Source organism: Lytechinus pictus, chromosome 2 (genome assembly GCF_037042905.1).
Source record: "Lytechinus pictus isolate F3 Inbred chromosome 2, Lp3.0, whole genome shotgun sequence".
Taxonomy (NCBI): Eukaryota; Metazoa; Echinodermata; class Echinoidea; order Temnopleuroida; family Toxopneustidae; genus Lytechinus; species Lytechinus pictus.
In genome coordinates, this window is record NC_087246.1 from 9,538,294 (window position 1) to 9,682,472 (window position 144,179).

Consider the following 144,179-nt stretch of genomic DNA (forward strand, 5'->3'; position numbering starts at 1 on the left):
CAACTTTGAAGGGGCCCTTTGCCCAAACGATATTACCATAGGACAAATACGATAAAATTAGTGAATTATAAATAGTAAATAATATATTCAATGGTAAATAGTGTTTAAGTTTTGAAAGTAATCCTGTAGTTTTGCTGATTTTTGAAGAGATCATATGAGGCTTCCATGAGAGATTCTCATCTAATAGTATATACTTAGGAATTGTATGTTAGAAACTCTTTCAATAAGGGTTTTATCCGCTATATATAATAGACAGTTCGGGTGATAGTATTTGTGAAAAATGAGAATTTGTGTCAAAATTTCCATTTGGGTAAAATATTTGCATGTGCATTGCTGATCTATATGTCTTATAATGAACATCTGCAACTAATGTATAATGTAAGCGTTCGACACGAAAGGGCTAGGATATTTTTTTTCTAATAAAGAGCAAATACTTCAAAATGTATTATTCGATATTGCGATGAAATGAGACCGGAATTGAACCTCCTTCTCATTCACACTATAATGATACCGACCAGCTATTGCGATCGCTATTCAAGAGAGAACAATATAAAGGGTACAGCTTTATTAAAAGGGCTATGACTATATAGTTTGCCTATTAAACTTTATAGGCCCAATTTGAAAATTCGTCATTTTTGGATCCCAATAGATGCTATAGGTGTCTGCAACTTGCAAGGGCGGATCCATTATTTTCTAAGGGGGGGGGGGGCACATTTTCCCGAGGATAAATTTGACAAGGACAAAAAAAAGGGTTTTAACCAAAAAATAAGGGTATTTCGTCCAAGAAAAAAAATGACAAGCAAAAAAAAAGGTCTTCACTTTCAAGGGGGGGGGGGGCACACTTCGGTTTTAATGGCCTTTTTACATTACAAATTTTAATTGTGCCTCTCAAGGGGGGGGGGGGCGGCTTTGCTTCCCCCTGGATCCGCCAGGTTCTCTATATAGTCAGGCTACTCTCATTGTTTTGAAATCACTTGGAGACGAATTAAAGAATAGGCTTTTCTCTATCAGCTAAGTGCTGGCATGCTGTTCTGCTACATAGTAAAGCCAGTTTTATTTTCTCGAACCACTTGGAGAGGAATTCGCGCTCGCATCAATAAATAGATACCCTATCATGGTTACCAAAAGTGCTTATATAGAATGTCCAGTGTTGGGTCGGAATATCACAGATTTTCAGCTCGCATTCGTGCTCGCGCGTCAATCTTACCAAAGTTGAAGATTGCTGAAAATAAAAAATGCGTTCCCGAAGTTCTGGCTTGACAAATTACGTAATAGTGCACGAAATATAAATAGCATGTCATCGAAATCCAGCACTATTGAAATATCAACAGGTGACTGTATAGAAATCACCCGAGAAATCAATGGCATGAAAGCCAGACATTTTTATCATTTGATGATCGAAAAGGAAAAAAGAGACCTCCCTTGTATTCATTTTTTGAATGATTTCTTTAGCTTGCCTCTTGAATTTAATTGGAAACGATTATTAGAGTTTAAACTTGATTTTATAAACGACAACAGGATTAAACAATTTAATTTTAAATTAATTCATAGAATACTACCAAGTAAAGACAATCTTTGCAAATGGAAAATTAAAAATGATATTTTATGTAATATTTGTAAAGTTCCAGAAACCAGTATTCATATTCTTTTTACCTGTCAAGTGGTAACAGCATTTTGGAAAATTGTTTCTAAATTAATAAATGCTTTGTTCGATGTAAAGATTGTTTTGAACGAAAAAATGATCGTGATATGTCATGAAATAGAAAGAACAGAAATGAATGTGGTTAACCTTATTTTAAATTTTTCGCAATATGTAATCTATAGGAATTATATTACAAAATGTTTTGGAAACGACAAGCATATGACCCATGCTTTTTATTTTATGAAAGATCTAAAGATAGAAATTCGAAATTATTTAAGAAGAAAATGTAATCAGAAGAGACTTGATTTAAAACAGGTCTCTTTCTTTCAATCCTTTAGTTCCTGTTTCGTTATTTTATCTATGTATATTTTTGTATGTGACTTTTGTAAAAACGATTGTAATTAAATATCATATGAAAAAATAAAGTCCCTCTTATGAGGATTAAAGAGGAAAAAAATCTTACCAAAGTTGCTTAGAATGTCCAAAAATTACGAGGGTAGGAAATTTAAGAATTTTCAGCTCGCGTTTCCCCTGTCGCATCAATTGTTTAGTAAGATATACCCATTCTGCTCATGCTAACAAAAACTGATCAGAATGTTCAATTTTCAGGTTTGCATAAATACCCCCAAGTATAATAGTTCGCGCTTCGAGCTTGCATTATTTTATTTGGCCTGTTCTTCCTTAGCTTGTTTGTATGTTAAAACCCGTTAGTCTTTAGTAAGGAATACCCCCTCAAAAACAACAAAACTCAGCTTTTAATGGCTGATCGGGAAAAATATGAATGAAAACATTCCTCATTCATTGGCGAAAGCTGGCCTACATTTTTTGAAAGCATTAAACGAGAGGTATCAATCTCTAGATTGGCGGGTTCGTTTCGCTGAATCAATTAATTAGTAAGCGATAATTTCAGTTTACCGGCACGGATTTTCACGTGTGGTATAAATCGAAAAGCTCTGCGCTGTAGATCCACTACACTACATTCCAAAGTTTGTTTAAATGGTTTTTATATTATTGTCCATGAGCCAAAAACAAAAAGCAGAGTTTTAAGTCGAAATGGGGAAAAGGAAACGTAACTTCAATGCTAGGGCACGTCAAATCGTTGACGATTCCGAGGTTAGGAAAGCCCATCGGACTCCTTGCGTGGCTGTAGAAGAAGTATCAACGGATGGTCGTTCTTCCCTGCCCCCGGAACTCCGGGGTGCAAGTCACAGCTGTGTGCTGGACAGCAATGCGCTGGTGTTGCCAGGCAAGAAAACGGATACCGATATCGAGACGAAAAGACTGAAAGCCGAGCAAAATCAGCCGAAGCAACTCAGTAAAAAACAGCGTAAGAAACTGCAGAAAGTACTGGAGCAGAAAGAAAAGAAAGGGAAGGTAAGTATTTTTGCCCATAACATAAAATTGATAAATTGTCATTGAAAAATTAAAATGTTAATTTACAATTACACGAGTCACGAGATCTAAACAGTTTGAAGTCATAGGATATGCAGAAATATTTATTGTATGTCATTCTGCTGTTCTAGTATTAGGGCCTACCTTTCTTCAAGTCAAGCTTTCATGAAGTTTCATCCGTTTGTAATAATTAATTGTATTAAACTGATTCATCTGGCTGGTACGTGGTAACTAGTTTAATCACCAGAAAAAATAGAGGAAGAATCCTACTCCTAGGTCATGTAGGTTGGAGGTAGAAAAAGGAGAAGAAGGAAAAAAGAAACTTCTATTATTTTTTCAAAGCCGAAAGGCATGAAAGGAGGAGGACAGTAGACATGGTAGAGTTGCCGCTGTGTGCCTGTCTGAAAATGAGGATCATCCCTGTTTTTAAGCAGTGTTTAAATAATAAATGGTTGTCTTTGTTTTAAATGACTTCTCTGGACAAGAAATATACGTGTAGGAAAGTTCATTCACCTGTCAACTGCTGACATGTGGCCGAGACTGATCGAGTGTGCTACAGTGTACATGTAGTCAATATACCGATTACTAATACTAGTCAATGTATGTAGAGTGTTTCATAGCAAGCTTATATGAAGATGGCAAGCCATTAAAAATAGTTAACTGGGGGCAATGGAGGTCACAGAAGCTATTTTTTAACAATCTCAATTTTATTTCGCCAAACATGTTGTTAAAAATGTTAGCAGCATTTCCCATTATTTTACGTCTTTTGGTCAGAAGTGGCTGGGGTTTGAACTTTCAACCTCCCAGTTGTGAGACGGATGCTCTACCAACTCTACCAACAATGTGCATTGTCTGAAAGTAGTTATGATGTGAAGGATATAAAATAATATTGTGTTTCATCAGATAAATGAACTGATTTTACATCAAAATTTATTTTGATCAGGTGCCTAATCAAAAATAAAATATATATAAGTTGTATATAAAACCCCTTTTCAAGCATGGAGTGAGCTATTTTCATTCCCTTCTATATAGTTATTCTCTCTCCCTTTTTATCCCCCCCCTTTTTTTTAACTCTTTTGAAAAATGGTTAGAAAACTGAATTTTGTTTATTTGGATTTTTCCAAAGATAATAATAGTAATAGGATATTTATATTGCACACATATCCACCTTGTTAGGTGCTCAAGGCGCTCCTATATTACCCGGCTAAGCTAGGCGTTCATAGCGCACACAGCTTCTTGAGGAATAACTTTCTACCGGTACCCATTTACCTCACCTGGGTTGAGTGCAGCACATTGTGGATCAGTTTCTTGCTGAAGGAAATTACGCCATGGCTGGGATTCGAACCCACGACCCTCTGTTTCAAAGTCCGGAGACTAATCCACTGGGCCACAACGCTGCACATGTATAGTAAATGATAATAGTAAATGAAACAGCTACAAAATAGCAAATTTCATCCATTTGCACTGCTTTGTTCACTATGGAATTGGCTGAAAATTCAAGATATCATGTTTGTAGCATTATAATAAATATTCACTAAATGTAAAGTAAGTGCTCAAAGGGCTATTTTTTAATAAAAAGGAAATGTAACCGAGGGAGGGCACTATATGGCTAATTTGAATTCTAATGGCTGAAAAATGCCATACTCTAATTATAACAGCTGAAAAACTTGTAATGACCTCTTCCCTTTTGTAATATTGGAATTTTGGATGATACCTGAGTATAAGTCACATTGCTTACCCTTTACCAAAGGCTATAAGTTGTGGATCTAGATTTTCAAATTTCTTTAATTCTCATTCTTTTGTCTCAATATGTTTTTTTACTTCATCTTTTTGCAATGCTTTACTTTCTTAGCGAGCTGAGCTCCTTGCTTCTCTGGCTGAGCATCAAGCCTCTACAGAGGAGATGTCAATGTTTTCTTCATTTGCACACATTGGCCAGAAGTCAAATAAAAGGTAACTCAAGAATAAATTTGAATGAAAACATGTATTCACAATATGAATGGATAGTACATTGACCCTACATATATACTGGGTTTAGGTTTTTCACACTGTGAGCATGATGGCTAGCCGTCTATGTAGGAGGAGATATATAAAAAAGTAAAAAACAAAAGAAAAAAAACTGTTATTCAACCAGACAAATTTCAGTTATCGAAATCTAGACTAGCTAGAGACATAATTTTTATTGATATGACGCCAGAAGACATGGTTAGCACCGGAATCAAGCGCAAAAGTTTGTCTGCATATCATCTAACTCTTATTTGTATGTTTGATGAGTTGTGCTGGGTGAATATTGGATACTATTGAATTCATGCGATATTTAGATAATATTGAATATTCGATAATGGTTTTATGAATATGTTTATATATTGCAATAACACAGTATGACCAAAATATTATTAATTATGGAAAAAAAGGTTCATAACTATTAACCAAAAATACTGCTCTGTATTGCTTTAAACCAACTCAGAACTGTGTACGTAAGTTGGTACTCAAATGCCCGCTCTTCATGGAGAAGCACTCATGAAAGCCTCACTTTCTGATAATGAATGTATTATTGTATATAATGAATTTTCAAACTCGCTGACATATTGTGTTATCAACAATATTTTTCTGACAATAATTGACTAACATTGACATGAAATATTGACCAGCACTACTGAGGTGTACTTTTGCCACGTTGGTTTAAGATTTAAGCTTACCCAGGAATGTGCTACATAATTTCTTACCTGTTTAAATGCAAGTTAATCAGTGTATTGCATGAAATGATATTAAAATGCAGGTCTGTCTTCTGTCTTATATCTTATGAAGATGTGAACCTATTTTTTTTACTGAATCTGACATGCATATTTCTCTACAGGAAGCTGGAAAGTACTGGCAATGTTAAAATTAACAGTATCAGTGGAAGTAACAAGAGAAAGAAATTACAAGAACAAGATTGTAAAAGCATTGATTCATCATCATCTTCATCCTCTGAAGATGAGGAAGAGGAGGCTAAAGACATGGAGAGGAATGAATCAGAAGGAGAGGAGCAACAGAGGAGTGGATCAAACATTCACCATACTAACAATAAATGTGTTGAAAGAACTTCAGTGAAAGAACAGAATTCTGCTGTTGCTTTAAATGATAAGAATACAAGAACTAAAGATGAAAGTGATAGTGAAAATAAGACAATGAAAGACGAAGTCAAAACTGAGCCTGCGACATATGTTCAAGTGAAGAGATCACCTGAAATTCAGGTATGAGTTTTATTTTATGCTCATCCATTTTGTATTTTCCATTAAGATTATGAAATATCAGAGAACTTGTTCGGATCAACTCTGATACTAGAATGAAAACTGAACCATTGATACATGAATCTTGATTTTATATTCACTTTATCTTTGACAGTCTGTTATATAATCTACAAGTGAAAAATAATTATTTCTACATAGAAATTGAAATTTCTCTATAAAGTCATAGAGATTGTTATATATTTTTTGCTGTTCATGGCTACCTGATGTATTAGGCACTGAAACAGTGAAATGCATTCTATGATGATTGTAATTGATGCTTTATAACATAAGTGTTAATTCAAATAGAAGTTACTTTTGAACTGAAATGTCATATGTTGTGTGGTGATATGATTGTCATTGTGAATTGAACTTAATATAGAAATGGACAGAAAATCTGCTGTGTTCTGAACTTTCTCCAGCATATAGGAGGTCATCAGTAGAGCAAAAGCAACCATTTACAGAGGCTGCTGATTTCACTCTCATATTTTTCATAAGGGTCAATTCCATATCAAATCAACCGATGCTTGTCACCCGACCCCCTCCGATTTTCTTTAAACTCGCACCAAATGTGCCCCCAAGTGTCTGACGGAAAATTCTGGAATATTTTGCCCCAAGGTCAAACGGTTGCTAAGTTACGGCCTCCCTTAGCAACCAATGTCTGGCCAAACAATAAAGTTTAAATAAAATTAGCTATTTTTGATTGACTGCTGGAGCCAAGTTTGATGACGCAGTGTTCTAATTTTCTGTAAATTGGAAGAACTTTTTAGTCTTAACACACACAATATAATTTGACATGGATCTGACCAGCCATTATTGCGCACAAGGTCACCGAACATGGTGTTAAGCGTCCAAGTCAATGTTTTTGGGTGCATGTTTGGAGGCACATAACTTCTAAATTCAATTAGCTTAGAACCCAATATTATGCATATTTGAAGACTATGACTTGCTCAACAGACCTACAAAAAATTGGCCCTACCATGCGTGTCAATTTCTTGTAGGGCGCCCTCAAAGTTGGATTTTTTCTAAAAGTTGCCAAGTTCAAGGTCACAAAGCACCCCTCGTCCCATCCAAGTGCGACCCCAATTTCTGTATACTGATAGACATTTACCTATATTTTCATGGGATACTTAACATTTTTTGTGACCGAAATGTTTAATAGCTGGTTTACGCATTCGAAAATGGTCGTAAACACCCCAAAATCGATGTAAAACGACACATACAAGTTTTCAGCACATTTCAAATTAGGATAAATCCAAAATGAAAAGGGAGCAATCACTGGTATTGTCTGTAATGGTAGTCTGTAATGAGTACTAAAAGGATATGCATCACAAATAGTTTGTCTTATTTGCAATGCCCTTGAAAAACACAGCTGAAAATCATCAAAAACAATAAATCGGGTCAATTTTCCGTAATGATAGGGCGTTAAAATGTGTTTACACCCACTTTCACTTGTTGGTCATTTCAATACTAATGGTGACTTTAAGCTGATAATTGCAAATCATGTTCCTTTCTGGTACTATTTTAAGCTCCAAATAATATATAAAGTCATATCTTTATCTTTTGACCTTGACATTGATCTAAAAATAGCTATAAATGCCCTAACATTAGCATATTCACAACATGTGAGCTTTACAACACATTTCAAAATTGATTTTCTCACAGACTAAATGCCTGATCATATGGATATTTGCAGTATTGGTAGTCCATAATGAGTACTTGGAAGATATAGTATTAATTAATTGTTCTTACATGACAATGACCTTGAAAATACAGGTGAAATCCACACAAAAATTAAATAATCCGCCGATATCCCATTATTATAGGTTGTTTACACCCACTTTCACTTGTGTGTCATTTCAATACTAATGGTGACTTTAAGCTGATAATTGCATGTCGTGTTCCTTTCTGGTTCTATTTTAGGCTCCAAATAATACATAAAGTCATATCTTTATCTTCTGACCTTGACATTGATCTAAAAATAGCTGTAAATGCCTTAAAATGGGCATATTCACATTTTAAGGCATTTACAGCTATTTTTAGATCAATGTCAATGTCAAAATATACATATATTACTTTATGTATTATTTGTAGCTTAAAATTGAACAAGAAAGGAGCATGATTTGCAATTATCAGCTAAAAGTCACAATTAGTATTGAAATGAGACAAAAGTGAAAGTGGGTGTAAACAACCTATAATGGGATATTGGTAGATTATTGATTTTTTGTATAAATTTCAGCTGTATTTTCAAGGTCATTGTCATGTAAGAACAATCAATTAATACTATATCTTGAAAGTACTCATTATGGACTACCAATACTGCACATATCCATATGATCAGGCATTCAGTCTGTGAGAAAATCAATTTTGAAATGTGTTGTAAAACTTACGGGTGTTGTGAATATGCCAATTTTTAAGGCATTTACAGCTATTTTTAGATCAATGTCAAGGTCAAAAGATAAAGATATGACTTTATGTATTATTTGGAGCCTAAAATAGAACCAGAAAGGAACACGATTTGCAATTATCAGCTTAAAGTCACCATTAGTATTGAAATGACACACAAGTGAAAGTGGGTGTAAACAACCTATAATAATGGGATATCGGCGGATTATTGAATTTTTGTGTGGATTTCACCTGTATTTTCAAGGTCATTGTCATGTAAGAACAATTAATTAATTCTATATCTTCAAAGTACTCATTATGGACTACCAATACTGCAAATATCCATTCGATCAGGCATTCAGTCTGTGAGAAAATCAATTTTGAAATGTGTTGTAAAGCTCACGTGTTGTGAATATGCTAATGTTAGGGCATTTATAGCTATTTTTAGATCAATGTCAAGGTCAAAAGATAAAGATATGACTTTATGTATTATTTGGAGCCTAAAATAGAACCAGAAAGGAACATGATTTGCAATTATCAGCTTAAAGTCACCATTAGTATTGAAATGACACACAAGTGAAAGTGGGTGTAAACAACCTATAATAATGGGATATCGGCGGGTTATTGAATTTTTGTGTGGATTTCAGCTGTATTTTCAAGGTCATTGTCATGTAAGAACAATTAATTAATACTATATCTTCAAAGTACTCATTATGGACTACCAATACTGCAAATATCCATATGATCAAGCATTCAGTCTGTGAGAAAATCAATTTTGAAATGTGTTGTAAAGCTCACGTGTTGTGAATATGCTAATGTTAGGGCATTTATAGCTATTTTTAGATCAATGTCAAGGTCAAAAGATAAAGATATGACTTTATATATTATTTGGAGCTTAAAATAGAACCAGAAAGGAACATGATTTGCAATTATCAGCTTAAAGTCACCATTAGTATTGAAATGACCAACAAGTGAAAGTGGGTGTAAACACATTTTAACGCCCTATCATTACGGAAAATTGACCCGATTTATTGTTTTTGATGATTTTCAGCTGTGTTTTTCAAGGTCATTGCAAATAAGACAAACTATTTGTGATGCATATCCTTTTAGTACTCATTACAGACTACCATTACAGACAATACCAGTGATTTCTCCCTTTTCATTTTGGATTTATCCTAATTTGAAATGTGCTGAAAACTTGTACGTGTCGTTTTACATCGATTTTGGGGTGTTTACGACCATTTTCGAATGCGTAAACCAGCTATTAAACATTTCGGTCACAAAAAATGTTAAGTATCCCATGAAAATATAGGTAAATGTCTATCAGTATACAGAAATTGGGGTCGCACTTGGATGGGACGAGGGGTGATTTGTGACCTTGAACTTGGCAACTTTTAGAAAAAATCCAACTTTGAGGGCGCCCTACAAGAAATTGACACGCATGGTAGGGCCAATTTTTTGTAGGTCTGTTGAGCAAGTCATAGTCTTCAAATATACATAATATTGGGTTCTAAGCTAATTGAATTTGGAAGTTATGAGCCTCCAAACATGCACCCAAAAACATTGACTTGGACGCTTAACACCATGTTCGGCGACCTTGTGCGCAATAACGGCTGGTCAGATCCACGTCTAATTATATTGTGTGTGTCAAGACTATAAAGTTCTTCCAATTTACAGAAAATTAGAACACTGCGTCATCAAACTTGGCTCCAGCAGTCAATCAAAAATAGCTAATTTTATTTAAACTTTATTGTTTGACCAGACATTGGTTGCTAAGGGAGGCCATAACTTAGCAACCGTTTGACCTTGGGGCAAAATATTTCATTTTTTTCTGTCAGACACTTGGGGGAACATTTGGTGCGAGTTTAAAGAAAATCGAAGGGGGTCGGGTGACAAATTGTCTAAAAATTGGTTGATTTGACGTGGATTGACCCATAAACAAAGATCTGTCTTCTGTTCTGTAGGAGGGGAGGCTTGCATTGCCAATTCTTGCTGAGGAACAGGTTGTAATGGAGGGTATCCATGACAACCCTGTTGTTATCATCTGTGGTGAGACTGGGAGTGGAAAGACAACTCAAGTACCTCAGTTTCTCTATGAAGCTGGTTATGCAATGTAAGGATCCTTTGTTTAACCCTTTCCATGCTATCAATTTTTTTAAGTTGATATAAACTTTTAAAAGAACAAAATTATTGTACAAATGATGGAAAAAACATGTTTCTGAGGAAAAAAAATGATCATAAAAGTTTCTAGAAAAGAACTAAGTATCAATACAAAGAAGAAAATTAATTTTCAAGTCATTTATATTTAAGGAAATGCCATGCAAATATTTGGACAAGATTTGCTGGGCATAGTAGGGGATAAGCTTTGATTGTAAACTCATGATATGGTCAACAATCTTGATATAAATCTATAAAGACATTGAACACATTTTTTAGTCAAATAGATAAAAAAAATACATGTGAAAGTGCATCTATGTAGGTGGAATATTGTGGAGCGTTGTGGCCCAGTGGATTAGTCTTCGGACTTTGAAACAGAGGGTCGTGGGTTCGAATCCCAGCCATGGCGTAATTTCCTTCGGCAAGAAACTGATCCACAATGTGCTGCACTCAACCCAGGTGAGGTAAATGGGTACCGGTAGGAAGTAATTCCTTAAAAAGCTGTGTGCGCTATGAACGCCTAGCTTAGCCGGGTAATATAGGAGCGCCTTGAGCACCTAACAAGGTGGATATGTGCGCAATATAAATACCCTATATTATTATTATTATTATTAATATTGAGAAATTTGAAGTAATTCTGCCATGTGTTGGGAACCAAAGTTGAATTTCTCAAATATACATTTGAATTTAGCAATTGCATTTTTAATAAGCCTTTTTTGTTTTGTTTTGCAGGAAAGGTCTGATAGGTGTAACAGAACCACGACGTGTAGCTGCAGTTAGTATGTCACAACGTGTTGCCAAAGAGATGAATCTACCTCACAGGTATGTAATTACTATGCCATCACATTTGCTTCATTGAGAATTGCTACAATGAAAAATCTGCACAAAGATTAATCCAGACTTAAAACCCTAATCTAAGACACGTATCCTACCCTGATGATGATCCCAGCATTTCCAAAACACTAAAGCCCTATATATCATAACCATAACCTAATGATGAGTTTTTTCTGCTGTCTAATGTGGGTTCATGTTTTTAGCTGTACTTTGTTATTTCTCTCATTAACAGTGTGGTTTCCTATCAGATCCGTTATGCTGGCAACGTTTCAGATGATACAAAGATCAAATTCATGACTGATGGTGTGCTAATGAAGGAGGTCCAGAAGGTTGGTGAAATAATAACTTACATTCTGAACTTAGTTTATAATACAACATATTTTAGCAAAAGTTCATCTCCTTGAGTAAGTATGTATATGTAGCTAAAGGGATGCACATCATAAACATTTGATGTTCTGTTTATTATTTCTGTTGCTACCCCTTTTTAAAGAACTAAATGGAAATTAAGTTAATAAGGTAGTATCTTGACATTTAGAGCAAGATACAATTCCAGTAAACATGGAATAGGGCTAGGCAAACTATTGATTTTTTTGTATACCTGTAAGTTTACTTCAAATTTATTGAACTTGAGTCAGAATATGGTGTACATGATTTGATATAAATTTGGGGAATATTGAAAGTTTTCCTGTGAGGAAGAGTAACTAGTCATAAATAACACTGATTTTTTTTCTACCTTAAAGAAAAGTTTATCTTAAATTACTGTAAAATTGTCATTGTTCAAAAGCAAACTCAGTCATATGACTGATCATGACCCTATTACCCTATCTTAGTTTCTGTTTAAATTAAGCCTAGATTTGAAATTATTAAGACCCCCTTGTCATGTCTGATTTAAAAAAATCTTTGTAAAAGTAATTTTTTTAATCCAACACTAATTGTAATTTCTACTCTTCTGGCTCATCCCAGTAACTATTGATTCTAGGTAAATGAGAAATTATTTTTAATTTAGACCAAACTGTCTAATTTTTTTTCTCCATATTCATATATTATTCCACTTTACAGGATTTCTTACTCACCAAGTATTCTGTCATCATCATTGATGAAGCTCATGAAAGGAGTGTGTATACAGATATCCTTATTGGTCTACTGTCCAGGATTGTACCACTAAGACATAAGGTATGATTTTTAATCTCATTTTCATTAAGGACGGGGCATTGAGTGTAATGTCATAAAGGATAATTGTGAATGAGAGGGAAGAAAATAATGAATATCAGATGGGTAGTTATAGGGTTTATAAATGAGGCTGGAAGTGATATTAATATATATAATTTGGTAAATTGTGGATGCTTTGTGATTTGTGTTGTGGTTCTGACTCTCTCCTTGTAATCACAGCAACAAATTCTTCCACATTGAGCTGAAGCTGACCCAGTTGAGGTTAATGAACACTGTAAGGAAGGCATTCCTAAAAAATCTGTGAGCACTGAAGTCACTTGCCTAGTTTAAATAGGAACACCTGGGCTCCGTAACACAAAGGTTTGCGATGGATTGCAATTATGAAAGAACCGCACTGATTGGTCCCTGGTCAGTATTTTAAACCAAATGCGTGTGTATCATTGATATATTGATTGGTCAGTTCATTTCGCGATTGATTGCTATTCTTTGTGTTGCGGAGCCCTGGAGCACCTAGCAAGGTGGTTATGTGTGCAATATATATACCCTTTGTTGGGTGGCCAGCAATACTGTCACTTCAGAGATTGTATCTTATATGCTATTGGCAGGATCATATTCATTGTTTGGTCCTTACGTATTAGTTGTTTTTGCACATGCATTATTTCCTTCTATTTAATCAATGTGTTTTATATTGGTTTGATATTCTAGAAAGGAAACCCTTTGAAGCTTGTCATTATGTCAGCTACTCTGAGAGTTGAAGACTTCACAGAGAACAAGAGACTATTCAAGGTCACTCCACCAGTCATCAAGGTACACACATTTATATTCATGTTACTTCCCTCCACCCAGGGTAGTGTTTCTTAAAGCTATTCATAAGATACCCATGATTTTATGCACAACTGATGACCTGTGACATGTGCTTAATTATATTCTTGATCATTTTGACTTGCACACAACTAATTTTTAAATCCAATATGTGCAGAGCGAAAATATTATAAATAAATAAATACATGAAATCAAAGTTTTTTTATAGTAAAAATTTGATTAGCAGTTTAGGAAATTCACACACATTATGTTATAACAAGGAGAAAAAGAAAAAATTCCCAAAATTAGCAGAAGAACAGATATTTAGGAGTGCATTCATTTTTTGTAATGTACGATCATCTTTATGAAATGTTATCCTGTTACTAGTTTATTAACAGCTACTAAACTGAATATTATGTAGAATAATGGTTTGATTGGATAACAGTAAGATGTTAGCATTTTGAAGTGATCTTTATAATACCTCAATGTAGTGGAGAGTGCCTTTTGAAGTACAGTCCGACCTCTCTTATACGGCCTCCTCTTACCCGGATCTCTCTATTATCCGGACACACATTTGCTGAGATTTTTTTTTCTAGTTCTATCTAGCATGTGGGGAAATGAGATTTCAATCTAAACTCAATCCTACACAAACTCACTTTGATTACACATATTTTCCAATATAGTCTACCTACAACCACATTATTTTTCATGAAAATATCTCACCCAAACCACCGAAAGAACTTAGACAGAATAATTTTCCAGTAAATCAGGGTGCAGCACAAACATTTCATCACATTCTCTTTTTATTTCCCGGGGGGAAAAAACAACACATGTCTCGCTAGCTAGCGCTAGGCCCCAATACAGACAGCGCCATCTATCATGTTTGAGCCTACAGTCAGTATAACAATGGCTGACTTTGCGAAGCTGCGATACCCTCCGCGATGATCCAATTGTAAAACTTAGTTTCATCAAGTCATTTCTCTTTCTTTCGAGGTATGCTCGATGTATACCGTAAGTAACGGTGTATTAACCGCACCTTTTTCTCGGCGGGATATAAGCAAAAGTCGGGGGTGCGGTTTATCCACGGTGACGGGTCTGAGCCCAGCCGCGTAAACCCTCCCGAACATGTAAGAAGTCTGCCAGTTCACAACACATCGAGTGGCCGGGCGTAGCCGCCCAGGGCAATGTCGTTTAGAGGGGTATGAGCCGCGGGTAATGGGAAGCGAATCAAATAGTGTCCATAACAAATGCACCCTCCTTCATGACACTAATTTCGACTTTATTCTCGATTCAAAGCAGCGAAGTTCCCTGGCTAAGTTCAAAGAGACGCAAAGCATTCTCGGTAATAATTTGTCACAGCTGAGCAAGAGCCGAGAGCTAGCTTGCGTTGTATTGTGGTTTTAGTGCGACTTAAGCTGGCGCTATTCATTTTAACCCCTCAAAGTCCCGTTTCGCGCCAGCTTATTTTTTTCTTTCCTGTTTGCTTTTCATAAGATACCATGTACATCGTGCACCACGTATGAGTGAGAGAGACGGCACGAAGCCGTAAAACAACTGGAAAAAATGCCAATTTCTTTATTTTGTAGATGAATTGATCAAGAACAGCAGATTTCCGCATACCGGTAATCTCTTTGAATACTTTGAAATCTTTAACTTAGTTTTTGTTTCTTCGTACCTCAAATATGCAAGTAAATGTGAGAAGGATTTTTTTTTTTTTTTTTTTTTTTTTAGTCCAAAGTTGGGGGTGCGGTTAATACACGGGTGCGGTTAATACACCGTTACTTACGGTACCTCAATCATTTTAGCAGGTAAATTATCAAAAAGTTTTGGTCATCAGTATATGTCATTTCCTAAAAATTTCATAAAAATACCGCCTATAATTTGCACTGACAATGCAGTGAATACTGTCTGTATGCCCAATACAATAGATAATGTGTATATAACGCTGTTGGGGAGGCAGCTGCGTGTATTTATATTGGGTCTCCCAGATCCGGATAATTCCCTTATCCGGATTGGTGCTGGTCCCAACGTGTCCGGATAAGAGAGGTCGGACTGTATAATGGAACTCTACTCATCAGGATGTTGATCATAGAGTAAATTCATAACTCTATTATCATCATTTAAAAAAAATTAAGTCTTATTCTAAAAATCATTATTCTATTTTCTGTTTTAGTCACAGGTTCTAGTTACTGATAGCTATTTCTAGAACCAGTCCCCACTTGAAATTCTATGTTAAGTAAATGATGCTGTAGCAAATGTGATTCTCTCAAGCTGTAAGTCATGTAATTCCTCCTCTTGAGAATGAAGAAGTACTAATGTATCAGATTTAAACACTAACTACAAGTATGTGGATCTCTCAAACAATATTTGCCCCCTTAGTTTTAGTTGAAATGTTTTAATACTCAATGCATTTTTACTTGTCATATTAGGTTGAATCGAGACAGTTTCCTGTGACCATTCATTTTAACAAGCGTACACCTGTTGAAGACTATGTCACCGAAGTATATCGTAAGGTAAGTGAGTTACTAGTAATCAGTTTATAACCCTTTTCATGATTGACAAATATAAGCATTTCAGTTCTGTTAATTTTTATATGAATTATAAGCATTAATCTAGCAAGCATTTTATTGGTTTTACAAAGCTTGAAGTAATACTTTACCAACATAAAAGATCAGTCCATATTTGCCTCTTCCTTTCCCCTTTTTCTTTCATTAGGTTTTGAAAATTCACCGGACCTTACCACCAGGGGGCATCCTTGTCTTTGTTACTGGTCAAAATGAGGTCAACACACTTTGTCGTAAATTCAAGGCTGTTGGTGAGATGATGCATTTGTAACTTATAAGCATTTTAAACATGGGTGACAACGGGATGATAACTAAATTCATTTAAAAATGTGTCATAGCAAATACAATATTATGGTCTTATCTAACTGTTGCATTGAACAAACACTTACAGAAAAGAAAATCAAAATTATATGCCAAGACAATCAGTTTGGGTTCCAATACTGCCTCACCTTCTGAACCCAACCCTCACTGCATATTTAGTGTTTAATTATGTAAAAGTGACATGGAACATGCATTTTATATGGAAAAAAAGTTAAGCAAAGTGGAAAATCAACAATGAGAAATTTTGACATTTTTTGCCCTTTTGAGGAAAACAAAATGATATTGTAAATGTACTTTATCAAATTTCTCTTGGAACTATCTTATACATTGTTAGAAGCACATGATATTAATTTAGATGTGTAAAACATGACATTCATTTGTCCAACCCTATTTGGTTGTAGTCTCTGATTACAGGATGTATCATAAAAAATATTAGACATTTGCTTTGTTTCTTTATCTAGAGACTTTACTTCTTTTTGCACATACTGTTTATACAAATTTGTATGATTAAGTTCCATGAGTGGTAATGTTGTGTCATTATGTAGGGAAGAGACCTGGACCCAAGCAGACAGGTACTGAAAAATCAGGGACAGGTTCAAATGAGGACCAGGACCTGAAAGAAGACCAGGAACCAGTCCAAGAAGATCTGAAGAAGGAGGAAGCAGAGAAGAAGGCTTTCAAGAAATGGAAATTACCCAAGATCAGTTTGGACAGGTGAGCCAAAGTCAATCTATTTTATATATCTTCAAACATTCCTGAAAGTTTTAACAAATATTTTATGTTATATTAACAATACTTAATTGCCCCCATTGCTTGCTAAAGAAATTGAAATAGCACCTATATTTTTTAGCAAAAGTCCAAGTGGTTCTTGATTCCTGAACCAAGAATGGTCAAGTATCTTAAGTGATGAAGTTAATGCTTTGTGATGGAAATATAAAACTTGACACTAGCTTGACACTAGCTGGCTCACTATGAAAATTTCACTCTCTTACTCTAGCAAGAGGTATCATTCTTGTTTGTATCAAACTTTACACAAGGTGGGGCTGAAAGTACCATTTTTAAAATGTCTAATGAGAGTATTGCCTTATTAGTTTTTCTTGAATTAGAAAGGAGAGAGAGCCCTGCTATTGAATACTTTTATGTATTTTCTTAATGCATAGAAGCACTGTTGAAAGGTCTGCAATTTGAATGAAATAGTGTAGACGTATTTTCTCTGCATTTTGTACTTGCACCTTAATGAATGAGTTGGGTTGGAGGAGGTATTTTGGCCTCTCAGATTTTGACCAGAAATTGCTAAATTGGGTAGGGTATGTTGTCATGTAAAAGGATTTTTTATCATACTCTTTCATATCTTTTATACCTTATGTCATACATGTAGTTATTCAGCCCAGCCTCATGATGTGGAGAATGATGTCGATGATGAAATAGATGATGATGATAATATTGACAGTGATGGTGAATCAGAGGAAGAAGTTGATGATGGAGTTGAAGAGGATGAGGTAAGATGAGGTCAAGAAACTATTTCAACTTCAGTTTTAGTTTATGAAGTGATACCACACTAATTGCCTCAGGTTTCATTATAACAATGATGTAAATATATGTATGAGGTCTGGTGGGTGTTTCATAAAGCTGTTCGTAAGATACGAATGACTTTACGCACGACTGGTGATCCTTTCTTGTGGTATGTGATATCCCTATGCAATTGAGTTATGACCTAAGAACATGTTCCAGTCGTGCGTAAAATTGTGTGTAACTTTACGAACAGCTTTATGAAACACCCACCTGGAATTGCAAATTACGTTTCTACTCTTGTGTTTCAGGACTTAGTCAATAGAAAATAACCATTCACTAATGTTCTTCACTAATGTATTATTTGGCTATTCATTTATGAGTTGCATGGAAAATTAAGTTTGCTCAACTTTGCTTATTAAAGTTTGCTTTAAATTTACTGTTATTATTATTATTATTACACCTTAGTCTCTTCCTATTTCTAAGGCATTCTTATTTTATTTATTTATTTTATTATCATTATTATTTTTTTTTTGGGGGGGGGGGGGCTTCTGTGTTATTTCTAAAAAAAGGTAAACTTGCATAATTCGACTTTTCCTGTTAAGTCAAATATTGTCAAAGCAATTCTGTAGACCAGGGGCCTGTTTCATGAAGAGTTGCAACTGTTGCAACTTTGCCATTATGGCAACTACCATGGCAACAGGGCTCAGCAGCCAATCAAGGTTACCATGGTAGTTGCCATAATGGCAAAGTTAAAACATTTGCAACTCTTTATGAAATGGGCCCCAGATTATGAAAAAAATGTGTCTTGTACCTTTTCTAAGTCAGAATTCTCTGAAGTCAAACAGATGTCTGTGGCTTCTATGGAACCAATTTCAGCAAATATACCTTAGATTATATGTTTGTATGCAAGCAGATTAATTTGACCTCCAATATTCCTTGATGAACAGGAAAAGGCATTGAAGCCAGAAGCTGCCGAGGACCAGGTCCCGATGTATGTCCTTCCCATGTACTCCCTCCTGGCTCCTCATCGACAGGCCCAGGTCTTCAGATCACCTCCAGAGGGCAGCAGACTGGTTGTGGTAGCTACTAATGTGGCTGAAACCTCTCTCACCATCCCTGGCATCAAATATGTGGTGGACACTGGCAGGGTGAGTTAGGTTATTTCTTATTCTTTTCTGCATAAATTTAATGCATATATATATATTTATATATAGCAATTGCTGGACTGCCAATCCAGCAAGCAAAATGGTTAACAAAGACAATTCACATGAAAATTGTCAAAAGTCACCCGAGTAAGTTTAAAAAACGGCCTTGTAAATTCTTACTTGGCTCAATACATATTGTGATTTGGCATCAAAAGCAGTTAGAAAAAAAGCCCCCTATAGGAATCCCCTCCCCTTTGCTCTCGATTAATCTTGTATATTGGCCAAGATCCATGTATTTTTTTTAGTGGTCAGTCCAAAGTGGTGTTCGTGAAAGGGAAAAAAATTTGTGTCTTCCCTTTAAAAACAGAAAGTGCATGGATGGTTTGTTCTCAGAAGTATATTGCATTTGATATGCAACCAACATTAAACTGCTTACATGAAGATACCTTGGGATTATTTCTTGAAGCTTTTTGAAAATGATTCCACTGATACTGTTATAAAATAATGAAGTCCTTGCCTTTGATCAGCTCAAAGGAACTTTTTCAGTAAACATGAAATCAAGTAATTTTGCCACTTCTTATTGTAGGTCAAGAGGCGTTTCTATGACAAGGTCACTGGTGTGTCATCATTCAAGGTCACCTGGACGTCCAAAGCATCAGCCAATCAGAGAGCAGGGAGAGCTGGTAGGACTGAACCAGGTCACTGCTATAGGTAATGGTCATTATAAAAGTGATATCTTATATTGAAAAGGGTAATGGTAAATAATATCCACATTGTAAGCTTGTAGATCATGGCATCATAATGTAAAATGAATGGAAAATATCACATCCTATTAATTGATGACAATTACTTTATTTTGTATTGGGGGAGGGGTGGTTGTCCATCTTTGCAACAGAAGTAAATAAGTATATAATGTATCAGTGGAAGTGTGGGATAACACAGAAATGTATCCATGGAAGTGTGATATAATACAGAAAAGCACTCTACCTGAAAAAGTTATCAGAGTCTCTTGAAGAGTATATGAATGAAAATGTTCATACACCCCTTATAAAACTTTACATGAGCTTAGTCAGTAACCACCATTTTTTTTCTTAGGAAATATACTCTTATACTTTTTTCATGCTACCAGTTTCAAATCAAATTTTGTCATGATGGATATTGTTAACTTGATTGATAATCCTATCTTAATAATCTATCTTTTCTCATCAGGTTGTTTTCATCTGCTGTCTTTGGTAATGATTTTGAGACCTTTGACCCAGCTGAGATCACCAGGCGACCTGTCGATGACCTCATCTTACAGATGAAAGTAAGAACTTTTTTTCAGTAATTAACTTCTTTATTGAATAGTTGTGCATCATTCAGATGGTATTTGATATCAAGCACTATTTCAAAGTAACAAACTCTTATATCTTGACCATTTACCGTGATTGAGGTATTGAAATATGTGATTTTTTTTTTTTCCCCCCCCTTTTTTTCAAATTGGTTTTGATCAGTCAAGCATGGAAGATGAATCATTTATGTTACACCATATAAACGAGACTCGTTTATAGCTTTACAATGAAATATCATTTGTCAATTGTATTTATTTGATTAAGTAATGGTAAATCATCAATAATTCTTGGTTTTGTTTTTGTGGGATACACACACACATAGATTTTTTTTTTTTCATTTGTAGGATATGGGTATAGACAAGGTGGTGAACTTTCCTTTCCCAACTTGTCCAGATGAAGAGAGTCTGAAGGTAAGTGAGTGAAAATAACATCTTGACCCAGGATATTGACTGTCTTACTAGTCAATTTCAGTAATAAGAATCTTGACCCAGGAAAAAGATTATTTGAGCGTTCTAGCTTTCTGTTCATTCACATGATTTTACTGCGATGAGTGCATTTCAAAAATCCTCATTTCCGTTTTCAATGTTATTTTCTGATTGATACCAATATTCAGTTAAAGTAATTCATCTTCTTTACCCAAGAATTTGATCTTAAAACTAGTGAGGAAAATGACATATTTTGCTGCATTACTTCAAAGTTTACTTTATATCCTATTATTCAATGAATGAATGAATGGATGAATTTTTTAAATTTTGGTTATAGATGTATTTTATGTATTTTACAAGATGTTAATCTAAATGTTAACACTGTCCTATGCCATGAAATCAAATCCAAGAAAGCATCAATATCTGTCTACCTGCCTATTGAAAAAAAAAGGAACTTCAACGTAACTTTATATTAATCATATGATATTTAAAGCCTGGTAATGATGTTTTCCTGACGTGTCAGACAACTTCAAGGTTGTTTCTTATGGTTCTGTCTCTAGAAGTAAACTTGATATAATTCAAAATATTTGTTTTATTTACTAGGCTGCAGAAAGGTTATTAATCTCCCTTGGTGCATTGGAACAGCCTCCCAAACCAAAGACATTCAGAGATATGAAGAAAGGTAAACAACTCTCAAAATAAATTCAGATTATTAGACCCATATTCTGAACTCTGGTTCAATTTCAACTCTGGTCTTAAGTCGGAGAATGGTTTCAACATATTATTTCTGTATTTTAAAAAAAAAATGTTTCATGCTAACTTGAAACCTCAATATCTATTACTTTTTCAGTGACTTATTTTCTCTATTAAATTCACCAAATGTGGTTTTATGTTTTATCATAATTTGGATGTTTGATAGCTACTAATAGTTTTCATATTTACTTTGAACTAGTTTTTTAGATTTGAACAAGTTTACATTTCTTTTGTTTATCTTGTCTTGTATATGAAAGAGTTCTTCAGCACAAGGATCACAGATGTTGGTCGAGCCATGGCATGTTTGCCCGTTGCCCCATGTTATGCTAAGATGATCTCATTGGGTCAGCAGGAAGGATGTCTGCCCTATGTCATAGCTTTAGTATCAGCACTCACAGTCAGAGTATGTATACACACTTGGAGTCACAATATTAGGGCTGTCACATCCATTGGGTGTTTCATAAATCTGTTCATAAAGTTACTCATTACTTTACGTGCGACTGACACATGTGCTTTGGTGCTAAGTCAGCTACATAGGGATATGTCATTTAGCAAAAGAAGGGTCATCATTCGTGCATAACTAATACAAACAGCTTTATGAATCACCCATGTGAGTGGTTCAACCAGCAAATCATCATGTCGGTGCAGGAACGCCCTTAGCACCACACTTCCGTGCACCTCACCGGTGCAGAATGCCCTAATGCAATGCGCGTAAGTGTGGTGCGTTCCTGCTCTGGCGTTCCTGCACTGACACAACAATATGCTGATGTTGATATGGCAAGCCATTTTATGATTTAATACTTTTTCTTTGTATCAAGAATTTGTTTCCTGATGTCACTAAAAAAATCATTTTATGTTCATAACAAATAAAAATATTTGGTATCAAAAAATTAATAATTGATATCAAAAGTAGGATTAAATGTTAAATGTTAGAATAACTTGCCATGTGTATGTCAACTTGCACAGGCGAAAACAGCCTCTTTGGTAACATATCTACGCTATTCATTTGTGTGTGTAATCCTGAAATGATACAGAGATTTTAGTGTTGTGAAAAAGTGTTGAATAACTTAGTCTGATGTTCATACAGAGGTGCGTAAGTCAGTTTGTAATAAAAAGTAAAGGATAACTAAACGAAATTAATTGAGAATACTTGAATGTGTTTCAATGTTTTCTATTGATAAACTTGAATGATTTACAAACAAAGACGGATGTTTTAGTGAATAGTAGTTTTAAGTGTTGCTAAGATTGTATTTCTCAGATTTGGTTTTATCATGAATAAAGCTCTGTCTCTATTTTTTTAATGTGAAACAATGAAATAATTTTTTAAATGTTTATTTTCTTCAGCTTGTCAATTTATTGTAAAATGTGCTTTAAATGCATGAAGATTATGCGATGAGGTAGTGATTTCATTATTAAAATTTATGTTTGATTTATTCAGGAAATCTTTGAGGAAAGCTCTGTACAAGGAAACACAGATGCAGAGGTAAGCAGTATCTCAGTTATGTTTTTAGAATAGTGATATATAGAATCAGTTTAACTTGTAATCATCCTCAATATGTAATAAATATAACATGCAGTTTATCATATAATTAAAAAATGTACATTGCGTGTGTAAGACATAATCTGTTTTGTAGTAACTCCTGTTGTTATAGATAATATTGTGTTAATTAAACATATGCTTTAATTCAAATTTTTATATTTGTATCTGTATGTTTTCAGAAAGAAGTGCACAAGAAGCTGCAAGCAAGAGTGATGCATAATAAGAAAATATGGGCTGGAAAGGTAAGTTCTAAGCTTTGCTAATCTTTAATGGATCAATCATGTATGAAATCAATATATGAGGTAATTCTTGAGAGATTTTATAGGCTTGTACATGTAGGTGAAGGTTAATTGAAGGTGAAGGTGCATAAATTGAAGGGGTACTCCAGGCTAACAGCAATATGATTCAAACAGATAAAGAAAAATCAGACAAACAAAACACTTACAATTTGACTGATAACTTTGTTATTTTTTATCAGATTTTGATGAAATGTTCGGCATCTGTGAATTTTACTCTATTTATTCAAATATAAATATTTTCAGCCCAGAGCATCTCTTTAAGTAAGATTTAGGATAATGGTGGTGTAAAGCTAAGCTATATCTATGAGGAAGATTGAGGAATTGAATAAGTATTGATGGGAGCACTAACAATTGCTTGCAGGTGTAGATTATTAGAAGTTACATGTATTTTGACAGTACAGGAACTCAAGAGTGTGGCAATAACCACCAAAGCCTGAACTTATTATTTAATATTTGTTTAATATTCAAGCTCTTGATTTTGATTGTAGAGCAACAAAGTAATCAACCTTTTGTCCCCCACCCCCAGGGTGAGAAATCCCTTCTAGGAGACTTGATGGTGTTGTTAGGTGCTGTAGGTGCTTCTGAATACGCTGGATGTACATCTGCATTTTGTGCATCACATGGTCTAAGATACAAGGCAATGGTTGAGATCAGAAAACTCAGAAGACTTCTCACAAATGCAGGTAAGATTTAAAAATTGTAGAAGAAATCCATAATTTTGTGATTGAGTATTGTTAGTGATTCATACCCAAAATACCTTTCATTCCCCCATTTCTTCTTTATTCGCACCTCTGCTTGTAGTAATTATGTTATGAGTATTGGTATTTTATTTTAGTAATTTATACAGGTGAGACCCTCTGAGATTTAGGATAGTTGTGTGTGGTTTTGGTTTTCTTTAGATTGACTTGGGGCTCTTGTTAATGGTCAGTGTCGGGGTCCTGGTTGCCCCCCCTTTCCTTTTTCTCTTTGGGTCTCATTTCCTTTCCTTCATTTTATGCATTTATGATACTATTTTTTTTCCGTTTGTATGAATTTGTGTAATGTATTTGAATATTTACTTATAATGTTTTCTTCATATTTTTATTATGATTCTATTTGTAAACAGTCACATATTTCAGTCTTTGGACTGCTTGCAATTGCAATAAAATCCAATCATACAAAAAAAAAATTCTTGGCACAAATTAGCAATCACAGATTTGTTCCTTACCAACATTTTGAGATTTTATCCATGTTCCTGTTGTCTGTTGCATTTCACCCAAACCTGACTTTAAAAAGTTCTGACAAGTGATGATTTATTCTTGTCCCCTTTCCCATGTTTTAATGTTTGTACAGAACACTTCAATAATTCTTTTGACTCGAACTTCATTCTTTGAATGTAGGCTAATATAATGTCCTCTCTGCAAAACCAAAGCCATGTAGCTTATCATTCTTCTCATCCTTCTCATCTTCTCTGTAACTCTATTATTATTTTTTTGTTTGAATTTTTATCTTGCAGTTAATGCTGTTGATAGTGAATGTGGAGTCTTTATGGACCCTAAGATGGCCCCGCCCACTTCCACTCAGGTAATAAGACAATAATATCTCATGTTCTTTACAATTATTTTCATATTACTTAAAAATTGACTTACCTCACAATAATTTGAATGATTTTTTTTATGGAATAAAAAAGATATTTTGATACTTGTTATTAATTTTTTCATCCCTTTTTATATATTCTCAGGTGAAGATGCTTCGTCAGATTGTTCTAGCTGGCCTTGGACACCATGTAGCCAAGTAAGTCTTTGCTTTCATGTCATCTGTTGTATAATCCTTTGGAATAAGGTGCCTTATGCATAAGTATAACACTGATTATGGACTTCCACTAGCATGAAATATTGGTTTCCCTTTTTAAAAGAGATTTATAAATTTAAAAGAGATTTAGATGAAAAGATGGATGGATGGATGGATATGCTGTATGAATATTAAAAAAAAAAAATATATATATATTGTGCAAATCTACCATGTTTGTGCCACCCTAGTATGATTCATTTAATGTATTATATTTGTTTTAATGAAACCTCACAATTCTAAATACTTTATAACTATCAAATCAGACGAATGTCAGCTGACCAGGAGGGCTTTCAAAGAGGAGGTTATCAGAGCGTTGGCATGGAGGACGCTGTCTTCATCCATCCCAATTCTGCTCTATTCAAGCAGCTGCCGGATTATGTTGTCTATCAGGAAATCATTGAGACCACCAAGCCTTACATGAGAGGTCAGTTTGCTTAACAGAAACATGGGGTGTTTCAAAAAGATTTTAATATCTAAATTCACCCTTTAATTCCAAGTTGCGTGGGGTGTAAGCTGCGTGACTGCATTGGCCAGATCACGCATGGGAGACACTTGCAAGTGCATAATAATATGAGATTGTACATTAACTATCATGTGTGAATTGGTACTCAAGTACATGTATGAATTTATAAAGTGGTATTTAACTTTTTGTGAAACAACCATTGCTGATCATTGTACAAATTCTATGGGAATCGGAAAGATCAGTACTCAACAGGATGTTGCTTTATCTAAAGTGTTGATGATAAAAGTAACTACAAAGTTCAAGACGAGCCCACATGAAAATATTGAAGTATTTTTATCTAGCATGTGTCTTTATGTATTCTGTGGAAATTGCTTGGGGTTTTCATTTTGATATCCATGATTGCAGTTCCCTGTAATGCCTTTCTCGGTCCAATCGTTCATTCATGGTTTTCTCTACTAGGACCCCTGATAAAAACTTTATTATAGAAGATTTGCCATCTCTAACAGTTCAATCAATTACTTTCTTTCATGGAAACGTATGATAGGTCTGGCCTTTCTTCACCTCTCATTTGTTTGTCATCCATCTTGATGAAAACACTTTTCAGAATCTTAGTTTTTGCCTTTTTGGCTACTAGTGAAAAACAAGATAGTGTGTTCACTAGTTTGTAAGGACCAACATAAAAGGATTTCGACAATATTACATAAAAAGTGTCTTATTGTAGGGCAGTAGTGTGTATCTGTTTAGAAGCTATGCTAATAAATGAATCTCTATACACTGATTTCAGGTGTTACAGCGATTGAAGGAGAGTGGTTACCTGTTCTCTTCCCTAATCTCTGTACCTTCTCCAAGCCTCTTGAGGAACCCACTCCTTCATACCATTCTCCATCTGGGACAGTCAAGTGTCACATGACCTGTACGTTTGGTAAGCAGAACCTCATTTTGTATGATATAGCGACGGAGTAATCTGCCTTTGTTTTCATTTATGTATATTTGAAAGTTCAACGTTTCCTGGAGGAGTTTTCATTTAACAGGCCTTCACTACTTGGAGGGATTGAAAAACTACTTGCCTTGCAGACATGTAGTCAATTCCAACACTATCTATTTTTTTATTTCTTGTATGCAGATTGTATGTATCTGTACTACTTGATCATTTTTTTTAGGGGGGGATAGGTGTACTTTTATCAGATTGTGGATATAAACTTGAGATTTGAAACATAGACATTTATTGATATTTTATCCTTAATGATTGAGTTCTGTTATGAATTTATATTGCAAGTGATTGGTAAAGTGTGAAATTAAATTGTGATTCTATCTAGGGAGGAATGCATGGCCTCTTCCAGCCCAAGAATTGGACTTCCCAAAGAGTCTGGACAAAGTCAAATGGTTTGGAAAATTCCTTCTTGAGGGAAAGGTGGGTAGAGATCTTATTAAACGATGTTCCTGATATATCAAGATAATATTCCTTGTCCGACCTCTTTCAATTCTTGTCTTAAAGCCAAACTTAAGAATTCTCATTAAGCTATAATGTTGAGAAGCCATTCAAATAAAAATGATCTTGTCTAATATCATATTAGTGCTTTGCTTATTCTGCATAAAATACTGAGCGATTACTTATTGTCTACTAACATCATTTGGTAGATGATATCATTGTAAATATATTACATTTACTGCTGAATTGTTGGGTTTTGTGGGTTTTATGATCATTACCTCAAATGGATTTTAATTTAACCCTATCTTTTCAGCAGCCATTTTGAATTAATTTCCTGGTTATATTCTCACTATGGCTATTTGAAACTTTTTAATGCATTCTATTCAAATTTTTTTTGTGGGGGTAAGAATTTTCTTAATCAAATATAAAGCTGTCCATGTACACACTTCATCTTGACTTAGATTCTCCAATATACTTTTGATTTGAATGTGGGATGCATGAGTAATTAGTAGTTATTGTTCCATTGTAGGTTATACCTGGACTGAAGAAGTTTACCCCATCTCTTCTTTCTACACCAAGTACTATGATCAAATCATGGGCAAAGTAAGTATACCACTCTCTTCTCCCATCTATGTTTTGGGCAAGTCTGGGTTGTAATCCAAAGAACTGATGTGTATTCAAAGCAAATCTGTTCAGGTAAACTTTACATATGAAAGATTGTCTTGCAGTTGTTCTCTCATATATGATCTCAAATGACTTATTTCATCATCATATTACATGATGAACACCATACATAAATATATCCCTAGTTCTTCTAACACCTAAGTTTGGTTGCCATTCCAGTTGCCAAGTTTTATTTCATGAGAGAGTCTTGCACATTATCTTTTAACATTTGTGATGGACAGATGTTCTTTGGATCTCTTACTCTTGGTGGGCAATACACAAAATTGTTTTAAAGTTGTCTTTTCTAAAGAAAGTGTCTGGGCAATTCCATAAAATATGTATACATCTGACCCCCTGTATATGTATATATATGTGGCTTATTTCTGAAATTATTTGTTTGTTTTCTTGTTTGTAAGAAAAGTTGTAATACTCTCAAATGATCACTGACTGTGCAGCTCATGATTTGAAGTAAGAATTGAATTTAAAAAAAAAAAAGGGGGGGGGGAGGGGTCAGCTTTACACAAAGGTTAATTTCATGGAACTGCCCAGCTTCAAATATTGAAGGCTTTCTCTTGATTATGATGATTTTTATTTCATCACCAGACTACAGCCAAGAACAGAGGTGTTATTGAAAGCTCTAGCAGGGAAAGAAGTTGATAATAAATCATCTCTAATTGATGAATGGAGGAAAGACATACAATGTAAGCATTTCATTCACTCAGTTGTCAGGTTTTTCTTATTTGGATGATGTAATGTATGAGCAAAGATTTCTGGATAATTGTTTCATTTTTTTAGCTACGTGAGTATTACCGATCCGGGTATAATAGAGTACCAAAGTGATGACGTCACAAAAAAATTTGTTTGCATTTCAGCATTTTTGATACCATATTTTGGTAGAGCATCATGAAATACCTCCACTACCAATATTTGTTGTGAATCGGTCCTTGGGGCGTGAGATATGACATCATGAATACATGATTAACCCCATTGAAGTCAATGTATTATTGGCCTGGTTCTAAAAGTTAGGAATCAGGCCAATAATACATTGACTTCAATGGGGCTAATTGTGTATTCATGAGGTATCTGGGTTGTCTGTCCATTCCGTTTTTGTTCTTGCCATAACACAAGAACTGTTTGATGGATTGAGCTTCTGTTTGGATCATGTATGACAATGAACTGATTACTTTTCAGGGGCATGGAAGTCAAAGGTTCAAGGTCACAGAGGTCATTACACACCTTCAAACGCACTGTTCGTGCAATGAATTAATCTCAAACTTGGGTTATGGAGTGATGGTGATCTGATAAATTTTGCAGGTCACAAGGTCAGAGATATGTAATGCTTGTACTAGCTCAGTAACAGTTTGAGGTATCAATTTCAAACTTGGGACGTATATGTTTATTGGAGTCGCAATGATCTGATTAGTTTGGAGGAACAGAGATCAAAGGTCACAGGGGTCATACATCTTTAAATATTTAATTCAAATGTATACAATTTTAAATTCAAGAATTGTTTGGAGGACTTACTTCAATCTTGGTTTATGTATGCAAGCATATAGGAATGACAATGATCTGTAGTTTTGGGGAATGACTACTTCATAAAGAGTGACAATTATCTTATTAGTTTGAGGTGTCAAGGTAATCTTTGAAAGGCCTCTTAACACTAAATAGACTACTTAAGTGGTTTTTTGCTGATCAGTAATAAAGTTTCATATTACCCATGTGTTGGCTTCTTTTCCCCCCTCTCCTTTAGACAAATGATTATTTGTTGTGTGTCATCAGGATCTTCTAATCAGAGACAAAGCAGTCTTAGACCTTGTGGGTATTATATAAAAAATAAGTGTACCATGACCGGTAACTTTGACATTGGTGAACTGGCAAATACACAGTATGAATTTTGTTAGACAAACTTGTGTTAGACAAACCATGTGCTATGAGACCAAACAGAATGACAAACTTGGATTTAACCATCTGGCTCTTGACCAATATTTTCATGATGTCCAGCAAAATCACACATTTCCAATCTCTCTTCATTTTCTTCCTTTCTTTTCCTTAGATTTGCTACTTGCCTACCAAGAATGGATATCTAAAGATCTTCATGCAGACTTGGTGATGTCATGGCCTCCGATAAAACTAGATGAAGATGAATGAGACAATCTCTGTAATACACTCGCTCCCTTTATGTCATCATGGCAATTGTTTCCAATGTATGAGTACTGGTTTTCTTTAAATACCACATGTCATTGCTCAGTAGGAGATGAGCAGACAGTTTTCTTTCAACTTACATGCTGTCACTGTAGTCGACCACTTTCTGTAAAGACAATTTATGCCTCCAGGCATCCTTTGTGAAATGATTGCATCACAAATCTTCCAATATCCATCGCAAAATGTTGACTGTCTTGGAAATCAAACCTTTCCAAGATTCCCATTTTTCCACAAGGGTTTTTCAGATTGCTGTGACAGGATTGCCTTTCATGAAATATCTAGACATGGTCTAATAAACATGCTTTCATTCACTATATAATGGGTTCGAGTTATATATTTGATTCACCAGAAATTTTTTGATCTATTTTTTGTCGTCGTCATTTTTTTTTTTTTTTTTTTTTGGGGGGGCTGATGTTTGTTTAGGACATAAATGTCACAGTGGAGGTACTCCTGTATTGTAGATTGGTCTGTATGCAAATACAATTGGACTAAATTTACATATGCTGTGCTGTTTGGTGTAAATTCCAATTGCTGTTCAGAGATCTTTATCACAGGCAAGAAATGTTAAGAGGCAATATTTGAACCTTTTCATTCTTTTAGGTAAAAAAATGATAAAATGACTTGAAAATGAATGCATTCAGGGTTAGGAACCAGGGACAGGCATTTCAAGACTCAAGGTCACTCTATTACATATGTAGAATTGTCTGGAACTCCAGAAAACATTATTTGTATATAACTTGAGGGGCCCGACTAAGAGTTGCTTTTAATCAAGTGCAAGTCCTTAACATGCATGTTCTATTGGTTGTTAAGTTGGGTGTAGTTTTTCAAGTTGCAATCTGGGCCCCATCTAACAATTGATCCAATCAATCTGAACTATATGGAAATCCAACAATGTCATCATTTTTTCTTCAGGAAATTTGCACAATGTCCTTTGTAAGGAAAGAAAAGAACACTAAAATAAAAAAAATGTGTGATTTTACATATCTAGAAAATATTTTGAACAACCATTTATTTTAGATGTTAACATTGCTAGCTTTCCATAGTTGTGGTTGATCAGATCAATCATAACTCTTTGTAAGACCAGGCCCTGACCTGCAAAGGATTGGATATGTTGGTTTGTGAAGAGCAACTATCAGTTTATCATAATGCCGTAAGATTACTAAATTATTTTATACCTTGTTAATTATACAGCCTATTGACATTATTTTTAAATAAATGGAACAAATCACAATATGGTGTATGATGTTTCAGTTTTATTTGCAAAATATATATACATATATTTAAACATTATGTACAGAAAGGTGCATTTTATGCATCACTTGTTCCTGTTGATCATGCTTAACACAACTAGAAATAAATATCCATGATTGTGTGAAACACAACTTAACATGACTATCGCTTCTTTCTTACTTGATTTAAGGAAAGAAATGCAATCAGGTGTTTTTGTATTCATAATTATTTTGGGTTTTTTTTTCTCTCGTTTTATCGATGGCGAGTTATCATACTTCCTAAAGAGGTTCTCAAGTCTGGAGACAAACAAAACACCGAAAATTTCATCAAAATTGGACAAGGAATAACAATGTTATGACATATACCTCTGCATTATTTTAGTGAAACAGTTCTGTACTTCTCTTTATGAATATGCAATGAGCAGGCTGATGATGTCATAATCCCCACTTATTCTGTTGTATTTTATTATATGAAGTTATATTATAATGTAATAACATTAGAAAAGGAAAGAGGGGACATGATATCATCGGTGCACCCAATAAATATTCATGACTGCGTGCATGTAACTGTTCACAAAATATTGCTAAAATTGTGATCAGATTTCAATGAAATTTTCATCAGTTTGCTTGGTGAACCCCTTTTATAAAAAATGTAGATGGAATGATTGTGTTAATTAAACACAAAAGAAAACAGTGCAGGATCAAGACATTTAGGAAGCTTTTAAATGTGCACTCAACAGAGTATGATGCTCAAATGAATGAAAGCGAGACATAACAAAGGGGCGGTTCAATGTACAGCACAAATATAGCAAGTACAGATTTGAAAATGGAACATTGGTGAAATAATAAACTAGACCTTGATCACTACTTTTGTGCTATACTTTATACTTCCCCTTCTGACTTCTTGCTTTGACTTCCTTGTGCTTCATCCTCTGATTGCATGTTAAACAACATACCCTGCACTAATTTCAGAAATAAAGCAGTCATTTTTCTCCCCCAAGGAAAAGACATCAATAAATAATAAGCTAGAACATGTAAGAAAAATGATACTCGAGTAAATAAGCATCTGTTATTCTGCCTTCTCAATTTTTCTCTCCTTCAATACTGGTCCAGGGGGGGGGGGGGGGGTGGTACCCTTCTCAAGAAAAAACATGATTTTTGATATTTTCAGAAATTTGAGAAGGGCCATCAGATTGTCATCAGAAATAAAACTTGTTCATTACAAAAATAGGTGATGCAGCACATTACTGATTAATCATATCACATTAGACTTTCTAAATTTTCGCAATCGACCATTTATCTCCTGCTTAAGGGCAAGTCCATAAAGTATACTAAGGAACCTTTCTTAATAATATCTTCACCTTGTGCTTCATTTTAAAGTGAAATACATGGAAAATAATGAAGGTTGGACATACAAAGGTTACCGGTATTTCAAACAATTGCCCTTTTACAGTGCAACTGGGTGTACTTTCTTCAAACTTGTATCAATGACAAGATACAAGAGACTTTATAAGCTACTGAAATCCTGCACTTTTATTGGCTTAAGAGCTTGTAGCACTTTATTTTGTGTTATTTGATAACATGTGTTATAAAACAGGTCCCAGATTGACATCGGGCTCTTGTAATGAGTATGTGGCGGTATGCTGAAAAAAAGAAGAAATGACAGCTGCCATGTGCCCAATGGTGGAAATATCAAGTCTGGTAAAATTTCTTACATATCTCTAATGGTAGTCCTTGGAAGTGTAACAGAGATATATCCAACAAATAAGCTTCACATTTCTTGGTGGTAAACACCATCACCAATATCAATGATTTTCTTCTCATCTATTGACTGTTGACTTTCTCATAGTGAATCAATGGATAATCTCAACAAGCATGCCGCCGCCTCCTTTTACTTTCTCTCCACTACCCGCCTGTGGTCTTTCTAATTCACCTTCTTTCTGGAGTATGGCAAGTCTTCCGATCTGAACAAACGTGCATTCTACCACTTCGTGTCCGAATCCTGATAATAGTCTTTTTCATTCACTGTCTTTCTGGAGTATGGCAAGTCTCACAATCTCAGCAAACGTGTCTTCTACCGCTTTCTGTACCACCCTGTCACTGTTCTTCTCATTACTCCGGAGGGCGCTAGCTCTCTGTCCTTCCCTGCTCATCATCTGTGCCAGCTCTGCATCACTCCCTGAAACAAAATGAAGGAAAAAAAATGATGGCAATGCTTTATTACAAGATAAAACAAAATGTCAACACTGTTAAAACTGAAGATGGCTTGTATGGAGCATTGAGGACACAAAGACACACCCTTTCTAAAACAGGTTCTAGAATAACTCCTCTTGGAGGACCATAGGCGGCGGAAGCGGGGGGGGGGGGGGGGGGACCTGGACCCTGGACAGCCCCCCTGAATTTTATTTTTATTTTTTTGCTCGTCAAAAAATTTTGGTGTCCCCCCCCCTAAAATTTTAGGTTGATAACCATTGTTTTTTTTTTGCTTGGCAAATTTTTTACCTGTGTCCATCCCAAAATTTCAGGTGGACTCCCCCCTAAATTTTTTGGCTTCCGCCGCCAATGTGGAGGACAACATACAAGTTTTCAAGGGGAAAGTTGTCTTATGTTTGGCACATACAAAACACTGATTCTTTGAAAGACCCATTGGCCCGAATTCACAAAGGTGGTTTTGAAAACCCACGGTTGAATCAATGATTTATGCAGATTTCCTGTATAAATTACACTTAATTTAGCGGGTATCGGGCGCGTGTATAAAACATTTCCAATGCTGATGCGCGCTTTTTTCAGTGCGCCAAATTGACGCCCGTTACCATGGTGCGATATGCTATTTTATTCATGAGTCCACTGTTTGAAGAGGACTCATTATTCAAAACAGTGGATAACCACAGCAACAGGCGTTGATTTGGCGCACTGTAACAAAAGCGCGAATAAGCATTGGACATTTTTTTAATATACGCAGTAAATAAGCGTAATCTATACAGAAAATCTGCATAAACCATGGACTCAATCGTGGGTTTTCAAAACCACCTTTGTGAATTCGGGCCATTGTGTCACAGTAGGATAAAACAGAACTGAATGTATATGATGAATGAAGTTCAAATACTTTGAATACTATGAAGACTATCTAGTTGCATAGCTAAAGTGGGTGATATAAGTGTCTTGAACTCTTTTTTTTTGTGTGGATATGTGCACAATAAAAATACCCAATATCATTTTATATTATCATCATTTTCATGACAACTTTGTAGCTCCAGTCACTGACAGGTGACATGCTATTGTGGGTTTCAATTTCATTGAGTATCTTACTCTAGAAGCCAGTGACTCACCGATATAATCAGGGCTGTTGCCTGCTGTAGCTATCCTAGATGCACACATTCTTCCTAGTTGGACCAGAATTGAGGTGATGTCTTCATAGAGTGGAGGGAAGGCTCGACAGATACGCACTATAGAGGGCAGTGTTGCCTTGTAGAATATTGCCCATCGTTCACCAGTCAGAACTAGGGATAGGAACAAGAGCGATTGCAAATATATATGGGCCATTAATAAAAATAAGATAAATATGTAAAAGTAAATTTGAATAACTGTAAATTCACACTATCAAATTCATTAGGAATATATCATCCTCCATTTTGACACTGGATTGTATTACACTGGAATTCACACAAATATTTTTTTTGTACCTCTGAACAACGGATTTATTCATAATTCATTAAAATGTCATCGTCAACTGAACATCACAATACATTTAACATTATCTCCGATATTCATAAATATCTTTACATGAATTGAAAGAAAATTACTAGTCCTAAAGCCTAGCTGCTACTACCCTACAGAAAGGCCCGTTTTCACACTGCATTCTTTAAATGAAAACACCTACCTGTTATTAACGATGACATTACATTGATGGCTAATCTTGCTACACTAAGTGACTTGGGTAATGCATACTGGAGGCAAAGATGAGATGTCAATTCAATTGCAAACACCTGGATAAAAATGGAAAGAAAACATCTGTAAACTAATTTTCTCTTGATATTGGGATCCATCAACAACATATGATATATCAGTCATGTTAATTAGAATGCCTATCTCATCTCCGGATCTGTTTTTCTTTCAAGTGTGTCTCATCTTGATTCCATATCAAGTTTTCGTCAAGGGCTGCCAAGCCTTACACATTTCCCCCCATTCCCATTTTTTTTCTTCTTTTAATCCATTGACCTTTGAAAGTTTCCTGCAATTAATTCATCAATCTTGAAACCAAACCCTCGAAAATTCCATTACTTTACATTTAGAGACTAAAGATGAATAAAATGCTCATATTCTGCCCATCTCAAACAAGAACCTGCTCAATAGGAACTTAAAATGAAAATGTTAAACTAATACAGGTTACCGAAATGTTGATTCTGAAGTAAGCATACAAATAGCTACCGTATAGAATATACACGCATCAACATAAACTTAAGAGAAAATCAAAGAATATGTGAGAAAGCATGAGAGTAGATACCTGTTTGGCCATGTCAGGCTGTGCCAGTAGCTCTGGGATGAAATCAAGACAGATATGCATAGAAGGTATACCTGCTACAGTCACTGGAAGGAGTTCACTTGCATACCCCTGTAGAAGAGACAAGAGAGAAAATTGCCTACTGACATCTCATTCATATTGTATACATATGATGAGTAACACAGAGATTCGTGGTTGCATTGGGGGAATATTTTTATACCTGAAGATAGCAAAGAGTAAGTTGCCTCTGCAAATGAAATAGGCAAATTTAAACTTTGACTTTTAAATGCATTTTTGTTAACATTTTAAATACATCTACTTGTCCATGAAATGATTTTGAGTAAAACAGAAATTCCATATATCGATTTGTCATGCAGAAATTGTGTACATTGCAGGCCTGGCACATAGTAGTCAATTGACAAAACGAACAGTTTTTACTTCAGCATGGAATTGAGAATTGTAAGAACCAAAGTCATAATGGTTTGCTAGTTACCTGAAAGTGGATGAGCTTGGCCAAGTTTGGGTCGGCAATGAACATCTGATGTAACAAGGAACACACCTGGCATTGGATCTCTCTCAGACATGATAGACGACTCTCTTCAACCTACACATAGATGAAATAAATTATCAGGGGATTATCTAATACAGAATTGAGATTGACTTCAATCACTATTAACTTGAGATTGTTCTCAACTCTTCAGAGTGTACAGTATTACAAAACACAAAATAATGAAAAGAATGCAAAGAGTTTCTGGTGTAAATTCGTATCATCATATGATAAAGAGTAATCAAAGAAATAGTGATGTAATGATTTGAATGGAATTGATTCCCAAGATTAAATGAAAGTATTATCAGTGTTAACAGAGGTACTCAAAGCATATCCAAGAAAATGAACTCTTAATAGGAATGGTCTTGATGAAAGCTTCACTTACTTTCTCTTTATCAAATGGCAAACATATCTCCAATAAGATCTGCATAGCACCACTCTCTTGTGTGATGAGCAGAGCTGCTTTGAGTTCTTCCCTCTCCTGCTGTGATGGCAAGGCTGTAGGACTGCTTGTGTCTGGTCTAGCCCTGGCTACGGTAGGGTTTGATAGGATATGTGAGGACAGGTATGCTCTGCATGCTGCTAGGTAAGCTCTAAGGGTCTGCAGGACTATCTCCAGGATGGGTGGACACCTGGTACAGAGAAAATTTCATGAGCATTAGTTGTTTTATCAAAACATGTTTCATTGTGTGCAATTCTAACACCTACATCAACCTTTACATTAGGTCCTTAGAAGAGCAGTGCAATTAAGAAAAATATGCCTTAGAACCACTGTCAATAAAGGAGAATGTCAAGGGCACAAAGGTAGTTAAAGTGGGCCAAAAAGGCAATGGCATTCATTATCCTGGATTTACAAAAGCACTGGCCAGAACACTATGGTGAAATTTGGATATCATTTCCTGATACTCATGGGTATCCATGACTCCTTGCACTTTTTTATTGTTAAATTCATACTTAATAATGCATAGAAAATCTGGGTATTGGTAATAAGCTTTCCAATAACACAGGCAGCAAGCCTTACTTGGGCTGTAACCATAAATATAGCTTTACTCATTATATCAATAAAGCAATATGTATTCAAAGAATAAAATAATGCCATCTGAAACTAAGAATGAAATAAATACTTATAATGATTATAGAAATTAAACAAAATGGCCTGAATTCACAAAAGGTGGTTTTGAAAACCCACGGTTGAGTCCATGGTTTATGCAGATTTCCTATATAAAATACGCTTAATTTAGCACGTATCGGGTTCATGTATAAAAATTCCAATGCTGATGCGCGCTTTTGTCACAGTGCACCAAATTGACGCCTGTTGCCGTGGTTATCCACGCTATTTTATTCATGAGTCCACTCTTCAAACAGTGGACTCATGAATAAAATAGCGTATCTAACCATGGAAACAGGCGTCAATTTGGCTCACTGCGACAAATCATTGGACATGTTTTATACATGCACTAAATTAAGCTAAATTTATACAGGAAATCTGCATAAACCATGGATTCAACCGTGGGTTTTCCAAACCACCTATGTGAAATCGGGTTAAAGTCTTTAAAATAATATGAATCAATGATGGGGAAGACAATGATGATGAAGATGATAATGGGTGAAGAGAGGGAAGATTGTTGTAAATGTTAGAGGGAACATGCATGGTGGTGATGATGAGGAGTGAAGATGATCAAGTGGATGGAGAAGAGGATGGGGACGAGGAGGATGACTATAATAGGGGAGGATAAAAAATTGTTGTAATGAGGTACAAGATAGATGATGAAAATGATTTTTGTGAACTTACCTGAAAACCTGCAAATCACACCTTAGTACTATAAGGGGGTCAAGGGTCAAATCTTCCTCATTGAATGGTGTTACCGGTTTTGTCTTGACCAGCGCATTGACAGTCAGTACATGTAATCTGCAACAGAAGATGGTACAAACATCATTACATATAAAACAATGATGGTGGTGGTAATGGTCTTATAACCATAATAGATAATTTTCCTATGATATAGATGCAGTATTGGATTTCTGAACATGTCATTTGTAAATCTCATAACTATTGCAAGCAAATCACAAATGCCAAAGTGCTTCTCACTCATATTTTATATTTATGAGTGTTGAATGAATATAGAAACAAATAACACAACAGAAGGAAAATTCTATTGCTGTTTTACAACTCATGTAAATTGCGCACTGATTTCTATAAAGTGAATTAACATTTTCTCCTTTTGAGACATTTAATGAGCAAGGAGGGAATATCAAGCTACTTACTTTCTTGGCATGACAGTGTTTAATTTGTGCCAGAGACTGACCGCCATACTGGTCACCTTCCGAGGGACCTGTGGGTCAAGCAATCCTGACAGACTAGCCACAAGAGTATCTGAGTATTCCATGAGTTGAGGATTGTCCCGGTCAAGAAGTGATTCTAAGATCAGGACGGCCGGGGTAGGGTTTGTCAAGACTGTGGCTAAAGCTAGGAGTAATTAAAGTTTTCATTTTTTTATTCAATGACTCATTGTATGGACATGATGTTGTGATGTTATTTATGACTCTTTTTCTATTCAATTCAATTCAATTCAATTCAGTTTATTAGATATAAAACAGAATACAATGCTGTAGTCCGAAGACTAATTGTGCAATGTTTACATTGAATATTATTTACATTGAAGATTGTATATACACTTAAAAAATCATTCACATATAAATGAGAAACAGTTGGTTGATTGAGTCATGCATAAAGATAAGTGAGATTTCAGTCGATAATACTAGCATGGGATTCTGATAATTGTGTATTGGGGAAAAAAACCTGTTTTAAACTTAAAATCATACAAGAAAAAGGTCAGAAATATAATTCAGATTTGATTTTCATAATGAAGTTATGAAATAGAGATTTAGAATCAAGTTATTGCAATAGAATTAATAGTTATAGAACATTTAAATAAAAAAACACAACCTTTGAGATATGAAATCCATTAAGAATGGGACAGAGATTACTTTGAGATATGGGATTGACAGACAATTATATTAACTGATGTGTAGTACAATTAAACAATTTCTTAGTATAATCTTATTTCATGATGATTACACTTTAAGCATCTTTTTCTATTAATCCCAAATAATACCTTCACCATTATCCTTGTGAACACATTACTGTTCCTACTTTCATTATCACCATCGGTTCCGTAATCATCATCATTCACCATCATCATATTTACTATAACCAAGATTATCATCATACTCATCATCTTTATATTAATTATGTTGCTATTTTAATAATCTAAAAGCCACAATCATGATCACCTCATCATCAACCCTACCTGTCCTAAGCTCTTCTGGTGTACAACTTTCTCTCATCATCTTCCTTCCTCCAATCTTCCTCTTCCTCATTCTCTGTCTTGTTCTCTCCTCAACCTCGTCTGCCAGCCACTCCTCCACCAGGCACAGATGAGGGTAGTGTGTTGACACACAGCGTAGTAATGTAGGATAGAGAGAGCCATACTCTGTCTGATTGATTTGGGCATGTCGTACCAGGTACTTGATGGGAAGCTGGGAGATGAGCTGACTGGAGTAGGTCAAGGGGCGTTCGTTGATGATCACTACAGAAAAATCATGATGGGAATTTTCATTAACATTTTTGGCATTATTAAGCAATACCTGCCCAAATCAATTCTGCATGGTATGAGGACATATCCTTCCACACATAACTTGATAAGGAATTTAAGAATTACAAATTTACTGTTGTTATTCCACTTGTAAATTCTATTTCTCACCAGCTCAGCCAACACCTTGAAAAGCATTACATACATGCCATTTTCAACTTCAACACCTCTTTTTGTGATCAGCTGGTCTGCACAAAGGGTAGACCTGTCAGCGAAAGAATGCTAGGATGCTATCACTTAAAGGTGAATATTCATCTTGCACCACTAGATATCTCAATAGATGAACATAGCAGTTTGGATTATAAATTTGACTGACACAAAATATTGACTCTGTGAAAATTTATTCAAGATTTACAATTTACTTGATAAAAAGTTTATCTGTAACGGTCTTCTGACATCAATCCCAGAAATAAAAATTATACACAAGTCAGATAATTGAGATTGAAAGAGTGATGATATCCACTGATAATAACACGCAAACATATACTATAATGCTTAAATGAGGTAGGAATCATACTCACTGAGATGTTTCATATTATTCAGCACAGAGTCTTCATACAGAAGCACATAGTAGAGCATGAGAAGTTGTGCCGTCATTCGTTCTTCCTCCCCAATCTCTGCCTTCTCATCTACCTCCATGACTTCTGACCCACTTACAAAGGACACAGCTGATGATTTAAAGACAGACAGGATCTCCCTCTCAGATAGTGGAGCATTCCGTAGATGCTTGGAGCCAGACTGGGTGGGCATGACTACTGAGGTCACAAACACTTCAATAAGAGGAGGGAGTAGAGGGTGGAGGGGAGGGGTTGCATTGCAAATCTGTCTGAACAGCCAATCCTATGGGCATTAAAAAAGAATAGGAGAAATGAATTAATGAAGTATGCATAAATTTTGCAGTCATTGTCAGAGTAAATCTGTATAGAATTTTAAAGAAGCTAGCCTAAAGAGATGCTAAACGATAAATGAAAGAATTAATCATATATAGAATTTCCACTCTGAAGAAAAAGAAAATCATCCCCTCCCCCCCCCCCCAAAAAAAAAAAATAATAATAATCCTGAAATCAACCATTCATCAAATAATAAACCAGAACACAATCTAGTACAACTAATGCAAAAGCAAGTACATGTTGAACAGTATCCCCCCTCCCCCCAAAAAAAATCAATCAAACCTAAACCTCTATCACGGAAAATAAAATCATGATCTATGGACACAAATAGATTGAAGTAGACAACCATAAACTTACTTTGATTGGGATATTGTGTTTGGTGAATGCCCTGCTCTTCAGTAGATGAAACACACAGTGAACTGGTAGAAAGCCTGTAGTTGATGCACTCAGCTTAGGTGTAACTGCTACAGTCACAGCATGTGCTGCTGCAACCTATAAACACAGATTTAGAAATATAACAAATGAATTGATATTTGAACAATATAATCCAATTTGATGATAAAAGAATGATCATGATATTGTTTTTAAACTGTATTTAAGTGTTTCTGAATGGTGAAATATATTTTGTAGTGACCTGGGAACCACATCATTATCAGTTCGTGGGAGTACATATCAATGCATTGCAGTGGGGAGAGGGGGAGGGTGAAATATTGAAAAGTTACATTTTTTTAACAAAAATTTTTCACAACATTCACCATAAGTGAGCATAGAATCTTACAATTTCAGTTTAGAAAATGCAAAAGCGCCCCCAATTACATGCTCGGTTGCTTCGCTCCTTAGCTTTCGAGTTTCTTAAAAAATTCTAATGTCTCTTGCCTCCCCCCTTCCAGGAAAATTACTGTATACAGCCATGTATTAATGGCTAGAAACTATAAGCTTGAGCTTCATACACTGGAGATTTATTCATTTTTTCCCACTTATACCAGCACAGTAGTTATGTATTATTTTCAATTCCTTAAAGAAATACCCTTTGTTTATAATTTCTCTGTTTCTGATTTTACACATGCAAGCACACATCTCCTTACTTTATCCCCATAGAATCATATTATATATCTTGGGTTATTTTCTGTTTCAAATGATATACTAGTATTTTATATAAAGTTGCCCTGTCCCCCCCCCCCCATTTTCCCCCTTGTTTTGTATTGTACTCTGTTTAGATAAGTTTTTTCATGTACTATATATTTATTGTTTATGTCATGGTGCAATCATCACAAGCTGTGCTTTCTGAGTTGCTACCTTCATTGTTTTGTTAAAGTTCATAAAATGTATTGATGCTTTTACTGTTTGAAATAAATGTACTTCTTTCATTACTTTTATCCCATGTAACAATGATTTTATTACTTGCACATGTCATTTTGTTATGATTATTGATATTGCATATTGTGTTTTACTTTGTAAATGAAAACTTCTCAATGAAATTTTCTCAATAAACCATTAAAATTCATTTCAACATTCAGCATTCTGGTCTCCGTTGTCTGTAAATTGCATTTGCTATGAAGTGAATGCAATACAATGGCAAGCTTTATAGATCTTGGCTTTCATTTTGTATTTGAGGTTTAATGCATATGCATGGTGGGCAGGTATTTCACGGAAAGTTTTTAGTATTCAGCAATTAAAGGATTCAGATTATATGCATCTATTTTCAATGATACCTCACTACCATCATTAATCTACATTTACATACCTGTTCTGTGAATATATCTTGAATGAAAAGGAGCCTCATCTTAGCAAGAGAGTTTGTTCTCATAGCAATCTAAGAAAGAAAGAGAGTGAGAGAAAGGAGGGGAGGGGGACAGGAAGAGAGAGAAAGAACATGTGTGTAAATGATCGAGTAATTGTACCTTGTAGAGTTCTGGTCCATCATGTTACCATGATGAGAGTCTCCAAGAAATTATAAAAAGATTGATATTATTTCCATATCGTATTCTATTTTCAAATAGACATTAATCCATAATACATCTAAAAACCAAGTAAATACAAAATATCCCATTACAGATTATTCAACAATTATGTATATAGATCACAATGTGGCAAGATGAATCTTTTGAATAACACACAGGATTGAGAAAAATATCTTATAGCACTGAAAAGTTGTAAAGACACAAGAAATAATTATACCTTCATTCCAAGAGTGGTGCACACTAAATCAACAATAGCCTGCATCTGATTTGCATGGAAATGAATGGCCATCAGAAGCAACATCTCACTGAAAGAAGCGCTTATACCACTCTCCCTGAAAATAATAGAAAAATACAAATTATATTAGGATGACAGATATGTTTGATAAATTCTTATTCATTCATCACAAATTCTCCCATCATCCCCACACAATATGCAATCAGTTTGACTGAAGCTGAAGCAATGGCAATCAAGAAATCAAACACTTCATATGTGTACAGTGTAAAAAACCCTAGAAAACCCATTTCATTTTACAGTAATATGAACATTCAGAAATGATAAACAAGGCAGTGATCTACTTACGTCTCAAATCTATGCCCTTCTTTAACCAACCAGTTAATCCATTGTGTTACTATTTTCTCATCATCACCACTGTAGTTAAGAACAAATACATTCAAGAAATCTATAAAAGAAAATTCATTTTGCATTTAAAATGTAATTCAATAACTTATTGCTTCCAAGATTTCATTTATTGTCACATGAAGTATAACAATAATAATCCTGATTTTATTTCACTAGGCAAACATGGTTTATCATAAGGTATATTCTTCTGGCTGATATGGGGGGGGGGGGTCGGAATACAACAACATTGGTTTTGTAGTTGCTTACATGCTGTCATGCTCTTTAATACACATATGCAAACATTTAAAATCTGTTATTCGTTTACTCTCCCTTTTTGCTCTACATTCCCTCTGCACCTTGGAATAGTTCACTAGGTGCATAATAAATGCTGTGGTTATTTATTATTATTATTTAAATACCTTCCTTGCAGTCCGGTATTATAATTTGATGAGCTCATCTATGCATGCAAGATTGAATCATTGATCTTAACATTCTACACAAGTTCACTTTCAAAGTCAAGCAAGTAAGAAAACTAATTTAAAACTTTTCATAATAGTAAGTTTCCTCCCTACCTGACTAAGAATGGACAGGCAAGTAGCATACAAAGACCCATAGAGATGAACCTAATGCCAGCAGCAGTGGGAGGAGGGTGGCTGGTCAGAAGACGCAATAGCTGCTTGGTTTCTATCTCACTGAATCTGTGTAAGAAAAGTTTTTTAAAAATCAAAAGAGAAGATGAATATGATTTAATATTTATTGCAGTTGAATCATCAAGCAGAATCACACATATCCATCCAAACATAAGGTACATATCACCACAATGGAAACTTTTTCTAATATGAACAAAAATAAGATCTTTAACTTGTTGAATGCAATTTGGACATAACAAATTTATCCATTTTAACAATTAGTTATAATAATAACAAATACCACTGCCACCTTTCCTGCACAGGACCAACAGGACTAAAATGCCTAGTACAGAATAATCATAAGTCAGTATTAAATGTGTAATGTGGAATGTCAGATACAAAGAAAATATGAAATAAACAATTGTCATGTGTACTATCACCTCAAATTCAATTCATCTTGGAAAGAGATAACACAATTTTCATAATTGGTAAATGAAGGAGAGTACACAGGAATCATTCCTTAATTTTGCTTCATAAACTCTTATATTCATTTCAACCATGTACATACCATCATTTTAAATTATTCTCAATAACAGGTTATCAAGAGGTAGAGATTAACATACAACAAATTTTCTTGTAGAAAATTTGAACAAATGTATTGATTAAAATCTATGATATATCAATTCAAAGGACTAAATTCTTACTGTCACCTCATTCACCTAATTGTACCTTTCATAAACTCAAGAAAATTTGATAGGATTCGTCATCATATGTAAAACATATTATCATTAAAAAAAGTGCCACATAGAAAAGTATGATTCCTCGACTTTAATTCATTTATGCATTCAAAATATTATACAAGTGGAATGCCTCTGGCCGTCTCACCTGCATCACGCGATTCAATATAGCAGCAGTGCTGATTTTGAAAACTACTATAACTCGCACAAGATGTTCAGTGATACTTGGTTACTCGTATTTCCACGTTTTATGAACTAGACCAATACACTTATAGAGATATGATGGCAATTCAACAAATACCCCCAACGTGGCCAAAGTTCTTTGACCTTACATGACCTTTGACCTTGATCATGTGACCTGAATCTCGCACAGGATGTTCAGTGATACTTGATTACTCTTATGTCCAAGTTTTATGAACTAGACCAACACACTTTCAAATTTATGGCTGTAATTCAACAAATACCCCAATTTGGCCAAAGTTCATTGACCCTAAATGACCTTTGACCTTGATCATGTGACCTGAAACTTGCACAGGATGTTCAGTAATACTTGATTACTATTATGTCCAAGTTTCATGAATCAGATCCATAAACTTTCAAAGTTATGATGGTAATTCAACAGATACCCCCAATTCGGCCAAAGTTCATTGACCCTAAATGACCTTTGACCTTGGTCATGTGACGTGAAACTCATGCAGGATGTTCAATGATACTTGATTAACCTTATGTATAAGTTTCATGAACTAGGTCCATATATTTTCTAAGTTATGATGACATTTCAAAAACTTAACCTTAGGTTAAGATTTTGATGTTGATTCCCCCAACATGGTCTAAGTTCATTGACCCTAAATGACCTTTGACCTTGGTCATGTGACATGAAACTCAGGCAGGATGTTTAGTAATACTTGATTAACCTTATGGCCAAGTTTCATGAACTAGGTCCATATACTTTCTAAGTTATGCTGTCATTTCAAAAACTTAACCTCAGGTTAAGATTTGGTGTTGACGCCGCCGCCGCCGTCGCCGTCGGAAAAGCGGCGCCTATAGTCTCACTCTGCTATGCAGGTGAGACAATAAAAACAATAAAAATAACAAAATTTACAAAGTAATAAGTTGAATATGGAATAATTCACTGAAAATAATAGAGAAATCAACCCAGTAATATAAAAATCAAACAAATGTATGAATACAAGAGACTGTCATCATGTGTGGGTAGCTTGATAACAATGGCAGCATCCTAGCTTGCTTACTTCATTCCAGCAATGCCTTTGAGAGCACAGTACAGCCTCATGAAGGCACTGGCTTGTACCACATTTTTGGCAGCGAGGTAACCAAAGTGTTCTGTAGACGGAGTGATTGATTTGAGTTCTTGAAGAAGGTGATCCCTGAGACACTGTAACATGGTATTCTCTTGCTTCATCTGAAAATGACAAATAAACATGGAAAATTTATCTTTAATTCTTACCTCTTCCGAACAATAGACAGTTGAGCTTTATAATATGTGGAGCTAGTGGACAACTTTAACATTTCAGAATTCATTACTTGGCCTAGACCTAGCTAGATGGTCTCACTTTGTTGCTTCAGTTCAAATTAAGAAATAAAGTCTACAACACTTGAAGGAGATGATCTCTGGGTGACATGAAATTTGCTCCTGCGAAAATTGATCCGGTCTTTATATCTCAGAGGGCATAGGGTTAGAGTTAGGTTTTAATAGAGATAAAGATTAGGGTTTATTTAGTTTTGGAGGTTAGGTTTTACGTTTGGCTTAACATGCATTTTTCCATCGGAGCAAATGTTGCTGGAGCAAATGTCAAGGAACCGATCGCTGTCAGTTAAAGACAATATATCTTGCTTTAAAATTGAAAATGTTAGAACTAGATCTGATTATGAAGCAATCCCACTGGACAGTCAAGTTATTATCACTCATTTGTAAAGTGCCTAAGTCTCCACTTAATGAAAATAAAATAATAAATAAAAAAGAAGTGTATGAAATAAATTTGAAATAAATATAAAATTGCTGTATTGATTAAAACATATATTGTGAATACATATACATTCACAACAAAAATATGAAGATATCTTGAATTACTTGACTGTGAAATGTATACTCAAGACATCATTTTACATAGATGGAAAGATGAGTTCAACTAACTGTTAAATGTAATTTAAAAGTTTATAAAAAGAGAACTTAATTATGAAAATAGCAGGTGAATAAAAAGGTCTACAGTACAAATCATGCAAACGTCAATGATGTAAGATCCCTGAAACTAGCATAAACTCACCTTCTGACTGCTACGTACAAACTGAGCAAACCAGTTCCGTACTGTTGAACTGCTACCAAGGAGAAGACCACTCAAGAAGCTAACCATATCACCCTGACCTCCGACAGCCTTACTCCTCATAGCATGGTCTAGGGACAGAGCTACTGCTAGACCTGGCAGACGACATTGCTCAACCTGAAACAATGAAGGACAAACAATATGATGTCTAAATTACAAGAAAAAGTTCTAGTAAGATTCACAAAATACATGAATGTATATCTTTCTGTCATCACAGCAGCATCTCCTGCATCTTTATGCAATTAAAGATATTCTGACTTCATTTATCTAGTTAGTCAACTTGATCTAGCATCATAGGGATTTCAAGCTGGTATTTGACATTTATCTCATGGTGTTAATTTATCATACAAATATTCTACATTTATGTTTGATCAATTATGACAACATACATAAGTGCTTTAAATATATATCATTACTAGGTCACTGGACTCAAGTTTGCCTGCACAAAATGTATGCATTTTCTCCACTCCCTGGGGAGTATTCCATCATAAGGTCCCAAGCTCAAATGCAGGAGATATATTAGCTTTCACACCATTCCAGGTATCAGTTTACCATCCAAAAGCTTCTCAATGGACATCTGATGCCCAAAAATGGGATTAAAACTCTGACCAGTTGATTTGATTTCACTGTATTGCTAAGTTACTTACAGCTAAAGCTCTGAGTTTGAGTGTCTGACTGGGATTCATAGCTGCTAATAGTCTTAAACTCTCAGTCCTTCGTCTTCCGCCCGTGCTGTCCTCATCCTGTCGTTCCCCACTCTTAATCAAAACATTGCAAACTAAAGGGGAAAAGGAATTAAATTATTTCTGATGAAAAATTGCTTTGCTCATAAACATTGGTTGAAATTAAATTTCTGTAGATGAAGATTAAAAAAAAAAGGCTGTAGATTTACAAGAAATATACTATACTTTCTACAACTATGCATCTTTCCCCTAACCCAGATTTGAAAGAGTTAGTACTACACCATTAGCACCTCATAATCAGATTGACGAAATTTGTTGAACTATACAATTCAGAAGAACCTTATTAAAGTTCTTGAATCATGAATTATCACTTATTTCATAAAATCTAATAAAATGTTGCAATTTTCTTCTGTATCATGCAGGGGCTACAGAAACTGCTATACAGCCCTGATCATGTATGCTGGAACTATCTCTAAAACTAAATTTCAAAAGAATATGGATCTGATGTTGCAAACTGCTATCACACAAGTTTTTCTTAGACAAGAATCTTCTTTAATCTTACATTATACTAATTTTCATCAGGAATTCTGCAAATAGGATTGATACCCACCTTGAAAGAAGCTATCTGGAACATTAGCTACCAGTCTACATAACATGGATGGTCCCAGCTTTACTCTCAGTAAAACCTCTGCAAGTCTATTTACAGGTAACAAGGAGGGTAACTCTACAACGTGCAGTGAAGAAGGTAAAAAATTAGAAATGTACAAGACTTTTTTTCAGGAACTTATTGTAAGGAGAATATAAATATAAATGTAATTCTCTTTTTACTGAAATTCTGGTGAGGTTGATTTATTAAAAATTGTCCCTTACAATTTCATCATTTTCTGGAGATCTGGTAATCAAGACACCTAACCCAATTCCCCCCTCCCCCTCTTGATGGTTATTGTAGGTTTGGGAGGCCATTGCCTACAACTAAATTGTAATAATTAAATCTCTTTCTGTTTTAATGATCATATATATTCATTTCTGATGTAATATCTCCTGGCCACATATGATTTTATATTTGAGCACATAAAAAGGGAACTTTTGGAACAAGCACATGCCTATCTTAACTAAAATCTGTATTTGACCTCACCCTGAGTGTTAAGAATGGACACGTTTTAATGTACTTTCATCATATTATCTTTCAAGTAATGGGAAATCAATGTCTCAATTAGCAAAGTATGAATGCCATAGTGCCTGGATATTTCTGAACAATGTAAATTGCAAAAAGCTAAACATGGATTTAATTTCAATTCTTTTAAATGGTATAGTTTTAGTACATCTTCATAGAAGAATATCACAAAGATCATAAATGTTTGAGTTGTGTCTAAAAGTACTGAACAATTATAAATATATTTTTTACCTGCTTGTGCAATGCACAGTACATCAGATACTTCTTCCTTGTAAACCTCATTCTCAAAGAGCTCACAAGCTCGGTGGGTGAAATCAGTTGGTTCCTTAATCTGAAAGATAAGTTTCAAACATCTGTTACATAAACAATTGTATTAATACATAAACTAGAATAATTAAGGAGCTTTATACATACTTAATGTATTATTTACTTTATTCAAAGGCACATTTCATTGAAAACCAAAATTAATCCACAGGTTCTTAAATAATGATTTGAGTTAAATTGTAATGTAATATAATGTTGGGAGCTATTCACTGAGTATTATGGAACCTGATTCTGTATACAAACTGGAGAAAGTTTCTATTTGGGAGAAAGTATATGAAAGAGCCAAGACTTACCCATAATGTAAAAAAGAATATGCATGTTGCAGAAAATCATGAAAATTGTTGCATTAAGAGTGGGTTTAATAAAAAGCTTCTCTCTTCTTTTCCATCATAGAAAAATAAGGGGAAAATATTTTTCTCCATTCTTAAAGCCTTTGTGCCAGTCAAATAAAAAAAAATAATTTCTTTCTCAAAAAAAGCTGTGTCAGTTCCAACTAACCTGACTAGATATAAATAGGATTTCACTGATGAGTAACCTTAAACGTCTAGCAGAATCACTCTTCTCAAACTCCAAAGCTAAGCCATGCTGGATGTGAGCGGTCAAGTGGTTTTCAGCATCTCCAAGTTTTTGCCTGGTAAAAGGAAGGGAAGCAAATTGATGATTTCATTTGATTCAAAAGTAGAAATACATGTACTGGTTGAAAATCTATAGTCACTCAATCTTCAATATTCCTAATTGGTTAAGTTTACAATAAACACCAACATGTTCGTATACACACATTACGTGGTCACATATTATACATATATGCCCGGGTTCTTAATCATTTCTCACTAAGGGCCACTGAGTAAAATAGAGACAGGTACATGTATCAGTAGATTACTTCATATTTTTTACCCTACCAGAGACTATCCAACAAGGCGAGGGGGCAAATAAGCTACAAGTTTTATATCTCTACATCCAAGTAAAATACATAAGTGATCAGTGGCGTGAAATGAGCCCAAAGGAAAAATTAAAAACACAATATACCGGTAGAGCAAGGGGTATTACACATATAGTTGTGAGAGTGAATAGGGGGCAATAACATTTTGACCTTTTAATTAAAATGAAAATATAATCATACTTCAATATCACATTTCTTCATTTCCCTTTCCTTTTATTTCTTTTTCCACTCTTCCTTTGGAACTATCGAGGGATCCCAAGCCCCCTAATCATTATGCCTTGAGGAGAGATAATACAGACAAAGATATAGTATCAGGGGGAGTTGTAAATATATTTCCATTTTAAAGACAAATACCAGTTGTGGTAACTATTTCAAAATGAGTTCGAACAGAATCCAATGAAAGTATGACCAAAATGTTTGTATACTATGAATAAATAATTATAACATGTGCCAAGTAGCAAGAAAATGCATAATAACCGAGAAATTAGCAAAATAAGCATGGAATTCCATAAAATGTCAGTTATTTTTCGAAGCAATATTAATACACTGTCCAACATAGTGATTAGTGAACATACGCTTTTCTGTGTTAGTGATCATCAGAATTAACAATTTTGAGCTAAGATTTCATGATTTTACAAAGATAAGTTTACATTAATGTACCAGATCTAGATGTATGATATTATTTTGACAATTAACCTTAATTTAAAAGACTTTCTCATGATTTTCTTTGCTGCAACTTCTGTCTTTTACCTGTAAGAATGAAACAAATTCTTGTTTTCCGAGACTCATAATCAGTTCAAACTGAACGAATAAAGAATGATAAAGTCAGAACTAAAATGCAATTAAATAATATTAGTATATAAAACGGTAATTAATTGGTGATTTTTTAAACCAGATTACTAAGAAAGCATGAATGCTTGTAAGCAAGCAACCAGAGGACCAACAGCTTAAGGTGCTCTCTGAGGGACCTGGAAATGAGGATGAATGCCTTACCAAAGGGCACTAGCACACCAAGTGGGAATCAAACCCAGGTCATCGGAATCTGAAACCCCTGTTTTACCGACTGAGCTTTCATGCCTCCATTAAATGTATCATAAGTAGATCTATGTCACCTTTTCATCAGTTACATGTAGTACAAAGCTGTTTTTTGTGTGTTTTATTGTTTTCATGGAAATCATCGGCGACATTATTTTGATTATAAACAAGATGAAATTAATTGATTTTAAAAGTAATGCGTATTGGATTTGTACAACAACTCATGTTTTTAAAGCATTTTTGTGTTTGGTTCTATGCACTTACAAAATTTTTATTTTGGAATCGCAAAACTGGAATGTGGGTCGCGATTTTGGTCTCATAAGTTGCACAAGACTTGATTTTGAAAGAAATTCATTGTACGGCACAGCCCTAGCTTTTCGCATATTGTCATTACATGAGAAGCTTAGCTGAGGCTGTGATAGACATGGGCTGAATCAGTCGTAAACCCAGTTGTTGTGTGTCTGGACAATCAATTTTAAAGCCATTTGGAAAAGTCAAACAAGCAGTTATAGCATTTTTTTTGGTGGCCCAATTGGTCTACTAAAATCATCAATTTCATATTTTTGATAGCCCGTAATACAAATTTGGTGGCCCTAAAATAAAAGAAAATATTACAATTTTTCAAATCTTTGGTAGCCCAACTGGGCCACCAAGTGTGGGCTTTTACAGAATTTTGGTGGCCCGACACTCATTTTTGGTTCCCCTGCTTATTGTCAAGCCCTGGTTATAGTACAAAGTGTTAGGCAATGTTATACAGAACAAAATTGAAGATGATTACAACTATTTTTCAATAATTTTTTTTTTTCATAATCCAAAGACCAAAAAGAAGGCTTCAAATTTTTTAAGAGTCCAGACACCCCACCTAGCCCCTTGCTATTATTCATTAGATCTAAATCTAGAGTTAGAGCTTAAAGGGGTGGTCCAGGCCAGGTTTAATTTATATCCACTAGATAGACAAAAACCTTCTCTTTCCTATACTATATTTTTTTAAGAAATAAGAGGCACAGTTATTTTTTATTGAATTTTCAATTTTGCCAAAATCATATTCTGGCACGAGTCTGTACGATCCCAGAATGCAATGCGCAGCTTTTTCTGTGACGTAGCATCTCCACTTTGGCTTCGCTGGCTGCTGCATGCTACGAGCGCGAGCGAGCTAGCTAGCTAGCTAGCTAGCGCGAGCGAGCTAGCTAGCTAGCTAGCTAGCTATCGCTCGCACGTATGCGATATGCGTATAGATCATCAGCGCCGGTCGCATACGCACGGTATTAGCTACATGTAGTTTTCGACTTGCATTGATTGCAGCCACCGTCGACCCTGTAATTCACAATTTGTTTGTTTCTCGCCGTTTATTTCATAATTTGAACAATAAATATGTCGGGTCCTGCGGGATATGCATTCCAACCAAGGTGGAATGCGGAAGAGTTGGAGAACCGTCGAAGAATAGAAGAAGAAGAGGTGGAGGAAGATCCGATCGTACCGCAGCCAGCGGCCGATCGAGTGGGGAGAAATGACTGGTGTCGGTGCGGGAACTGCCCGGTGATGCCGACGGCCAGAGAGAGCATTTGGTCCTCGCAAACGACTCTATATACTCGCGTTATATTTGTATGTTTTTATGTCAAACTTGTCAGTCCCAATATTGTGAAGCCACTGGGCACATCTCTCTCGATCTCGGATCGGATTTGGTATAGAAAACGCACTTTTATGGTTATTTTCTCCCGGCCGAACCGAGCAGCCGTATGCCTGACACAAAGGCATATTGCAGCTGTGAGACGTCGCGCGCTGGATTGTTGCGAAACCTTAACCAAAGTGGAGATGGTACGTCACAGTCACGTGACCGATCTCGCTACATGTGCGCGAAATTTAATTCTTTTTGCCCCAAATAACCGTTACAAGAAATGCTCTTAAAAATCTCCAAAGTCGAGTAAGGAGATAATACTTTTTGAAATGGCTCCTGTAATTATTTACTACGGGCTAAATATTTTTTGGAGCTGGCCTGGACCACCCCTTTAAAAAATACTTTTTTAAAGAGGAAGTTCACCCTGAAGGAAAGTTTGTTGTAAAAATAGCAAAAAAAAATAATCAAAATTATCAAAATCTACAAAGCTATTATACGTCCTACCCTAAAATATTGTAATCCTGCTTGGGCTACAGTCTTAAAAAAGGATGAAGATGAACTAGAAAAGATACAGCGAGCAACAAGACTACTTCCCAACATTTGTCATTTAGATTACTAGTACCCTGAAAGGTTGAGAATTTTGGGACTCCCTACTCTCTCATACAGAAGGCAAAGAGCAGAAATAATCAAAATCTTTAAAATCACAAGAGGTATTGATTGGATAGATCTGAGTAGCCTGTTCCATCTTGATGATAGTAAAAAGGACCAGAGGCCATAGTATGAAATACAGATGTAGATTACAGACACGGCAATATGCTTATAACTGGAATACTTTGCCAGAGGAAGCAGTTTCTGCCACTAGTGTAAATATACACAACAAAAAAAGTAAGTCCCCCCTTGAACACACATCAATAATTTCTGAACCAATGCGAGTTTTTGATATATTTTTACATGAGCGTGTAGGTAATTTTATAAGCTACCATCTGAGTAAATGTTATGGACGTATTTTACGTCATGCTTCAGTGAGCACCGTCAGAAGGCAAAAATGTCACTTTTCAAAAGTCACAAGCCAAATATCATGACTTTGATTCCATTTTATTGGAACTGATTCCACATTTTCATCATGAAAAATAGTCAGAAGGTTTGTAAAAGGTACTTTCTAAAAGACGATACAACTTTTTTGGATAAATTTCACGGTTGAATAAACACAAGTCCAAATTTGCTATATTTGGATTTTTTACACATTTTTATCAATAAGAATGATAGAATATGATGACAGTTACTTTTGGGAAGAGTATCTTCAACAATATTCATCGTTTCACGGTTCAATGAACATTTATTGAAAAAAAATACGAATTTCAAATATCATAGGCAAGTATTGTTTCATTTTGGTAACTGAAACTGATCTTTTATCAACTTTTTCGTTATGTTCATGACCAATTAACATGCTTCAATGATTCAAAGGCGTTTAATTAAACATTCACGCTTGAATGAACATGTGGAATGTGATTAGCTCTTTTTTACGAATAAGTAACCCCTTGTTCAATACGGTGGAACTTTTTTTCAAGGCTGTCTTTAGCAATGTCATTTGGCAGTAATGTTTATCAACCTATGGGCAGAATTCTGTGCAAAAATGAAATCGATATGTTTATTTATGGATGAGTAAGCACGCATCAAAGTGGGAAAATGGGTATTTTCAATGTCACAGACTCATTTTAAAGGGTAATGAGGTGAATATTGGGGGCAAATTCGGTTTCAAATATGACTTTAATTGTTGTTTTTATCATCCATCATTTCTATCACTACACACTTTCCGAACTTTTAACATTTTCATGTTTGAGCGAGCACATTCAAAAACTTAGGAATGAATACTCTTTATACTGCATAAATGTATTCTTTTCTAACAATTTCTCATGATCAGTTTAATTTATGGACAAATCAGGGGTGGATCCAGAAATAAAAAATGGGGGAGGGCCCTATAATCGGGGGAGCCACCAACATTTTCAAATTTTAATATGACCAAACAAGTTGTAGAGGATACTTCCAAAAACCCCTATGATGATACGTCACAATACAGGGGCCGCGGAACGGTTTTCAAAGTTGGGGGGGGGGGGGGGCTGACCATGCAAAAAATCACAATCGTATGGTCATTTTTACATTTTTGTACATGCTTTTGGAAAAAAGTGGGGGGCCCCAGCTCCCCCCCACCCCCGCTTCTGCGGCCCCTGCAATATTGTGCTCACTCAACCATGAACATACGATATCAAAATTGTGTGTGGAGTGGCTAAATGATGGATAGTAAAACGGCATTAACACCATAAAATTCACCTAAATGACCTAACAACAACTTTTTCCCAACTTTGTATTTGCACAATCTGAAAAACGTCTCTTGTGACTTTCAAAAATGGTCATTTTTAATTCAATCTTTAATTACTCATGCATGACTCAACCGATCAATCTCATTTTTCCCTAGGAGTTGCTTAATGAGTGTAGAAAACCACCTAAGAAATATCATATCTCAAAATAATTCCGTTCGAAAGTTACAGCAATTTGATTTAGGGGGGACTTACTTTTTTTGTTGTGTAGGCTATACATTTAAATCTGCAATTGAGAGGCACTGGAAATCCCATCCATTAAAATATTAACCATATCAGAGACAACCAAACATGATGAGGGTCAAATAAGCTTCTAGCTTCATGTCTCTGCATCCAAGTAAATCCAAGTATTAAGGTTTGAGGAAAATCCATTAAAGATTAAGAAAGTTTTGGATATTTGACACAGGGTGCTACATAACTTTTTAGATGAACTTGCCCTGTTGGGCAAGTAAATTTTTAAATAGTTGGAATATACTTCCCCAAAAATCTATTTCACTTGCCCGAAAAAATCCTTGAAAAAAAGTTTTACTTCTTCAAAAGAAAATATTATGGTTTTAGAAACCATTGACCTTTTTTTTTCTCTTTTGACATGAACTGATGTACCTCGTTCTTGCATTTTTTAACAGAGTGATTTTATCTTGCCCGCCATGACCAAATTTAGGGTAATTTTGGTAATTCTACTGTGAGAATTTTGCTTGCCCAATTCGGGCAGTTTTGGTCTTTACTTCAAATCACTTGCCCCGGGCGATGGGGCAAGTGCTTATGTAGCACCCTGATTTGACATCATTATCAAGCAGCAGCCCTATGTTATTTTTTTTTTAAATATCCTCTTTATTGATCAATCATAAAATAAAGAAAGGTAATAAACATAAAACCCAGGCTATCAGTTCTTACCGAACACGATACAGGGTGGCAATATTAAGCATATTATACAACATAGACCAGTACGACAATACACCAGACAGTGGCCTGTATTGTTTCCAGAAGATAGATGACATAAACAATGGCATAAACATGAATATGCAAAAATAAACAAACATAAGGGTAAACATGCAAACAATGCCATGATTCTGCATACTTGGAAAAAAAAGATTTGGAGTCTGTTTACCTATTCAATGCGCATCATAATCTTTGCAAAGTAAATTGATTAATCATAAATTTAGTTAGCTAAAAAAAATTCCATTACATTTCTACAATGTGATGGTCATGCATGTTAATATAAAATGCATCAATTTCAATTTTTTAATGATATATCTTAATTTCTTTTTAGGAACAGTATACTGAAGCCTTAGGAGTAAAGGACAGTAAAAACCATTTTCAACTTTCTGAGAAAATGACATTTCATTGAATCGATTTTTTACCAAACGATTGTAGGAAAATTTCTCGAATTTTACGTCATCACGTCACAAATCAAATAATTAAAATTCTAATTACTTTTTTATTCGTTGATAGATTTTTCTCAAACCTGGCTTGCCTTGGCTTTGGCCTTTGGTGGTTTGGCAATATTAAATAAAAATTATATATTTTTTCTTAAACTTGTCAGCTGTTCAACTCAGGGCAGGGCATGGGCGAAGTCCCAGGGGGACCTGTCCCCCCTACTCAAAATAGTAGGGGGGACACAATATCAAATGTCCCCCCTACTCTTTGTGGTCTTTAAAAAAAAATTAATGATGGTAAGAAATACATCATTCAAAATCGAAATAAAACGTGTTTTAGGAGATGACTTTTTGGGGGGATGATAACCCTTTTTTTTTTTGCTTGTCAAAATTATTTTGGTCGAAATGACCTGAAATTGGGGGTGATAACTATTTTTTTTGGCTTGTCAAATCTATTTTTCGTCGAAATGACCTTAAATTTGGGGTGATAACCTTGTTTTTTTTGCTTGTCAAATTTTCCAGCCCCTGGCCTTGTCCCCCCTACCTAGTTTTGAGAGAGATTTCCGCCCCTGCCCCTGGGGGGGAACTTCCCCTTTTACTTTTACTTAGTACGATTATCAGTTTTGGTTTTAAAATCATTTCTAAAAAGGAGACTTTGTTAAAACGTATGGTCTAACTCTAAGTCTAACTCACCTCATCTTCGCTTCTTTCAAAGCATCTTGTTCAAGCGTACTGAAGTCGACGGACAGGAGTGCTACGATAGAGTTGACGACTTCCAGGCCGGAGAGAACACGTAGAAGCTTCTTGCGTCCCTGGACCCAATTGTTGCTGGTGTCCAAAGGAGCACAAAGCGACATGCGAACGAGACATGGCAGCAATACCCTCAGTTTATTCTCTCCTAGCTTCACGATGGCATCGATGTCGACATTCTGCATGGCCTGGAAGGCTTCAGGTGATACAACAGGTCTTGATAACATGATTTTGAAAGGTTATTTACCTTTTAAGCACACTATTGCTAAGTCTCAAGTTGAATTGGTCATATTCTAAGTCCTTGATTTTATTTTTCTGTGAAGTTATGGTGGTGTCGTTAATGAAAGTGGTAAAAAGGAAAAAAAGCCTCTTCTTCGGAGTGGCATACTTTGTCGCCAAATAATTTAATAAGCAAGAAACAGAAAGATGTACAATACAGAGAAAATGGAAATGATCAAAAGAAATAGAAAACAGATATATAAATGAACAGACAATATAAAATACATGAAAAAAAAAAGAAAATTGAATAGAACAAAGTCGGAACAAGGTAAGAAATAATGATATAAAGAATAATATATACTGTATATACCTCTTTCCGGATCGGAGCACATAGTTCTTGTCCGAAACTGACAGTGATCGAGAGTGTATGGTTTGCATAGCACCCTACTTACTTCCCTCCCTCGATGTCTCTCTCTCATCTGCAATCTTCATTCTCTTGCCCTCTCACTCTCTCATCCTACCACCATTTTCTTCCCTCCCTTGATAGCTCTTTCATCTGCAAACTCTTCCTCACTCTCTACTCTTTCACCATCTCATTCTCTCATCTGCCATAGCCTTCTTCGTTTATATATATTCCAGCCTCTCGAAGCCCCACCCCTCTCTCCCCTGCCATGCAAATAATTTGCCAAAAGGGTTAAGTGCAGAAGGCAAAAAAAATCTTAAAGGGCAATTCCATCCCAACAAAAATTAGATTTGAATAAAAAGAGGGAAAGCATAATTTTTATGCTGAAAATTTTGTGCAAATCGGGCATGAAATGGAAAAAGTTGTGATATTAACAAATTTTGCTCATTTTTCACAAACATGTTACACATATGCAAATGAGAGAAGATGTCACTCACTCACTAATTCTTTAATTTGCATTTTGTTGTTGAATTATACAAAATTTCATTTTGTGCAGACTTGGCAATACAAGATTATCAAAATCACAAAATTGGTAACACTACATGGCAATTCAACACTTCCAGGGAGGAATCAAATTAAACTCACATTAATTTAGAGAGAATTGAATTTTTCATATTCATATAGTAAAACACAAAGGAAATAGTGAGTAATGATGTCATCAATTCTCTATTTACATACCGGCGAGGTTGTGCAGACAAATGTTTTGTGAAATTAGGTGACTTTAATTTATTTGAATCTGATTTTGATGAAAATTTCAGATTTGTTTGTTGGATTTCTCTACATTTATTCAAATCAATATTTTATTGGGGTGCATGACTTACTTTCCTTTTAAAATTTACAAGTGAAATTTATTCAAGTGATTTTTAAAAATAGATTTTGACATAGCATTGACAAGATATTACATATCATCCCTTTTAATTCCCCCTCCTGTTTCCTTGTTTGTGGAATTTCTAATTTTAGGGGGGGGGGGTGGGTAAATTATTACCCCCATTGAAATGCCTCGTCTTATCTACCTCTTTCTCTATCATTTGCCACTTTTCATCCTCCCCTTTCCCTTGATTAATGTTTCATTTAAATTGTTATAAAAAAACAAGATACCAACTTACAAAAATATACTGCCAAAAAAATGCATTTGTTATTAATGTCAAGTTTTACAAGACAAATGAAAGCTCTTTAGTATCAGCCCAAAAGCGGTCACCATCTTAAATACGTCACTCTAAATTCATAGCCATAGCTACAGTCTCAGTTTGTTATGGCTGGGCAACAAGATAGCATGAATTCTTTTCTTCTATCCATCATTGCCAACAAAGTTTACTTTCTGCCCAATTAACAAGAACATAGGCAGTCAGAAGTGTCACAACTATACTGTTATAACTAATTTCCTGATTTTCATCTCCTCTCTTTTAGGACGTCTCTCAGAAGCACTTTCTATAATGGTGTTAAATCATTATTTGGTAAGCAAAACGATTAACTGTCATCATTTTCAAAAGGTAGATCACTTTAATCATAAGAAAATATATAAACCACTATACACATCTACATTATAATACTCCTAAATGGTTCATGAAAACTATTTGTCTTTTTTAGAGCATGTACACAATATTTCTGATACATTGAGTGCACAGATAAAATCGTTTTCAATTTTATGAAAAAATACAATTCGTGGACTTTGTCACATAATATATTATGGAGCTGCTAGCATATGATATCACAAAATTAAAACTTTAAAATCCATAAGTCTGACATTTTTATCACACAACTCTCAGTGAAAGCGCTTCAAAAACATTTGTAAACATACATACAACAATGTGATTTTTTTTACAGGGGTATCATCAAACACTCCAAGGTTACAGAAGTGTAGTGACTGTTGATAATTTATATTAATGTGAATTTTACAAATGAGAATGTCTAGCATCCTTTCTTTCTTATATGTTTCTTTTTCTTCATTACAAAAAGGCACACTTAACACTAACATATGTTTCATATCAATTTATTGATTGCATATCAGAACTTACAATTATATCATGTACTAGTTAATTTCAGCTAATTTCATGCTCAAAAAGTGGTTTTTATATAAGATCTCAAAAGAAATCAGTTTTTGTTTTGATAAAATGCCAGTAATTATTTCTCACATAAAGACTACTAAAATTCAAAATTCAATACATTTTCTTTGGATAAGAAGGGATAGTAATAGCTGTAACGATTTGACAGTTGACAAATAATATAAGCACATATTATCTCTAACTATCTTCATATTCAAGATACAAATTCCATTATAATTGTATTGCATGTAGACAACTATGTCTGTTGTGTGCAGTCCTAGCAGTGTAGCTTAAACAAAGTAAGAAATATAAGAGATGTTCATTTTTTCAAGATTATATGGAGCTAAATTAAGCACAAAAATAAGATAAGTTATAAAATAAAACCAAACTGACTCTGACATTATACTTTTAATACCCTACCCCTTTTTTAATTTTGCATTATTCTCACTTTTATATTTGACAATAATTGGGGAATGGGGATAGAGGAGTGTTCTCTTAGGCAGAGTTCTGCCATCAGATGTGAAAATGAAATTTACGAATCTTCCTGGATACATGTAAATGTAAATGCAACAAAGAAATTTGAATTCAGGAAGTAATTTTGCACCATAGATTATTTATAATTAAATTTATATGGAATATTATCATTTTGAATATTAGAAAGTCGAAAAGGGGCCTAAGCTTTCGATCCTAGCAGAATCTTCGTCGGAGGCAAAATGACAAACATATAAAGTGGAACAACCATAATATAGACCACAAACAAGCTACAGCAACACTAGAAACAAGGAGACAAAAGGGGCATTAGTGAGTAGAGAAGACCAATCAGGTTAGTGAAGGGGATGAAAGAAAAGGAGTAGGCAGACACAAAGGGAAGTTAGTGTAAGTAAGGCCAGTAAAAGACCTCAAGCCAAGAGGGATTAAAATAATGAGGCAAGCAACATCAAACAGGATCTGGAACAAAACAGTGATAATGGGATGATATTTATATACATATCACTTATAGATACATATTTACACTTACCTTCTTCTCTTAGTTTGTTTAATGCTTTATCATATATACTTTTATGTCTTTTGCACATTATCAGTTGTTCCCCATTCTTTTCCTTTCCCCCCCCCCACTCTTATGAACCAGTTTATTAAGCCTTTCTTTGTAACCTGTTTGACCCACCTCTCACTAATTCTCTTGTTTTTCATCCCATTATCACTGTTTTGTTCCAGATCCTGTTTGATGTTGCCTGCCTCATTATTTTAATCCCTCTTGGCTTGAGGTCTTTTACTGGCCTTACTTACACTAACTTCCCTTTGTGTCTGCCTACTCCTTTTCTTTCATCCCCTTCACTAACCTGATTGGTCTTCTCTACTCACTAATGCCCCTTTTGTCTCCTTGTTTCTAGTGTTGCTGTAGCTTGTTTGTGGTCTATATTATGGTTGTTCCACTTTATATGTTTGTCATTTTGCCTCCGACGAAGATTCTGCTAGGATCGAAAGCTTAGGCTCCTTTTTGACTTTCTAATTTACTCCATTGGCTCTCTTTTATTAGATAAGCAGTTTTCAGCAGCTTCTTTTTGCCATTTTGAATATTATCAGTTGTGTATCACAAATAAAGTGAAAGCTGTTTATTTTTTGCTATATAATTTCACACATCATGTATGTACAACTTAAACTGCTGTTATGCAAGACCTATTCCTATAGATGTAAAAATGAAATATTTAAAAAGCTTATAAATGTCTAATGATCAAATATCACAGATTTGAAATATACTACAAACATTATAATACATTTCCCATGCATTACTGATAATTTACATATTTGATATATCATGCAAGTAAATACATTGATTGGTAAATCACTTTGACAGAAAAAGAATGATAGACTACATTAATAAATTAATCATTAAATAAGTAAATTTAAATCACAAAATATAAGCAAAATGAATTAATACATAAATGCATAGAAAAATATAATAGAATGATACAAATTAATAAATTTATGAATATGTGCTTTATCTTCTTATCAATGAATAAAAGTCAACATTGACTCTTTGATTTGATAACAAATAACTTCGATGACAGAGTTTGGCTAAGAATGAAGTTATTTGAGGGTCATGATGCGTACATGCTGTCTCATCCATGTCAGCCCTTGGTCTTTGAAATGCTGGTTCATGTGATCATTGTCTGCTAAAAGCTCGATGGAAAATTTCTCTCCTTGAATGATGAGATGGGAGCACAAGATGCCAAGTACAGGATCGGAAAAATAATCAAAGAAAAGTAAAATAAACCACAAATACAAAAACACAATATTAACAAGCAAATATGTAACATTCACAATAAAAAATAAGTTCAGGCAGACTCAAAACATCAGAGAGCTAATATTCAACATGCATAAAGTAAACAGTTACACTTATAAATGTGACTTTTAATAACTCGATCCTAGCGTCTTCAATACTGTACTTCATTCGCTTTTGGAAAGTAGTCATTGTTGGCTAACATCTTCTCTCCTGAAAAGATTAGGGGAAGGGATAAATTTTGAATAACAATAAGAAGAAAGGAAAGATATAGATGCAATCAAATGTGAAAATAGATAACACAAAAAGGTTAAACTTAATATAAGGAGATACATTGAAATTGTTACACACATTACAGAACTTTGTCAAAATCTTTAAAAATAATGATGAACAAAACAAAGGATAAAACAGGAAGATGTCTCATTTCCAAACTGTCACCAAATCGATTACCATTTCATTCTTTTACTTCTTGGCTTTCAATAACATTACTTGAATATAAGACATTCTTTAAATTACTGAAATTCCACTTACTACAATCTCTTTATTTATTGAAAATTTCTTTTTTTTCCCCATTCTTTTCTTTATATTTATTTACTGATAATTAGACACAACCAGGGACGGATCCAGAATTTTTCTAATGGGGGGCACATTTTTCCGAGGAAAAATTTCCAAAAAAAAAAAGTCTTCACTTTCTTCAAAAGGGGGGCACAATTTTATTTTAACGGCATTTTTACATGACAAATTTTAATTGTGCCTCTCAAAAGGGGGGGGGGGGGGGGGCATGGATCCGCCAGTGGACACAACATTTTAATCAAAACAAAATCTGATTTTGTTGCACATTATACTTGTGATTGGTCTCAGCCCGGTCATGTGACAAAAGATTGGTAGGGCTTAAATCAAATACATGATCATTAGAGTATTTGATAACAATGCACGCACATGTAGTTGACTATCAAATTTATAAAATCTCACTCAAACGACAGGGATTTCTTATTGTTATTCATTGGAGTTATTTCTTTTCTGATCGGCAATATTGGCATGATCAAAATATTCAAATACTTCAAGGCCTTGCTTTGAGGTTATCTCCAAAGACTATGAGGGAAGTATATGAGGACAACAATACAAATTATTTGTCTCATCCATGTCAATCCTGCCTTCATAAATTGATCATTATTTGCATGCAAGTGATCCATGTTGGCTAGTTACTCTATGGTGAACTTCTAACCTGAAACAAATATAAGGATTATTTAAAGGAAACAGACAAAGCTTGGTATAACACAAAAAAATTAAGTGACGAGAATGGTTCAATCACTACAACGGCAAAATAAAAAAATATAATATAAAGAGGTTTTAAGTTTAAGAAAGGGAAATATTTACAGGTTCGTTAACATTCAAACAAAAATACAAATGCCTCAAGGCCCTATAGATTTTTTTTCTTACAATAGCTTCCAAAAAAAAAATAGATATATAATACACATACAACAGAGTTAGTAAAAAAAATCGTGGATGAAAAAAGGAGCAAATTAGGTTAAAGGTGAGCCCACTGCACAAGTTGACTTAAATGAAAACAGAAAAATAACAGAAGCATTCAGTTGGAATTGTTCAAACATTCATAAAAAAATAGCCGAATTATAAATTTTGAAAGATCTAATATTACATCACATGCGAGTACTATCCCAATATGTCATGCAATATAAAATAAATGAATCACTATTCTCAAATAAGCAACATAATTGAAAACATATATTATTCTTACCATATAACTTTTGTATAACTTCATCAGGCACTGTATTGGGAGAACCTGAAAGAACAATAAAAAAGAATTACCATCCACATACCCCAAAGCAGGTCTCAAAAGGATATCTATCATTCACCAGGTAGAATTAATGTTACAAAACCAGCAATAGGAGCTTGAAAATGCTAAAAAATACTGGTACAGAATTAAATTCATGTGAGCTTTGGAGGTTTGTACGGCGGTAAGACTGAATGGAGAGTTTTGCTGTAACACCATGTAAGGAAAAGGACTATTGGTTATCTTTCTGATAGTAGATCTGAAAAGAACTTTTATTCTTGACATTTCGAGCACATAAAATCCTGATGAAGAGCAAAGCTTATGTGCTCGAAACGTCAAGAATAAAAGTTCTTTTCATAGCTACTATCAGAAAGATAACCAACAGTCCTTTTCCTTACATAGTGTTACCGCAAAACTCTCAATTAACTTTATATATAATAATATTGGAATTAACTTTTGATCAAAAGAGACACCTGCATTGTACTGCTAATAATCTTTTTAAATGGGAACAATTATATAAAACAAAAATATAACAAGTGGAGCGCCTCTGGCAGTCTTGCCTGCATTACGCAATTCAATATAGCAGCAGTGCTGACTTTGAAAACGACTATACAATAATCATTCACAAAAAACACCAATCATATGATGATGAAAAAATACTATATTCACTCACCCTAAATGACATTTGACCTTGATCATATGACCAAAGACTTGTGCAAGACGATAAGTGATAGATCCATAAACTTTCAAAATTATGATGGCAATTCAACAAATACCCCCAACACGGCCAAAGTTTATTGACCTTGGTCATGTGACATGAAACATGTTCAGTAATACTTGATTAACCTTATGTTCAAGTTTCATGAACTAGATCCATATACTGTCAGAGTTATTATATTTAAACAAGTGGAGCGCCTCTGGCAGTCTCACCTGCATCATGCGATTCAATATAGCAGCAGTGCTGACTTTGAAAACTACTATAAAATAATTATTCACAAAAACACCATATGATGATACAATACTATGTTCATTGACAAAAAATTACATTTGACCTTGATACTTGATTACCCCTATATCTATATTTCATAAACTATATCTATAAACTTTTAAAGTTATGATAGCAATCTAATAATTACCTCCAAAATGGCCAAAGTTCATTGACCTTAAATGACCTTTGACTTTGGTCATGTGATCTGAAACTCACACAGGATGTTCAGTGATACTTGATTACTCTTATGTACAAGTTTAATGAATCAGATCCATAAACTTTCAAAGTTATGATAGTAATTCAACAGATACCCCCAACTTGGCCAAAGTTCATTGACCCTAAATGACCTTTGACCTTGGTCATGTGACCCGAAACTCCAGCAGGATGTTCAGTAATACTTGATAAACCTTATGTCCAAGTTTCATGAACTAGGTCCATATACTTTTTTCAGTTATGATGTAATTTCAAAAACTTAACCTTCGGTTAAGATTTGGTGTTGACGCCGCCGCAGTCGGAAAAGCGGCGCCTATAGTCTCACTCTGCTATGCAGGCGAGACAAAAACTTAACCTTGGTTAAGATTTCATTTTTATTCCCTCAACATAATCTAAGTTCATTGACCCCATATTACCTTTGACCTTGGTAATGTGACATGAAACTCAGGCAGGGTGTTAAGTAATACTTGATTATTCTTATGTCCAAGTTTCATGAACCAGATCCATAAGCTTTCAGTTATGTTGGAAATTAATAAATACCCCCAACATGGCCAAAGTTCATTGACCCTAAATGACCTTGGTCATGTGACCTGAAACTCAGGCAGGGTATTCAGTAATACTTGATTATCCTTATGTCCAAGTTTCATGAACTAGGCCCATATATTTTCTAAGTTATGATATGACCTTTCCAAAACTTAACCTTCGGTTAAGATTTTGATATTGATTCCCCCCAACATGGTCCAAGTTCATTGGCCCTAATTGACCTTTGACCTTGGTCATGTGACAACAAAGTCTTGCAGGATGTTCAGTAATACTTGATTACCATATTATGTCTAACTTTCATGAACTAGGCCCATATGCTTTCTAAGTTATGATGACATTTCAAAGACTTAACCTTTGGTTAAGATTTGATGTTGACGACGCCACTGCCGCCCCCCCCCCCCCCTTCGGAAAAGCGGCGCCTATTGTCTCACTCTGCTTTGGAGACAAGACATAAATGGATTATAAATAAAGTACATTATCAGGAAAGAAATCATTTCAATGTACACAGCAGAATTTGTATCAATAATACCAATACTGGACACAGATAATAAATAAATTATGTGGAGTAGGAAATTAGTATATATGACTGGTCTCAATATTTTACATAACACAATACAATCGCATTGGAGTTCCATTTTTTTTTTTTTTTTTAATTACCTTTTGGTTTTTCCTCTCGGCTGTACTCATACACCTCATTCAGAATGCGCCCTCCTGGGGATAGTACTGAGAGAAGGACGTCTGTATATCTAACAATGGATAAGATTGGAGGAAATCACAAATAATATACTGATTGTCCAAGTCTTTCATGAATATAAAAAATATTACAAGTTTTATGCAGTTATGGTACACACCTAAACCAGTATCAATGTGTCAAATCAAGTCATTTGTGATATTTTGAGAATGACTTTAATAGAGTGAGGTAATTATGGTTCCAAGGATGGTGAAACACAACAAAGCCTAAATTTGAAGCCAGATAATTTTAGCTATTCTCAAGTCAAATACTCTGCTGGCAAGGGGTGAAAATGTATAAACCTTTTTTTTTCAGTGTTATGTAGTTTATAAGCTTTTGGTTCGTACATGATTTGCAATTTCACTTTTGTGTCTGGTCTTTACATGCACAAATCTTTTACCTCCCCCCCAAAAAAAAAAATTAAACCGAATAATGAATAAATCATATGTACAAATTAAATAATGATGATACATGATGGTGACGGCAATGATAAAAATGACAATGTTGATAAAGATGATAATGACAATATTGGTGGTGATAATGATATTGACTACTTCATAAAAAATTTACTCTGACTTACTGCTGTTGTAATGAGGGATCGACAGCAACAAGAGAACCTCGGTCCCAAATAGCATCAAACTGACCAGCAAAATCTCTGTATTTCCAAAGAGGGTGCAACTGAGAAACTGTAATTCCTCACATCAATTTCTATATTCTACATACCCACTGTATATCTATCGTTAACCTGTTAGAATCAAGTAAACAATATGGCCATGTGCAGTTTGATCTTGGCCTTACAACAAAAAAAGACTTCTGGGGAGTGTTTCATGAAAGTTGTCAGCGCTGACAAGTTGGCTTTCTTCGACAGTTAACATAGTAACAGTCAGAGGCAAGTGCCTCACAGCCAATCAAAACCAAGGATTTCACTGAAATTGTCAGCACCGACATTTTAGTCAGTGCTGACAACTTTCATGAAACACCCCCCTGGATTGCAATATGATAGGACATTTTAAAATGGTTCCTGGTCGATGTTTTGAACAAAGTACACATGTAACAATGATTATGATTGGCTATCACCATTTAGTAATTGATTTCAAACATTTGTGTAATGGGTTACCATCTAGATATTGGATATAGCTAACATACATGTACAATAATTATCTTTATCATACCACTAACAAATAAATCACATATTCCACAAAAATGTACTTACTTTGAGAATTTAAAGAAGTCACACAGGTATATTTTTATCTTCTTGTCCTCATTCTGTTGGAATAAGTGAATTGTAACAATGGCATGTTAAAAAGTATATGACAATTGGTTCATATGTATGGAAGAACTAAAATGGCTAACATTATTTTATCAGGGTATACTAGTACCTTTGTAACAATCTACCAACTTTCCTAAAGACTGGTACTTCCTTGGACCAGTTCAACAAGCTCTTGAAGGCCCTTTCATTTTGTTATGAATAATAATAAAGGGTATTTATATTGCGCACATATCCACCTTGTCAGGTGCTCAAGGCGCTCCTATATTACCCGGCTAAGCTAGGCGTTCATAGCGCACACAGCTTTTTAAGGAATTACTTCCTACGGGTACCCATTTACCTCACCTGGGTTGAGTGCAGCACATTGTGGATCAGTTTCTTGCCGAAGGAAATTACGCCATGGCTGGGATTCGAACCCACGACCCTCTGTTTCAAAGTCCGAAGACTAATCCACAGGGCCACAACGCTCCACGCGTTCAACGCGGCCACAACGCTCCAACAATGCGTCTCAGAAAAAAATTGTTTCTAGATAGATGGCGTTACATAAATGCCAATTATCGTTATTACTATTATTATCATTAATATTTATGAATGATATTGATAACTGTTCATATTGTTCATCATCTGGTATACAAATAGTGAATAGGCATGAGTACATGGTGGGAGATTATGCGAAATCTTGCACCATTGCACAAATATGAATATTCGCTATTTGTGTTGTACAACGCCTCGGAATCTAGCGAAAATATGAAGAAAAAAAAGTTTTTCTCTGCAGTAATCTATGAAAAGGGAGCAAAAATATTGAAAGCGAAAAGCAAAATCCCACAAGCGCACATGACCTTGGGCAGCATTGCGCATGTAGCCAGTAGGCTATACACGTATTGCAGTCTTCATTTTTTACTGAGCGCAATGAATTAAATCGTATTGTGAAGTCACCTCCGAAAGCCGTGCAACGGTACATTTTGGTACGTCGTGTGTGCAACGGTACGGATGTTTGACATTTAGCCTCCCATTTGCTCATGAACAACAAGCTAGTTCAAGTTCAATTTATTAAAAAACCAGACATATTATGAGTACAAATCAATGATCAGATGGTACAAAAGAATACATGATACAATATGAACGGTTTTCTAGGACCCCGAAGAAGCACAGCTTGTGAGTGGGGCCCTATACCTCTAAATAAGATGTAGATCTAAATGTATAAAATGACAAAGGAGAATACATAATAAACAGATATATCGACTACAAATATGTACAAAATGTTACATTAAACAAGTGTCAGCATAAACACAAACACACTCACCCTCACACACATGCAAACACACATGACTAGGGTGGCCAACTACGAGATACATGTAAAACATAATAGACTCTATGGAAGAAAAAACTTTCTAATTTAACTAAGATAATAGATTGTCAAAGAGGTATTTTTTACATTGCACTTTAAACCGATAAAGAGTTGTACAGTTCCTAATATCAGAAGGTAACCTGTTCCACTCCTTGATACAGGTTGTTATGAAAGAATTTGAGGATACATTAGTTCTAACATAAGGTCGGTGGATAAAGTTATGTTGACGTGTATTGTAATTGTGTATCTGAGAGTTAAGGGGAAATAAGTCTTTTAGTTGGAAAATTTGGGGGCAAAAATGAAGATTAAACATGAAAATCAGACAATTAAATGCAACTAACTCGTCAAAAGGGAGCAATTTCAGCTGAAGGAATAAAGGTTTACTAGGGTGTCTGAAAGTCGAATTGGTGATGAGCCTCATGATTTTCTTTTGTAAAACTTTTAGTTTGTCAATGTAAGTCTTAAAAGTATTACCCCATGCAACATTGCAGTAAGTCAGATAGGGAAGCACAATGCTGGTGTATAGGATTCTTAGAATAGACCCAGGTAAAACACACCTTAACCTACATATAACACCTACACCTCGAGAAACCTTTGTACACACTGATTCTAAATGGGGTTTCCAAGTCAAATGCTCATCAATAATTACTCCTAGAAATTGAATATGCTCACTACGAGCAACATTGTGGCCCCCAACATCAAGAATATTGACAACGTCTGGAATAATTTTGCCTCGTGATAGAAAAATAATACGTTTAGTTTTCTTAACATTTAGCAAAAGTTTATTACAACAGAACCATGCAAGTAACTTTTTAATTTCTACAATTGCAACTGAAATAAGAGTAGCAACATTTCTATTAGACAATTGTAAACTTGTTTCATCAGCAAACAGAGAATACAAAAACACATTTGATGAGTTAATGATATCATTGACATAGATTAAAAATAGCAAAGGACCAAGTACCGAACCCTGGGGCACACCATAATGAATATTACCAGATTGCGATTAAACACCATCAACCATGACATATTGTGTATGATCTTGTAAATAGCTTTGGAACCAAGCCAATGCTACTCCGCGTACTCCATAGTGCTCAAGTTTACTAAGAAGGATGACATGGTCAATCGTGTCAAACGCCTTGGACAAATCAAGGAAAATTCCAAGGCAAAAATAACCATCATCAAATGATTTTATAATAGTAATTAATAAATTGAAAACACCCATGCTAGTAGAGAAGTGTTTTCGGAAACCATGTTGCTGAGGGATCAAAATGTTTCTTTCCAACAAAAACCCGTTCAATCGCTTGTAAACAATCTTCTCCAAGAGCTTAGAAAATATTGGCAAAAGAGCTATAGGTCTGTAATTAACAATATTCTTCTTGTCATCTTTTTTGAAAACAGGAACAACCTTAGCCACTGTTATCATCGTTGAGTGATCTATGTGTACATAGTGGGGCATATTATGAAGTGCTTTGTAACACTAGGAAAAAAAACTAATCAATAAATTCGATTGAAACAAGGAGTACTTAACCCTAATGATTTTCATTTTATTTTGATATTTTTTTTAGATACCTAGCACCATTTTTTGGTCATTTTATTTACTTCCCTTTAAAGATGGACATGTTCAACAGGTATTTTATAAATTTTAGTGATTGGATAACAGAAAGCATTAGACAAATATCATATCATGACATTTTCAGCCTTTTCCATACTTCTTGAGAAGTGCTTCAATATCCAAAAGAAGAAATCATCCTCTTGTGAGTATGCTGGTATTGGCAGTTTCACAAAGAATGGAAGCTTTTACAAACCAAACACCCATTAAAGAAACAGGAGAAAATGATTATATCACACCGCTGCCACCAAATGTTTCATGGGTCACTGTGGCATGTCAACGAAATCACCACATCTTAGTGCTCTACATGTAAGTCGATGGGACATTATATCCCACTTTTTACTTTTGTTCTAAAGTATTCATACTAAAGCACACATCACTTTTGTTATGTGATGTACATCGTCAAAGCCCCCCCCCCTGCAATGCCCGTGGGTCAAGAACCCTCATCCTTACCTCAAATAGTTTGCCATCTTTAACCCCAGGGATATCACTTTCTTTGTAGGAGAGATCTTGTTCTTGAAAGAATTCCATGACAGCTTGGAGAACACCTTCTACTCCAACAACCTCATGACCTTCTTCAGCAAGCCTGAATAATCAAGAAAAAATTATCAACGAAAATTGCTAGATGTCAAACAAGTACAACTCTCCTCTATGTACACTGACATATACCAAAACCTCTCTTTGTGCTCATTCTAAAGAAAACTCTTTGTCCATGAGATATTTTAAACGTCCTCCCATGTACAAGTGTGATTTCAATAATGTAGGTTTCATTGCCAACAGGAAGTCCACATCAGATATCTCAACATTAAAATGCTAATAACTTCAAGATTTCTATTTCTCCAATTTCCCTACAACTTTCATTGATTTGTTTCTTTCATTTTTCTGTTATCACACAAGATAACGCGTTTCCAGGGTTTCATTCTCGTTTAATACATTTATAACAAAAAATATGTGATCGAGTTATCAACTGGAATATACTGATAACATAAAAAGAAACAGATAATGACAAAAATGAAAAGATACGGTAATCATTAGTATCACCTACCATCTCATATCCAATGTTTTCCCACATAGCGGAACAAGCACCCGACTAGGCTTCTTCACCAGGAGTTTGCTCTGAAATTCTAGCAATGACCTGAAAGTAACATTCATTTCATCCATAATCAATCTATAAAAGTCAAATTGATAAAGCCGAAAAGTTTCAAATTACATGGTTTTTCGTCAAATCATCACCAATATTTTTTATCATTATAAAAAATATTTTACAACAAATTTACTAAAAACACTACATCCCCATCTTCTTTTGCAAACCATTAACCCATGCCATTTCTTTTGTGTTATAAATCAAAACAAAATACACACATGTGTATACATAGCATGTTTGCATTTTGAATTGATATTAAGATCATATCATATCCTATCATTTAATACATATGAATATATTAGGGGATTTTTTAAAAATCATATCAACTTTTTAAATGTACACATGCCAAAAATAGAGATTCTTCCTTTTCATGAAAACAATGATAGGCCCAACTAGTACAAAGTTACATGTAAAAAACGTTCTGTTAAAAACAGAATGGGATTATTAAATAACTAAATGTCCTTCTGGACACAAATAGTAAATGGGAGGAATCAAATATTACTTGTGAACGTATGTCCGGTGGAACGGTGTTCTGCCCTTTGTCCACCCTTCTGACCATTCTCCTAGTTTAGACATCTCACCTGCTGTAGAATGTTAAAAACACATAAAAGAAGTAACCAATATGCATTGATGCATTATAATTTCTTTCTCTATTTTTAATACATAAATTATCACCATTGTTTTTTTTCCTGCACATTACAAGATGTAGAGCTCATTATTCTAGATTATCATTCAAAGTACCGTAAGGATCTGCAGCTGGTAATTTGGTAGGCAGTGTCCAAGGTCATAACAAAAACATGTGGTTTTCACCAACATTTAGTGGTTCTATTACTAGGGACCCATAATCTTTTATGTTAATTGGGGCATCTAGGGCATATTTATTCTTTTTTGCAACATTTTGAGTGTTCCAAGAAACTCCACTTTCATATTGCGCCGTTTCGAGGACCCCTACGTTTTTGCTGTGTGGGGGGGGGGGGGGGGGGGAGGACACACAAACTTTTCATTGGGGCACTTTTGCATTTTGTTAAGTGAAATTGAAATATTTTGTTCAGTCAAAAATGTAAAATTTCTAGGGGGGGGGCATTGAACTGCCCCTTTCCCTGCTGTGTACAAGACCATGAGCACATATAAAGTCTACATACCACACATTGGGTTGAGTGCAATCCCCCCCCCCCCCCGCTGTTTGAGGAGTTTTTTAAGAAAATTTTTCTTTTTTTTAGTCCTCGATCCTCCTAGGTATAACGTTACACATAGAGCACGCAGAGCCAGGCGAACTGCCTCGGCAGCCACCATGACTGAAATAGACTGATCTTGCTATATGCCAACTGTCCTAGCAGTACTAGTAGGCTTGTTACGATCATCTGCGTTCGAGAAAACCGGGGGAGCTTTTCTCGAAAGGGTGGTTTGAGGGAGGGGAGTCAAAATAACGCACCTTTTCGAGACAACCAGGGAAGCTTTTCACGAAAGGCAGTGCTGAGTAGCCTCTTGTACCAGTTGTTTGTGTGTCTGTGTAAATTTGTGTGTGTAATGAGGCCCAGGCGCTGATCCAGGGGGGGACATGTGCCCCCCTTTTGAGAAGAAAATTAAAATTTGTAATGTTAAAATTCCATTGAAACCGAGGTGTGCCCCCTCTTTTGAAATTGAAGACCTTTTTTTTTTTTCCTTGTCAAATTATTCCTCCGAAAAATTTGCCCCCCCCCTTTCGAAAAATCCTGGATCCGCCCGTGGAGGCCGCATATGAGGTGAGGTTGTGTGTAGGTGCATGTGTGTCATCTTTGGAACACTTCGACGGACATTTGCATTAAAAAAAAGGAAAGTAGGAAAAAACACAAATTATGAGCATTTTCATTTAGGCTTATTTATTTTCAATAGTCTCGGCGGTGCAGGCGTCGACCGGGTTCTGCACCGTATATGGCAATTAGTACTAGCTAGCAGCTTGCGAAGGAAAGCCAGTTTCAAAGTAATTGCTTTAGTGGTGTACAAATGAGGGGGGGGGGGGGGGCTTCGGGCGCTTGGCCCCCCCCCCCCCTCCCCAACAAAAAAAATCACGACCAAGAAAAAAAAAGAAAGGGAAAGAGAAAAGGGTGAAATATATTTTTTCTGTACTATATTTTGCCATACATAATTGGATTTTTTTAAAGATAAAAAAGTCTAAATTTTTGCTCACTCACAACTTTTTTTTAATTTTGCCCAATTCGCCATATCTAGCCCCTTCAAAATATTTGGCTCATTACGCCACTGATATGTTTCATCACACTTCTATGCAAATGCTAATTTATTCAGAATATGCTATTTCTCCTAATAAATCCATTGTTTTATATGGCTTTGTGGAATTGTTGGGGGTCTAGAATTACTTCATTAATATGCATTGATTAATTTTATTCAAAATCACAAAAACTGCAAGCTCTCTTCTTCTCCTTATTATCAGTAATGTAATGAGCCTAGAGGATTATGTATTATGCACACTGCATCATTGGTGTAAACGTTTGTTCTTTTATGTGCACAGGGACTTACTGTGTTCATTGTTAGCTGCCATAGCACCTGAAGCTTTATAGCCCAGAGCAACAAATAGACAAGGTTCTTATTTATGAACACGGTCAACTCTCCAACATGCCTACCGTTAACTGCCCAATACCCGGCTGTGACTACGCCACACCAGACCTTGATGCTGCCATCGTAGCTGCCCTTCTCACTGCCCACAGTAGCATTCACACCTCTGGACAAGCCGCCAAGGTCGAGAAGGTCAAGAGACCAACGATTGCCACTGCTGGCACCAGCGAGGAATGGGCATACTTCAAGTCGCGGTGGTCCGACTATGTCGTTGCCACTAAGATCACTGGGAAAGACAAGGTTGTACAGCTTCTTGAGTATTGTGACGAGCCCCTACGGAAGGACCTCACGCGAGCTGCTGGTGGCAGCCTCACCAACAAAACTGAGGACGAGGTGCTGACAGCCATCAAGAAGCTCGCCGTACGAGAGGAGAACACCATGGTTGCCCGTGTGACACTCCACAACATGCGTCAAGACAGGAACGAGAAAGTTCGCAGCTTCGACGCCCGTCTGCGGGGACAGGCAGATATTTGCAAATTCATCATAGCTTGCCCTGCCTGCAATGCTGATGTCAATTACACTGATGCAATCATGCGGGATGTGCTTACCAGGGGGATTGCCGATTCTGAAATCCAGCTCGATCTTTTAGGGGACAAAAACCAAGACATGGGCCTGGAAGAGGTTTTTCAGTTCATTGAAGCAAAAGAGGCTGGTAAACGCTCTGCCTCCTCTCTCCTCGACTCACACACGGAAACGGCCAGCAGCTCCTCCTATAGGAAAGCTAAGCAGGCGCACCCAGGGCCCAAGGACAAACAGGAACTGTGTGCCTACTGTGGCAAGAAAGGGCATGGACGGAGTGCTCCAGCTCATGTCCGCAAGACGCAGTGCCTGGCCTATGGACAGAAATGTGGTCACTGCGACAAGTTCCACCACGTGGAGGACGTTTGACGCACCAAGGGCAAGCCGAAAACGTCACAATCGACCTCCTCGGGTGAGCAGGAGGGGGCCATCTTTGATACCCTTTGTACTATCCATGACCTAGGACAACCAAATGGCCTCCCCATTGATCACCAAGTATATGATGACATTTCCCAAGCATGGCACAGGAAGAAATCAACTCCTCAGCCATACCTCAATGTGACTGTAAGGGCTGTTCCGGAGGACTATCAAGACCTCGGGTTTAACCTTTCATCCCCCTCACAAACCAGCGCCATCCCAGCCATGGCGGACACTGGGTGCCAGAGCTGCCTTGCCGGGTTAAAGGTCCTCCGCCGCCTTGGGTTACGTCAGCAAGACCTCATTCCTGTCACCATGGCGATGCACACCGCAACTGAAGGCGGCATTACTATCCTCGGAGCCGTCCCCCTACGCCTCTCTGGCCGAAATCCTCTTGGCCACATGGTCGAGTCACGGCAACTCACTTACATCACAGACAGTTCTGATAAGCTCTTCCTCAGCAAAGAGGCCTGCATTGACTTGAGGATCATCTCAAACAGCTTCCCTACTCTTGGCATGACACAAGGGGCACACCAACCAGACAGAGCAGCCACCCTCAAGGGGATTCCCGAGCGGTCCGCCTGTCCCTGCCCTCGGCGTCAACTGCCCCCACCGCCTCCTACAAAACTGCCATTTCCTGCGACTGACGCAAACTGTGAGAAGCTACAACAGTATCTCCTAGATTACTACCAGTCCAGCACATTCAACACCTGTGAGCATCAGCCCTTGCCACTCATGGATAGCCCCCCCGATGAAATTGATGGTGGACCCAGATGTGGAACCCGTCGCTCATCACACACCTGTGCCGGTCCCACTCCATTGGCGTGATGCCATCAAGGCTGGTTTGGATCATGATGTGCAGTTGGGCGTGCTGGAACCTGTACCCATTGGGGAGCCTGTTACATGGTGCCACAGGATGGTGGTGTGTGCTAAAAAGGACGGTAAACCACGTCGAACAGTCGACTTTCAAGCCCTCAACGTCCATGCTACACGTGAAACGCACCATACACCATCACCCTTCATTCAGGCCCGTTCTGTCCCCCACGGTAAGAAGACAGTATTGGATGCATGGAATGGTTACCACAGCGTCCCCATATGCCCAGAGGACCGACACCTGACCACTTTCATTACCCCATGGGGCAGGTATCGTTACAAGACAGCCCCTCAGGGCTACATTTCCTCAGGAGATGGATACACTAGGCGGTATGATGAAATCGTCTCAGACATCCAAAATAAGACGAAATGCGTCGACGACGCAACTTTTGTTGCATGAAAAAAATATTTTGTTTCATGTTTTAGATCAAAAGTTTTTCCTATATTACAAAATTCTTTTAAAAAATCAAACACATGACCTGAAAGAATGATTCTCCTTCTTTACAAAGATACCAAAAACATGAAATGTGGTCAATATTTAGAGCAGCAATGGCCGAATAAAGAGGTGTTTTGGTTCGCACCAAGCTCATTAACTATGCAAAAACCCTCTAGTCATGAATATCACTTGGATAATAGAAGCTACTTTTTCAGGGCTTGCGGACTGACTGGTCAGATATGTCGTATCAGGCAAAATATAATGAAAGTTGTGAGCGAGCAAGAAATTTTTTTGATATTTTCATTTTTAAAAAGATCAAATTTTGTATCGTATATTTTTACATAAAAATATTCAGAAAATGATATTTCACCTTTCTCTGTTTTCTTTTCTTTCATTTCTCTTTATTCATAATTTTTTGGAGGGAAGCGCCCCAAGCCCCCCCCCCCCCCCCCCCATCTGTGCACTTCTACCAATACTGTTGTTACTATTTGATGAATAATTTTCATAGAAACGACTGGTTCATTAAACACAGCCTTTCGTGAAAAGCTCCCCCGGTTTCCCGAAAAGGTGCGTTTAATTGACTCCCCTCCCTCAACCCACCCTTTCGAGAATAGCTCCTCCGGTTTTCTCGAAAGGGTGCGACCATCCCCGCTCCGTGAATGTAGACGATCGTAACAAGCTGTACTACTATAGCTCCAGTACTACCCAGGACCAAAATCCAATTGAAACCAGTTGGATTTCCAACTGGTTTCAATTGGTTTCAATTGGTTTCAACTGGTTTCAATTGGTTTTAACTGGAATTTAACAATTTCCAGTTGAAACCAATTGAAACCAGTTGGGCAACTGGAAATCCTAACTGGAACCAGTTGGGTAACTTGAAATGACTTCCAATTGGAAATGATTTCTAACTGGAACCAGTTGAGTAACTGGAAATCCCAACTGGAACCAGTTGGGCAACTGGAAATCCTAACTGGAACCAGTTGGGTAACTGGAAATGACTTCCAATTGGAAATGATTTCTTACTGGAACCAGTTGAGTAACTGGAAATCCCAACTGGAACCAGTTGGGCAACTGGAAATCCTAACTGGAACCAGTTGGGTAACTTGAAATGACTTCCAATTGGAAATGATTTCTAACTGGAACCAGTTGAGTAACTGGAAATCCCAACTGGAACCAGTTGGGCAACTGGAAATCCTAACTGGAACCAGTTGGGTAACTGGAAATGACTTCCAATTGGAAATGATTTCTTACTGGAACCAGTTGAGTAACTGGAAATCCCAACTGGAACCAGTTGGGCAACTGGAAATCCTAACTGGAACCAGTTGGGTAACTGGAAATGACTTCCAATTGGAAATGATTTCTTGCTGGAACCAGTTGAGTAACTGGAAATCCCAACTGGAACCAGTTGGGCAACTGGAAATCCTAACTGGAACCAGTTGGGTAACTGGAAATGACTTCCAATTGGAAATGATTTCTAACTGGAACCAGTTGAGTAACTGGAAATCCCAACTGGAAATCCTAACTGGAACCAGTTGGGTAACTGGAAATCCTAACTGGAACCAGTTGGGTAACTGGAAATGACTTCCAACTGGAAATGATTTCTAACTGGAACCAGTTGGGTAACTGGAAATCCTAACTTGAACCATTCAGTTGTGTAACTGGAAATCCTAACTGGTACCAATTGGGTAACTGGAGATGACTTCTAACTGGAAAGATGGGTAACTGGAAATGAATTCTAATTGGAACCAGTTGGGTAACTGGAAATTATTTCCAATTGGTTTCCAATTGGACATTTTCCAGTTACCCAACTGGATCCAATTGAAACCAGTTAATTTGCATATTATTTGCCAGTGTGCACAGATTAATGTTTTATGAGATTAATCATCATTAACAATGTATCTATTTAATTCTTTACAATTTCAAGTACCACACTTTTTAAAGATAAGTATTTAGAATACTTAGCAGTGAAAACCATGTACATAAATGTTATAGATTATAATTAAAACAGATTAAAGGATAATTAGTACACCACTAACTGTTACCAAATTACATCAAATAAAAGTACATATATCTGAAGATCTTCCATATAAATATTTACACATGAAAGTCTGTATTTTATCAATGCCCTTTACATTGGTATTAATAGACATATAACACTGCTTCTGTGTTGGCATGAGAAATAGTTAGTGCAAACGCTAATTAATTTGTAACTAATTAAGTTCGTTCCAACTGGAAGTTCCAATTGGATCCAGTTGGAAACCAATTGGTTTCAACTGGTTCCAGTTGAAACCAGTTGCCTCCAATTGGTTTCAACTGGAACCAATTGAAACCAGTTGCCTCCAATTAGTTTCAACTGGAACCAATTGAAACCAGTTGCCTCCAATTGGATTCAATTGGTTTTAATAGGGAAATTGGAACAACTGGAACCAATTGACAACAATTGCCAACTGGTTCCAGTGGCTTGTTATAATCACTCGGGTCGCGTTCGCGTTCGAAATCACTTGGGTCGCGTTCGAAATCACTCGGGTTTTGGATTTTTGGCGATTTTTTTTATTTCGATGCGATTTTTTTTTCTAACGGTGTCTTCAATGGGACAAACACGCTGGGAAAATAAAATGAAATTCAAATTCTAGTTTCGTTTTAAGCCGGCAAGTGCCTTAAAAAAAAGGCACTCGCCTACTGCTTAACATAACAAACAAGCAAATCAGCCATGTGGCTCAACTATCCTAGAATACATCCAGACTTCTACTGTTTTTATACGAGGACTCCGAGTCGGAACTTGCCATATCTGCCACATCGATATTACATCGTCATTCACATGTACGGACATGTATGCCTGCATGCAATGGCCCCAAGGCGGGACCCGGCCACGGTCGGACACGGCGTGCATCGGTAGCATGGAGCAATTTTACGTGAGTCCAGCCGAGTTAGATCCCACGTTACAGTGCCAGTCAGTCTGCAGCTCGTCCGAAAGTATTTTATTCAGCGGTATGCATAGCCAGCCATCCATGGTTTAATGCATATATACGCAGTTAGACCAAAAGCTTCGGTCTCCAGTCTGTAATGTTCGTTGTTCCGCTGAACTCCATTAGCTCCACTCACCAATACAGAGACCGAAGTTCTAGCTCGATCTGTACAGGGACTCAATGGCCATATGTTTATGCATTAAGTTGTGAAGTTGCGCGACAGCCGATGCAATTAGTTACTGTTTTTCCCCTTTTAAGTTTATTTTCTCTTTTTTTGGTGCATTTTAGGACAAAACGGAATAATAATATTTATTTGATACAGTTCTTTCCATATATTTTTATGAAATAAAGACAAAAATCGATGAGCGCTGTCTGGGGGATTTTGCATTGTTAACCCCGTAATGATGGTTGCACCATAGCGAGCCGTCTATGTACGAGGAGAAATAAAAATGTTAAAAAACTCGAAACAGACGGCTGCCAGCTGTCTAATACGTAATGAGCTTTGAGGACGATCTTTCCGATAGGCGTTTTAAAATTCTGCTCTTAACTATTGTCCATTTCTCATAAAATTTGTCTTATTTTATAGATAAAATCGCCATATCATGTTTTAAGTAACTGGAGACCTAAAAAATTCCCTACCTAAATTCTCGAAACATTGCATTAGGTGATGTGCTTAATTGATCTTCTTTGTGCTCGCGTGCCAAACGTATACGTTGAGCTGAACGGGGATCAGTCTCTCTCCCTGTCTCTCCTACCTTTCCGAAATTAAAACGGTCCTTCGATCGGACATAGTTATTTAGACGCAGGACAAATAATGCTCTGACAACCAAACTAACTTTTCGTCAGCATCAGTAAAAATGTGAATGGGCTTTTAAAAACTATACTAAAAATGATCTAAAATTGATCTTAGATCGATTTTAAAATTGATTTTGGAAATCAATTTTAAATTAATTTTAAAATCGTAATTGTACCTGTTCTAATTAACCGATTTTAAAATCGGCTCCCGATTTTACCCGATTTTACCACAATCGGCGCGATCACCTGCCAATCTTCGATCATGCCCCTTGAAGGAAAAATCGGACATAAAATATCGGCGTAGATCTAGTTACAGTGCGTGATCGTTCAGAACATATTTCAAGATTTTTTTGAGGTGCTAGCTATTTAGAGGTCGCATTAATCAAGGAGAAAGACGCAGTATTATCTCTGACGATGTTTACGAGGATAGATATCTTCTCTTCAACCTCGTGGTGATAGCGGACGCCGCCGTGAACTTTTAAAGGTCGTATTACCGACGGACATCACTGCACTACTCTCTTACCTCCTTTATGATGATAGACACTTCTCTTCAACCTCGTGGTGATAGCGGACCCCGCTTCTTTTATATTTGTTCTTGGTTATCAAAAGTTAATTTCTGAAGATAGTAATAAATTGATTTGAAAACGTTAGCTCCCCAAAGCATTTTAATAACATGTTCCGAATCATCGCGCGTGCTTGCGACTTCTATTACATTTTAATTGCACTTGCGCCTTTAAGATGATGCATTTTATTTAAGGCATTTGCTGGCTTAAAACGAAACTAGAATTTCAATTTCATTTTATTTGCCCAGCGTGTTTGTCCCATTGAAGACACCGTTAGAAAAAAAATCGCATCGAAATAAAAAAAAATCGCCAAAAATAAAAAACCCGAGTGATTTCGAACGCGACCCGAGTGATTTCGAACGCGAACGCGACCCGAGTGATTATAATAAGCCGTTCCAGTTGCCCAATTGGTTTTTAACTGGAACCAATTGGCAACTGGTTTTCAATTGGAACCAGTTGTTCCAATTTCCCTATTGAAACCAGTTGGCCAACTGGTTTCAATTGGTTTTGCCCTAATTGGTTTTAACTGGATTTTGGTCCTGGGTAGTACTACTAGTACTGGAGCTATTAGCTCCATGGTCCTATATAGCTGGGTAAGCGGAACAATTAACCACGTTTAATATAGACCAACATTGCAACATCCCGACTAACGTTAGGTTACACAGTACAGACATGACAGAGCAGTTTACTGACGGATGGTCTAATATCACTTGGTCTAATCATCAGATGGTCTAACAACATTTGGGCTAAACCCACTTAGTCCAATTCTCTTTTGGTCTAATGACCACTTGGTCTAATAGCCAATTGGTCTAATGAACACTTGGTCTAATAGCCACTTGGTCTAATGACCACTTGGTCTAATGACCACTTGGTCTAATAGCCACTTGGTCTAATGACCACTTGGTCTAATAGCCACTTGGTCTAATGCCCAGTTGGGCTAATTGTCACTTGGTCTAATTTTCATTTGGTCTAATTGCTATTTCGTCTAATATATTTTATTGTCACTTGTTCTAATATCAGTTCGCCTAATAGTCAGTTGGTCTAATACCAGTTGGTCTAATCCTCACTTGGTCCATCATTCACTTGGTGGCCTAATCCTCACTTGGTCTAATCTGCAGTTGGTCTAATTTCCATTTCGGCTAATTTCCACTTGGTCTAATTTCCACTTCGGCTAGTTTCCATTTCGTCTAATTTCCAGATAGTCTACATTCATTTCGTGTACATGCCACTTGGTCTAATTTGTAAAGTTTGCAAGGTTACTTGTTTTCAATTTTCTCGTGAAATTTTTAAAGTTACTTTACTGATAATTATTTAAACCCATTCCCAGTTTCTTGTGTTTTCTAAGTTGTTGCAGTGAATACATGTATTATTATTTTTAATCATATGTACAACTACCAGTAGGCCTATACTTGTACTGTAGTACAAGAGGCTACACTAAAAACACCATAACATGTCATTCAATGAATGTTAATTGTTTTAATATACAACAAAATATAACAGAGTCTGACTATCGTGCTTTCGACTTTTTGGCCGATCAAAATTCCCTGATTTTACCCTCATTTGAGGCATTTTCCCCTGATTTGAGGCAATTCCCTGATTTTTCCATGACTGGAAAAACATTTTAAAATCCCTGATTTCCTTGATGGGCTGGGAACCCTGCCAATCCATTTTAAGGAGGAGGCGAAGAGGTAGAACAAAAAACAGAATAAGAAGATGAAAGACTACCATGGTGATAACTGATAAAGGTCTGCAAACGTAGACTTTACTACCCAGGTAACAAGCCAACGTTGGCTCCACGTTGGAAACTTGAAAGTCATTGGACGTTGGAAAAACTTGATGGATTAACGTTGAATCAACGTTGGAAACTAGTTTGATGGAAAGATGATGGACAATCAACAATGACACGACGTTGGCAACGTTGGAAACTTGTTAGTTGGAGAGTTGTTGGACAGTCGACAATGTCACAACGTTGGAAACACGTTTGATTGGATAGTTGTTGAACAGCCAGCAAAGGCACAACGTTGGCAACGTTGGAAACTAGTTTGCTGGAAAGTTGTTGAACAACTGACAATGGCACAACGTTGACAAATATGGAAACTAGTTTGTTGGAGATTTGTTGGACGGTCGACAATGGCACAACGTTGGAGACTAGTAAGTTGGAGAGTTGTTGGACAGTCGACAATGTCACAACGTTGGAGACACGTTTGATTGGATAGTTGTTGACAGCCAGCAAAGGCACAACGTTGGCAACGTTGGAAACTAGTTCGCTGGAAAGTTGTTGAACAATCAACAATGACACGACGTTGGCAACGTTGGAAACTTGTTAGTTGGAGAGTTGTTGGACAGTCGACAATGGCACAACGATGGAAACTAGTAGGTTGGAGATTAGTTGGATAGTCGACGATGACACAAGGTTGGCAACGTTGGAAACTAGTTCGATGGAAAGTTGTTGAACAACCAACTATGGCACAACGTTGTCAAAGCTAGAAACTAGTTCGATGAAGATTTGTTGGATAGTCGACGATGGCACAACGTTGGAAACTGGTAGATTGGAGATTAGTTTGTTATTAACACATCTATATGGCTGCTACCAAGATGGTCGCAGTGATGTTGTCGCAGCTAACCCAATAAACCTGTATAGGTGTTATCAAACTCTATCTAACTGGTCTGTTATTTGCCTCCAAACTAACTATTGGAATAACTAAACAAAATATTTATAATAAAATTACATCATCTAATGGCTTTGTTACTTTTTGAATCCCCCAAACTGCATAGCTATTGCTTATTTTCCATCAAGTTCAAGTATCGTCCGTAATGGTGGAAAGCAATGATCTAAATGAGGCATAAACATGTTTACCAGATACGTATCCACGTACACAATCAATTACATTATATTTTCGTTCCTTTCTTCATAATATTAATAATGTTATTCTGATTAAAACCCTGCCATTCATTATAAGCTACACGGTCCCCAAATTATTGTTCTGTAAATGTGCATGCGGTGATGTAATGATTATGAGTATGATATCATTTTCATCATCATCGATAATCGATATGTAGGCCTAATTATAAGAATTATATATGATTAGAATAATTCATTTGATGAGCGACTATCTCGTCATCGATAGTCCTTCACGGTGAGGTTTTGCGCCCACCAGCCCTACCCCTGCTCTACCCCTCCGGATCCTGGCAACATGTATTAACTGATGCATGGTAATTTATCCACTACCATATTTAATTCTAGATCAATTAAATAAATAATAATGAATGATGTTATGTTAGAATAAATGGACATTAGACCAAGTGTGAATTACATGTAGACCAAATGAAAATTAGACCAAGTGACGATTAGCCCAACTGGGTATAAGACCAATTGGCGATAAGACCAAGTGGTCATTAGACCATTTGGCTATTAGACCAAGTGGTCATTAGACCAATTGGATATTAGACCAAGTGGAAATTAGACTAAATGGAAATTAGACCAAGTGGAAATTAGACCAAACGGTCATTAGACCATGTGACAATTAGACGAAATGAAAATTAGACCAAGTGGAAATTAGCCAAAGTGGAAATTAGACCAAGTTTTGTTAGACCAACTGGAAATTAGACTAAATGGTTTTAGCCCAACTGCTCGCGATCATTAGACTAATTGGACATTATTTAGACCAAGTGGGAATTACACGAATTGGATATTAATTAGGCCAAGTGAAAATTAGCCCAACTGGTTATCAGCCCAAATGGAAATTAGACGAATTGGATATTAGACGAACTGGTTGTAGACTAAATGAATTTAGACTATGTGAAGTTGGACAAACTAATAAGTAGACCAAGTGGTATTTTTATTAGACCATCCGATAATTCACCGACAGAGCAGACTGTGGCAGAGACTGTCTGACAATTTTTTTTTGCATTTTGCCATTTTTGGTCTCTCTCACTTTCTCAGACTCAGGCTTTATAGCAAGCATTATCCGAAAGCTTCAGTCTCTAGCTGTAAATTGGTCGTTCTACTGAACTGTGCAACTGATTGTTTTTGTCCTCCATAGACCAACCTCGTTTAGTCAGGCAGCATATGTCATCTACTTCGACAAATTGGCTAAGTCTGATTTTTCAACTTGGTGACAAATTTATAATGGTCATCTTGACCATGTGAGGGGTCAAAATGGGGTCAATTTTTTAAATTGCCCCGACTATGTCGACTCATACATCAAATTGCTTGTCTTATTATACTGAACAAAAAAGTGTACACATTCATCCACTCTTGACCTCCCATTAAAAAGTTATGACCGGAAATGTCAAAAGGTCAACGAACTTTCAGTAAATGGCAAATTACACTGAAAGTGTTAAGAAAGCTCCTTTTCCGTGTTTATATGCATGTGTGTACTTTTTAATTTCGTTCATCAAGTTCATCTTCAGAAATCCTTATCCAGAAGATGTAAAGGGTCAAGACAAGGTCAGGGAAAGGTCAAAAGGTCAACAAACTTTCATTGGTAACCAAAATACACTAGAAGTTGGTTCTTAATTTTGAAAAATCTCTATCTAAGAAGACATTATCCATTAGATAAAAAGGGGTCAAATGTGCTCACTTAGGAACAAAATACATAAACAGAGATAGACGTCGAATTCGGCATGGTATCATAGTATTGCAGGAATACCTCAAACGACTTGACAAACCCTAATGCCCTCAAAATTTAATCATCTTCATGATGTTATATGTGCAACCAGCTCTTTCCGAGTTTCCTGATTTAGGAATTCAATTCAAGATCAATTCATTTTCAATTTATTAGTCTTTGACAAGTAAAGAAACATTTCATCCATTTGCTTTGTACAGAATATTTTAATCAACAGAAATTATTGTAATGTATTTGGGCTTATGTGTAATACTATGTTAACAGATATTGATTGATCAGTGCTCCCAGCTCCTAAGAAAGATGCCTAACATCTTATTTGGATTAACTTACGAATAAGATTATGAGGTTAGGATTGGGGATGATATAGTTTGGCTCCAATTGCTCCTTAACTCTTAACGTGCCATACACACTACTAACCCAACGCCACAGTGCTAATCCGATGCTAATCCCCTATGCCAGCCACAAAACCCCCCTGTGCCACATTGATTTTGGGATCGCGAGTCGAATTCACTCCTTTCAATAGTCATGATTACAATTGCTTGTAACTCTCTAACGATTAGTTTATCCACAAAATATTGTGTAGTAAAGTTGGAGGAAATTTCATACCCCTTATAATGGTGTCCTCATTATATGGATTGGTTATTATCTTTACCGGTAAATTATGAGTTGTATCAAGAAGTACCATTTTGTGGAGTGTTTTGTATGGATCAAAAAACCTAGGTCTCTTCCCTCTCGGAGGCGGAGCCATATCTTGTAAAAAATGTAGAAATACTCGAAAAAGTCGAATGAAAACCGCGTGAGTAAGTTGATCTGTCAGAAAGCAGAGTTCGCACTGCACACAATAGTGCTAATTACGGCGTGCATGCGATGCGCAATACAATGCAAAACGGCGTAACAATGATTGTAATTCCGAATATCATGTGCGCAGTCATGCACGAAGCAGGCGAGGGTAGGAAACAATGCAAGCACAATTAAAGCAATCAATAGTAGGCGTGCGAGCACGAGTGTGGCATGTTATAGTAGGATATATAGCGTGCACGAAGCACTCAATGAGTTAATTAATTCTAATGTGTGACGGTTATATTATTTCTGACAAAGAGGCAACATCGTGCAGGCGTGCTCATTGTAGTCAGTCATGGGTGTCCATCATGCTGATGTGATATATTCTGACCATTACTCGATCTCTGGAGCCAAGGAGCTAGACTACTCATTTCTGATTATGTGCTGCCATTAACACGGCTTGAACTATTTTATCAAGCGTGTCTTTTTTTTCCAGAGCATACAACGTGAAACTAAACTGAATACCAGTGATGCGTATAGATGCATATTTTGTTTTTATTCTTTTGTCGTTCTTGTTTTTTCCTACTTGCTGAACTACCTGGATGTTGCTAAAAAGAATACTCACATGTGTCACTAAAGTGATTAAAGTAAACCACGACCATACCGCAGTGGGGGGGGGGGGGGGATAGCTGCCCCCAGAAATTGTGAAGACTTGCATTTTTACTGAAAAATAAATATATATAATCGACCAAAAGAATGTACGAAATCCTTATAAATTTCACTTTACAAAATGCAAAAGGGCCCCAATGATCAGCTCAGAACAGCACATATGCACCAGAATTGTGTAATCCTTCTTGGCTTCAGAGATCAAGTAAAGGTCAGAATATATCATAACAGCATAATGGACACGCATGACTACAATGAGCATGCCTGCACGATGTTGCCTCTTTGACAGAAATAATATAACTGTCGCACATTAGAATTATAATTGAGGAGCAATTGGAGCCCAACTTATCATCCTCAATCCTAACCTCAATATCTTATTCGCAAGTTTATCCAAATGAAATGTTAGGCATCTTTCTTAGGAGCTGGAGCACTGATCAATCGATGTGTTTATTCTGTTAACATAGTACCGGTATTATACTTATACCCCAATACATTACAATAATTTCTGCTAATTAAAATAATCTGTACAAAGCAAATGAAGGAAATACTTCTTTACATATTAAAGACTAGTAAATTGAAAATGAATTGAACTTGAATTGAATTCCTAAATTAAAAAAAAACTTGGAAAGAGCTGGTTGCACTTATCACATCATGAAGATGATAGGATTTTAAGGGTATAAGGGTTTGTCAAGTCGTTCCAAGGTATTCCTGCAATACCATGATACCACACTGAATGTATTCTACGCGCGTCTATGTCTGTTTATCTATTTTGTTCCTAAATAAGCATATTTGCTGACCCCTTTATATATGTATGTCTTCTTAGATAGAGACTTTTCAAAATAAAGAACCCACGAAAAAAAGTGTATTTTGGATTCCAATGAAAGTTTGTTGACCTTTTGACCTTTCCCTGACCTTGTCTTGACCCTTTACATCTTGTGGATAAGGACTAATTCTGACGATGGACGATGAAAATAAAAAAGTACACACATGTATAAAAACACGGAAATAGGGCTTTCTTAACACTTTCAGTGTAAATTGCCATTTACCATTTTAATTGTTTGTTGACCTTTTGACATTTCCGGTCATAACTTTTTAACGGGAGGTCAAGAGTATATGGTTGTGTACACTTTCTTGTTCAGTATAACAAGACAAACAATTTGATCTGTCACTCGGCAGAATTGGGGCAATTTAAAAAATTGACCCCTCACATGGTCAAGATGACCATTAGAAATTTGTCACCAAGTTGAAAGTTGTTCCTTGTGATGTCACCAATCACATAAAAGTGAAAAATCACACTTTCGAAGTAGCCGGTAAATCATGACATTATGCTGTTCCTGGATGATCTTGAGTGCCTTCAGGCTTCAGCTTCTCCGAGACCGATTCCTATTGAACGTTGGGAGGGGATGCCGCGGAGCCAGACGTCTCTCAGTCTCAGCTGAGCTAGACCAAAAGCTTCAGTCTCTGTTATGTTGGTCGTTCAGCTGAACTCCGTTGGCTTCACTCACCAAATACAGAGACCGAAGTTCTAGCGCGATCTGTACAGGGGACTCACTGGCCATATGTTTATGTACTTAAGAGCGGATAAAACGGGGAAGTGAATTTGCGCGACAGCCGAGGTAAGTCACTGTTTTTGTTCCTTTTAACTTGATTTTTCTCTGTTTTTTGGCAATTAATGCCAAGAGGGAATATTAATTTGCATTTTGGTCGCGTTAATTTTCAAAAATTTTATTCATTAAAGACAAAAATTGAAGAGCCCCGACGGGGGGATTTTGCATTGCAAGTCCCATGGTGGCTGCACGCTAGCGAGCCGTCTGTGTACGAGGAGAAATAAAAAAAATAAAAAAATGTTTAAAAACTCCTCGAAACAGACGGCTGCCAGCTGTCTCAGCTGAGCAGGCTCAAGTCACAGATTAAATGGAATTAGTAATTTAGATTATTTAGTTAGGATTGGAAAATGTCTTACGTAGATCTACCAATCTGCTGTTAGTCATCCAAACTAGAGTACTAGACCCACCCATCCCGATCATTTTGATTAAAAATACTCACAAAACTACCGGTACGTCGTAAGCAAGTGCCCTGTACTACCTCACGCAAAATTAGCTGGCTGAGTGAATACCGCATGCTCTACACATACACAGTACGTAATTATGTACTCCAAGCAAGTACATATATTATTGACATTTTCGTATTACAAATAATAAAACACAAAGGAAATGTTAAGTGCAGTGGGCGTGAGTGGGTGACGTCATCTCAATTCGCTATTTACATATCGATGAGGATGTGCAGGACAGTTATGTGAAATAAGGTGTTATGCTTGTTGGATCTTTCTACATTATTTATTCCAATCAATGTTAAATTTGTTGGGGTGCACGACTTGCTCTTCAAAAGTTGCGAAGAAATTTTGGACTTCAATCAATATGATTCCTTTTTTGATGAATTTCGACACAACATAACTGATATATTATCCCTTTTCATTCCCCTTTCTGTTATGTCGTTTGTGGAATTTCTACTTTTTATGGAGTTTGATAATACCATACATCGTTTTATCTACTTTAATTCTTTCTCTATACAATCAAAATATTTAGTGTAAAAATTTATTATAATCCTTTTTTTTGTACACCTTTATTTCCCTCTCCTCTTTTGGTGTTTATCTTATTAACTCCTTTATACACCTCCCCCATCTCTCTCTCTCTCTCTCTCTTTGCCGTCTCAACAACTTTTCTCCCTTGTACTTTATAAACCCTTAATTTCTCCTCATTTCATTATTCCTATCTTATATTTCCTTTTCATTAATGTCTTTTTCATTCTATATATAAATTCATATATATGTTCACTCGTTCGTTCTATTGCTAATTTCTCCCTGTATTCCCTTCTTTTTCTTTCCATAATGTAGATTTAGATGTGTGGTCTTATTCAATGTATTTAAAATATCTATACATTTATCGTATCCTAATTGGGGACCTTGTCTTGACAATTAAGCCTAGCTCCTTAAGGTAGTCCTCTTTCTTTCAAAATGAAAAATTTTGTGTACTTTTGTCTCCGGAATCCTACTTTGTGATGTAAATGATATCTGATTTATGTAACAATTAACCTCAATGCCCGGCCTCAATGTATGTTTAGCGTTTACAATCTATTTTTATCTTATTTTTTTAACTATCATGTATGAATGTTTTGTGAAATTAAAGGAAGAAATAAATAAACTATGAACAATTTGCCACTTTTGTATCCATCCCCTCTTCCTTAATTGGACCGTTTCATTAAGTTGTTATAAAAGTGAGATCGATACCAAGCACTGACCTTAAAAAAGTGGAGCGCCTCTGGCAGTCTCGCCTACATTACGCGATTCATATAGCAGCAGTGCGGGCTTTGAAAACGACATTACGCGCTCTCAAGGTTTGGGCAAAAATCAGTGGCGCAACAGGCGGGGGGGGGGGGGGGAGTGGGGCAAGCTGCCTCCCTGGCGGATTTCACAGGGAAAATAAAAAAAGGGAAAAGGAGAAAATGGAGGGAGAAAGAAAGGGAAAGGAAAAGTGAAAAGAAAACGAAGAAAATTTATTTTTAAAAATGGAAAAGGAAGGAAAGCGGGAAAAGAAACGAAAGAATAACATTTGATAAAGAACTAAAAGATGACAAATTGGCAAACAATAGCGGGAAATGAGGGTAGAATATGGAATTAGCCAAAAGCTGAATTGGAAAACGAAGAAAGGGGACAGAAAAATAACACTTAACACGACTGGGCCACCGAGGATTGAAAATAAAGAGCGGGAAGAAAGATGGACTGCATACAACATTGTGCTATGAGCTTGCTAAATTTCATGCACATAAGCAATTTTCCCACGTACATTGCTATGTTGTGCCCTCAAAATTTCTGGTTCATTTCGCAACTGGGTTGAATATGAGTCGTGTAAAAGCTATATTCTGAATATACCCGCGATTTGATTAGAAATAGCGGCAGTCTTTGTCTTTAATATCAAGAGGTTCCGGTGGCTCCGCCCCGGACCCCAACCGCATAGCACTGCCGTAGGCCTATATGATAATGGAAGGGTTGGGCCATATGGCCCCCAAAAGTTCTACAACTAAGAACAACAAAAAAAGAGGAAAGAAAAGCAAAGGAAATGTGTAAGATATGATTTTATTTACTGAATATGTCAAAAAATATCTCAACGTTATATAGATTCTCATGAAAAGTTGATTTTTTTCCCCTCACTTATATAAGTTCTATAAGCAGCTTTTTAGTACATGCACCATACTGTGCCCCTCGATTTTGTTTTACTCTTCACGCTACTGCCACAAAGAATCCTGTTCACAATGGCGTACAGACAAAAAAAGGGAATGGAAAGAGAGCAGCCGGGAGTAAAGGGTGAAATATGTTTTTCTCTGGATTTCATGTCAAAATCTATCACAAAATTGGATTTTTGAAATAAAAATGTCAAAAATTTTGCTCGCTCGCAACTTTTTTTTTTTCTCGATACGCAATCGATATCTGGCCCTCTCAAAATTGTCACTCATTACACCTGTTCATACCGTGATATGACCGGGAAATTTTTGGCTCTTGCCCCCCCCCCCCCCCCCCCCACCCACCGACCCCTGTTACGTCCCTGGCAAAACTGAAAGCCAAATTTCTAACCATCACTGCATGGGCAACATATACTGTTCACACAACTATTAATTTTGGTTAAAATCTGACCAAATAGGGTATAAAAACTAAATTGGGTAATAAATTTGCTCAATTGGATAATAATTGCCCAGAGTATATACAGTTTTGCTCAGAAGTATATATACCCCATGGAAAATGCGTTTTTAAGAAAAATAAGAGTAGAAATGGAGTCAGTTATAAATCAGTCAAATACATTTAGGTATCATGTACAAAAGCATGCCATTTTTATTTTCACCTCATTTGCATATCAAAAGAATAGATAACTTTGCTGGAACTTCTGATGTCCATAAGTATTCATACCCCTGTCATGAACCACAAGTTAATAATCAATTGAATAGTCTATTCGCAATGACTGCCTTCAGACGTCTCCTATAGTTGGTTACTAAGTTCTTGCATGTCTCAACAGGGATTTCGGCCAATTCCTCCATTGCACTCCTCTCCAAGTCCTTCAGGTTGCTGGGTTTCCTTGCGTTGACCTTCACCTTGAGCTCTTTCCAAAGGTTTTCGATTGGGTTCAAGTCAGGACTTTGGCTCGGCCATTCCGGTACGTTGACTGCATTCTCCTGAAACCATGTTTTGACCTTCTTGGCAGTGTGCTTTTGATCGATGTCCTGTTGAAAGATCCAATTGGGGCCAAGTTAAAGTGCTTCAGCAGACTCTTTCATGTTCTCTTGCAGGATTTCGAGGTATTGCTCCTTCTTCATGATGCCATTGACCTATCAAAAGAAAGAAAGATTTTTTAATTTTATTTCAAAATGGCTTATAAACCTCCAAAGACACTAGGCAAAACATCCATAGGGGCATTTCAATGTAGAACTAAGCATACAAGGTAATTGGCATGTGAGTTAGTATTACCAGCTCAATGTCGTAATTTACCTAAAATGAGAATTTCCAATTCATTTGACTCCAATTTTGGTGTAAGTTAAATTCAAAGATAAGAAAATCTGTATTATTCTTATTCAATAAAATCATTTCACTACTTGTAAAAAAAGAAAAGAATTGATGCATTGATAATGTTGTAAACTCACCTTAACAAGATTCCCTGTCCCACTTCCTGAAAAACAGCCCCAAAGCATTATGCTCCCTCCACCATGTTTTACTGTGGGCACTGTGTTCATTGGGTTAAAGGCTTCCCCTTTCTTCCTCCAGACGTAGGCGACATCTCTGTGTCCGAACAGCTCCATCTCCATTTCATCAGACCAAAGAACAGACCTCCAAAAAGTTTCATCCTTTCCCAGATGTCTTCTAGCAAAGTCCAAACGTGATCTTGTGTGGTTGGGTTTTAGGAGTGGAGTCTTCCGTGGCCATCGTCCATTCAATCCTGCCTTATTCAAGGTCCTCTGAATGGTTTGCCTAGAGATCTTGGTCCCTTGAGATCTTTCTGCATATCCTTTGTGGTGATTCTGGGGTTGAGAGCAGCAGCTCGAACTAAACATCTCACTTGCTTTGCCGAGACTTTGGGCTTCCGTCTGGGTCTTTTAAGGTTCTCCACTTTGTTGAAAATCTTGAACTTTCTGATGATGCTCTGGACAGTAGCCACATGAACCTCAAAACGCTTGGATATTGCCTTGTAGCCCAAACCATCTTTGTGAGCATTCACTATTCGCGATCTCAGGTCGTCACTAAGTTCCTTTCGCTTGACCATGATGAAGTTTAAGCCGATTCCGATGAACTGACAAAGATCTTGCCACTGATTCTCAATTTATAGAACCACTGATGTTTCTGGAATTCAAAGACTATGATTTTCTCAACAAAATTTCATTTCAAAAAGGCGAAATCTCCCCCGCCCCCTCCCCCAATCTTGAAATGAATTATTCCTGGATACCATGCAACATGGCTCAAATTCTTTTGTATTCATGCCTGACATTATAAGGTCCAGCTTGAAACCATTTGGGGGTAGTAAAATATTGTGTTTTACTCGAGGACAGGGGTTTGAATACTTTTGAACATCATAAAATTCAGAAAAGTCATCTTCTCTATTATTATGCAAATGAGATGAAAATACAATCAGCATGCTTTTTTAGATAATGTCTAGTAGTATTTAACTACTATGCAAGTTATCCTAGTTCAGCTTTCATTTTTATGAAAAATGCAAAAAACACATATTTTCTTAGGGGTATGAATACTTCCGAGCACAACTGTACATTGTTTTTATCAACATACATTACCCAACACAGTGGAAAGTATATATGTTGCCCAACATTTTAAGTGTGTATATAGGATCTTAGGCCTAATCATTCACACACAAAAAACACCATTCGTATGATGATAAAATCAATGTTCATTGACCCTAAATGACATTTAGCCTTGATCGTGTGACCAAAGACCTGTGCAAGACGATCGGTGATACTTGATTACCCTTGTGTCTACGTACATTCCATGAACTATCCATAAACTTTCAAAGTTATGATGGCAATTCAACAAATACCCCTACCACTATGAGGCGCCGAATGTACCAATATTATATAGAACAATTATTTGTTATATAATCATTATTTATTAAATAATAACTATTATTTATATATAATTTACATTTTATTTGTAAATAACTACTATTATATAAAATATCATTTCTAATTATTTATATATAATTCCAAGTAATACTTCATTATTTGTAAATAATAATAGTTCGACATTCCATTATTTATAAATAATGATTATTTGTTTTTCATTATTTATAAATAATGATTATTTGTTTTTCATTATTTACAAATAATGATTATTTGTTTTTCATTATTTATAAATAATGATTATTTGTTTTTCATTATTTATAAATAATGATAATTGGTTTTTCATTATTTATAAATAATGATTATTTGTTTTTCATTATTTACAAATAATGATTATTTGTTTTTCATTATTTATAAATAATGATTATTTGTTTTTCATTATTTATAAATAATTTGTTGAGTTTTCCATTATTTATAAATAATTTGTTGAGTTTTCCATTATTTATAAATAATGATTATTTGTTAAATAATGAAAACGTCTACTTCATTATTTATAAATAATTTTTTCGAGTGCACCATTATTCTCATTATTTATAAATAATCATTATTTAATGTTCGAGTTTTCCATTATTTATAAATAAAGATTATTTGTTAAATAATGAAATATCTACTTCATTATTTATAAATAATAATTTTGTTTCAATATCCCATTAATCATTATTTATAAACAATTTTTACAGTTTGCCATTATATACAAATAATCATTATTTATATACAAATAACCATTATTTATTAAATAATGCCATTATTTATTAAATAATGCCATTATTTATTAAATAATGCCATTATTTATTAAATAATGGAAAACTCGCTATAACATGCAAATGTGGGACCGCCCATGATATGAATATTCATGATGCGATTTCCTTTTTCGTGATTTTTCTTCACAAATTTTTGTCCATTTCCTCTTCATAATGACATTTCTTGAAGCAATTTTCTAGGGATATGGTCTGATTGTAATATTCTTCATTTTCTATATAACTTCGTCTTCGTAGAAATATCAAAAAGTGTAATTTTATACGATTTTTCCTACAGTTCACAATCCCCATAGGCGCGCGTGTACGGTAGGGACAACCGGTGAATCGAAGGAGTGCTCTTCATCGAAATACTACGTTGGTTGGTCCCCGGAAGTGGCGGGCGGAATTTAGCCCGAATCCTCGATGGAAGTCGATCAAGTGCATATGAGCTGAGAGAGTGAAATATCAGTGTACTAGCTTGTACAGGCCCTTCTACTTTTTATAAATATTTCTTGTTGCTTTTTTTGTTAAGTTAATTTTTCCTGGTGTAGAGATAAGTTTCAGTTCTAATAATGCACTTCAAATACATTTTGGAGTGTCTGTTTGAGGCGTTTGGGGCGATTTCACCCTGGCCCCAAAATGCTCGCAACGACAATACGGGGGCATGATGACCCCTAAATTTTTAAAAACTTATTTTTCTATTGAAAATTATCACAAAATTCACCAAAAGTGTGCACGAAAGCCTTCGTATTTCACTTTTAAAACTCCAAAAAGTGCCCAAATGACAAGCTTGGTCGCTTCGCTGTGTCGTTTTCAACTTGAGAAAGTTTACGCGTCTGCTTCCCCCCCCCCCTCCTCCGAAAGAAATTATGTATACGGCCATGCTCTAAAGAGCCTGGCACATTGATTTATGTATACTTCATTTTCATTATTTTTATCTCATTATCATCATGGCCTTACGCATAATTTTTTCCGGGGGGGGGGGGGTGGGGGGAGCAGGACGCGCGTAAACTTTCTCATAAAAATCTTGAAAAAGCGAAGCGACCAAGCTTGTCATTTGAGCTTGGTCGCGTCGCTGTCTCGCTTTCAAGATTTTTTTGAGAAACTTTACGCGCGTCCTAGCTGCTCCCCCCCCCCCCCCCCCCCCCCCCCGGTAAAAATTCTGTGTAAGGCCATGATGATAATGTGATAAAAATAATGAAAATGAAAAGTACATATAAATCAATGTGCCATATGCTCTTTTGAGCATGGCCGTTCACAGAATTTATTTCGGGGGGTGGGGGCAGACGCGCGTAAACGTTCTCAAGTTGAAAGCGAGACAGCGAAGCGACCATGCAAGCTTGTCATTTGGGCTTGGTCCCGTGGCTGTCTTGCTTTCAAGATTTTTTTGAGAAAGTTTACGCGCGTCATGCTCCGGCCCCGGCCCCCCTGGAAAAAATTCTGCGTAAGGCCATGTTGATAATGAGATAAAAATAATGAAAATGAAAGTATACATAAATCAATGTGCCAGGCTCTTTAGAGCATGGCCGTATCCATACATAATTTCTTTCGGAGGAGGGGGGGGGAAGCAGACGCGTAAACTTTCTCAAGTTGAAAGCGACACAGCGAAGCGACCAAGCTTGTCATTTGGGCACTTTTTGGAGTTATAAAAGTGAAATACGAAGGCTTTCGTGCACACTTTTGGTGAATTTTGTGATAATTTTCAATAGAAAAATAAGTTTTTAAAAATTTAGGGGTCATCATGCCCCCGTATTGTCGTTGCGAGCATTTTGGGGCCAGGGTGAAATCGCCCCAAACGCCTCAAACAGACACTCCAAAATGTATTTGAAGTGCATTATTAGAACTGAAACTTATCTCTACACCAGGAAAAATTAACTTAACAAAAAAAGCAACAAGAAATATTTATAAAAAGTAGAAGGGCCTGTACAAGTACACTGATATTTCACTCTCTCAGCTCATATGCACTTGATCGACTTCCATCGAGGATTCGGGCTAAATTCCGCCCGCCACTTCCGGGGACCAACCAACGTAGTATTTCGATGAAGAGCACTCCGTCGATTCACCGGTTGTCCCTACCGTACACGCGCGCCTATGGGGATTGTGAACTGTAGGAAAAATCGTATAAAATTACACTTTTTGATATTTCTACGAAGACGAAGTTATATAGAAAATGAAGAATATTACAATCAGACCATATCCCTAGAAAATTGCTTCAAGAAATGTCATTATGAAGAGGAAATGGACAAAAATTTGTGAAGAAAAATCACGAAAAAGGAAATCGCATCATGAATATTCATATCATGGGCGGTCCCACATTTGCATGTTATAGCGAGTTTTCCATTATTTAATAAATAATGGCATTATTTAATAAATAATGGCATTATTTAATAAATAATGGCATTATTTAATAAATAATGGTTATTTGTATATAAATAATGATTATTTGTATATAATGGCAAACTGTAAAAATTGTTTATAAATAATGATTAATGGGATATTGAAACAAAATTATTATTTATAAATAATGAAGTAGATATTTCATTATTTAACAAATAATCTTTATTTATAAATAATGGAAAACTCGAACATTAAATAATGATTATTTATAAATAATGAGAATAATGGTGCACTCGAAAAAATTATTTATAAATAATGAAGTAGACGTTTTCATTATTTAACAAATAATCATTATTTATAAATAATGGAAAACTCAACAAATTATTTATAAATAATGAAAAACAAATAATCATTATTTATAAATAATGAAAAACAAATAATCATTATTTGTAAATAATGAAAAACAAATAATCATTATTTATAAATAATGAAAAACAAATAATCATTATTTATAAATAATGAAAAACAAATAATCATTATTTGTAAATAATGAAAAACAAATAATCATTATTTATAAATAATGAAAAACAAATAATCATTATTTATAAATAATGAAAAACAAATAATCATTATTTATAAATAATGGAATGTCGAACTATTATTATTTACAAATAATGAAGTATTACTTGGAATTATATATAAATAATTAGAAATGATATTTTATATAATAGTAGTTATTTACAAATAAAATGTAAATTATATATAAATAATAGTTATTATTTAATAAATAATGATTATATAACAAATAATTGTTCTATATAATATTGGTACATTCGGCGCCTCATATTATACGGCCAAAGTTCATTGAACTCGGTCCTGTCACTTGAAACTCACGCAGGATGTTCACTGATGCTTGATATGTCCATGGACCATACCATGATATGTCCAAGTCTCATGAACTAGATCCATACTTTCAGAGTTATGAAATTTACAAAACTTAACCTTGGTTGAAATTTCGTTTTGATTCCCCCTAAATAATCTACATTCCTTTGACCTTGGTCATGTGACCTGAAATTCACAAAGATACTGGATTACTCTTTTGTTTAAGTTTCATGAACCAGATCCATAAACTTTCAAGTTATGATGGACACCAACAAATACCCCCAACATGGCTAAAGTTCATTGACCCAAAACCGACATTTTATAATATTATGTTTCACCCTTCAATATCATGAAAATAGAAGTTATGCAAGTTTCTTTTCCGTGATAAATGAGAGCAACAATATAGGTATTTAAGGAATGTAATAATTTCAAAATTGATACATTGCCCTTGTCTGAGATCAACCAATCATAAACTATCATACCTTTAAGTGATACTGGATTACTATTTTGTCAGGCAGAATGTTCAGTAATACTTGATTAAACTAGGTCCATATACTTCCTAAGTTATGACATTTCAAAAACTTAACCTTTGGCTAAGATTTTGATGTCGATTCTCCCAACATGGCCTAAGTTCAATGACCCTAATTGATATTGGTCATGTGACCTCAAACTCTGACAGGATGTTCAGTAATCAACTGGATAACTATTATGTCCAAGTTTCAGGACCTAGGCCCATATACTTTCTAAGTTATGATGATATATCAAAAACTTAACCTTTGTTAAGGTTAGATTTGATGTTGACCACTAGCGTACCTACGGGGGGGCACTCTGCCCCCCCTGACGAGCCACAACCCATACAAAATACATATCATTGCCCCCCCTGACGAGCTTGAAAGACCTTTTATGCCCCCCCTGACGAGCTTGAAGACCTTTATTGCCCCCCCCCCCCTGACGAGCTTGAAGACCTTTTTTTTTTTTTTTTTTTTTTTTTTTTTTTTTTTTTTGCTTGTCAATATTTTTGCCCCCCCTGTGGAAAATCCTAGGTACGCCACTGATGTTGACGACGCCGCTGTCGGAAAAGCGGCGACTAAGTCTCGCTCTATGCAGGCGAGACAAAAACTGCCAGAATAAAAAGTGCAATCATCATTGATGTCAAGTTTTACAATACCAATGAAAGCGCCTAATTAGTATTAGAACGGCTCTTTTTCTCTCTCCCTCAACCCGAAAGCGGTCACCATCTCAAATACGTCATTCCAAATTCATAACCATAGAGTCTCAGTTTGTTATGGCTGGACAACAAGATCGCATGAATTTTTTTCTTCTGTCTATCATTGCATACAAAGTTTACTTTCTGCCCAATTAATAGGAATATAGACGATCAGAAGTGTAACAACAGTATACTGTAAATAATTAATTTCTTGATTTTCCTCTCCTCTCTCTTAGGACTTTTCTCAGAAGCACTTTTATATTTATATATATATAACAGGACAAGTCCACCCCAACAAAAATTTCATTTGAATGAAAGAGAAAAATCAAACAAGCAAAACACTGAAAAATTCATCAAAATCGGGTATAAAATACGAAAGTTATGACATTTTAAAGTTTTGCTTAATTTCACAAAACAGTTATGCACATCCAGGTCGGTATGCAAATGAGGAGACTGATGACATCATCCAGTCACTATATATTTTGTATTTTATAATATGAAATATTCTTATTTTCTCCTCATTGTCAAGTGAAGTAACAATCAATTGCTCCCTGAACCTGTGGAATTAGCATTGTTTAATAATATATGGTTCAGTCAAGTTGGTCCTTATAAAATATGTAAAAAATGAAATATTGGATAATTCAAACAATAAAAAACACAAGCAATAGTGAGTGAAGGAAATCATCGACTGACTCTTGTTTGCATGTCACTGAATTGTGCATATCACCTTTTTGTGAAAAATAAGCGAAAATTTAAGATGTCATAACTTCCTTATTTCACATCCGATTTTTAGGAAATTTTAGGTGTTATGCTAGCTTGATTGTATTTATTCAAATCAACATTTTTCTCTGGGGTGGACTTGACCTTTAAAGGTTTCAAATCATGACTTGGTAGGCAAAATGACTAAACTGTCATCATTTTTAACCACTTTAATCATATGAAAATATATAAAACCATACATTACATCTACATTATGATACTCATCATTATGTACACAATATTTCTGATATACTGAGTGCATAGGTAAAATAATTTTTAATTTCATAAAAAAATGAGAATTCATGGAGTTTGTCACATGATGTATGATGGAGTTGCTGGCATATGATATCACAGAATCAAATCTTTTTAATCCGTAAGTCTGAACATTTTTCACACAACTCTCAGTGAAAGCGCTTCAAAAACATTTGTTAACGTACAACAATGTGATTTTTACAGGGGTATCATCAAACACTCCAAGATTACAGAAGTGTAGTGACTGTTGATAATTTGTATAAATGTGAATTTGACAAGGGGATGTCATTGCCTGAGATAGAAGAAATGGAATCAATGTTGAATTCGTTAAGTTGAAACTTTGAGCCAAAAACTAAAAACTCACATTTACTATCAACTATGGTTCAAAAGTAATGAGTTTGACTTCAACTAAGTGTCAATGTCCATTATGCATCTTTTAAGAATACAAAGTTGACAAATAATATTAGCACACATGTTATCTCTATTAAACTATAGCTTCATATTCAAGATACAAATTCCATTATAACTGTATTGCATACAGACAACTATGTCTGTTTTGTGCAGTCCTAGCAGTGTAGCTTAAACACAATAAGAAATATAAGAGATGTTCATTTGTTCAAGATTATATGGAGCTAAATAAAGTACAAAAACAACATGAGTTATAAAATAAAACCAAACTGACTCTGAAACATTAATTTAAAAATCCTACCCTTTTTACTTTTGCATTATTCTCAATTGTATAATTTGACAATAATTGGAGGATGGTGGTAGAGGAGTGTTCTCTTAGGCAGAGTTCTGACATCAGATCGGCCATCAGATGTGAAAATGGAACTTTGTGAATCTGATACATTGAGCAACTAAATAAATGAAAATAAATTCGAATTAAAAAGTAATTTCGTACCACTCAATTAATCATAATGAATTTTACATAAGAACTTTTGGGTCTCGAGTGAGAAAACTTTCTTTTTTGTGCTATATAAAGACCTAATCCTATGTACAAAAAAAAATGAAATGTATAAAAAGCTTATGTCTAGTGATCAAATTTTACATGATTTAAATATAATACAAATATTATAATACATTACCATGCATTACTGATCAAATATATTTAATATAATAATGCAAGTAAAAACATTGATTAATAAATAATTTTAATACTAAAAGACTGAAAGACTAAATTATTAAATTAATCATCAAAAAATGAAATCGAATCATGACAAAAGTAAGCAAAATTAATCAATGCATAAATGCACAGAAAAATATATTATAGAATTAAACAAATCAATGAATGAATATGTGCTTTTATCTTCTTATCTTTCATTTATCAATTTCTAAAGACCAAGCAGGTCTTTGATGCGCTCATCCACTTCTTGCTTTCTTGTTATTCCAAAAGTTTCAAAAACTTGGGGGGAAAGATCATTTGCTTTTGCATGCCCCACTTTGTGGAATAGCCTTCCTGAAAATGTACCTCTGTCGAAACTTTCAAAAATCTTCTAAAAACTCTTTTATTTAACTCTTAGCTCTTTATGCGCCTTGAGCACTCTACAGAGTGTATTTGGCTCTTTATAAGTCACATTATTATTATTATCATTATTATCAATGAATGAAAGTCAATATTGACTATTTGATTTCATAAAAAATAACTTCAATGACAGAGTTCGACTAGGAATGAAGTTATTTGAGGGTCATGATGCGTATATGCTGTCTCATCCACGTCAGCCCTTGGTCTTTGAAATGCTGGTTCATGTGATCATTGTCTGCTAAAAGCTCGATGGAAAATTTCTCTCCTTGATAAGATGGGAGCACAAGAAGCAAATGAAAAAATAATCAAAGAGAAGTAAAATAAACCGCAAAAAACATTAACAAACAAATATGTAAGATTCACTATTAAAAATAAAGACGTAACTAGTATAATAATTTCTCGAGTTCAGGCAGACTCACAACACCAGAGAGCTAACAATTAAAGCGCATAAAGTTAACAGTTACACTTATAATGTCCTTTTAATACTATATTTCACTCGCTTAGGCAAGTAGTTGATGGATTCTCTCCTGGAAAGATTAGGGGAAGAGATAACTTTTTAATACCAAATAAAAAAGGAAAGATGCAATCAAACGTGACAAGAAATATCACTGAAGGTGATGAATACCATGCTTAAAGAGAAATGCCAGTAGTTGCAGTAAACACTGATTTCATGAGAAAGTCTGTAAACCAGGCTTAATTGTCAGTATATCATCGAGGATCTAGATCTGGTACAGTTACATAAACTGAACTTTGTGAAATCTTGAAATCTACGCTGAAAAATGTTCACACTGAAGATCACCAACACAGATAAGCGCACGTGGGACAGTGTATTATTATTGCCTTGAATGTCGGCCCGACGCTTGACCCGAATCCTGTGCTTATTTGCTGATTTCTCAGCAATTACACAATTTCTTCCATAATTATTTGGCACATATGTTTTATTTATACAAACAGACACTTTGGTGGCCCGGGGGGCACTTACATTGACGAGTAGATACCATACGCGACCAAAAAAACACGTAAAAATGATGTCTTGTTTAAGATAGGGCACGTTACGTACGTAACGTGATAAGGGTGTCAAAAACACAAAAATATTGAAAAAAGGGTATCTATTTCGCTCGGAAAAATATACGTGTTTAGGGTCAAATATGCGGGGATGATAAAACAAAATCAAAATGTTTTATAAAGGATGCCCTTTTTGCCCTTACACTACGTGTTTAGAGTCCGATTTGCGCGAGGTGTGGAAGGTGGGGCCGTACTAAACCAAAAATATGATGTCTAAAGGTAAAACCGACGGACGCGTGATATAACAATAAAATATCTCTGTACTTGTTTAGGGGTTCATTTCAGGGAATACTTGCTAAGAGTATCGTTTTGTTTCCAATACTTGTTAAGGGGTGCATTTTCAGAATATGGAAAATACATCGCTGTACTTGTTTAGGGGCTCAGTTCTGGGAATACTTGCCAATTTGTTTCCAATACTTGTTAAGGGTAAGGTTTCACACGCCAATACTTGTTAAGGGGTGCATTTTCAGAATATGGAAAATACGTGTTTAGGGTGCTTTTCAAGACCCCGTATCGCGCATGGTATCCACTAGTCAATGGAAGTGCCCCCCCCCCCCCGGGGTGGGGCCGTACTAAACCAAAATAAGGTAAAACCGACGACCGACGGACGCGTGACATAACAATAAAATATCTCTGTGCTTGTTTAGGGGTTCATTTCAGGGAATACTTGCTAAGAGTATCGTTTTGTTTCCAATACTTGTTAAGGGGTGCATTTTCAGAATATGGAAAATACATCGCTGCATGTACTTGTTTAGGGGCTCAGTTCTGGGAATACTTGCCAATAGTATTTGTTTCCAATACTTGTTAAGGGTAGGGTTTCACATGCCAATACTTGTTAAGGGGTGCATTTTCAGAATATGGAAAATACGTGTTTAGGGCGCATGGTATCCACTCGTCAATGGAAGTGGCCCCCCGGGTTTGGTGGTCATTTAATTGGATTCTGTACGAACTCATTTTGATATCGTTACCACAACTGGCATTTACCTTTAACTGATCATGAAGTCCAAACCACAAGATTGTAACATAATGTTCGCCACAATAAACCATTACCATGGCAACATAATTTTGACACATGCGAAAAATGTGCCTTCCACATCTTTACGTCAAGACCAGTCATGTGTGAGCCAAATTTTGAGAATTTGTAGAAAACTGATGAAGTAGTTTGAACCCCAAGATTTTTACCTAATTTTCGCCATATGATATGTTATCATGGCAACATGATTTCCGATACAAGCAACAAATTTTTCTTGCACATTTTTATCTCAAGACCAACGTGTGTGCCAAATTTCATGAGAATCGATTGAAAACTGATGATTGATGAAGTAGTTTGACCAACAATTTTTATCTAATTTTTGCCATCAAATGCGATAAACGTGTCTTGCACATCTTAACCCTAAAACAAATGTGTGTTCCAACTATCATGGGAACTGGTAAATAAAATTGATTGAGTAGTTCGAAGCACAAGATTTGCAATGGGACCGACCAACTGCCCGATTGTATGCTGATTCCTAGATACCCCCTTCTAACTTCAGTAGGCAGGGGCATAAAAATAGATGAACACAAAAAGGTTACTAATTTGATTAGATACATTGCACACATAACAGAACTTTCCACAATCTTGAAAATTAACGATGAACAAAGATGGATAAAACAGGAAGATATCTTATTTCCAAACTGACACCAAGTTAATTACCATTTCATTCTTTTATTTCTTGGCTTTCAATAGCATGATTTGAATATATGACATTCTTGTGATTTAAATGGCTAAACTTCCACGGACGTACCCACTAACTTCTGAGTATCTATTTATTAATTGAAAGTATTTTTTTATATTCTCTCTTTATACTTGTTTGTTGATAATTAGACCATGGACCTAGGTCCATGATTAGACACAACCCTTTTATCAAACACAACAGTTCATTTTGTACATTATATCCCTCATATTAATAATCTGAACAGGTGATTGGTCTAAACTCTGTCATGTGACGAAAGATTGGTGAGGCTTAATTCAAACAAATGATCATTAGAGTATTTGATAACAATGCACGCACATGTAGTTGACTGTCAAATTTATAAAATCTCACTCAAAGACCAGGATTTCTTATTGTTTTCTGATTGGCAGTAAGGTATTGGAATGATTGAAATATTCAAATATTTCAAGGCCTTGCTTTGAAGTTATCTCCAAAGACTATGAGGGAACTACATGAGGACAGTAATACAAATTATTTGTCTCATCCATGTTAATCCTGCCTTCATAAATTGATCATTATTTGCATGCAAGTGATCCATGTTGGCAAGTTACTCTATGGTGAACTTCTAACCTGAAACAAATATAAGGATTATTTAAAGGAAACAGACAAAGCTTGGTATAACACAAAGAAAGTAAGTGACGAGAATGGTACAATCACTACAATGGCATAATAAAAGAAAAGAAAACATATAGAGGTTTTAAGATTAACAAAGGGAAATATTTACAGGTTCATTAACATTCAACAAAAATAAAAAACGCCTCAAGGCCCTATAAATTTTTTTTTCTTACAATAGCTTCCAAAAAATATTAAATATTATACACGTACAACAAAGTTAGTACAATAAATTGTGGATGAAAAAAAAGGAACAAATTAAGTTAAAGGTGAGTCCACTGAACAAGTTGACTTAAATGAAAACAGAAAATTAAGAGAAGCATTCAGTAAGATTTGTTCAAACATCCATCAAAGAATAGCCGAATTATAAATTTTGAAAGATCTAATATTATGTCACATGAGAGTACTATCCCAATATGTCATGCAATATAAAATAAATGAATTACTATTTTCAAATAAGCAATATAATTGAAAACATAAATTATTCTTACCATATAACTTTTGTATAACTTCATCAGGCAATGTATTGGGAGGTCCTGAAAGAACAACAAAAAATCAATTACCATACACATACCCCAAAACAGGTCTCAAAAGGATATATATCATTCACCAGGTAGAATTAATATTACAAATACCAGCCTTAAGAGCTTGAAAATGCTATAAAATTACTAGTACAAAACTAAATTCATATACAGTATCATATTTCAATTGAAATATCAATGACTTTTGATCAAGAGACACCTGAATTGTACTGCTAGTAAACTTTTTAAATGAGAACGAATATATAAAACAAAAAGATAGAAAATATAAAAATGTATATCAAAATACACTATCAGTAAAAACTTATTTCAATGTACACAACAAAATTTGAATCAATAATACCAATATTGGACACAGATAATAAATCAATTGTGTGGAGTAGGAAATAAGTATATGACTGGATTCAACATACAATCACATTGGAATGAAAAAAAAAATGATTCAAAATCACCTTTTGGTTTTTCCTCTCGGCTGTACTCAAACACCTCATTCAGAATGCGCCCTCCTGGGGACAGTACTGAGAGTAGGACGTCTGTATATCTAACGATGGTTAAGATTACAGGATATTGAATGTTATCAGATGTGTATCACGAATAATATACTGATTGTACAAGTCTCTCATGAATATAAAAAATTATTACAAGTTCTATGCAGCTATGATAAACACCTAAACCAGTATCAATGTGTCAAATCAAGTGATATTTTTAGAATGACTTTAATATAGCGAGGTAATTACGGTTCTGAGGAGGGTGAAACACAACAAAGCTTATTTTTTTAGCCAGATAATTTAAGCTATTCTCACGCAGAATACTCAGATGGCAAGGGATAAAAATGAATTAACTTGTTTTTATGTGTTATGTATTTTATGAGCTTTTGGTTTGTATATGATTTGCAATTTTACTTTTGGGTCCGTTCTGGGTCGTTAAATGTACAAATCTTTTTTACTCACAAAAAACCCCCATTAAACCGAATAACTAAATTATATGTACAAATAAATCAAATGAAATAATGATGATGCATGATGATGGTGACAGCGATGATAATAATGATGTTGATGGTGATAATGATAATAACTACCAATGAAATAGAGAATTTTACTCTGACTTACTGCTGTTGTGATGAGGGATCGACAGCAACAAGAGAACCTCGGTCCCAAATAGCATCAAACTGACCTGCAAAATCTCTGTATTTCCAAGGATCAAGTAATACCCAAAAAATATTAAAAGAAAAATAGTACTGAAATTCCTTTAAACCCCCACTGTATATCTTTTAACCTCTCAGAATGAACAAAATGATATGACCAACTCCAGTAAGATCTTGGCACTGCAACACAAAGACTTAAGCTGGATAACATAAATATGATAGAACATTTTAAAATGGTTCCTGGTCAATACTTTGAACAAAGTACACATGTAACAATGATTATGATTGGCTATCACCATTTACACCATTTAGTAAATGATTGCAAACATTTGTGTAATGGGTTACCATCTAGATATTGGATATAGCTAACATACATGTACACTAATTATCTTTATTATACCACTAACAAATAAATCACATATTCCACAAAAATGTACTTACTTAGAGAATTTAAAGAAGTCACACAGGTATATTTTTATCTTCTTGTCTTCATTCTGTTGGAATAAGTGAATTGTAACAATGGCATGTTAAAGAGTATATATGAGAATAGGTTCATATGTATGGAAGAACTAAAACGGCTAACATTATTTATCAGGGTAACGCTTTGTAACGATATTGTAACCTTCCTAAAAGACTGTCCTTGGACCAGTTCAACAAGCTCTTGAAGGCCCATTTATTTTGTTCATGAATAATAATTACAATGCGTCTCTGAAAATATTAATTCTAGATAGCTGGTGCTATATAAATGCATATCATATCATTATTATTAGTACCGTAGTATTATTTGTGAATGAGAGCCGTTTTTATCAACTGGTAACTTTTGAAATGTTATCATCATATAGTGATCAACGTGTATATAGTGGGGCATATTGCGAAGTGCTTTGTAACATTAGGATATAACAACTATCAGATTAAAGCAAGGAATACTTAACTCTAAAAATATTCATTTATTTTTGGAGAAAATTAGAAATTATATTTTTTTAGATACCTAGCACCCTTTCTTGGAAATGTTTTTATTTTCTTCACAGATGGACAGTTAAGAAAATTCACAAATTTAGAGATTGGATATCTGAAAACTTTAGACAAATAGCATGATAATTTTCAGCCTTTCAATGTTTGAGAATTGCTTCAATATAAAAAAGAAAACATCTTCTTGTGAGCATGATGGTACTGGCAGTTTCCCAAATTGGAAGCTTTTACAAACCAAGCACGCAGTATATCATGCTGATAATGGCAGATTCACAAACAAAGGAATGAAACCGATCACCCAGTAAAGAAACAGGAGAGGATGTATCCCACCGCTGCCACCAAATGTTTCCTAGATCACTATGACATGGCAACACAATTCCAACATTTTAGTTTTCTATATGTAAGTCAATGGGACATTACATCTCACTTTTCACTTGTTTTATGACTTCAATGAAACCTAATACCCTATCTCAACAATTAATACTAAAGTCTTCATACTATAAAGCACACATCACCCTTGTTAAGTGACTACATCGTCAAAGCCCCCCCCCCCTATAATGTCCCTGGGTCAAGAACCCTCATCCTTACCTCAAATAGTTTGCCATCTGTGATCCCAGGGATATCACTTTCTTTGTAGGAGAGATCTTGTTCTTGAAAGAATTCCATGACAGCTTGAAGAACACCTTCTACTCCAACAACCTCATGACCTTCTTCAGCAAGCCTGAATAATCAAGAAAAAAGTTATTAACGAAAATTGCTAGATGTCAAACAAGTACAACTCTCCTCTTTGTACACTGAAATATACCAAAACCTCTCTTTTTGCTAATTCTAAAGAAAACTATTGTCCACGATATATTTCATAAAACCTCTATTGAACGTCCTCCCATGCACAAGTGTGATTTCAATAATGTAGGTTTCATTGCGAACAGGAAGTCCACATCAGATTTGCTAATAACTTTCAAGATTACCATTTCTTCAATTTCCCTACAACTTTCATTACTCTGTTTCTTTTATTTTTTTTGTTATCACACAAGCTAACCTGTTACCAGGGGTTTCATTCTCGTTTAATACAGTAAAAGAAAAGAATTTGTGATGAGATATCAACCGGACTATACTGATAACATCAGGATATTGATAAAAAGAAACATGTAATATAATGTATTGTTTGAAAAAAATGAAAAGATAATCATTGGTATCACCTACCATCTCATATCCAATGTTTTCCCACATAGTGGAACAAGAACCCGACTAGGCTTCTTCACCAGGAGTTTGCTCTGAAATTCTAGCAATGACCTGAAAGTAAAACATTCATTTCATCCATTACCAATCTATGAAAGTCAAATTGACGACATATCGGAGCATAAACAAGCAGAAAAAGCCCATAAGTTTCAAATTAAAGAGGAAGTTCACCCTGACAAACACTTTGTTGAAAAAATACCATAAAAAATAATTAAAACTATTAATAAAGTTTGAGGAAAATCCATCAAAGATTATTAAAGAAAGTTATTAGAAATTTAATTTTTATGATTGGTATCATCATCATGAACCATAAAAATTGAAATTCATGCATTATATTATATTACATATGATATGGGGCAGCTGCTCATATAAATTATGACATCACAAATCAAAAACTTAAAAGAAGTCTCATAATTTTCTTAATCTTTGATGGATTTTATATATATATATATATATATATATATATATATATATAAATGTGTAAAGTTATACATGTACAACAGCTTTGGCAACTCTTTTATTTAAATATTGTAAAGAAATGGATGAAGAGAACAATGGTAGGCGTAGCTTAAATCAAGGTTCCCCAGAGCTATCTACCCTTTGGAAAAATTGGTGATGCCGAAAAAATGTCTCTGCCGGGAATCGAACCCGGGCCCCCAGCTTTGAACGCCGGTGCCTTAACCACTAGACCACAGAGACGGGTTAGTGGCTAGGGCGACCCCGATCCGATTGACCGTCAGATAGACAGATTTTCGACACTATACCAATTATAATTTCCTTTGTCGGGTGAAGGTGGGTTTCGAACAATGACAAGCCGCCATGCCTCAGCTGGATCAAAGCTATTGCTTTGATACAGTACACGAGAAAGTATACAAATGTGTAAAGTTATACATGTACAACAGCTTTGGCAACTCTTTTACCACCCGTCTCTGTGGTCTAGTGGTTAAGGCACCGGCGTTCAAAGCTGGGGGCCCGGGTTAGATTCCCGGCAGAGACATTTTTTCGGCATCACCAATTTTTCCAAAGGGTAGATAGCTCTGGGGAACCTTGATTTAAGCTACGCCTACCATTGTTCTCTTCATCCATTTCTTTACAATATTTAAATAAAAGAGTTGCCAAAGCTGTTGTACATGTATAACTTTACACATTTGTGTACTTTCTCGTGTACTGTATCAAAGCAATAGCTTTGATCCAGCTGAGGCATGGCGGCTTGTCATTGTTCGAAACCCACCTTCACCCGACAAAGGAAATTATAATTGGTATAGTGTCGAAAATCTGTCTATCTGACGGTCAATCGGATCGGGGTCGCCCTAGCCACTAACCCGTCTCTGTGGTCTAGTGGTTAAGGCACCGGCGTTCAAAGCTGGGGGCCCGGGTTCGATTCCCGGCAGAGACATTTTTTCGGCATCACCAATTTTTCCAAAGGGTAGATAGCTCTGGGGAACCTTGATTTAAGCTACGCCTACCATTGTTCTCTTCATCCATTTCTTTACAATATATATATATATATATATATATATATATATAGCAAACTTTTGTTCAGGGTGAACTTCCTTTTAAAGAAAAAACACTTCATCATTGCCATATTCTTTTGCAAACCATCCCATGCCATTTTTAGTGTGATGAATTAAAACAAAATACATACATACATGTGTATATATATAGAGCTTTAGGTTTTTTTTTTTTATCAACTTTTTAAATGTACACATGCCAAAAAAGATGTACACATGCCAAGAAAGAAGAAGATTCTTCCTTTTCATGAAAACACTGATACAACTAATACAAAGTTACAGGACTAATAAACATTCTGCACAAAACAGAATTGGATTATTACTAAATGCGCTTCTGGACACAAACAGTAAATGGGATGAATCAAGTATTACTTGTGAACATATGTCCGGTGGAACGATGTTCTGCCCTCTGACCACCCTTCTGACCATTCCTCTAGTTTAGGCATCTCACCAGCTGTAGAAAGTTGGAAACAAAAATATAAAGTAACCATATTGCATTCTTTCTTTCTAAATCATCACCATTGGTCTTTTCTTTTTCTGCACATTTAAGATGTAGAGCTCTATACCTACAAATACCACATGTTGTCCCAAAGAACACGAGAAAATAAGTCAAACATTGCTAACCTTATTTCCCCACACAGGGAGTCCGAACAGAGAACAAGGATGTATCATAACCTTGTTCATCGAATGAGTGGAACAATTAAGGTTATGATATTGGTTTCCGTTAGTGTTAGGAATCCCTGTGACGGGAAATAAGGTTAGCGCTTTTTCTTGTTTTGGGGGACAAATGCTCGATTTTTCTACACTGTCTGAAGTAAATTGAATTCTTTTATTTTCATAAATTTAAAAGATTATTGACCACTGAATTATACCATGTTGTTGACTGACGATTTCTTGCAAATACACTTTCCACCAATAGAGGGCCTTAAAACTACATTTTTTAGCACTCTTGTGAATAAGAAAGAAAAAAATCCCCAAATTACTAATGAAAAATAAAGGGCAACTATATGGAGATTAGTATTTTTGGTTACAAAACTTATATTTCAAAGAATATTTTAAATACAGTTGAGGCCAGAAGTTCAAATACACCCAGGAAATTAAAAGAAAAGTTGACACTTGCCAAACATCAATAAATTTACTGTATCTTATAAAATATTTGTGCTATCTTGACAAATTTGATATCAAACAAATGAGTACGTCATGCCCCTTCATCACATTGCTTTGTCATCAGGAGCTGGAAAATATCTAGGTGTCATTTCCCCAAAAAAATTCTTCATATTTTAGACAAATTAAAAATAAAAACTGGACAAAAACATTTCATATCTGTGCTAGTTCTTAACACAAACATTTTAGATAAGGGCCTACACTTTTTTGTTCAGTGGTGTCATATCATAATAGAAAACGTAATATAAATCATAGATTTTCCATTTATATACTTCTGTGAAACGATGTTTGAAAAAACAATAACAATAATACATTTGGCATGAATATTCCTTTTTTTTCTTCAAAGAAAATTCCACCTGAAATATACTTTAATCCCAACGGCATCTCTCTTTCATTTGATACTAAATTCGTCATGGTAGTAATTATATTTCTGAAGATATAGTAAATTTTACGATGTTTGGCAAATGAACAAATTTCACTTGTCCATGGGTGTATGTAAACTGAAGATGGCTTCAACTGGATCGCCCAGGCATAGATCTACCTTAAGCCCCTTTCACAATTGACGTACGACCATTTGCGACCTTTTGGTCGTGCGACAAGCTGCAACAGGCATCAATCGCTAGTCATCTCATAAGATCGCACAGAGGCTTTCACAGTTGCAACAGCTGTCGTACAACAAAAACAACCAGTAAACCCCGTTGCACGAGTAAGTCGCATATGCTCTTATTGTGCTCGTGCGATCACATGCGAGTGTTGCACGAGGGATTGCGAGTGGAACGGTCGCATACATGCGAATGAAATGGTAGTGCAATGTTGTAAGCCGTTGCGATCGGTCTTGCAACAGTCTTATGGCCCATATTATTATCGCAACCAGTCGCAAAACAGGTCTCTGTACATGTAGGTCGCTTGCACATGTGCAAGTGTTGCACGACCTCCAGTCAAGTAAATGCGACTACTTAGTTGTGCCACCTCTCGCACCAAGTCGTACAACGTTGAACAACACTCGCACGATGATCGCCCGACCGATGGTACGACCCCGGGTACGGCCTGATGCGAGTGAATCGATCGTATTTGATCGCGTTCGGATTTTGAACATGTTCAAAGTTCAGATGTGACCAGCCACGACCACCTCGAGTTCGTGCGACCGTCTACAACGACTGCGAGTGCTCGCAAGACACCAAGAGATCGATCGTGCAACAACAAGAAAAAACTGTTGCAGGCGGTCGTAAACTGGTCGGGCGTCAATTGTGAAAGGGGCTGAACGGTCGCATACATGCGAATGCAACGGTAGTGGAATGTAGTAAGCCGTAATTTCGATCGGTCTTGCAACAGTCTCATATTATCGCACCCAGTCGCAAGACTGGTCTCTGTAGGTCTCCAGCACATGTGCAAGTGTTGTACGACCTCCAGTCGACTAAATGCGACTATACTTAGTTGTGCCACCTCTCGCACCAAGTCGTACAACGTTGAACAACACTCACACGATGATCGCCCGACCGATGGTACGACCTGTTGCGAGTGAATCAATCGTATTTGATCGCGTTTGGATTTTGAACATGTTCAAAGTTCAGATGCGACCAGTCACGATCACCTCCGACCACCTCGAGTTTGTGCGATCGTCTACAACGACTGCGAGTGCTCGCAAGACACCAAGGGATCAATCGTGCAACAACAAGAAAAAACTGTTGCAGGTGGTCGTAAACAGGTCGTACGTCAATTGTGAAAGGGGCTATAGGCAGGTGCAGGATCGTGGCCGTGGCAGCTGCAGTGAAGTTCAGTTGCCCCTACCATGGACCTAATAGTATAGGTCCATGCCCCTACCAAAGTCAAAACTCGAGTCGACTAGTTGTTCCAAACTGCTTATGACTAGCATATATATATAGATTCTAGTTTCTAGACCGTACCCCAGTCCCCCACCCCAACATTTATATCAAAAATACTACTCACAAATATACGTCGTAAACCAGTTGTCCAGCAGAATGTTTAGTTACTACTGAGAGAATTCACTCGGCATCGCGAGTTCGATATGTTGGAAGCTCCTTGATGCTAGCCTTGCAATAAATGTTGGTTGTTTAATTGTCGGTCGAAGCCATCATTACGTAATGAGGAGAGTCTAGTCTGCGCACTCACAAAACCCTGACCAGACATTTAATTCGAACCGGTCACTAAGCAACTAATCTACGTTGACAAAGCTTACATTTCACAGTAATTATTACTGTATCAATAAAATAATAGAGCGGCCACAATACGGAATCCCCAATTGACACAGTTAATTGTTTTATAAGAAACTTTACTGAAGTCTTCTTACATAATTTGCTTTGCACGGTCTGAGCTGGTAAACTAGTCAGAGAGTTTTCGCAACGCAGAACGGATTTTGAAAACAGTAAGCTAACAGAAGTTTCGGAGCTTACTTCTTCTTTCCTTGGTTTGATGGCAACCAGTCAGAATGGACTATTTTTGCCACAGCTTATAGAATTCGGCCTCTTTTACATATTTTTAGTTATATTTTTTAATCTTTTTTTTTCTTGTTTTACTTTCTTATTTAAGGGATGGTCCGGGCTAAAAATATTTGTATCTAAAAAAATTGAGTAAATAAAATTCACTGAGCAAAATGGTGAAAATTTCATCAAAATCGGATAAGAAATAAAGAAGTTATTGAATTTCAAAGTTTATCAATATTTTGTGAAAAGAGTTATATGCACATCGTCATGAATATTCATTAGGTGGGCTGATGATGTCATATCCCCACTTTCCTCTTTCTTATGTTATTACATGAAATCATAATTGTTTCACGTTTTTAATACGTGTGTAAATGATGCGTCTCCATTATGATGAAATAAGTTGCGGCAATATAAATAACTAATGCACGTAATCAGTTGTCAATCAAATTGTTTTAGTTCTTGGTAGAATATTTTTGAATAAGCCCAATTTCATATAATAAAATACAAAAGAACAAGTGGGGATATGACATCATCAGCCCACCTAATGAATATTCATGAAGACATGCCTTGAATGTTTCACCGGAATAATGCATATCTTTATAATTCAATACCTTCGTTATATCCGATTTTGATCAAATTTTCAGCATTTTGCTTTGTGAATTATACTCTATTTATTGAGATATAAATATTTCCAGCCTGGACCATTTCTTTTCCTTTCCGTTTTTCTTTTCCTGTCTCTCAATTAAGTTTTCTTTTTCCCTCTTCTTTTGTATTTTTTTTAAATGTACATTTGTTTTGCATTTACTGATGCTGTATGCCACAGCGCAGAAAACAAAAGAAAACTGGATTTGGGCCTTGAATACTCTAGATTTTTCAATCATTAAAAAAAAATACATCCGAAACCTAAATCGTGGGATGAAAAGTGCAGAAATTAAAAAAAAAAAGACTTTTCATTGTTAATAATGTAAATGGCATTAATTGCGACTCTGGGAAGGGAAAAATAGAAAGCGAAAAGGGGAAAGGAAGAAAGGAAGAAAAGAGAAAGGAGAGAACAGAAAGAAAGGAGAGAGGAAAGAAAATAAGGGCAAAGGAGGGGCAAAAAAGGGAAAGGAGAAAGATAGATAGAGAGAGGAAATAAATCTGAATCTGAATCAGACGGAAAAAGGGAAGGGAGAATGGAAGAGAGGGGAGAAAAGGATCGAAGATGGGAAATAGAAGAAGGGAAAGGAAAAAGGTAAAGGAGAACGGAAAGAAAGGAAAGGGGAAAGGAGAGAGAAAGAGAAGGGGAAAAATAGGAATGGTGAGAGAGATGAAAAGATAATGAAATGGAGAGGGAAGAGAATACATGGTACAGGACTGGTGTCGATCAGTGTCACTAGCGTACCTACGGGGGGGGGGCAGACTGCCCCCCCCCCTGACGAGTCACAACCCGGCAAGGGACATATCCCTGCCCCCCTGTCGAGTCTTGAAGACCTTTTTTTTTTTTTTTGCTTGTCAAATTTATTTCTGGTACGAAATCCTTTATTTGTGGTTGAAGACCTTTTTTTTTTTTTTTGCTTGTCAAATTTTTTGGCGGACGAATTTGCCCCCCCCCCCCTGTGGAAAATCCTAGGTACGCCACTGATCAGTGTTCATGGTTGGGGATGACTTTAAACACTAATATATTCTCCACTTATTTCACATCATAAACCGTAATAAAGAAAACTAACAAAATGAAGCGACATTTAAAAATGCGCATGGTTAGAGGAGGGGCAAATTTAAAAAAGATATAGGGTCATGTGACTCATGTATTTAAAAAAAATTAATGGTATTCTCTTTTATACTGGATTTTCTTTCTCAAATCATTCGTTTCTAACAATTTCCGGAAAAAGGGAATGATTTCATTCAATACCACGTCAATTAGTTTAACGTTATAACCAATCATTAAAAACTACAAAGAAAGACACCCTCGGTATAATAGTTCCAGAAAGCTCATCTCCTCTTACCCAAAGCACGTATAACTAATATAGGTCCATACCCAAAGAAAATATCCGATGTACCGGATGCTTTCCTTTCTCTCTTCTTTGACCCCCCCCCCCCTCTCTCTCTCTCTTTCTCTCAAAATCACTTTCCCTCTCGCCTGCCTCTTTCCTCCTAACTCACCTAACACATAGGCGGATCCAGAGGGGGCCCGAGCCCCCCCCCCCCCCCTATTGGCGGAGCAAAAAAAGGAAGGAAAGAAAAAAAGGGGAAAAGGGAGGGAAAAGAGAGGAGAAAAAAGAAGAGGAGGAAGACGAGTGAATAAAATAAGATAAGGGAAAGACTTGGAAAATAAAAAGAATCTTTCATATCACTACATAAAATTTTCGCTCGCGCTTCGCGCTCGCATTGCCTATTAGGTGATTTTCATATCATATTTTAAATATCAATCAAGTTTGGAAGTCAATATGTAAAAAATATTTCATCTCGGAAATTGAACTTTCATTATTTTGTATGATTTACAAATTGATTTTTAAAAAGTGCTCTGTAAAAAATATCAGTTTTATGGTATATTAAAATTTTCTGCTTGCGCTGCGCGCTCGCACATTTTGATTTAGCAGGTACCTGTTATTTTCGTGTGTTCCATAAAGTTTTCAAAATTTCCCTTTTCAGGTCTGATTGCAAAAACCTATCAGCAGTCGCTGCACGCTCGCATTTTGATTGGCGAGTTATGTTTGTCTCAATATTGATTAAACAACAAACTACTTAAAATCCCCTTTTTATGACAGTGTATATATATATACAAAAATATAGGCTCGCAATTTGCGCTCGCATTAATGGTTAAAAACATATTAACTGATGCATCCTATTTATAATTAGAGAATTGCTTGAAATGTCTTGATTTCAGGCCACAATATCATCAGATTTCGCGCCCTCATTATAGGCATTAATGAATAAGATATTAATTTAATAATTAAATTGTCCCTTTGTTTAATCTCGCGCTTAGCAAGATTAATAGGAAGACAGTCATTATTTTTATATGATGACATGTCCTAAGGATGTCCCGGTCCTATGTCAAAACTCAAAGTAATTATGATGAAAAAAAAAACATCAGCTCTTTATTAAGTGCGATCCATATCCACCTCACAGCTATCCTACAAAGTGCTTGAAATATAGAGTTGAAATTGACTCTTTTTTCAGATCGGAATATCATATAGTTTAAGCTCGCGCTTCGCGCTCGCTTTGATTTTCATGATAAAAATGTATTTAGAATGCCTAGATTCTAGGCCTAAATATAAAACACGCGCGCGCATGTTCATAAGATACTCAACTTGTTCTCTTAATTTAAATCATTATCCAGTTTCAGATCACATTATCAAAAACTTTCTGCTCGCGCTCGCATGATTAATGTAAGGAAGATTCCCCATTACTCATCATATTCATGATTTACAAAACATAGAGTGTCTCGTTCAGTAGGTCTAAATCTTGACATTTTCCGCTCGCATCACTTGTTTAGTTTTATACCTATTCTATTAAAATTACAAAAAGTGCTTAGAATTTCCATTCTTTAGGTAAAAATGTCAAAAAATTTCAGCTCGCGCTATTAGATTTTTAAAATATGTATTCAGTCGATTTGACAGTCCCATATAGGCTCAATACACCATCCTAGAAATGTTCTTTCCGATGAAGTTTTTTTCTTGACTCGTGTTCATATGGGGTCCTAGAACAAATTCAGATTGGTTGCCCAAAGTTGCCGTTTGGGCAATTTTGCTAATTTGCATAAATCCAAAATGGCCGCCAGATGCCATCTTGAAAACCTAACTTTTGAACCCCTTGCCCCATAATTATGAGTAATGACTCTTTGTAGGGGTTTAGGGGTGTGTAGAACCGATTTCTATCATCATTTTTGCAATATAAGGCCATCTTCAGGTCAAATCCAAGATGGCCGCCAGATGCCATCTTGAAAATTGACTTTTGATCCCCTTAATTGCCCCAGAATGACGAGTAATACCTCTTTTCGTGAGTTATTTGGTATGTTGATTCCATTCTTGTTAATAATTTTGCAATATTGGATCATCTTCAGATCAAATCCAATATGTTCAAGATGGCCGCTAAACGCAATATTAAAAAATACTTCCCGAGACTATTGAACCGTAAAGAAGTACTCTCCCTAAAAGCGTACACGCTTTCCTGAAGAGATTGATATTATGTGTAAGAGCTCATTTAAGAGGATTTCAGTAAAAATGGTTCATTTCTTTTAATCACTCCATCTTTAGTTCGAAGTTAACTCATGTCTAAGATGGTCAGAAGGTTGATAGATTTCGTCATTAACCGCTCACTTTAGATTGAAACAATTTAAGGTTCGGGCTTTGATCTATTTCGGGAGTCCATATCATTTTTTTACGTCCAACTATACTTTTCTAGTGAAAGGACTTCGAAGTGTTATTTGAATTAAACAGTGATTTTTCAGAAAATTAGTTAACTTATTACCTTCCTTTATAATCATCGGACTTTTCGTCCTGACAAGAGCAATTGACTTGGTCAGCAGGAGTGCACTATTTAGCCTCCTGCAGAAGATAGGCTCCCCCAAGACTGTTCCATGGTCGTATCATTCCATGACAACAGTAATGTTTGCTACAACGCTGGAACATCTGGTAACTTCACTCAGTTCCTGTAAGCAGAGGCGTTAAGCAAGGCTGCGCCTGGCCCTGACACTCTTTGTGATCTTCTTCTCAATGCTTCACCAGTATTCATTTGGCGAATGCACAGAAGGCTTCTATATCCGTACCAGAGACCGACTACGTGCCAAAAACAATGGTCAGGATGGTTCTCATTCGTAAGATGTTGTACGGAAACGATGTCGCCCTTGCCTCTCAAGAAGCGGGAGTACAAGAAATAGTCATTCAGCCGCCTGTCCTGTGCATGTAAGGAGTTTGGATCACCCATCAGCCTGTGAGACAGAAATCCTGATCGACTCAAGACACTGACTGTCCTCCAGATATCTCTATCAACAGCATGCACTCGTCTGGTTGTGGAGGACTCTTCACCTACCTTGGATCGACTATCTGTCTCTAGCTGCTTTTCCCTGGACAATGAGATAAGCACCAGAATAGGAAAATCCGCCACAGTCATGGCAAAGCTGCTGTATGGAAGTAAGTCCCGGAAAACGTACGCCGACCAAGAAAAGCGGTTAAACACCTTTCATGTCAGCTGCCTCGGACGTATCATGCACATTGAATGGCAGGACAAAGTAAAAAAATACAGAGGCCTTCAGCGTACGTGCTGGCATCCTCAGTTTATTCTCGCTCTCTAGTCAAAGGCGCCTCAAGTGGTTGGGGGCATGTTCGCCGCATGAAACGTTGGCGAATCCCAGAAGCGATTCGCCCAGGTGAGGTGAGCTGTGTGATTGGTCTCATCCCAGCTACACCTGCAAACGTGACATAAAACTTGCCGGCATAGACACTAACACTTATGAAGATGTAGATGATAGTCACCATTCTATGAAGAGCTACTAAGTACAGGGGTCAAGACGTCAGGAAATAATCGGAATGCTAAATTGGCAGACCAAAGACCGAGGAGGAAGGCTAGGACAGCATCTCCATCTAAACCTGTCTCAGCGTCATTCTCCTTCATCTGCATGATGCCTACCAATCATATGACACATTGATTTCGGAAAAATATGGAGAAAACACTTTCAAATTCAAATAAGACTCTAAAAGCCTCTTCAGTACAAAAGTATGGATGGACATTAAACAACTAAAAATATACGCGAAATGGATCATAGCCCAAACCTAAAGAGGGTTCATTCTAAGGTGAGCAGTTAATGCCGAAATCTCAGATGTGACTCCACCTTGACCTAAGACTTGGGAATTAACAAAACAAATGAGTATTCTTACTGATATCCCTTTACATTAGCTCTTACACGTAAAAACCTCGGAATGTATTATTTCAAGATGGCGTTTGGCGGCCATCTTGGATTTGATCTGAAAATTTTCCTTTATGCAAAATCACAGCATAAATTGAATAAACATACCAAATGACTCACGAACAGAGTTATTATTCATGATTCTGTGGCAAAGGGTTCAAAAGTTAATATTTCAAGATGGCGTCATCTGGTGGCCATCTTGGATTTGACCTGAAGATGACATTATATTGCAAAATAGATAGCAGAAATAGATTCTACACACCCCAAAACCCCGAAACAAACAAAGGTATTACTCATAATTCTGGGGCAAAGGGTTCAAATTTGTTAATATTTCAAGATGGCGTCATCTGGTGGCCATCTTGGAGTTGACATGAAGATGACCTTATATTACAAAAATAATAACAGAAATGGATTCTACACAACCCTAAACCCCTAAAAGGAGTTATTCTTCGTCATTTTGGGGCAAGTGGTTCAAAACTTAGGTTTTTAAGACGGCATGTGGCGGCCATTTTGGATTTATGCAAATTAGCAAAATTGCCCAAACGGCAACTTTGGGCAACCAAGCTGAATTTGTTCTAGTACCCCATAGGAACATGAATCAAGAAAAAAACTTCATCGGAAAGAACATTTCTAGGTTCGGAAAATGTCAAATCGACTATTCATGGCTAACTGCATGCAGTCTTTAACAGGTACCTTTTCCATCAGTTCATTTCTGCTCGCCCTTTGCGTTTGTAGTAATTATTTAGTTGAATACACATCTTTTTCAGGATAACAAACATTGCCCAGAATGTTCAAATTTTAGGGAAAAAATGCATATTTAAAAAAAAAATTAGTTCGCGCTTCGCGCTCGCATTACATGAATAAGGATTATGATATTATATATTCATGTTGATTTATAAGATTAAGCTAAGAAGTGACTATTAGCACCACCCCTTCAAAGAAACCAAAAATCATCTTCGAGCGGCCGATCGGGGAAAATATGGCTGAAAAAAGTCCGGGCCCCCCCTATTGGCGAAGGCTGGATCCGCCCCTGTATCACCCTTCTCTTTCTCTACCAATCCACTCTACTCTACATTGTAATCTTGTACCTAAAAGAGTATTAACAATAATAATACACGCTGGCTTCTTTGTAAAAATTGCACACTGGAAATTTATTTCAGCTAATAAATCACAATCCATGTTTATAAAATCGCAAATTTAAAAAAATGTAATGAATAGGCCCGAATCTTTATAATTATGTAGAGCATAAAACAATGATACTGGCCTATAAAAATACTGAACAATGATTGGCTATAGTGATTTTCAGATCATACATGTACATTTATTATTATTGTAAAATATTAGAAAAAATGAATATGTATATTTTCTTCACAATTCTGGAATCAATGAAATGTACACCATCGTTTTCATATAAAATTAACTAAAATGCTAAATGAATTATTCCAGCGATCAGAAATGAAAAAAAAAAAAACATAATAATACAATGTAGTACTGCATCATATTTGTTCACCCATCAAGTTGTCGTCTGAAAAGGTGTCAGACTTGACAACTTCCTTACTTTGACCATGCATGGACCCTTCTTATATGGTCCATGGTCCAACTACTGTCGGTCAGTAACGTAATGTGCAAAAACTTTGAGAAGAAGAGCATGGTGTATGGGATGATGTAGCGACAGAACCCCAAAATTGATTTTGCAGTTCTGGAGTTATATTCACTTCAATTTCACGTTTTCTATAACAATAATGTAAACATATAATCAAAATATAATTTTGTGACGGCTTGATTTCAACATATCCAGAAATAAAAATGATACTTTACAATACCCTTTCCCCTTTCATTGACCACATAAAGTTATCGTGCTGAGCAAGTAACAATGAGAAACCCGTGTATTGGGTCTTAAAGGGATGCTCCGGGCTGAAAATATTTACATCTAAATAAATAGAGTATACACACAGCAAAATGCTAAAATTTTCAACAAATTCGGATGACAAATAGCGAACTTATGGAATTTTAAAGCAATATATTGTGAAAACAGTTACATATGCACGTTGCATGAATATTCATTAGATGGGCTGATGGATGTCACATCTCCACTTGTTTCATTTTTTCATAGATGTGTGAATGATATCCTCCATTATTATGAAATAAGATGCAGCAAGAAATGATTAATGCACTTAATCAATTGTCAATCCAATTGGTTTAGTTCTGGTAGAAACATTTTGAATAAACCTAATTTCATATTTTATAATGAAATACAAAAGAACAAGTGGGGATGTGACATCATCAGCCCACCTAATGAATATTCATGAAGACATGTCTAGAACTGTTTCACCGGAATAATGCAAATCTTTGAAATTCAATAACTTAGTTGTTTGTTATCCGATTTCATATTTTATAATGAAATACAAAAGAACAAGTGGGGATGTGACATCATCAGCCCACCTAATGAATATTCATGAAGACATGCCTAGAACTGTTTCACCGGAATAATGCAAATCTTTGAATTTCAATAACTTAGTTACCGGTATTTGTTATCCGATTTTGATCATATCTTCAGCATGACGCATGTATGAGCTAATCTTCTATCGTGTGATGTTTCAACATCAAACTTTTAAAATTAATTTTTCCATTTTTTGGACAAATTTTCATCAAACCCTCACCAATGTTTTTCTCTGATTTTTCTGCTTTCATTAAAAACCAACTTTAAGTTGGCTATAAGTTATCTTACGGAAAAGCATCCCTTTAAGTGTAACATGATAGAGCATAAAGTACGAAATGAAGCTTCATATAATTCAAATGAATATAAGAAAAAGTCATAAAAAATATAGGAAATAAGAGGTGTTCCATTTACCATTAATAGAATATTAGAATACCATATAAAGAGTTTAGAAAACCCAGACTCAATGGACTACTCATCAAATCCCCTTTTTACTCTCAAAATGACAAATTTATGACATGCCTAATATTTCAGAAAGTAAAGCAGACGACGTATAATGATGCTCAAAGGTTCAACTTTCTACTAATAAACCTTTCCAGAAAACATATTTATACTAAATTATTTATGTTAGTCTGGGTGACGACATGATTAAGAAAGGCATAGCTTATAAATACTACGAACAAGTTTTGAAAAAAACCCATTGGCCCGAATTCTTTATGATGGTTTAAATGCAGATTCTTGTATTATCACTCTTGATTCAGACACGAATTTATCTGGCTTTGTCAACACCATGCTTAATAGACTATTCCAGTGAATGCAATGAAATATGTATGATAAATTATTATAATGTACATACAATCTGCAATAAGGTTATAATTTTGTAACATGGCCACAAACCATCTTTGTGAATTTGGGCCTCTTTTATATTGCTGAAAATTAAACTAAGAGCATCTTATCAGGCATCAATATCCCATAATATAATATAGGCCTAAAGAAGTGCAACGTATGTGTAGTGTACTTCCACAACATGTTAATCAACTTTCACATGGAATTCATTAAAATACTACCTTAATGACTTTTTTAACATTAATATTTGGCTTGAAACTTACTGATAAAGCACAATCAAGTAACTCCTGACTGTATTCTTGTATTAGAACATTTCAATTTTTTGAACATTCCCAACAGTTTAAAATTATGTTTATTTCATGGGAGATTTTCAAGGATTCCTGGGAAGTTTGCAACCATAAAGTCATAAACTGAAGTATTGGTGAATCTGCCCAGTAGGTCCATGATCTGCCCGACATCAAAATCTCTTGGGACCCAATAGAGGTGAAATCTGACCTGGAAGACATACTTTGCCTGTTCTGGTCTGAAATACGTCTAAAGGAAGTGTTCCCAGTTCCACATAACCAATTATTTGACCTACTGTATATTGGAAAGGCAATTTTATTGGTGCAGTACTTCAATGCACTCTAAAACACCATTCACTACTATAATTTCTCCATTGCAATACGCATACGAGTCAATATTGTGTTTTGGGCTTCCTTGGCACTTGCTTCTGTGAATGATTTTGTCACCCAGGGAGATGAGATGCGTGCATGGTAACTGAGATAAGCTCCTGGCCCACGATGCCCTGACCTGGGCTCCACACCCCATGTCACATGACCCACTACAGTGCCATACCAGACCGAGTAATGGAAATTAAGAATGCTGTCCGGTCTGCACAGAAAGTAAATAATTTTTCAAATGAACTTAAGGCAGCAAAATCTAGGTAGAAAACGTCCACAACATTATAATGTAATTCCTTTGCACAAAAGTGTATTATGAATACGAAATGTCAACAAAAATTAAGGAACAAAATGATGTCTAATTTCTAAAATGTCAGGTCAACATAATATTGGGGGAAAATAGGACGCTGGTCTACCAGCAATTCAAAGACTAAATAGTAAAATAAAAAATGAAGGTGCAGAATTGCTGGAAAATTGAAATTAAATTCATAATCTTTAAAAGATGCAATAGCAATCTTCCATCTTGGACCAAAAAGGGTGACATTAATACTATTAGAAATTAGGAAAACTGAGTTCATCTTACTTTGTAAATTCCATTTTGGTATCAAAGATCACTGGGAGAGTGAAGTTGAAGACTGTGGGAACATGCTCTTCTATTGTGTGGAACTCTGTGATAATGCCATCTGCAGACTTCTCACTGCCTATCTTTTTAGTTGATACTCTACAAAACAAGCAGAGAATAGTTTTGAAAATATGTGGATTTTATTCTTAATTATTGAAAAGTGGTTTTATTGAAAAAAAATAATATCAATGAAACCAAAATATACAAGTGTGGAAGACTGAAGCCTTAGTGTACAACAACATGTCTATGCACATAAATATCTATTAAACAGCAAAGTGAATGGTTTCAAGTTAACTACCCCCCCCCCTACAAAAAACTCAAATCATATTGAAACTTTTCTACTATTGGGAATCAAAATTTTGAGGGGGCATCACATTAAATTTAGGCCGTTTTAAAATGAATTTCTACGTTTGTGATAGATTTTGACATAATATTCAACAAATAAAATATTTCACACTTTTCCCTTTCAGCTTATGAAATGGTTGACAAATTTCTTCTCGCTTTTTTTTCTGGGGGGGGGGGGGGGCAGAGCCCCTAAGTCCCTTATATATGTGTGTCTGTGTCTACAAGTCAAAGACATTTATTAGATCTGATTCTATGTCTACAAAAATAGAAGTGGTAAGCCCATTAAATTGCTAGAGCCTATATGAACTCTGACTTAATTATCATTATCACTGATCAGGATCGGATTTACTAGATATTATACTACTAGATCTACTTGTAAGAGAAGACAGAGGTCCATTTCGGATTATTGTTTCGATTGTTACATGCCCTCTTCAATCTCAGGCACTTCGGATTATTTTTAAATTGTTACATACCCTCTTCATGACTTCAATTTCAGGACAAGTAGCGTTAAAAATTTTCAAAATATTCACAATCTCATGACTCATTCATCTGGAATCTTTTCATTGTCATTAATGACGAACTTGTCTTTAGTTAATGATTAACATCACTTCGTTTGCATGATGATGGCTTGCGCTTCGAAATGGTATACGGCCGATATGTACTTACTACGGGGAAAGTCGGGCGGACAAGAGTGTCAATGAACCGTTAGTTGCATTATACTTACACATACGGCTGGAATCTCTCGATGATATCCATGCTAGATATTGCCTTATACACAGTGGATGGCTTCTGATAAATGAAAATCCCAGATTCTATCTCGAATGAGGATTTGGTGAGCATAATATACACAAATATAGCTAAAAGGGCAACAAACACAAAGTTATTCATTTTGCCTACTCCTTGAGTGCACCGCTCCAGATACCAGTACCAGCGATAGGGCGACTAGACCACCAGCAAGCACAGCATTCAAGTTTCAATCCGTGCACCACCACCACCGCACCGGATCGATCGGAAAGAAACTTTTGTATGTCTTCGCATGCAGGCTAGTAATAGAAATATAGGGTACTTTGGCAGCCAGACACAGTCTCCGATTGTTTGATCAACAAGTAACAACTAAATTTGTTGGCTGGCCTAGTTTCTCGTGACCGACCTTTATTTTGTAGTTAACCCCCCCCCCGGCCCCTATTTTTTTGGCGTGTTGAATTTATAACAGCACCCTTGTTCAAAAATCGTTCCCATGCAGCGCCCTGAAAAATATTAGAGAAAACATATATATATATATTATATATATATATTTATATAGAAGAAAAATCAGACGCTAAAAATATTTATCATACTCAGGTATATAGGCAGGCCCATATATTGTATGTGGTCATGACTAATTGCAAATCAAAAATAAATCAATAAAAGAGAAGAAGTAAAGGCTGCATATTCAGCTCAGGGCCGTAGCCAGGATTTTCTAAGAGGGGGTTCCGAATTATACCGACTTATAAAGAGTGAACCTTCCTTGTATATGATCAGTTCCGTTACAGGTTTCGCCAATAGGGGGTCAGAAAAAAAAATCCACAATTTCCCTGATCGGCCACTAAAATAAGTAGTACGAGGCAAGCACAAATTTTTGGATAATGAATTTGAGCGCTGAGAGAATTGTTTTTGTAATGGTGATCAAGATGCGTGGCCGTAGAGTGAACAATAATTTTAATGCGTGCATGAAGCGCAAGATGATAATATAGGCCCTACTGACCTGAAAACAGGAAAAGGAGGGTGTTAATTAAAGGGCAAGTCCAAGTTTATTGGAATATAAGGAGAAAAAAAAACATAACACTGAAAATCTCATCAAAATCGGATGTAAAATAAGAAAGTTATCATATTTTCAATTTCGCTTAATTTCACAAAACAGTTATATGCACATCCTGGTATATAGGTATGCCATATAGAGTTGGATAAATCCAACTCTAGGAGGTATGCAAATTAGGCAACCGATGACATAGGCCATTCACTATTTCTTTTGTATTTTGTTATAGGAAATATGGAATATTTCAAATTTCTCCCCATTGCCATGACGGAAACAAAGTTTTATTCCTTCCTGACCATTGTTTTAACATGTGGCTCAACCAAGAGGGTCCTTATTGTAAAATCTGTGAAAATTGAAATATTGTATAATTTAAACAATAAAAAAACAAAAGAAATAGTGAGTGACATCATCAACTCTCTCATTTGCATATCACTGAGTTGTGCATAATGACTCTTTTTGTGAAAAATAAGCAAAACTTTAAAATGTCATAAATTTCTTATTGAACATCCGATTTTCAGCTGATGAAATTTTCAGCGTTATTTTTGTTTGATTTTTATCTCATTCAACCAAACAATGCGCGAGCGAAGCGCTAGCTAAAACTTCGTAATATTATCACCTGAAAACTTGACATTCTAAGCACTTTTCTTACCGATGATCAGGATGTTATTTGCAGAGGCGTCGATCCTGGGGGGGCAGGGGGGCGATCGCCCCAACAATGAAAATATTTGGGGGGCAAACATATAATTTTGCCCCCCAATAATTCCGGATATGCATAAGAAAAAACAAGATTGTAATGTTCAGCAAGCGAGATTGAGATACACAACTCGTTCTTTATTTAAAATCGTGCTCAAAATGTCCGCTTTTCAGATTGGAATATAAAAATTTTCAGCTCGCGCTTCGCGCTCGCATCATTTCTGTAGCAAAAACCCATATTTTTCATGATTAAATTGGTGAATGTAAATGTCCCGTTTTCAGTTCTAAGCCTCAAAAGAACTGCTTCAATTTGCAATAATCTTTTCTTGGATATATTGATTTGATTTGATTTTATTCACCAACGATAACAACATATTTACAGATGTTTACATATTACATTATTATGTCATGCATATAAATATTACAGAAATGAAACATACATGTATATGTTAAGAGCTGATAAAAGGGACCAGAAAATAGCACATGTGCTAGTCGAGCCTGGCCCCTACACATATTAGTAATATAGGCGAATATTGAACTTTAAAGTATGTTTTTTTTTAAACACAACAAAAACAACAACTACAAAAAAACAAAATAAAATTATGAGTGTAACATTTTATGTTATATACAGAGCAATATGATAAGTTATTGATTTAATAAATGATTTTGTAATGAATTCCTGAAATCGTTTCTGGATACTTTTAGTTTGATGGCTAATGGTACATTATTCCAGTAATCACTTCCTAAGAAAGATAGAGAGAATTGTCCTTGAGTAGTCCGTAATTTTGGTAAATGTACTTGTCGACCTTCTTTTTGTCTTGTTGGGTATCTATGCTCTATTACATCGCAATAATCTACTAAAGAGTGAGGTAAGTTATTATTACCCAGGTCATACATGAAGGTACATATAGATAAATTGTGCATTTCAAATACATTTAGGATCTTTAAATTCTGAAATAATACACGTGTATGAGCTCGCCACTCACTGAATGTGATGGCACGTACTGCCATTTTTTGGGTGTAAAATATACAATTTAAGCTACTCTTGTAAGTACTCCCCCACACCTCGATTCCATAAGTTATGTAGCTTGTTCTTTATCAAAAACGTCCAGTAAACTGTCATTTTTTCAGATCGAAATATCAAAATTTTCAGTTCGCGCTTCGCGCTCGCATCTATTCTTCTTTTAGATACAAATCTTAATCACATGGTACCAAAAATGCTTAGAATATCAAGTTTTCAGCTCAGAATATAAAGAAATTTGAGCTCACTCTCGGCACTCGTACTATATATCTGTGTAGTGAGATACGTGTCTGTGTCTCATGAGTCATATATATATATACATATGTGTGTGTGCGTGTGTTTGAGGGTGTGTGTGTGTGTATATATAATATATATATATATATATAGTATATATATATATATGTGTGTGTGTGTGTGTGTGTGTGGGTGAGTGTTTTGTACGATCGAGCGCCTTTGGAACGTTAATGATTTTGCCCCCCCAATCTGAAAAATGGATCGATGCCCCTGGTTATTTGAATAAACTATTGACGCGAGCGCGATCTGAAAATTTTCGATATTCTGATCTGAAAGGTCGACATTATAAGCACTCTTTGTACCAATGATTAGAATGGGTTTCTAAATAATTAATGCGAAGCGCGAGCAGAAAATTTTCTTTATTCTGACCTGAAAGGTTGACATTATAAGCATTTTTTTTTACCTTTGATTTGGATGGGTACCTAAATGAACAAATGAAATTTGTTATATTTCGATCTGAAAAAAAAAGTTTATGGAGGTTTGAAATAAAGGACAGGACATCCAATAAATAATTATTTTAGGTTTAGACCTGAAGGAGGGACATATAAAGAGGACGTGTATCTTGCAACAGAAATGATGCAAGCGCGAAGCACTAGCTGAAATTTTTTACATTTCAATCTGAAAACCAAACATTTTAAAGATGCTTTTGAATAAAGATAACATAATTTTATGTAAAAAACAAAAACAAGTGTGGATATGGCATCATCACTTTGCTCATTGAATATTCATGAAGATAATTTATGCATAGAACTGTTTCAACCAATCTAGGCAATTCTTGAAAATGATTTGACTGGTCGTTCCTTGTCCGATTTAATCATATTTTAAGTGGTTTGTCTGTTCATATCATATTATTTTCAGCCTAGAGTACCCCCTTTAATGCGAATTCAAAGCGCTAAAAATGATATAGTCCTACTGACCTGAAAAGGGGATATTTCAAACACCGTTCTTTGGAATTCAGGAACGGGTGACAAAAATACCTCGCTAATCAAATATTTTTGCTATTTTTGTGATCATAAACAGGATGTTTAATTGCGCCGAAACAAAATAATGAAACTCAAATCACGATTAGATCATGTAGATTCTAGAATAATTTGTGCATATTGACTTAAAAAACGGGATCTTAGAAACTCGGAGCCTCCCGGTGCATAAATCTGCCGAAGGACGTACAACTTCACTCTGAGGGGGTCTGAGGACATTTTCCACCGAAGTAAACACCCACGAAGGACAATTCCTCTTGAGGACAACTTACGCATCTGCAGAGCCACCCCCCCCCCCCCGAAAGGTCACGAAGGACGTATATCGCAGGCCGCCTATAGTATAGTACAGTATAGTATTTATTTTGTTTGTTTAATTTTTATTTCTGCGTTCACAATACATTGTCAAAAATATTTACATTGTTTGCAATATACAAAATAATCCATAATGTATACAATATAAACATAATACATAATCAGAAAACAAAATGGTGTGAGCATATACTTCACATTTTAATAATAATAAAAAAATCAATATCAACAAATGAACGCACGAGACCGCCATCGTATAAAAACAAAAATACAAAACGGATGGATAGACCATTTTCAATTTTGTGTACATGACAAGCTGCATGCTCTTCCATGGGGTCCATATACAATAAAAGTAAACACATATGAAAGAAACATAACATATACAGTAAATCAAACAAAATAACAAAAGTGATATAATATCACCTGTTACTAATAGGAAAGGATGATAAAATTCAATATTTTGTCAAGAATTTACACGAAATATTTTATAAAATGAATTGGGCTGCTGTCATATAATTGAAGGAGCAAACGACTGCTCTAGGTAAGGAATAATAAAATGAATATACAATTATTGCAAACTGTTAAATAACACAAGATTGTACGCCGATTATACGGTTCCTTATACATCTCCATCACTTTAAAATGCATTTAAAGTGCATTTAAAGTGATGGAAGATAATATCTAGACATCTTTCATCACTCATGAATTTAATTTGGGAATTAAGGAAGACATTTTGTCTTTATCATAATAATAAAGATAACTGTAACAACTGAACAGTACAGATCTACATGACTGTATGATGAAAAAATAATGAAATAACATGATTTCGCCGACTATTATCATCTACATATGGAAACATTAATCATTTCCATGCTTATAATCCACCTCCGCCATTTTACCTTTGCTTTTGTTACCTCTGTCATTCATTAACCTGCATCCACATACCTATTATAGGCCTACTTTATAACGGCGAATAGTAGGTGAGAATTGTCATTAAAATATTAACAATTTTATTTAATTATTCGGCCATAAAAAACACACAAATCGTTCAATGCAAATATAATAATTCCATACTATAGTTGAATGACTAAGTCTTGATAGGTATTACACAATACCTGACGACTAGTTAGACGTCAGTGTCAAATAAATTATATGGACCGGGATCGCTTTCGGATAAAAATGGCCAAGCTAGCTTTCAACTTTTTTTTTTATATACCCGGCCGAATAGACCTGTTTCAAAACCTTTAATAAAAGTCAAAATGATGTAGCAAGACAACTTGCTGCATCGCACTGACAATTTTCCAGCAGCAACTGCAGCTTTTAAATTCATATAATCCCTATTCTAATCCTTTTTATTTCAACATAGAAGTCGTTATTGACCATTCAGTGAAAAACATATACATAACCTTATACATAAGAAACATATATATAATTGATAGAATATTTACAAAATCCAACATATTAATTACAATTGAGCAAACGCATACTATGAGTCACAAAAGTTATAAAATTGAATTCAAAGAGTTTGAAAATGAGTTTGCAGCTAAGTAATTGAATATGATAAGATTGAGTGAGTAAGATAACTATTTATGAATTCCGATAAAATATTTTTCTTTTTTGCATGTAGTTGTGCCTTTGTATATTTTTTTACATTAGATGGAAGTGTATAGGTTTTTTTTATAATCATTATCCTACTTTTTTTTACAAAACGGTAATAATTCCCTTCTAAATCCTTATGTACTCTGCCATAACTCTCTTTGCCAACATAGCAAATATATTATAATTTAATGCAACAGATTATCTAAGCTTGATTTTCTGCAATGATTGGTTTACCGCTTTCCAACATTTTCGAAATACAGTGCGTCCCAGAAAAAAACGAAACCGAGATTTAGCGATGATTTATCATAACTTAATCACAAATACAATAGACAAATGACCTACCAATGTAAAGCTTAGAATCTCCTCTTTCATCTGATATTACTTAAATTATTCCTCATTCACGCATGAGCGAGCAAAAACAATTTGAAGAAAGGATACCAAAAACTCATTTGGCGGGGGGTATCTGAATTTCAAAAAGAAAATCACATGTCTTAAAAGTTCAATATCTGCTCTTTAATTTGATACCTCAATTACAGAAAATGGTCAAGAAATAACAAAGTTCTGGTTATTTGAAATAAGGCTTGAATTTCCATAATTTCATTAAATAAACTGTTTTCACCAGTTTCCCACAGAAGCTATCGCATGGTTAACAAAAGACTTAAAGGGGAATCCAGCTTTGGTCATAATATGTTGTGTTTGAAAGGAGAAAATTGAATAAAACAGAATGGTGAAAGTTTGAAAGAAATCGGAAAAGCAATAAGAAAGTTATGGCTGTTTTAAAATCGAGATCCCTAAGACTATGTAGATTTCAAATTGGCAACTAGGTAAGTAAATTATGACAAGGGGCAAGGACAACTTTCCCATAGGGCATGTACTTTATTATCAGTGATTTGTGGTTTTCTCCCAAGAACTCATTCCCCTGGGGCTGTAATCTAAATATAGCCTAGGTAGCGTATTGTTTAATGTTCTCATGAAAGAAAAATATAATTTGAAGTAAAACATTTGAAAAAAAATGTAATTGTAGTCAATTCATGTATTGGAGTACATGGAAGAGTAGTCCTTGCCTTACATCATTATGTCATCACATTTGTTGCCAATTTGAAATCTCCATAGGTATAGTGATTACCTATATTCACAACTTTTAAAAATTCATAACTTTCATATTGTTTGTCCGATATTGTTCAAACTTTCACCTATCAACTTGCCTGATTTTCCGTTTTCCTCTGAAAGCAAGTTTTTATTTGGGTTGGATTCCCCTTTAATGCATGGCTGATCGTAAACAAAACGGAGTGTCGAGTGAGTTTGAACGCTAGCCTGTAAAACCTCTTCATTTTATGAAATTATTGAAATTCAAGCCTTATTTCAAATAACCAGAACTTTGTTATTTCTTGACCATTTTCTGTAATTGAGGTATCAAATTAAAGAGCAGATATTGAACTTTTTAAAAATGTGGGTTTCCTTTAGAAAGCCAGATACAACCCGCCAAATGAGTTTTTGGTATCCCCTCTTCAAATTGTTTTTGCTCACTCATGCGTGAAGGAGAAATAATCTAAGTAATATCAGATGAAAGAGGAGATTCTAAGCTTTACATTGGTAGGTCATTTGTCTACTTTATTTGTGATTAAGTTATGATAAATCATCGCTAAATCTCGGTTTCGTTTTTTCTGGGACGCACTGTATAACATGTTTAGACCTACATAATGTCAACGAGTACACCTTTTATAGCATTTAGCTCAAATGTTATGAGGTTTTTGTGTAGAGGGATGCTTTACCCATGTATATAGGGCTTTCACAATTAGTCCAGGATAGGCCCCATAGAAACTTGACCAAACCTTGTTTTTTTATATATACAATATTTTTTGATGGTTTCTTGTCAATTCGAGGGTGCTGATAACGAATCTGGATGATGCCACTCGTGTAACCTTGAGCATTTTCCGCAAATTGGCAAAATCCAATATGGCCGCCAAAACATGCAAATTACTCATGAAAATCATAAAATTGTCCGCACATTGGCTATGAAATGCATGAAATCGTGTGGCAGGAGTGAAATACTCTCTCAAAAAATGATTTTTGACAAAATATTTATTTTCCTGATATTCAAAATGGCCGCCATAGGCCATTGTATACTCTATTATGTACAATATGAATAGGAAAAACTAATTTTCACAAAAATGAGCACTAAACTGCAAAAAATCGCGATGTATGAACGAAGTAATATATGCAAATCATCATTACTAACGAGATATATCATTCATTATGTCATATATGGGAATATTGCTGTATTTTGATATCTAAAATAGCCCACTGGCCCAAACAGTATTATGTACAATGGCAATGACCGGGGCCAAAAAAATGACAATTAAGAGTGAGCACTAAAATGCATATTATTAAGATAAAGAGTGGAATACTGACTAAAAACATAATTGTTAAAGGTATAGTGTATGATTGGTTGATCTCAGACAAGGGCAATGAATCAATTTTGAAATTATTACATTCATTAAATACCTATATAATTGCTCTATTTTATCACGGAAAAGAAACTTGCATAACTTTTATATTCTCATGATATTGAGGGGTGAAACATATATTATAACAATTATCGGTTAATCGATATAAGGTTGAACTTTCTTATTGACGCCCTCTCGGGTTAAAAAATAAATTGATATTAGAACACCGTTCGAATCATGCATATTCATTACGACTCATGCATATTGATGAAATACGTCATGGCGCATGCGCAGTATCAAGAAATCCCCGTATCAACAAAGTGCAGTACTCTGTGTGTGTAGCTGAGTAGAAAGCAAACATCGAACGGTGCGTGCAAGCTCAATGAGCCGATGCTAGGCGGCTAGCGACATGCTTGCGCTCTGCATTAGTTTCAGATATAATCCACTATTTGCGATAGCACACACAGGATAAGAATACTATATTGAGCTATATCCATAAATGTATCGTACGCGTGAAAAAGGATTCAGACACGTTGATTATCTGACGTGAATGACGAAGCAAAGGATTGCCCAATACGGCTTACTTTCGGACTCTTATGTCATGAATCTGAAAGTACTCCAAGACTAAAAGAGATACGAGAATCCCAGAGATGGGCAAGGGCCGAGTTCCGAGTTTGATCTTTATTCATGTGGATTGTAGCTCTTTTATGCACCTTTCCCTTCATGTATAGCTTGGCGTGATACATATACGGGAACTACAGCGAGGCGCTATAGCGCAGCTCACTGTATTTATACTCTGTATACTGACTCCTTGGCCCTCCCCAAAGGAAAGGGGGAGGGAGGAGAGAGAAGAAAGAAAGAAGTGGATTGGTGAAAGAGAATCAGGAGAGCCATCATAAAGGGATATGGATACAACATACCCTAATTTGATATTTTGGTGTTTTTTTATCTTTCCTGAATGTTTCAGTCAGTTTCAGATTATTTAGATCCACTCGCAAAGTACAGAGGAGAAATTGGAAAAAAAAGTTAGACCAAAAATATTTAAAACTCTAAACAGACGGCCACCACCATTCTGTCTACAGCCAAGCATGAAGGGAAAGGGCGAAGAGAAAAACGATTACTTTCAGAGCAGGTTCTACGATATAAAACAGGGTTTGTTTAATACGGGGTTAAATATAGGCCTATAGTAAAACATAACGAAGATGCAATCATATAGGCCTAAAGTAAAACATAACGAATATGCAACCCCAATGCGGGGTTAAATATAGGCCTATAGTAAAACATAACGAAGATGCAACCCCAATGCGGGGTTAAATATAGGCCTATAGTAAAACATAACGAAGATACAATCCCAATGCAACACTTGACTACTCTTCGTTTGTTTAGATTGAACTCGCGAGGTCAAAAGGTGAGCTGAGAAACCTGTTGATGCGAAGTACGTACGTGTAGTCTACATTGTGTAGACCGTGATAGCATGAATGTGACCAACGTACGCATCAAGTTGCTAATTTCTGTTATTTCTGTTGCCGAGGTTTTTACCTGACTGCTAACAAAGCACGAATGCCTGTGAGCAAGCAACCAGGGGACCAACGGCTCAAGGTCGAACAAGCAGAGTAAAGGCGTCATGAGTCAAAAAATGAGGGGGGGGCAGACATGACGTCAGGGACAAGATTTCTGGGAAAACTCTTATTTTTGCATCCACACAAGAAAGCTTGCATCGAGATATGGAAAAATGAGAAGTTGAGTATTGCGCGGTGCACGTGCTTCAGAGTTCCCAGGTAACAAGCCAACGTTGGCTCCACGTTGGAAACTTGAAAGTCGTTGGACGTTGGGAAAACTTGATGGATTAACGTTGAATCGACGTTGGAAACTAGTTTGATGGAAAGATGATGGACAATCAACAATGACACGACGTTGGCAACGTTGGAAACTTGTTAGTCGGAGAGTTGTTGGACAGTCGACAATGTCACAACGTTGGAAACACGTTTGATTGGATAGTTGTTGAACAGCCAGCAAAGGCACAACGTTGGCAACGTTGGAAACTAGTTCGCTGGAAAGTTGTTGAACAACCGACAATGGCACAACGTTGACAAAGTTGGAAACTAGTTTGTTGGAGATTTGTTGGACGGTCGACAATGGCACAACGTTGGAGACTAGTAAGTTGGAGAGTTGTTGGACAGTCGACAATGTCACAACGTTGGAGACACGTTTGATTGGATAGTTGTTGACAGCCAGCAAAGACACAACGTTGGCAACGTTGGAAACTAGTTCGCTGGAAAGTTGTTGAACAACCGACAATGGCACAACGTTGACAAAGTTGGAAACTAGTTTGTTGGAGATTTGTTGGACGGTCGACAATGTCACAACGTTGGAGACACGTTTGATTGGATAGTTGTTGACAGCCAGCAAAGACACAACGTTGGCAACGTTGGAAACTAGTTCGCTGGAAAGTTGTTGAACAATCAACAATGACACGACGTTGGCAACGTTGGAAACTTGTTAGTTGGAGAGTTGTTGGACAGTCGACAATGGCACAACGATGGAAATTAGTAGGTTGGAGATTAGTTGGATAGTCAACGATGACACAAGGTTGGCAACGTTGGAAACTAGTTCGATGGAAAGTTGTTGAACAACCAACTATGGCACAACGTTGTCAAAGCTAGAAACTAGTTCGATGGAGATTTGTTGGATAGTCGACGATGGCACAACGTTGGAAACTGGTAGATTGGAGATTAGTTAGATAGTATACAATGACACAACGTTGATAAAGCTGGAAACTAGTTAGATGGAAAGTTGTTGAACAACTGACACTGGCACAACGTTGGAAACTGGTAGATTGGAGATCAGTAGGATAGTCGACGATGACACAACGTTGGCAACGTTGGAAAGTTGTTGAACAACAGACAATGGCACAACATTGGAAACTAGTGTGTTGGAGATTTGTTGGACAGCCAACAACGTCACAACGTTGGAAACGCGTGTTTGATTGGATAGGTGTTGAACAGCCAACAAAGGCACATCGTTGACTACGTCGGAAACTAGTTCGATGGAGAGTTGCTGAACAACCGACAAAGGAACAACGTTGGAAACTATTTTCTTGGAGATTTGTTGGACAGTCGACAATGGCACAACGTTGACAAAGTTGGAAACTAGTTTGATGGAGAGTTGTTGAACAACGGACAATGGCACAACGTGGACAGCGTAATTGGAATAGTTTATTGGACAGTTAACATTGACACAATGTTGGAAACTATAGTTTGTTGGATATTTGTTTGACAGTCAACATAATATCCTGGCATAATATACACAGTGTTGAGAACGTTAGAAACTGGTTCATTGGAGAATTGATAATTGATAAAGTTGGCGGAGTACAGCAAGTCTGCATATGCCGACTTAACCCAAGACAAGACAAGACTACTGGCATAATTTCCAATGGGGCCAAGGGGGGGGGGGGTCGATCAAGTAAGTTTGCTTGTCTATCCATGTCACCCTTGGTATCCCCCAGCAATAAGGGGAAAAGAAATCGAGAGAGAAGGAAAATAATGGGAAGGGAAAGAGGAACTAAAACTAAGTCTAAGGGGAAAACAAAAATAAAGATGGGGTAGAATAGAGAGGCTGCATGCACCTGGGGATGCAAATGTGTCGATTAATATAGAAAATAAAGAAGAAAAACAAGAAAAAAAATGTAGTTCAAGACCAGAATTTCCAGAAACGCCCTCGTCGATCCTTTGCAGCTGGCAAGGCCTTTCACAGTAAGTACGAGATATGTCATAGGCCTACCGTCACATAACTAGAAGAAATTGAAGAAGGAAATACAAGCATCAAATGTGCCTATTTAAAAATACCATACTATTCTGATGCGCAGAATTAGTCGCGACGTCGGACTCCTTCTGTCATGTCTGTGTAGTCTGCTTCCTTCAATTTTGAACTTGAAGAATCTGGCAGAATTTGGACTGGATAGTGGATATAGATAAGTAAATTCCAGAATATCTAGTGATCTGGAACAGTACTTATAAGCTGTATATTTAGGACCTACAATCTACAGTTGAATTTTCTTTGCACTTGCAGATAATCGGTAACTGCAACCATTGATCCCCTCCGAAAGATCCCGGAGTCAGCTTCTGTGTGCGTACAGTCCGACGCTAGTATATTCGTGTACTGTAAGTAGTAGTAAAGTAGTACTTAACACCAGTCACTGCACAGTATAACATACTAACTAACCTCGTAATTAGCTTGTGTGAGTGACTAATACTAACCTCGCAATACGTGTGAGTGGGAACGAGTATGCGATACCAATGGCAAGGCAACAGTCATTGGATGATTTTCAAAATTCAAGTACGTACAGTGTTGAAATCTGGTGTTGGTGTAACCCAGTATACTAATACTAACCTGGCAATACGTGTGAGTGTAACCCAGGGAGCTCCGGCCCGCTGCGCGGGCCGGAGCCCAGGGGCTTACCGTGTAATTCACCATACCCACGGTAGTAGCGTGAAGTATGGTCTAAATATTAAATAATTATCCGAATAAATAGTTAAAACAGAAATTAAGCACTTACCACGATTATATGGATGAAGGTCTAACGAGTGACAGCTTCCTGACATCGAGGCACAGACTGGAACCTAAAAAAACGAAAAGTTCTGTCGCGGTAGCTCTCCTCTTTCAGAATTCAAAACAAAATGGCCGATTGAGACCTCGATGTCAGGAAGCTGCCAATCGTTAGACCTTCATCCATATAATTATAATCGTGGTAAGTGCTTAATTTCTGTTTTAACTATTTATCCGGATAATTATTTAGACCATACTTCACGCTACTACCGTGGGTATGGTGAATTACACGGTAAGCCCCTGGGCTCCGGCCCGCTGAGCGGGCCGGAGCTCCCTGGGTTAGTGTTGGTGTTGTGACAACACCGTACTTGAATCAGGCTGGTGTTAAGATTGACCTCGGAAAATATGGTGTATTTCCGGCAGTTTGTGTTGAAGGCTGGTGTTGATTGTCATCTGCTGAACCCAACACTGCACTGTGGCTGCATGGTGTTGATGATCTACAAGCAATTTCCCCATTCAGCAACACCGACGTACCCCAGGGATTGGGAGAATCGTGATTTAAAGTTCAGTGTTGGTGTTGATGAACTGTAGCTATTACGAACAGGGGGCGAACACGACGAACCATCTCCGTAAAATTATCTTTTACATTTAAGATGAGAGCAAATCATTAGAGTTTTAATACATTTCAATGAAAAATAATATTACGCTTGGTGTTGGAGCTCAGTTCAGCAGCCCTTTCACGCACTCAACACCGTACACCGTACTTGAAATCACCCAAATGACTTGCTACCTGGCATTCCTGCCTTATTTATTATACGCTGCCTTGAATTGACTTGGTCGGTCCTGCCTGGCCTAGCCTGGACCGAGTGTTTTCCAACTGCAGTCAAACCTGTAGTTGCTATGTGAGGCATGCTACACTTGACGCTGAAATATCATTTAATAGTTATGGCAGGAGCGAGACTAGGCCATGGCCATGCATATTGAGATATCAGTTGACTTCTATCTTAATCAAAAAGAGGCACTCTTTAGTTACAGTAGGCAGTAGCTACGTTACTCTGAGTGAGGCCAAGTTACGCGACCTCCTTTTTTGATTTTGTAAATACTGAGAGACTGCAATTACACATGTGAGTTTTTGTGATGATTACTGACGTTGCAATTGGCATTGCATACCGAGTCATTAAACAATTGTAGACAGAAACAGAGATTGCAACTCGCAAGAAAATGTAATACATCTTAATTTTTATTACATATGCATATGTTTTTTTGGTATTAGTCTTGTTTGAGAAAAAGAGGATGTCAAAAAAGTTTGAATGCTACAAAGGCCTCAATAAATATCACACGTAATTATCCTGATTTCTCTTAATTATGTGAAGAGACTTGTAACAGAAAGAATGAAAAGAAATGAATAGCTGTAATAATAGTTGTAATGTTTTTTGATAGAATCATGAACAGATTACAGATGATGATGGCACAGTGTTGAAAACTGTTTGATGGAGATGGCGCATCGTTGGATTTGTTTAGAATTAGACCAACAAAGAATCAACGTTACAACAACATTTAACCGATATTAGACAAACATTGAATCAACGTTTACGCCAACGTTGGACTAACATTGGACTAAAGTTTAATCAACTTTCCATCAACATTGGACCAACATTATACCAACGTTGGATCAACGTCACCCAACGTTGGACCAACATTGGACCAACGCTGCCATACCTGCCTCATCTGGACAATGATTATGCACTCATGAATATGCATTACATCAGTAAATGACCAAAATTTTAGGTAATATTGCTATAATAATTAGAGTATTTATGTTTATTCAATATTTCCACCATGAAAAGTTTCAGAAAAGTATGTGGCTCCTTTACCATATCATATATAATCAAAACATATTATTCTAAGTGAAATATTCAAGGTTAAGTGTGGAAAATGATATTAACTGTATTCTGCCAAGTATAGCAAAGTTGCTCTATATATAGGAGTCAATGACAGGTTACAGTGGATAGGTGTAGGATGATAGGAATAGGATATAGGATTAGGATGTAGGATTTTAGGATAGGATAAGACATATGATGATAAAGATTTGAGTGTAGAGTTGTAATGGTGGACTTCACCTTGAAACCAATTAATGTTTTGTTAATTACTGCCATACGTTGGAATAACGTTGGAGCAATGTTGGAGCAACGTTGTGACAACGTTGTAACAATGTTGGAGCAATGTTGCCAGACAACGTTGGAGCATTGTTGCTGGACAGCGTTGAACCAACGTTGTAAACATAGTTGGACTGACGATGTATGCAAGTGCACGTCCATCGCTGCTTCAACGTTGCCCATCAACGTTGCAGCAACGCTGTTATTGATGACTCAGCCGACATTATACCAACGTTGGAGCATTGATGGTGGACAACGTTGAACTGACGTTGGAAATGTTGTTGGTCTGACGATGTATGGACGTGCACTTCTATCGATGATACAACGTTGCTTACCAACGTTGTAGCAATGTTGTATTTGTCTATTTAGCCAACATTGGATCAACGTTGCCAGACAACGTTGAAACATTGTTGCTGGACAACGTTGAACTAACGTTGGAAATGTTGTTGGTCTGACGATGTATGCGCGTGCACTTCTATCGATGATGCAACGTTGTCCTGCCAACGTTGAGGCAACGTTGGGAAAAAAATTCCCAACGTTGATCCAACGTTGGTCCAACGCTGTATTGTTACCTGGGTTGTGATTTCCAGGGCCGACCAGCATGTAGAGTCTTACAACAGAACTTTACAAGGCACGCCGTGGGGCAAAGTGCAACAACGTATGTGAAAGAAGACTAAGCAAACCTGGAGAAGCAGCAAGGTGCAACATGTACAAGGGAATTGTGCTTGTACATTACGTCTGCTTTGAAATGTGTACATGGGTCGCCGAGTTTTTATGTAGTATGGGGAGGGGGTGGGGGTAGCCTATAATGATATAGTAGGGCGCTTTATACTTTATGCAATCATGGACCTATATCGTCCATGCTATAATCAAACCATCAGCACGACCGGTGGATGGATGACTGAAAGAATGGATGGATAGGCATATATAAATGGATCATCCAATTGATGTATTTTCCCAAGAAATGGATGGTCAAAGAGAAATGGATACAAATGATGCAGCAATATATAGGGGCACCCCATGGGAGATCAACTTGCTACCCCTTCATAGACAGTAAACAAGTAGAAAGAATTGATAAAAAGATGAAATTTTATAGCAACAAATGAGAGGAAGAAAGGCCTCCGGGAAAGGCCTATACGCATACAGAGTGTGCACGAGCAGTTCAACCGTTGAAAAAATGTGAATGACTGCGACATGAGCAGGACAAAGACATTACTTGCATCCGGGACTTGCATCTTGATTGGCATAACATTTTAGACTTATTTATCAATGGAATTGTAACTCCCATTTCCCTGCTATAACTATAGGAAAAACGAATGATAACTGTTGTTTTATAGACGTGGAAATTTATGCTTCATATTAGGACCAAAGAGATTCTGGCGTACGTGTCAATATTTCAAAACTCATGCGGGAAAATAATATAATCATTTTTTATGATTGAAAAAAAAGTGCCAAGTTCACACTGTCACGATTTTTTTTTTTTGGTGGCGGTGCTGAGGAAAATTTGACAAAGCAAAAGAAAAACATTAAAAAAGGTTCCAATACAAAATGTTGGTAATTTTCCTACATTTATCCAATTCGACACCTATACCAGAATTCCAGGGGGAGCTGCCTACATGGAAAATAATGCACGCCGCACCCCATTGTAAAATCTTGGGGGTGCTTTGCACCCCCGGTTCCAAGGGCCTTAATTATAATCGCGGAATAATTAATCGTATCAGATCAGTCGAGGCGATCGTATTGATCGTATACATAGTTGGAATGGTTCAACTATGTGGTGATGTGGCTTTTTTGCAGGATTTTTTTGCATTTATGGGAATAATATACAAAACAAATTTACAATGCTTGAGACATGATCATAATACAAGTGACAATCGTATATGTAGTGACTGGAGAAATACAATATATAAAAAAATATATATATAATGAGTAAAATGCATAGGCAAACTATATACAGTAAGCAAATATGTGCTTGAAGCATATAGCAGCCAAAATAAAAATGAAATTTCGAAACGAGACAAAAATAAAATTGTTATTTTGGGACAAGCCCCATCTGGCGAGGTTTAATGGGTATACGCTTTTTCTGATCATGGACCCTGATGTACTTAATTTATGATGATGTAATTAATGCACATGTGCTGCCGATGAAAATATAATATTTTGCCTTTATGGGTATTTTACAACTCCAGGGGGATCAATGAGAATACAGTAATAGTTCTGAATACGCACTGAGAGAAGTGAAGGCCGGGGGGGGGGGGCACTTCCATTGACGAGTGGATACCATGCGCGACCATGGGGTCTCGAAAAGCACCCAAACACGTATTTTCCATATTCTCAAACTGCACCCCTTAACAAGTATTGGCGTCTCAAACCGACCCTTAACAAGTATTGGAAACAAAACGATACTCTTGGCAAGTATTCCCGAAATGAACCCCTAAACAAGTACAGCGATATTTTATTGTTATGTCGGGTCCGTCGGTCGTTGGTTTTACCTTTACACATCATTATTTTGGTTTAGTACGGCCCCATGCACCTTCCACAACTCGCGCAAGTCGGACTCTAAACACGTAGTGTTGGGGCAAAAAGGACATCCTTTATAAAACATTTTAATTTTGTTTCATCATCCCCGAAAATATTACCCTAAACACGTAGCTTTCCTAGCAACATAGATACCCTTTTAAAAATATTTTTGTGTTTTTGACAAAAAGACATCCTTTTTACGTGTTTTTGGGGTCGCGCATGGTATCCACTCGTCAATGTAAGTGCCCCCCCCCCCGGAGTGAAGGCAAAGCGGTCATGGAGCATGCAAGCAAACGAGTAATTATAATTCCTTGAATAGTCATACCATAA

General features: G+C 36.0%; 4 protein-coding genes and 1 pseudogene across 6 annotated transcripts; 1 reads left to right on the forward strand and 4 right to left on the reverse strand.

Annotated features, from left to right (window-relative positions):
- The first annotated feature begins 2,550 nt into the window (after nucleotides 1-2,550).
- On the forward strand, nucleotides 2,551-31,509 carry LOC129253584 (probable ATP-dependent RNA helicase DHX37). The gene is made up of 29 exons (XM_064109028.1): nucleotides 2,551-3,016; nucleotides 4,887-4,987; nucleotides 5,892-6,270; nucleotides 10,653-10,801; nucleotides 11,578-11,667; nucleotides 11,912-12,008; nucleotides 12,739-12,852; nucleotides 13,555-13,656; nucleotides 16,080-16,163; nucleotides 16,366-16,465; nucleotides 17,081-17,249; nucleotides 17,914-18,034; nucleotides 18,995-19,195; nucleotides 19,779-19,903; nucleotides 20,402-20,498; nucleotides 20,868-20,933; nucleotides 21,552-21,630; nucleotides 21,959-22,104; nucleotides 23,140-23,184; nucleotides 23,421-23,483; nucleotides 24,067-24,223; nucleotides 25,036-25,103; nucleotides 25,261-25,313; nucleotides 25,634-25,794; nucleotides 26,618-26,755; nucleotides 27,150-27,244; nucleotides 27,792-27,865; nucleotides 28,529-28,626; nucleotides 29,979-31,509. The coding sequence occupies exons 1-29, from the start codon at nucleotides 2,696-2,698 to the stop codon at nucleotides 30,071-30,073; spliced, it is 3,588 nt and encodes a 1,195-aa protein (XP_063965098.1). The 5' UTR covers nucleotides 2,551-2,695; the 3' UTR covers nucleotides 30,074-31,509.
- On the reverse strand, nucleotides 31,366-57,834 carry LOC129253581 (integrator complex subunit 2-like). The gene is made up of 22 exons (XM_064109029.1): nucleotides 57,448-57,834; nucleotides 49,912-50,044; nucleotides 49,321-49,420; nucleotides 48,526-48,639; nucleotides 47,880-48,010; nucleotides 47,176-47,349; nucleotides 46,144-46,313; nucleotides 44,100-44,225; nucleotides 43,489-43,557; nucleotides 43,126-43,240; nucleotides 42,692-42,760; nucleotides 41,305-41,439; nucleotides 40,579-40,897; nucleotides 39,716-39,994; nucleotides 38,670-38,871; nucleotides 38,197-38,313; nucleotides 36,790-37,036; nucleotides 36,351-36,461; nucleotides 35,861-35,968; nucleotides 35,237-35,342; nucleotides 34,686-34,856; nucleotides 31,366-33,535 (listed from the first exon to the last, which is right to left on the reverse strand). The coding sequence occupies exons 1-22, from the start codon at nucleotides 57,729-57,731 to the stop codon at nucleotides 33,375-33,377; spliced, it is 3,441 nt and encodes a 1,146-aa protein (XP_063965099.1). The 5' UTR covers nucleotides 57,732-57,834; the 3' UTR covers nucleotides 31,366-33,374.
- Nucleotides 57,835-59,663: 1,829 nt separating this feature from the next.
- On the reverse strand, nucleotides 59,664-72,726 carry LOC129253580 (probable thiopurine S-methyltransferase). 3 transcript variants are annotated; one of them, XM_064109033.1, is made up of 9 exons: nucleotides 72,649-72,726; nucleotides 72,048-72,137; nucleotides 71,456-71,588; nucleotides 67,989-68,041; nucleotides 67,356-67,430; nucleotides 66,703-66,791; nucleotides 64,266-64,310; nucleotides 61,906-62,429; nucleotides 59,664-60,901 (listed from the first exon to the last, which is right to left on the reverse strand). In XM_064109033.1, exons 1-8 carry the CDS (start codon nucleotides 72,720-72,722, stop codon nucleotides 62,317-62,319), a joined length of 672 nt encoding a protein of 223 aa, XP_063965103.1. In that variant the 5' UTR covers nucleotides 72,723-72,726; the 3' UTR covers nucleotides 59,664-60,901; nucleotides 61,906-62,316. The 3 variants fall into 3 exon arrangements, with proteins under 3 accessions (XP_063965103.1, XP_063965102.1, XP_063965100.1); XM_064109032.1 differs by having other exon boundaries at nucleotides 61,753-62,429; XM_064109030.1 differs by having other exon boundaries at nucleotides 59,664-61,460; nucleotides 61,597-62,429.
- Nucleotides 72,727-100,643: 27,917 nt separating this feature from the next.
- Nucleotides 100,644-114,375, reverse strand: LOC129254852 (probable thiopurine S-methyltransferase). Its single transcript, XM_054893387.2, has 9 exons — nucleotides 114,204-114,375; nucleotides 111,465-111,546; nucleotides 109,546-109,635; nucleotides 108,931-109,063; nucleotides 107,815-107,867; nucleotides 107,339-107,413; nucleotides 106,682-106,770; nucleotides 106,182-106,226; nucleotides 100,644-102,527 (listed from the first exon to the last, which is right to left on the reverse strand). The coding sequence occupies exons 2-9, from the start codon at nucleotides 111,536-111,538 to the stop codon at nucleotides 102,415-102,417; spliced, it is 672 nt and encodes a 223-aa protein (XP_054749362.2). The 5' UTR covers nucleotides 111,539-111,546; nucleotides 114,204-114,375; the 3' UTR covers nucleotides 100,644-102,414.
- Nucleotides 114,376-124,454: 10,079 nt separating this feature from the next.
- Nucleotides 124,455-126,474, reverse strand: LOC129275887 (uncharacterized; annotated as a pseudogene).
- Between the last annotated feature and the right edge of the window lie 17,705 nt (nucleotides 126,475-144,179).

What these genes read in the sequence shown, in the direction of transcription:
- LOC129253581 (XM_064109029.1), bottom strand. Translation starts at nt 57,731, where the DNA reads ATGTTATCAAGACCTGTTGTATCACCTGAAGCCTTCCAGGCCATGCAG. An exon ending in GCCTGTCCATTCTTAGTCAG is followed by an intron (nt 43,558 to 44,099) that starts GTAGGGAGGAAA and finishes TCTTAACTACAG; the next exon opens with TGGTGATGATGAGAAAATAG. An exon ending in TGTGATTTGCAGGTTTTCAG is followed by an intron (nt 37,037 to 38,196) that starts GTAAGTTCACAA and finishes TCTCTGTACCAG; the next exon opens with GTGTCCACCCATCCTGGAGA.
- LOC129254852 (XM_054893387.2), bottom strand. Translation starts at nt 111,538, where the DNA reads ATGCCTAAACTAGAGGAATGGTCAGAAGGGTGGTCAGAGGGCAGAACA. An exon ending in AAAACATTGGATATGAGATG is followed by an intron (nt 109,064 to 109,545) that starts GTAGGTGATACC and finishes TTGATTATTCAG; the next exon opens with GCTTGCTGAAGAAGGTCATG. An exon ending in AGTTATACAAAAGTTATATG is followed by an intron (nt 102,528 to 106,181) that starts GTAAGAATAATT and finishes CATCTTATCAAG; the next exon opens with GAGAGAAATTTTCCATCGAG.
- LOC129253584 (XM_064109028.1), top strand. Translation starts at nt 2,696, where the DNA reads ATGGGGAAAAGGAAACGTAACTTCAATGCTAGGGCACGTCAAATCGTT. An exon ending in CAGATGAAGAGAGTCTGAAG is followed by an intron (nt 20,934 to 21,551) that starts GTAAGTGAGTGA and finishes TTTATTTACTAG; the next exon opens with GCTGCAGAAAGGTTATTAAT. An exon ending in ATGGAGGAAAGACATACAAT is followed by an intron (nt 28,627 to 29,978) that starts GTAAGCATTTCA and finishes TCTTTTCCTTAG; the next exon opens with ATTTGCTACTTGCCTACCAA.
- LOC129253580 (XM_064109033.1), bottom strand. Translation starts at nt 72,722, where the DNA reads ATGTCTAAACTAGGAGAATGGTCAGAAGGGTGGACAAAGGGCAGAACA. An exon ending in GACTTCTTTAAATTCTCAAA is followed by an intron (nt 67,431 to 67,988) that starts GTAAGTACATTT and finishes TTGGAAATACAG; the next exon opens with AGATTTTGCTGGTCAGTTTG. An exon ending in CCGAGAGGAAAAACCAAAAG is followed by an intron (nt 64,311 to 66,702) that starts GTAATTAAAAAA and finishes TTGTTCTTTCAG; the next exon opens with GTTCTCCCAATACAGTGCCT.